The 133,468-nt window shown below is 29.0% G+C and overlaps 1 long non-coding RNA gene across 3 annotated transcripts; it reads left to right on the forward strand.

Moving 5' to 3' along the window:
* Positions 1–1,762: 1,762 nt before the first annotated feature.
* LOC139426321 (uncharacterized) lies at positions 1,763–71,704 on the forward strand. 3 transcript variants are annotated; one of them, XR_011637562.2, is made up of 3 exons: positions 1,763–1,829; positions 50,568–50,686; positions 71,497–71,704. It is a non-coding gene; the product is annotated as an uncharacterized LOC139426321 (long non-coding RNA). The 3 variants fall into 3 exon arrangements; XR_015429979.1 differs by lacking the exon at positions 50,568–50,686 and adding an exon at positions 9,051–9,125 and having other exon boundaries at positions 1,767–1,829; XR_015429978.1 differs by lacking the exon at positions 50,568–50,686 and having other exon boundaries at positions 1,769–1,829.
* The last annotated feature ends 61,764 nt before the right edge of the window (positions 71,705–133,468 follow it).

Raw genomic sequence — 133,468 nt, forward strand, 5'->3', positions numbered from 1 at the left:
GCCATCTGTAAGTCAATACTATAAATATTATTTTGAATTTAAATGCAAATCGAGTTTCCTTCCCTCTTTTCATAAGAAATGTGCTTTAAAATCTTTAAATTTTAATCTCCTAAAATATATGAATATGAAGCAATAATATAACCAAGTAAGATTGGTATCATACGCTCGTGTTTTTCTAAAATATCATCTTAACGTTCTGTAAACTTCATATAGTCTTGTAATCTTATATATATTTGTGACGCTTGGCAAACGTGACGACTTATTAATTCTAATAATTTTCTATTTTCCTTCTATTTTGTGACTGTCCTTGATTAATAATTATCAGTGAATTGGAAAATTGATCATAAAAAATGTTCAGTTGAATTTTATTTTTCTTCTTTTTTTCATGAATTATTATATGCTTTGAAAAAAAAGTCTGACAAAATTCTATTGCTTATTTATTTTTTTTCCAAAATTTAAGGATAGAAGTAAACAGAATTTTTTTTACAATGAGTGCACAGTAGAATTAACTTTCTAATTACAAATATCGAATAGATTACGATTTCAACTCCTACGTTATGCTTCTAAAAATGCTTACATTATTATGCTATTGTCTTTGTCATATGCTGTCCGCAGTTCATTAGAAAGTTATTTATGGATCTAGTGTTAATATTTAGTTAATTCGAAAATCGTAAAAATCAAAAGTATAAAATAAATGCATTCTGTGCAAAAAATTTAAACTCAATTCATTTCTTTCCTAACTATGTGCTAAAAAACATTTTTTAGTCAGATGAAAAACTATAATATTATTTCAGTGCTGCCATCTATCAATTTCTATAGTAGTTTTCAACTTAATAGAAATTTTAAAAATTCTAATTAAACTTTAAGATTATACAGAATATATTAGTTTTTCAACATAATGATTTTTAAATAAAAAAGTTTATTGGGAAAACATTGTACTTTTATTTATTCATTTGTAGATGTCATTCTTTTTCAAAAGAGAGCAGAACTTAAGACGAGCAATTTCGGCGAAAAAAATTTTAAGCCTTTACTTAAACAACAAAAACTTTTCAATAAGTATTTTATTGTCAAAATATCTACATTTATATATTCTAATTATTATTTTTTAAGTATAGTGGTTATCTCCAGATTTGCAACTGTTATTGCCAGGAAATTTGAGATATGTTTTCGTTCTTTCAAGCATAAATTGTAGCCAGAAAATTCACAAATACCCAAATTTAAATACTATGAATGAGATAATATAAAAAAATTTTATTTTATACTTAAATTTTCTTAATGATTTAAGAATCATATACTTCTTAACTCTAAGACAAGTGATTTTGAAAGAGAAAAAGTGCTGTTTTAAATTTTCTTTAATATTTTGCAAATTTATTTACACTCGAAATTTATAGTTACTAGGTACAAGCATTTTAGGTTTAAAAAAATGATTTCAACTTTGCACTGTAACAATTTATAGCACAAAAATAATTTAGTAATAAAACTTAAACTTAGTGAAAACAAATATGTATTAAATGTTAAAAAACGTTTAACGACAAAGTGAATAGACATTATTAACCGTCTTACCATTTTCTTACTTAAAAAATAATTTTAAAAGCGCAATTTTTAAAGATGTTTTTTAAAATACAAATTTAAATAAAAATGAAAATATTTTTTTAAAACTTAATGTTCGAATACAGAAATGTGCAGTTCGTGCTCTTGCATATAGATGGCTCTGCCATCACAAGTGCAAGAGCTATGAGGAGAAAACAAATTCATAGTAGGCCAAAGATTAGGTTAATGCGTTCTGGTCCAATAAGTCTTTTTCACTACGGACTTCAGACAATAGATTGGTAAGTATTTATTTACTTTTTAATATTTACAATAAGAAAATAGAAATTAAACTCATAATTTTTAATTTCCTTTTATGATTACGCTCTAAGTTAAAGAAATTTCATTAATAATACGTGCTATGATGCAATTTTAAAAGCTGGGTAAAATTAATAATTAAGAAAATAAATTTAATTATTTATTGCAGTTAAATTTTTATTTGGAAAATGAAGAATAGATAAATATGTATGACAAAGCACGTATTATAAAGAGAATGTGATGAAATCGAAATAAAATAATAATGACATTAATAAAAATATTAATTAATGCACTAAAAGTGTGTACAAAATTCTACAGTGTCCTAAGGAAACTTAAAGCTTTTATTTTGAAAATTATTTTGACCTTTGAGTCATTGAAAATAATCGAGAAAGCAACATTTTGTAATACTCATATCATTAAACCATGTTATAACATTATACGCATCTATTTCCTTTTTATATATATTTCTATTAAATCCACAGTATTAAACCAACACTAAAAAAAATTCATTTTTTTATCACAATATATCGTAAAATGATAAGTGTCATCGTACTGCTTCGTAATTTTTATTAGACAGAAAAATCACATAATATGGGCTAATAAACAAAGCTAATAAATCGTTAATAAACAAGGAAAATATAGATTATCTTTGACTGTAATAAATATAAAAATAACAAAAGTTAAAAAAGTATTTACCTCTAAATTACTTATTTGTACCTTACTTAGCTGTATTTACCCCTCAGTATGTATTTATCATCCCTTTATAATATTCTTTGTCATAATTAGGTTTTTATTTTTTTCATTTTGATTACTATTCAATATTAAGAAAAGATATTACTTTTTATTTGAAATAAGTCTATTATAGAACCTTATTATGCAACAATTAATAACAAACATTCTTAGTTAATATTTCGTTATATTTGATAAGTAATTTTTACTTTTATGAAGAATTATATGTAAGACTGCACCCAGTCAATATATGCAATGAAAATAATAAATAATTATAGTAAAGCAACATTAAAAAGTATATGACTTCCATCTAATTTCTTCGACAAAAAAGCATGCAACTAGCTTTTAGAATAACCAAAAATTAAATAGGTATTAAAAAAGAAAAAATTGTGATCGAAGTTGGAAATTATAACTGATTCAAATTAATAGATTTAATTTTTTTTACCACGAGAATAGGGATTTTGAAATGTGGAACAAAGTCTGTGTTAATACCAAACTGATCAAGTTAATAACCAGTGAAACTAAAAAACTAATAACGAAATTTCTAGAAAAACCTTCGAAAACTCACCTTTTTTCCACTTATTAGAAATAAAAATAAAAAATAATTAGAGAATTTCTACAGCGGATTTTTATTTTCAGATAATTAAATTGAAAAAAATTGAAGCTGTGAATTAGCTTTAAAACCAGTATTTCAGCTTTTTCTGTAAGCTGGTCGGCCTCGTTAATAAGAAAAATGTGATCGTTAGTTAAATACTTTTAATTTTATCGCCCATTTATCGTCAGTAATAATAATAATAATAAAGTATTTCCCTAGTGATAATGCGGTAAGGAATAAAAGCATGAAAGGGAAATTATTTAAATGAAGTATATATCTAAATATTATAAATCGATATTATTAACAATCTCAATCACACTCATAAATTTTGAGTATAATATAAAATTAAGTAAATATCATCAAAACTTTCTTTCTAATACTAAGGTTACAAACGAAACATTTCTAATTGAGCGACATTACTAAGGCATTACTAATTAGGTAACATAGCTATGACATTACTATTTTAGTGACATTTCTTAGCCATTATTAATTAAGTGGCATTATAAATTCAACGCCATAACTAAGCGATTTGTAATTAAGTGACATTACTCATTCAGTGATATTGCTAGTGAATTGTAAGCTTATCACAAGGAATAAATTATGTTTATTTAAATAGAAATTAACTATAATGAATTCAATGTCATCAATCAAACAAAAATTCAAAATGAAGATTGCCAAACATTTCTTTCAAAATAAATGCTAAAAAATACACTTAATATAAACTACAATAAACCCTAAAATTCGCTCCTACACTGAAAATAGTTGTTTGAAGTAGTGTTTATTAAACAGAACTTGATATATTTAATTGGATTTAATATTACCGAACTATTTTATGAACTTGTCCATATTTTCTTACATTTTAATGTACTAGTAAAATTGTAAAATTGCTAGGTGGGCGTTTTAAAAATAGATAAAAGTAGCAAGCTACTATAGTATCAGTTTTTTTAACATAAGTGTTGCAAGTTGTTATACATGAAAATAATAGTAACGAAGTATGGTTTTTATAACTCAACAATGAGCTTGTGAAATAATAGCAATGCACCATTCTACTCCCTCAAACCACTGAACATCTTTATTGTAGTCATAACAGGTATAACTTTATAGCTGATAATTATCAAATATTTCTTTCAAATTTATCAAATATTACTCCCCCCCCCCCTACATTTCTGAATAATTTGCTCTTATTTTTGTTGTTTATAGCAATCGACATGTGCATTCCTTTACTTATATTATCGTTCGTAAATCATCTTATACTTTACATTTAACATCAAATATTTATAATGAAATTTATTTTTTTTTTAGTGTACAGTTTTTAAATTTTTTGTATGTTAATAAAAACGTAATTATAAATTTCCAGCAATATTTGTTCGAAAACTAATTTGTAACAAAATATTCGAGAAATTAAACGCATTTTTTTTTCAATAATTGTAGCGCAAAAGAAATTTATTGAAATGTAGATTCGAATCAACGTACTACTTCTATCGAAGAATCGATTCAAATCAGAATATTGCTTCACTATATCGCTTTATGGACAATTATACTATGTTTTTCATTATGTATAAAAAAAATTTAATAAAAACAAACGAAACAAAAAATTGTGTTAGAAAAATAATGCGGTGAATAAAAAGCTTTCAGTAGAATTTTTTTTGGCTAAAATACGACAGTATAAGGAAATGTATAATCAAACCATTGATTGAATTAAATGTGTATCACCTCGGTAAATCATTGATTCAAATCTTAATTTAATCATTGATTTGAATCATAATTTAATCATTGATTCGAATCGTAATTTAATCATAGATTTAACATTTTTTTTTCAACTTCTCATGATAAAAATATTTAATCAGAAAATATCTTGCATAATATCTTACTTAAGCATTTTACTTAATAATCCCTTCCCAGAATCGCAAATTAAACACGGCCTGGAAAGTTTCTTACTTTGGCATTTCTTTTGGTGTGGCAAAACCTAAAATACGACTGTATGCTGAACGTTTAATTTCGAAATAACCTTGACTTCGGCGCGTATGACTTCAGAACGTATAGCATGTGATAGTGAAACCATTGATTGGAATCTATCTATCACTATTGTAAACTATTTGTTTGGACCAGTATATTACTTCAGTGAATAGATTCATGGATTCAAATGATCAAACTGCGAGAGTCAATTTATCATAAAATTTTAAAAGAATTTTTTTACTGTGATAATAAAAATTATTTAGAATATCACTTGCGTAATACCTAACTTATTCCTTTTTTTATCAGTCCCTTTCTCGAACTGTGAATCAAAAGCTGTGTTTTGAGTGTCTTATTTTGTCTTTTCCTTTGGCGAGAACAAAACCTAAAACACACAATATGTGGAACGTATAACTTTGAAATAACGTATAACTTGGAGGGCATAACTTTAGAACGTATAGCTTGCAAAAATCAAACAATTAATTGGAATCAATCACATCTGTAAAATATTAATTCGGATCAGCATGAATGAATCAGTGAATTGATTCATGGTTTCAGATGAGCAAACTGCGCAAGTCATTTTATTATTAAATTTTAAAAGAAAATATTTTTTTTTTTACTATGACAAAAAAAAATTAGTCTGACTATCTCTTGTATAATATCTTTCTCTGGCCTTTTTCTTATCTATCCTTTCCTCGAACGGTGAATCAAAAGCTGTTTTCTGAGTGTCTTATTTTGACTTTTCTTTTGGCGAGAACAAAACCTGAAATACACAATATGTGAAGCGTATAACTTCGGAACAACGTATAACTTCGAAAGAACGTATAACTTGAAGCACACAATTTTACTACTTAGAGCTTGCAAAAATCAAACAATTAATTGGAATCAATCACATCTGTAAAATATTAATTCGGATCAGCATGAATGAATCAGTGAATTGATTCATGGTTTCAGATGAGCAAACTGCGCAAGTCATTTTATTATTAAATTTCAAAAGAAAATATATTTTTTTTTTACTATGACAAAAAAAAATTAGTCTGAATATCTCTTGTATAATATCTTTCTCTGGCCTTTTTCTTATCAATCCTTTCCTCGAACGGTGAATCAAAAGCTGTTTTCTGAGTGTCTTATTTTGACTTTTCTTTTGGCGAGAACAAAACCTGAAATATGACAATATGTGAAACGTATAACTTCGGAACAGCGTATAACGTGAAGCTTATAACTTTAGTACGTATAGCTTGCGAAAATCAAACAATTAAATGGAATCAATCACATCTGTAAATTATTGATTCAGATCAGCATCAATGAATCAGTGAATTGATTCATGGTTTCAGATGACCAAACTGCGCAATTCATTTTACTATAAAATTTCAAAAGAAAATGTGTGTTTTTTTTTACTATGATAAAAAAAAAGTTATTCTGAATATCTCTTGCATAATATCTTACTCAGGCCTTTTTCTTATCAATCCTTTCCTCGAACGGTAAATCAAAAGCTGTCTTCTGAGTGTCTTACTTTGGCTTTTCTTTTGGCGAGAGTAAAACCTAAAATACGACAGGACGCCGAAATTCAATTCAAATGCTCTTGAAAAATCTAATCAAGAAGCTTTCTCTTTCTCTCTGCCTAAACTCAAAATCACAAATCGGCGACAAAAAGCTGGGAAAGGCGAAGTGTTTTTAACAACTTTTGACAGGTTAGAACATCAGAAGAAAACCCCAACAACGAGATAAATCGTGGCAAAAAGGTGGGGAGGTGGAGATTGATAAAAGAATAAAAACTTTGCAAAAAGGTTTGAAAGAAAAAAAAGAAATTGAAATAAACGAGAGAAGAAAGGCGGAACAAACTTCAGAAAAAAGGAATGTAAGAATGTATCTTTTGAGAGGGAAGTTTGTAATGGGAAAAAAATAGTTTTAGTTTATAGAAATCCAAAAGCGAATATTGCGGCTAAAGTGTGATTGATGAACTAAATTGCTGTCATAAGATTGATGAAAAAGTGTTTTTGACACAAAACCAGTTTCAAACCAAAGCTTTGTGCTTCCTCATTATATTGTATTTTTGGTTGAAGCGGGTGGAGAGAGCAATTAAAGAGCCAAGCAAACTGGACCATGTGCGGCAAAAGAGATGAAAAAATAATTTGAAACACTTAGACTGGTAACAAAGTGGAATGAAAGTAATATTTTATATTAAGTAATTTTAGCGTCACTTAAGGAGCTGTAACTAATAAGTTTGAGAAGGATCGTAAACAACTAACGCGTGTTTTACAAAATTTACTGTAAAAACTGAAGCGAAATATTTTTCCGAAATTGGCATTGAAAAACTACAAAAAATGGTATCAACAAACACTATTTTTAAAGTTAATACCAAATTGAGTAAAAATCAAAAATAAAAAAAAAATCTTTTGAATGGTGTTGTACAACTAACTAATAACAGAGAAAGATTACAGCAAGCTCAATCGCATTAACACAGAGGTGGGTAAACTTTTTGGTCGACGGCAAAAAATCGAGAAAAAAAGTTTGGTGGGCTGAGTAAAAACTTCTAAAATTAAAAAAAAAACAATATATAAGTTTTAATTTAAATATTTAATAAGATCAATGAAATTGCGATTTCATTTTTCAAAGTTCTTTATATTGAGGTTCGAAATGAGATGTGCTTATTTTAAGGAACGAGGCTAAATGCTTGTCTGTTAGTCTACTTCTGAAATGATTTTTTCTAAGGTTCATAGTTGAAAACACAAGTTCACATATATAAGATGAAACAAACATAGCACTGATTTTCTGGGCATGAGATATTGAATTTTGGAAACTAGCTTTTGGTAATGATTTGCAAAACTCAAACTTTGGCATGATTAGAAACAACAACAGTGTGCGATCTTTCCATACTCAATAAATAATGTTAGAACTCGCACCGGCTGAAAAATCCTCTCTTTGGAGCGTAAAATGCGCCGTCTGCCACATGTGAAGCTCAATTCACCTATGTTAGATTCCATATGTCTGATCCTCGAGAAAGACGAACGCTTGTTGGAGCTAATCTGTTGCTTTTCTATAAAGAACTTCTGCTTTCAACATTTTACCAATTGAAGCTAGCTGTCTGTGCTAACCATTTCCATCAATTTCCACCAATAGAGAAACTAAAAACGTCCTCAGTACTTTCTTAAAAGAGAAAGAACAAAAACAGCTTTAAACAAAGTAGACAAAATAATGGATGTATAAGGTATCTTGTTTATATTCGCCACGGATCGGCAAGTTAAAATTCCATCCGCGGGGCGGAAAAAACCTTCAGACGGGCCACAGTTGGCCCGCGGGCCGTAGTTTGCCCATCCCTGCATTTACAACAGTCAGGAATTATTTCAGCTTCCAAAAATACCGATATTGGCGTATGTTTGTATATCAGCGGAGATTGTTTACAATCGAGAATGAAATAGTGGGAGTTTATAATACGTTATAGTTTTGTCGTTTTGCGCCATTTTCAAAATAAGCAAAGACTGTGCTGACTTCAGATTGGCTAACCTTAACCTAACAGTTACGAGTTGCAAACTCACAGCAGTTTTAAATATAGCATATTATTTTCAAAAAAGCATAATTTCATATTACGACGGAGTTTTCAAAAACCAGCCTTAAGTGTATGCATTCCATACAGACTTTCTTATTTTTTTTATCGTAAAGATAACTTTAATGACTGTTATTTACATTACATATCTTCTTGTTATAATAAACTTTAGTGTTACTAAACACCTAAAATGGTTGTTACTACCAAGCATGAAAAATGGCGTAAAGGAACCACTAATTGTACCTTAAATTTCATCATACCAAGAATTATTTCTGTTTCACACACCACTCTTCTATGTAAAGTTCTTGTCATAATTTCTGGTGCTAAGGTATTCTAAGTTTTTTTTTACTGTGTGCACTTCAAAATATGAAACATATATTGCAGGTTGCGCTGACCTTCCCTAACTTGATGTTCAAAATATAAATTAGAGAAATGAAGAAAAAAAAGAAGAAAAAGAAAGTATGCTTATTGAGAAATGTTTTTATTTCTTATTTTGTAGCTTAAATTATCGATAGCAAAAAATTAGTATTATGTTTTATGCGGGCCCTTCATTAAAAGTATTGTTAAAAATCTTATTTAAAATATTACCTTTAAAATTATTACTCTTTAGTACGTAAAAATCTGATCATTAAAGGAAAAATTGTTCAAGGTGTAACGATTTTTTCCGCACTAGTTGTATTTTTTTACTACTCCTTTATCAATTGGTTTTCGCCTAAAAATTATACCCAAAAATAATTTTTCTTCTCTTCGACGCAAAAATATATATACATAAAAGAATGTTTTACGCGGGTATATCTTATATATCATCAGGATATATTTTATATATCATAAATATTTTTCTTTTGAAGAACGAAATTAATAGACGTAGACCAAATAAAAATTACTATTGACCTATGTACCAACCTATTTTTTTTTCAAAACAGCTGACACAGTTTTCCTGTTTCACAAACATAAGGATTCTTTAGTGCTTTTAAATTTTTCATTAAAAAAATGAGCGTTTTTTTTATAGACAGAATGTAATCAAATTATTCACAATACAATTCGTTACGTACTCTTGTACGTACGTACGCCCGGTGGCTGAGCGGTAGCGCTTCGCGCTGTCGTGCCACAGGTCCTTGGTTCGATCCTCGGGCCGGGCAAGGTTGACTCAGCCTTTCATCCCTTCAGCGGGTCGATAAATGAGTACCAAGCATGCTTGGGAACTAAACACTGGGGGTTCCGCGTTCGGCTGACCACCTGACCGGAACATCTGCTCCTGCACCCCAGAGCCCAAGGTCAAGAAAACTGAGATGGGCACAGTAGGCCTTGGCCCTCTTTGGGCTGTCGAGCTACTGAGTTTAGTTTAGTTTTATATATATATAATAAATAAATAAATACAAGAAAACACGAAGAAAGTTAAGAAAAACAATAAGTTTCATTTATTGCGCTTAAGCTGCAAGTAAACAGAACCCATTAGATAAGTTCAAAATGTAGAATAAAACAAGGAGAAATAAAGAGGGAAATAATAAGTAAAAAAATAACAAACAACAGTTAAAAAAAAGGATAAAATTCTATTTAAAAAACTGGAAAAAAAAGATATAATCTTTTCATCAGCCAACACAATTATATCCATAAAACAGAGTGCTTTCTGATTTACGGATATAATCGTGTGGGCTGATGAAAAGATTATATCTTTTTTTTCCTGTTTTTTAATTGAAATTTTATCCCTTTTTTTATTTTTTTTTAAAAACTGTTGTTTGTTATTTTTTTACTTATTACTTATTATTTCCCCCTTTTTTTCAAATGTCTTTAATTTCTCTTTGTTTTATTCCTCATTTTGAACTATATATATATATATATATATATATATATATATATATATATATATATATATATATATATATATATATATATATATATATATATATATATATATATATATATATATATATATATATAAATGTATATATATTTTTTTTAAATTAATAACTAGCATAATTGAAACTAAATTCAAATAATAAAATGATAAACAAGAAAGATTCCATGGCTTAATTGAAAAACCCATTTTTAATTTATTCGTGTTTAAATTTTAAATTATTGATATACGGTTCCCTAAGGTTTGTAAGTTCACAGACAAGTCAAATCAGCCGCTTATTGTCATCAGATTTCCAAAAGCTAAGTCATTTATGTATGGCAAAGTTAAATTTCCTTTATTTATAAGTTATTTATATGCAGTTCTCTCCGATTTGTAAGCGCTTTGATTTGTCGAATCAGCCGCTTATTGTCATCAGATTTCCAAAAATTCAATCATTTATATACGACAATGTTAAATTTTCTTTCTTTAAATGTTATTAATGTGTAGATCCCTCCAGTTTGTAAGCTCAGTGATAAGTGTAATCAGCCGCTAATTTTCATTAAATTTCCAAAAACTAAATCATTTATATAAAACGTTAACTTTCTTTACGTTATCAGACTTACGAAACCCGAATATCGGAATCGAGAATAATTGATCACTCATCGAATTTCACTTAAAATGAGGATAGAGATTTTAAGTCTATGTGTCAGAAATGCTCATCGACAATATTACAGTCAGTATTCTAAGAAATCCTCCTATCTCAGGGATTATATAACAATACAAGGTAGTTTTTTGAGTCCCTTGTATAAGTAATTATTTTTTGTCGCTTTTTTTTTTTAACTAAATAGGGTTTAGTATTTGTTAGAAAATGGATGAGTCAGGTGTGCAGGCGGAGCAAAGGGTGTCAAAAATAATAAGTGATAGATAAATAATTCCAAGAAACTGAAGCTGTAATATACTAACTGATTAAAAACTTCATTCGCTTCAAAAATATATAAATGGGAAATAACAGTCGGCATGTTTCCAGACCTCAAAAATAGGCACCTATTTTCAAAACATGCCATACCTGAATGAGAAGAAACAAAAGTGATTTGAGGTATAAAACGCTTTATATTTCAATTCGCTTTTTCTTCTCATTCACGTCTGGCAAGTCTTGAAAATATGCGCCTATTTTTGAGAGCTTGATACATGCCGACTGTTATTTCCCATTTATATATTTTTGAAGCGAATGAAGTTTTTAATCAAGTAAAATAATAAGTTTAGTTTTGGTTTTCTGATATATAGTAAAAGCTTTTTTTCTCTTTTACTGGCATTTGAGAATCAACAAAGAGATGTCATTTTTATTTATTTAGATTCAACTTTATTGAAAGTTTATTTGATTTTAAATGCTCACAATAGTAATTTAGATTTCTTTTTATTAAAATTTCAATTTTATTGATTTGCGTGAAAGTGTTCTAATGCTTTTTATTATACTATTATAATAGTATTTCCTTGAAAAACTGAGAAAATACTATGTCATTTATATTATTATTACAATACTATTCGATCAGTAAATTTATTGTTATTGGTTTATTGTTCTCAAATCCTCCAGGTACCGATAAGATAGCATTAAATGATGCACACTGCTTATTTATAAGATTAAATTACTTGTTCGCGATTTTTTTTAAATAAATACAATTGCGATAAATTATTTTATATTTATAATAAAATATTATGTTTTTCAAAATTAAATAGGAAATAAGCATTTAAAATAACACATTTTCTGGTTATTGTCTGCAATAAATATTTTTTATTAAAAGTAATATGTTGAATAAAAGCAATATACTAAGTTATTTTTAATCAGTGAAAACTCAATTGCTATTACACAGTATCTTTCACCCTAATTAACAATTTTGCTGTTGAAATAAGTGTACTACCACTCATTGAAGAATTGTATAGTGAGTTGATATATAGATAAAATGCAAAATAATGGATAATAACAGAGTTTTTGATCTTTCTCAAGAAAATGCTTTTATAAATTTATAAGTGTTATGTTAAGCGATTACTCATACTTATCAATGAAGTTTAAAGCTTTTAGAGGTTCGAGGGACCAACAATAAATCGCAAAGGGAAACACCCTATGCTTAAACAAGCAGCAATAAATTTGTAACTTGTAATAATTATTTTGGTTATTATATGCAATAATGCGCAAATTTCCGTAAACTTAGCTTAAATATTTATAAAGATATGAACATTTTTATTTAAAAAAAAAATTTTTCTTCTTGTCTTACGTTTTTTTTTATGCCATAACTTTAAAATTATTCAGTAAAGCTAAACAAAATTTTTAAAGCAACTTAAAATTAATTACGAAACTATAGCTTTAAAATTTGAGAGAAATTTGCAAAAAACTGCACAAGAAATGAGTAATTAAAGTATTTATTTTATACTGTGCATCGAGGGAAAAATTTAATTTATTTTTATTTATTTTGTAGTGAATTGTTTTTGGCAACTAGTAAAAAAATTTGATTTGAATATATTGTAAATTTAAAAAGTTTCAGACAATTTTATCAATTGTTTTCGTACTTTTTAAAAAAAAATCAGAAAGTTTTTCACAAATTTCTTTTTGTACTACTAATCAAGAATTATAAAAAATGACACCGGCAGCATTGTTGGGGATCATCCCCCATAAAAGTATCTTTTTCGCATGTTTTCTTTACTTATACAATATTTCGGAGTATGAAGGTTTATTGCAAGGAATTCGTTATGTAGCTTGGTCTTATGATACAAAGTAATATTTGTAAAAAAAACTTTTCATTTGAGTTTCTTAAAAAAAGTAAAAGTTTTTTGCATGTTTTCTTTACTTATACAATCATATTTCGTTGTATGAACGTTTATTGCAAGGAATTATTATTCGTTATGCAACTTGGTCTTATGATACAAAGTAATATTTGTAAAAAAATCCTTTTCATTTTGACTTTCTTAAAAAAAGTACAAAAACAACTTACAAAAAAAAAGTACAAACTTGCTTGAAACTTCTAAATTTTAAAGACATTCGAATCTGACTCTTTTCATTAGTTGTCAAATAAGATTCACTACAAAATTATGAAAACAAATTTGCAATTTTTCCTATCATGAGTAGTATTAAAGAACTACTTTAATTACTCATACATTGCACAGCTTTCAAAAAAAAAATTTAAATTATAAAGCAAAACTTTTGAATTTTTATAATTAATTTTAAATAGCTCTAAAAATTTTGCTTAATTTTATTGAATATTTTTAAAATTACAGCAAAAAAAAGCATAACAAGAAAATGGTTTTTATAAAAATGTCCATATCCCCATAAATATTTAAGCTAGGCTTAACATGTGTGCACCTATTGAATATTGTAACCAAAATAATTCTTGTAACTTACAAATTTATTGCTGCATTTTTTGGAATAGGGTGTTTAAAAAACACTATTTTTCGTTTGTAATTTATTGTTGGTCTCTCAAATCTCTAAAAGTTTTAAACTTCATTGACATAAGTAGGAGAAATCAATTGATTCTAAACACTTTTAAAATTATAAAAAGATTCTTTGAGTATTTCATGAAAAATATTAAAATGTATTGCTATAAAAGTGCTTCCATTGTTTCGTCCACCCCTTGTATGTCAGTAACTGCAAACTGAAAAATTGGGGAGTTCATATATAGCCTGCAGAAACCATCAATATGAAAAAGAAAAAAAAATGAGTTGAAAACATAAGCTAGATTAGATGCATTGTTTCGTTAAATGACGTTATAAAACAAGATTATGACAACTTTATTAGGAATAAATGGAAACAAATTGCTTTCGTGTAATCATTTATATGCATGGTAAATGCTGTAAGTTTAAGATGATTGTTTTATTTGCTCTGAATTCCGTATAATTTGACAAGAATCGAAGAATGTTGAAAAACTCGTTTATCGCGACGAGTGTGCAGCATAATAACAATCTTGGTAAATAACTATTCAAAACCCAATGGCAGCAAAAAATTATATAAAATGTTAAAATTATATATATATATATATATATATATATATATATATATATATATATATATATATATATATATATATATATATATATATATATATATATATATATATCATATTTCATTTGATATATATATATATATATATATATATATATATATATATAATAAATAAATACAAGAAAACACTAAGAAAGTTAAGAAAAACAATAAGTATCATTTATTGCGCTTAAGCTGCAAGTAAACAGCACTCATTAGATAAGTTCAAAATGAAGAAAAAAACAAAGAAAAATTATAGACACATGAAAAAAAGGGGGTGGGAAATAATAAGTAAAAAAATAACAAACATATATATATATATATATATATATATATATATATATATATATATATATATATATATATATATATATATATATATATATATATATATATATATATATATATATATATATATATATATATATATATATATATATATATATATATATATATATATATATATATATATATATATATATATATATATATATATATATATATATATATATATATATATATATATATATATATATATATATATATATATATATATGTATCGTGAAACGAAATCACTTGCAATTAATTCTGATACTTTTTCAGTTAGCTTAATAAACCATTACGAAAAAATGTGTTTGTCGAAAATATTTTTTTTTAATTTGTTTATTTTTTTCATTTGAATTTCATTTCAGTAGCGTTACTTACAGCTTAGAAATGATCATAAAAATAAACTTTTATTGATATATATAGTTCTCTTTTTATTTTATTTTTTCAGTTCACGAAGAAATATATTCTGTGAAATTACCGTGCAACATATCATGAAATTTTCGTTTCTTTTTTTTTTTTAAATAAATAGATAAATAAAAATAATTTAATTTTGGTAATAAAAACCGAAATTTTGGTAATTTTTTGATAACTTTTCAGTTCTCATGGTAATGGTGTACCCGAAATTCTGGTTTTCAAAATTATAGTTCTTATTACCTTGCATTTTGTAAGAAATACGAAACTGAAAACTAAATTTAACCAAAAAAAAAATTGTTTTTATGCCAAGCTCTAAGGTATCATAAAATAATTACCGAAATTTACCCCATTAACCAAATTTAATTGCATATTATGAAACCAATTTTATTGTTAATTTCGCCAAAATCCTACCGAAACTCTTTGATAAGAATTACCAAGCTTTTTGAAGTTCTTATAGAGTCATGAACATGGTAAATTTTTCCATATTGCGATAGTTTTGACCTTATTTTTTTCTCAATGTAATAATTCTAATGCTTTTGCTTTCTAACTGAAACAAAGGCACAAATTTTTAGCTTTTGTGCCTTTTATATCACTAGAAGTATAAAGGTACCTACATTTTCTTAACAAACCACAAAAATTTTAAATTATTTATTTTTTTGAAATTTGAACACAAATTGCTATTTAAATAATAGTTAGTATTTTTTTGTAATAATTGAGATAATTTTGACCTTATTTTTTTCGCAATGTAATAATTCTAATGCTTTTGCTGTCTAACTGAAACAAAGGCACAAATTTTTAGATTTTGTGCCTTTTATATCTCTAAAAAGATAAAGGTACCTATTTTTTTAACAAACCACAAACATTTTAAACATTTATTTTTTTGAAATTTAAATACAAATTGCCATTTAAGAAAGATCAGAAAGTTACAATTTCTAATGTTTTAAAAACGCTGAACTTACAAAATGCTATTAACAGCATCATATTTATTCTCTGCTTACTGCAAACGATTTAAAACGTATATTCTTTTTCACTTGCTACATTTGAAAAATTTGCATTCAATGACTTGTTATGAATTTAGAAAAACGTTTTATATTCCAAAGTAATAGTAAGTTAAAAGTAAAAATAAACATATTCTTGTTTGATTTGGTAATGATTAAAAATGATCATATAATACATGTTCGCATTAAACAATGAAATCATGTTTAAATGAAGTTTTTCTTAAAAGTATGAATTTCAAGAGAAAAATCAAGTAAAATAGAAAGTGATATAAACAAATATTTTCCTATAGTAAAGTAATAGTTAAGTTAAAAGTAAATATAAGTATGTTCTTATTTTGTTTTGAAATGTTTAAAAATGATTATACAATATACATTAGTACTACAAGCAATGAAATCATGTTTGAATTAAATCAATTCAAAAGTATTAATGTCAGGAAAAAAAATCAAGTAAAAATCGAAAAGATATAGAACAAACATTTTGGCAAAAAAATATTACCTTGTAAAAGAAGCTGTTCAACGCTTTAATTATCATTTTTTAAACGTAGATTAGATATAAAATTGTAAACTTCTAAGCAAAATTTTATCTTAAAAAAGTGCGTAACATAATTTAATTAATAAACAGTCGTATTTTTAAAATGAAAAAAGAGGTAGAAGTTCGAATAGTTGGTGTTTCCAATGAGATAGTGAGGTTAAATAATTCCGAGGTAGAGCAAGATCAATTTAAAAATTTATACTCAGTTTTTCAGAAATATCTATAATTTACTATTATTATAATTTACTATCATTATAATTTACCATTACTTTACATTAACTTACAGATGCTGAAATTTCCACTGTACGTTGTTTAAGTCAATACCTTACCATAAAATCCATTTTTACTGATTAAAAAATCTGTTGTATCATAATTTTTACATAAATATTTATCGTGAAATCACTGGATCATAATAATTAATTAAATATCACTATAAAATTAAGGTAAAAAATTTTATGATAAAATATGTATTTTTCGGTGAAATAGATTTTACGGATGATGCACCCACGTTGCCAGCTTTTTTTTTACCGTAATTAGATCTGGAATTTTTTACAGCGTATTTTAAAGTTAAAATTGTGGATTCGATGTGTAAGTCGAATTTAATATAGGACTCTGTTAACCAATATAAAATTATATAAGATATAAAGTTAAGATATAAATAAGATCTGAGCAAGAATTAAAGAGATAGAGATATAAGATATAAATAAAGATATAAATTAAATTTTTAAAAAAATTGTTAATTATTCATACAAATTTCTGCGATATTAATAGATACTTTAGGCATTTTAGCTCACCCTTTTATTATAACATATAATTTAGTCATAAAATGCTACGAAACGCTCTGAATGTAATTAAGTTTTCGTTTTTTCATCCTCAAAAAATGAGGTTCAGGCTTGCAACTCTTAATGCTTCTCTTTTAATCTTATTCCAATTTTGATGAATTCTTAATAAAACAATTTAACTTCCGAACTAACATGAATGCGTAGTAAAATTTTCTTTTCTTCAGTTTATATATATCGCATAGATTATAGTCTTATCTCATATATTAAGTAAATTATTAATGCTGAGCGTCACATTTTAAGAAAGCTCTCCGTATCGAAGTGTGTTAATGTGGAAGTCGACTCCCAAATATCATAAGGGTTTCAAAAAGTCAATTTATTGATCCAAAAATACGGTATTTCTATTAAATAATTGTTTCTAAATTGCCTTTTTTTAGTATTTAACTTCTCAATAAAGTCAATTATTGATACTGAGCGTCAAATTAAAATTTGACCCTCAGTATCAATTTTTTTTTCAGTAATTTAAATTTTTTTTTTAAATCCAAGTGTGTTACTGGTGAATAAGTCGACTCCACAATTTCATTCATGGCTCCGAAAGTCAATTTAAATATCGAGAAATCCAATATTTCTAAAAATTAATTATTGCTAAATTACTATTGTTCGTATTTAAGTCAGAAATTAGTCAATTATTGATTCTGAGCATCAGATTTTAGAAAAGATTTCTGTATCCACGTGTATTATATTTAGCTCATAAATTAGGTCAATAATTGATTCTGAACTTCAGATTTTAGAAACAATTTCTGCATCCAAGTGTATTACTGGTGTATAAATCTACTTAACAATTTCCTAATGGCGTCCAAAGTCAATTTATAGATCAAAAAAATCCATATATCTAAAAAAACAATTATTGATAAGTTTAAAAATAACTAATACTGTTCCAGCTAAGAATTTTAAAATTGTTTATTAATTCTACTAAAGACAACTAAAATTTATAGTGTAAAGTTTTCCCCTCTTAATAAAACTGATAATTTCAATTTTTTTTTTGTTTTGTTTAAAAAAGGATCATAATACTAAACGATAAAAAAATTCTCCTATATTGTTAAATTAAAGTCCAAATGGAGTAAATAGAATAATTAAAATAACATACATCTTCAGTAATTAGTAATTAAGTTAATTATTTTGTACAATTTATACGAACATGAAATTTACTTAATCGTTTAAAACTCAAATCTAAAAGTAAAGTTTACATAGTGTTTAAATTTAGCACCATCATAAAAACTGTACCACAGTACATTCTCCTATAAAAATAAGACTAAAATCTGCATTGTTACGCATTTTAACTCCAAAATGATTTCGTAATAAAAACAAATCAAATCACAATAAAACTAATATCTTTGAACACTTTCTTTCGTAAAATAATGGCATTTATATATCATAATTTCATTTATACAAGCACAAGTTTAAGTATAAACACTAAAAGATGTTATACATTTAAACATCTTAAGTATGAAGTATAAACATATTATTACAATTTATGAAGTCAAACGCACTTATGACAAACCAAAGTAAATCTTTAAGTAAGTAAATCCCCTTAAAACAACCATCTTCGTTACTATAATTAAAGATGAACAACGATAACAAGGCTATCATCATCAATTTCAATATCACATTTAAGAACGTCTCAATTTAATTAATGGTAAAAAAATAGAGCTTCAAAATTCTTAAAGACAAGCTTGAGATCAGATCAAGACATCCTCCTCCTCTTGATGCTTCCCCAAACCATCATTCATTCTCCGCTTTTAGATTCTAAATCTGCAAGAGGAGGTTTAGGACCTGTTCATCCAATAATAAAATCAGTGCAATCGCCCGCTTCATGGATCCATTAAAAGGGACCGTCTTATTTACTATTCTCTTCTCTCTCTACAAGATGCTTGCTTCTGAACACTGGGTAATTAAATTTTGGCTTTAAATCCCACCCACCCGCTTTTACTATGTACCATCGAGCAATCCAAGGTAGGGGGATTATTCTAAGTACAAATATTGATTCTTATGTCGCTTGTAATTAGACGAGAGTTCTATTTTGAGGGGGCTTACAGGGACGGGGGAGACCCCATCGTTTTCCAGAATGTTTGTTTGTGTGTATTAAAGAGTCCTTTTCGCCGATTGTTATTCGGTTGTCAAGGTTCGTTGTTTGAAAGAATTTTGCTTAAGGGATTTACTCATTGATAGGTTTTGAATAATAACAGATACAAATTGAATGTGTGGGATAATGGATTTGGAGAAAAGTTCCTTAATGGAAAGTACGGGGTTTCGTACTTTAAGGAATTTCATTTTCTCTTCTGCGTGATTATTATTTTGCATTTTATAACCAGTGTTGAACAGCTGAATTCTAAAATTGCGACTACCTATGTTCAAATCCGTAGCCTTGTCATTTTTAAACATACCCAGAAGACAAAGAAATTCCTGGCTCAAGCATTGAGACGTCAGGCATAGACTTCGTGGAGGACTTCTTGATCGTGGAATGCGCTACATGGAAAACTATGAAAACCTTCCATGGTTAGCCTGACAGCATAGGGACTCTAAGCCGTGATCTTTTACGCCAACACACTGTGGATACTTTTACGTTAACACTCTGGTCGGTCGGTACAAGGCGGGAGTGGAATTTGTATTGACCAGCCATTGCTAGGATTCGAACCCGGGTCACCTTATTGGAAGGCGAGTGTTCTATCCCCTGAGCCACCACGGCCAAAAAGTGATTGTTAGTAAAAATTTCACTGCAAGCATATGCTCTTAAGTGAACCTGGTTTATATCTAGGAATTTGCTAATAGATACTTATACTGGCCCTGGCCCACCCTGACTGCAAGACTGTAGTAAGACATTCCCAGTTGAAGACAGATTATCGGTTATATTCTATCGCTGCTTGGCCAACCGAAAGAAATTTCTTAATTTCATTTTTCATGCAATGCCATACAGAGAACAAAGGCTAGTTTTTCAATGCTTGACGCAATTCTTTTGCCTTCCATGTTTGTATTTTAAGTTGCTAAAATATGACGGTGAGAAAAATATATCCACACATCTACTTTATATATGGATCAACTTTCTAAATATGCTTTAATATTTTCACACACCATATGTTTTGTTTTAATAATCAACTATTGATTAGCTAAACTATTTAATGCATAATTTTCAAATCTTAAAATGCAAAAAAGCTTCGTCGGAAAAACAGTTACAAAAAAAAATTAATAAAATAAAAAATAAAACAGCATTAAAATTTCTAAGTTATATAAAGATACAGTTAATTTTCAGTTTTTATGCTTTTATGAAAATTTGAAATAAAATACGCCAATATCATCTAAATTAGTACTTTTGTTCTTTTTTACAGTTTTTCCTATTTTTCTAAACTTTGATGAGAGGAAATATAATGGAAATAAAAAAAGACTAAAATTAAATTGAAATTTACGTTGATGTAGCACACTATTTCGTTTCAAAGATGGAAGCAAAAATGGAAGAAAGGTGTCAAATAAAATCATAGTGTTTTCTTATTATACAGCCTTTCAACAGTTTTTTTTCTGCACTTTCCTAAAGAATGAGAAATGAAAGTACTGATGATGATTCATTTCCTAATGAAATGAGCTAAACTGATTCATTGGTATATTTTTACTCTCAATAGTTTTTAACTTTCAATTTTAGAATATACAGTGACATAACATAACATAACATAACATAACATAACATAACATAACATAACATAACAAGGTTCAGAGAAAACAACCCACTTATATTTAGCCACTGTGACCGATCAATGAGTTCCAGATTCGTTTCCCAAAATGGATAAAAAAAACAGAATGTTTGCAAGCATATACTTTGTTAAAGGCTTGTGATGTTCAAACTCCAACTTGTTGTTACCAGCATATAAACCTACTATTTAGTTGAATTCATGTTCAAATAATGAAATAATTGCTTAGTTATTCCAGGAATTCATTCAGGGTGTTTTATAATCAACGCTTTTATACTTGTCAAAATTTGCATTTTAAATACTTGTCGAAATGTGGTAAATATGTTTAAAATTTTAATCGAAAATAAAGTAAATTCCTTTAAAATACTTTTCAAAATTGAAAACAATATGCATATTTCGAGTGGTAAATCAATATTCAATCGAAGAAAAGACACAAATATTGTCAAAATTTGACGAATAACTACTTAAGCATAGGCACAGTTAAAAAAAAAAAAAAAAAAAAAGCAACAGCTCGGTTTCCCGGTAAAGCTTGAAAGACTTTCTAATACTTCCAATTTCTTCGGGCAAGCAAACAGATTTTAATATTTTTTCATCTGCCTCATCATCTTCATCTATTTTTCATCTATTTTTTCATCTTCAGTAATTTTTCATGTTTTGGCTAACATTTTTGCTTGGGTATTAATTTACAACCCCGAATGTGTTTAGTTATTTTGTCTTCATTTTCGATAAGGGTTGTAAAATAATGTATAAAAGACAGTGAATAGAGAACACCCAGGATAGTGTCAGGTAGTGATATGGTGTAAAAAAATAACAAAACCCTCATGATAAGGCGTGCGTTGGTCTCAGTTTATGACGTGATTATTAAGTTAGTGATACTGAATATATTAATTTACTCTGCAAAAATAAATAAATAAATAAAAATGTTTAAAAAAAATGGTGATATTTCTTTTTATAAGCCTTTTGGTTGAAAACTGGAAGAATTAATTTTTAAGATCTTTATCAATATCAAAATTGACGTACAAATTTGACTTCCTAACCAACAGAAACCAAATTATTTCAAATTTACTCGCGCATTCATGGCGCCTAATATCTTGCTTCACTGATTTGCAAGCTTGCCCGCCTGACAGACGACTTTCTAGATTACGCACAGGTGACGGTGCGCATCAAATCGCCCAACCAAACACTATTGCGCATACTTAACACCTGCTCGACTGCAAAAGGATTTGTTGCAATTTCTACTATTTCAATTCCAATCCTCAGATCGACAGCAAAGAAAGAGGGGGAGGGTGGAATAGAACAAAAAGACTTCTTCGTCCGTATCCTTCCAACTTATTTACTGAATCTAATTATTCGACGTTTTGGAACTCTCTCAGCTATTATACTGAAGGTGGAAAAATTTTATTTAATGTCTCGCAACGCTAATCTGGGAGCGTTTCGCATTGGTGCAGCGATTTCCTTGCAAACAGAAGACTTAAATTTTTTTCCTTTTCTGTTTTGTTTTCTTTTCCCCGCCAATTGGCGTAGTTGGAGTTGTAAATGCTGGAATTTTTCTTGCGGCCAGTAATTTGTCTGTGGCACATTGAGTTTGAGTCGTGTTATTTTTAAAACAAAGAGAGAACAAATACATAGTCATGTGTCTAGAAGCTAACAATGTAATTGGTGTTGTTCAATTGTTTTTCGAGATCCTTCATTTCCGTTTCGTTTTGAGCTGTTTCGACGGTCCAAATTCAATAATATCTTAATTGAGCTAGCAACAGTGATAAGAATGATGACTATTATTATTGGTTTATTTCAACTCTATCGTGAGAAAGTGTTTCTCATATTTAAATACATATGAGCATTGGATATGATTCAATAAAATTTTTGTTTATTAAATTTTTAAAAAAAGTAAACATTTTGTATACGTTACCGGCAAAGTTTGAAATCCGGCATTCTATAGAATGCCTAGGCATTGTATATAATGCCTAAAACTAGCCGGCAATGTATGAATAATTGATATTTCACACATTTCCTAGGCATTCTAGGGAATGCCAAAGAGAAACCGGCAAAGTATAAAATCTTTTGTGGCCATGCTAGTAAAGGTGATAAAATGGATATTTTGTGCAATAATTTTGTGCAATATTTGTTTCTAAACTGAAAATAATTGTGACTTAAATGTGAATATTTTATACGAAAACTGTGTTTCCCTTAATAAGAAAGGCATAAGTTATGTTTTGTACAACTTTCATTTATCTTTACACGTTTTGAATAAAAAAATTTTAATGGCACTCTCATTATTTTTTTCAGAATAACATCTTTATTTTTAAGAAATGCGCATCATTTACATAATAACCACATCAGGACGTTTTTTTCATACTTTGCCTAAATAGCATTTGTCATTCTATAGAATGCCTAGGTATTATATACAATACCTGGGGAAAGTATCTAATAGTTCTCATATTTCATACCTTGCCTTAAAACATCCTGCATTATATACAATGCCTAGGCATTTTATAGAATGCCGGAGTTTCATACTTTGCCGGTAACATATACATACATACTTGTACTTACATCAAAGAATTAGTTGAATCTAAGAAAGCACGATGAAAATGTCAAAACAAATTTGATTGCTGTTTGAAATTTGAAAGTATTTCTACTAATCGTCCCCTTTAAGTTGAAGAAAAATTATAGGTTCTTAGAAACAGTTTATAACAAAAAATAAAATCTTCAAAATTTTTGTTTTAATTATACTTAGAAATTGGCGCTAGTTCAATTATAATTTAGAGCTGGATTTTAGTTTCCATAATCAATGATTCATACATACCATTATTCCATTTGATCCGTCATAAGATCAAAAGTTATTCTGGGTAGTCCGTTTTTCATTTATTTATTTATATTGCACACTGTACACCTCTGTAGTACATACATGAGCAATTTTTCGTTAATGTAAATATAACATGTTAGTTCTTATTCTCGCTTCAGTATCTTTTCTCCACTTCAAAAAAAGTTCCAAACAATAATTATAAAGGTGAATAAATACTAGTTTGTTAAAATAGTTATTATATTTATTTAAAAATAATTTTCGTCATTATATCTAATCATAAATTATCCAACCTTTATAAATAATTATTATTTTTTCTAGAATGCAGTGAAACTCTTATTGTTGCGAAAAAAGGCATAGAATATGTTTTGGAATATAAAGTTTTTTTTTTATTTGCCTTAAAAATTGCTTAAATGGAAACAATAAATCTTTCTTTGGTCTATTAATTATCTAACTATGCATTTATAAATACATTTCTAAACAATTCCATTAGTATTTTCGACGCAAGGGTATTTTACAGATTCTTATACAATTCTGTGAAATTCATTTATAGAAATTCTTCTGATTAGTCGTCGAATATTATAAAATTGAGCTAAAAATTGTATATCGTAAGTAAATACCTGCGTATAAGTCACAACAAAAGTAATTAAATTTAAATTTTAAATGCCTTACGTTTCAAGCGTTAAAAATGTACGCGAAAATTTCAAGGGAAAAAAAACTAACATTCACTGCAATACTAAAACATAGTATTTTAGGAAAATAACTTCCAACTTACAAATGAAAAATTTCTTTTTCAAGAGTGATAAATATATATATAAAAGAAAAAGAACCAAAAAAATTATAACACGAAAACTGTTGAAAACTTTTCATTTCCCTCTTCTCATACGGCATCATACAACTTAAACTTCCAATCTAGCACTATTTGAACAAAGAGTGTACTATAGAAACCACAGCCTTCATTTACATAGGATATGCCCTGGTCTTTTACTCTGGTTCGTTAGTCAGCTGTTCCGAGGAGCCTTAATTTTGTCTTCAAATCCCCGGAACAAACTAGAAAGTGTCCTCGAAGCATATGATGCACCATTCTTCGGGGAAAACGTAAAGTTGGTTTAAGTTCATTAAAGTGAGAACAACGAAACGAAGCCATCCAAAAATGCATCAGAATCGTTAACTTTGAAGAATGGCTCAATCAACAAATGCAAGTTACAGTTGCGAAGAATGAAGAAGTTTCCTTTCATTTCTATGATGAAGTTTGGCAACAGAAGAATTTTTTTTCATACGAGTGTTCTAATTTTTCATTTGTTAGTTGGCGTTATAGTGGCCCGAACAAAAATTGAATTGTCGATGAGTTGTATAATGCTAAATTGAATTGTCTATGAGTTATATAATGCTAAATTGAAATGTCGATGAGTTGTATATTGATAAATTGAAATGTCGAAGAGTTTTATAATGCTAAATTGAAATGTCGATGAGTTGTATAATGCTAAATTGAAATGTCGATGAGTAGTTTATTACTTCGGTCAGAAAAGGATAACAGAATGCAGAATAAGAGCGTAGCCAAAACGAAGAACAAGAGGGCTATAACCACTCTGTAGAGTTAAGAAGAATTTGGAAATTTTAGCAAGTAATTTCTTATAAAATAAAATTTGTATAAGTGTTTTCTTTCATAAACTTTTACGTGCATGTCTAACAAGAAAATAAAAAATATTTTCTCACAGGTGAAGGTGTTATAAAATTGTCCCAAACTTGTCTGCTACATCAGATAAAAGGAAAATTTGCTAACTCTCGTCCTAACAATTGTGAATTCGAAAATATGCTTCTATTTTATATCGAATACATACAATTATTTCAATTCCAGTTCTATTCTATTCCATTCAACCGAAAGCTTATCAACTAAAATAATTGTTACATGTCTACAGTCTTCTGGACCAACTAACAGTTTCAGAGCCGTGATGGCTCAGGAGAAAGAGCGTTCGCCTTTTAATGAGGTGAAACGGGTTCGAATCCCAGCGATGGCTGTTCGATACTAATTCCGCACTCGGCTTGCGCACATGACAGTGCTCACGTAAAATATCCTGAGTGGTAGACGGGTCATAGGTTAGAGTCCTCTTGCCGTCAGGCTAACAGTTGGAGTTTTTCGTGGATTTCCTCTTCATGTAATGCAAATGCGGGTTAGTTCCACCAAAAATTACTCCACGAAAGCGAATTTCTCCCAATACTTGATCCAGCAGTTCCCTTTGTCTTCTGAATTGGGTTGAAAATCACAAGAAGTTGAATATTAGTAGCTGTAAGCCCAAAATTTGATCTGTTGAAGAAAAAAACAGTTTTTAGATCAAAATGAAAATTTAAATAATAATTAAAAGGAAAATTTAAGAAGAATATTTTTAAAAAAACAGTCATACATAAAAAATAAGATTGATTGAAAAGAAATGTTGATTATCATAGATACTGCAATAGTAGTATCAGCAAGAGGAACTATTGACAATATCAGTTATTGCCACGTAAATCGTGTGCAATATAGTCATTTAAGCCATCTCTCCTATGAAAAATATCTCGCTATGTCTCGGCTCCCGAGGAATATAAATATTAGATAAAGATCTTTTTTTTATCATCATACAGATACCTTGATCATTGATATGATACTGATAAACCATCCCTTCCCCACCTTTATTAAACATTTTGCTTACGATTGGTACAAGTGAACCTAACTGACAGGCTTTCATAGGCTAAGCGCCTTAAACAAAGGGTTAAATTTTATACTAAAAATACATTTACAAAGATTGGGCTATTTTTATTCGTTAAGACTCAACCTCCGATGATTACCCCTCCTAATTCTCATAGTGTTTAAAATATTCTCTGAAACAGTATTTAGATTGATAATTTATAGCAAAAATATGAAATGAAATAATGAATTATCAAACACATTGGAAAATGTAATGCTAATGTAGGCCTTAAACGTCTCAAAACGAGGCAAGATTTATTTATTTCTAAAGTTTTTTCTATGGAGCAGCTGTTTAGTATTAGTTTATTTTCTTTTTTAAAAAAATGAATTTTGTCTAGTATGTTGTAAAGGAAAAGTTCCTGAAATTTTAAAAATTGCAAAAAAATTAAATGTTTTAAAATATTACTTTTGCATAGCTTTAAAATATAACTTTTCATAAAATTTGATGAAACTTTTACAAAAAATTTACAAGATATTTTTGAGATATTTTTTCTTCTCTTTTTGTTTTAAACAAATGATTTCGTGTGAATTTAGTAGTTTTTCATTATAATACAAAATATTTTCCGACGCTACATTGACTGTAGATTTTATTGTAACTTAAAAAAATACAAATTCATATGAAATATACATTAAGACATTGAGAATATGACTGATGCAAAACGATCAAACCTGATTTAGTTAGAATATTCCCAAGCTTTTAAACATCGTGAATCATATTTTATCATTCTTTAAAATTTAAATTTTCTTTTTTTTTTATTGTAGTCGGTGTTTTTGATAAAATGATTTTAATTACAGTGAAACCCCCAGGAAAGAATCCCTTGGGGGAGACCCTGAATTTTTCCATAGTCTTTGTGAAGAAAACCTTTTAGAGAGAACATTAAAACCTCACCCAATAAATGGGAAAACCTCTGCACCAAATACGGAATATCTCAAGCAAGAAAATGCAAAAAATGTCAAAACAAAAATATTGACGAAACAAAAGGGGGATTTAAATGAATTCAAAATATTTGTGTGAAGCTTTTATTTAGAGAGCTTTTTTTGACAATATCTGAAAGAGATATACAACCTCTTATTGCAGTCAGAGTGGAGTAAAGACGATGCTATCGAGGATTTATTTTTTAGAATTGAAAGTTAAATTCGAAAAAAGAGTCATTTAAAAAAAAGAAAAAAAAACTAAGCACCTCAAACAAACAAGCTTTAAAGCTAACCAATTTTTGTGATATAAAATTAAACGCAAACTTAAACAAAAAAAACATATTTGTTTACTTATTTAATATAGTTCTATCTTTCATAATTGGTAAATTTGTTTTTACTCATAATTACAACAGTAGGAATTATTTAAATTAACGCTAAAATGTATTCATTGATCTGGTCATGACGCCAACACAAGTAGTATTTCTACGCCAAGAAAAAGATACTGACTAAAATTAAAATCGTTTATGAAAAATCATGCACCTTCGATAACATTTTGAAGTCAAGTCAATGGACCACCAACCTCCATTAGTGACACCCTTTTACTGTGGAATAGATAGTGGTCGCTCCCCAGAGGTTTCACTGAATTGATAAAAGAATTATTATTAAATAAAGAATAATGACGTCACGGAAAAACTAGGAACAGGATCGTTTGAACAGTTGCCTGTCAAATGATTGTTTACTTTTCAAAAGTTGGAAGAATTTGGAGAGGGCTTCTAAAACTCAGTGTTGCGGACTTCATCCAACAATATGAACCAATAGTGGTAATAGAAGAGCTGCGGCTCGTGAAAACTGTACAAAGAAATTTTCTGAGTAAAAGAACGGTGCGATTCCCTTCTGCCACTAAAAACCATGTTGTTTAATTTGGAAGGCTTGCAGCTTTGCACAGATTTGCATTCATTTTCAATTCACCCAGTATCCTAAATAACAAACAAGTCCAGAAGTTGTTTAATTTGGAAGGCTTGCAGCTTTGCACAGATTTGCATTCATTTTCAATTCACCCAGTATCCTAAATAACAAACAAGTCCAGAAGTTGTTTAATTTGGAAGGCTTGCAGCTTTGCACAGATTTGCATTCATTTTCAATTCACTCAGTATCCTAAATAACAAACAAGTTCAGAAGTTGTTTAATTTGGAAAGCTTGCAGCTTTGCACAGATTTGCATTCATTTTCAATTCACCCAGTATCCTAAATAACAAACAAATCCAGAAGGTGTTTAATTTTGAAAGCTTGCAACTTCGCACAGATTTGCATTCATTTTCAATTCACTCAGTATCCTAAATAACAAACAAATCCAGAAGGTGTTTAATTTTGAAAGCTTGCAACTTCGCACAGATTTGCATTCATTTTCAATTCACTCAGTATCCTAAATAACAAACAAATCCAGAAGGTGTTTAATTTTGAAAGCTTGCAACTTCGCACAGATTTGCATTCATTTTCAATTCACCCAGTATCCTAAATAACAAACAAATCCAGAAGGTGTTTAATTTTGAAAGCTTGCAACTTCGCACAGATTTGCATTCATTTTCAATTCACTCAGTATCCTAAATAACAAACAAATCCAGAAGGTGTTTAATTTTGAAAGCTTGCAACTTCGCACAGATTTGCATTCATTTTCAATTCACCCAGTATCCTAAATAACAAACAAATCCAGAAGGTGTTTAATTTTGAAAGCTTGCAACTTCGCACAGATTTGCATTCATTTTCAATTCACTCAGTATCCTAAATAACAAACAAATCCAGAAGTATTCATATGACGCTCAGGTTAAAAGCAATGCATTCGTATCGTCAAGAGGAAGTTATAAACACCTCTTATTATACTCCATCTACTAATAATAGAGAGAACCTCCATCAGGAATAAATTCTTATCTGATCTTGTTAATTTATTCCATGCAGGGTACGGTGCACTCGTCTTACCTTCTTTTAAATTTCTTAATATTGACGCTGTTATCTTGACTGTACTTCGGACGCTATCTTACTAGATCATTTTCTGTTTGGATGCTCCTTCCTTATATTTAACAGAAATGAGATCTTCATTAAATGTATTAAACGAATAAAATATTTTTTTTTTTAGATTTGCTAATATTTATTTTCATTGGCCACGTCATTTATGACATACTTATGCGAGATCTATTTTAATTTGATTCTACACAGTAAAAAAAATCAGGATCAATTAGTGGTGTAAAGTACCACCACTTTGGGTGCATTATCTGCAAAATCCATTTTTACCGTAAAATATTATACCTTAATTTTCACAGTAAAATTTATTTAATTAGAGTATGATTCAGGAATTTTAAGGCAGTTATTACTGTAAAAATTACTGTGTGTCAGATTTTTTGATCCATAACATGTTCAGGCAAAAATGGATTTCAATGTAAAAATCCTCTTTTTCCCTTAAAGAGTTTAAGTGAAACAATTTCCTTATTTGATATACTAATATTAATTTTCATTGATTGCAGCACTAATAATATTCTTATGTGTGATCTAATTTAGCTGGATTCTGCACTGTAAAAATTTACGGATCAAATTACTGTATAAAGTACTGGCACTTTGGATGCATCATCGCAAAATCCATTTCACAGTGAAATCAATTTTTACTGTAAAATATTTATTTTACAGTAATATTTATTTAATTAGACTGATTCAATGATTTTATGGTAATTATTACTGTAAAAATTATGGAATATCAGATTTTTTGTTTAATTTCGATCCTAAATTTCGTATCTATTTTTTTTAATGTGATAACCTATTTTTTATTTCAATTGGAATGTATATGATCCCTCCTTTTTCCTTCAAAAAAGGGATTTTAAGTAAAAGAACTTCATAAAACAAACGCTCTATTAAAAACTTTTGAGCTTGGCGAGATTCAACATTTTTTTAGAAGGTTCCAGAAAAAATATCACCCCATCTCGCTTAATTCTACTCAGTCTCGTCTAAGAAAATTAACAAAAGGAGCTTTTTGCCATATAGTAAGCAGCCTCATGATATAAAAAACTACATAAAAAACTAGAGACTTCTTTCCCTAGCCATGGCGAAAAAGGAAAAAGCAATTTTAAAAAACAAAAATTGCAGGGAGCGGAAATTTCGGTTGAGCCGGCATTAAATGTTGAATTAGGTGACATGAAAAATGCTTGAGCTACTGTTCTTACCTCTTACTGATGAAGTAAAAAATGATTTAGAAAAAAAAAGATTTCTAAATCTAGGCTTTTTTAGGGTGGTAAATATTTTTTATGGTGTAAAAAACTTCTGACATTAAAGTGGAAAAGGTTTAAATTAAAGAATAATTTTTTAAAGCATTTCAGTACTTCTGACTGAATTTAGAATAGCTGTCTTTATTTATATAAGTTGTAAAAGGAAAGTCTCAAATATGCTTCAACGTTTTCGACTTCAGTTTATTTCATCTGTTATGTCTCAAGGTTTTGCTTTTGAACAGGGCCTGATTTGCAAATCTTGGGCACAACACTGGGCCCCGAGTACTGGGAGCTCGGGACCCTAGGCACTTGGGACCCTAGGCACTTGGGACCCTAGGGACCTAGAAGGATCGACAAATTCTAGTTAACATGCATGGTTTTTAATCACGATATCGAAATATAATTTTTATGACAGCAAATTATAAACAACCTGACGCTGTGATTAAATAAATAATCCCCAAATAACTTTTGATCTAATGATAGGATCTTCGTGTACTAGGACTCAATCTCAATGGTTCGAAAATGTTATCACAAATATGGTAATTTTTAGTGCTTATAGTACGTTAAGTTACAAAATCAAACACAAAAACTTACTTTCTCTGAATAAACATACTTTTTCTTTTTTTACGGATTCGGATTTTTGATTATAGGATTCGGATTAAACGGGGTAGCCACAATCCTAATATGGTTCAAATAATTAAGTCAGTAGAGCGATCCAAAATTTGGACCCTTTAATGCTAATTTTACTTTTTGTGTACTTCAAAATATCTCGAGAAATTTTTAAGGGAATTGAAAAAAGTCACCCCTCGAAAGATTAAAATTGAAGCCTATAACGTGTAAATCCGATTATTAAATCAAAAATAATTCTGGTGGTGGGGTACGGTTTTTACGTTCCGCACTGTACTTATAAATTGAAGGTGAACTCTACTAACTTATCTGAAGCTCGTTTCTAGAATGAGATGCTAGAATTTTTTCTAAAATTCAGCTGGCCTTATAAATTAACCTCCAACTCCAATTTTACTTCGAATGTAGTGCAGTTGAAATATGTGCACCCTTATATATAGTCCCTTACAAAAGAAAGGGAAAGTAAAACAAACATCGTTGACTCTTCTTTCTGTATGTACTCAAATTGGATAAAAATTATGCAACCGTAAAAATTCATTCTTCACCATTTTGATCTGAAAAAAGTTTTTGTCGAAATAAATTAAAGATTTTCTTCCCTTAGGCATTGCTTTTTTATGCAAACTTCTTGCGGTTATTCTCCTAAAAACATGTTCCTTCATGTTTGAAAGCCAAAAGTACTGAAATTTGATTGTTGGAAGAGTCAAAATTAAATGAAGTTGAAGTGTTTAGATTCTGTATTTGTATTTTGAGGGGGAAAAAAATACAGGGAAAGCAATCAAATATGGTCGGCAAAAATAAATTAACCGTTACTTTTTCTGATTTTATTAGAAAACCTTAATTGAATGTCCCCAAAAACCTCAATAAATAATGTTATCTTACTTTAAATATTCTTCTTGAAGCATTTGTTTTAAAGCAATTTAAATGAAAAAAATATTTGTTCATTTTTCCTCTAAAAGAAATTAAAAGCTAGTTCCACATTTCTTTTTTCTTTAAAAATATCGTAAAATAAATAAATTTACTCACGAAAAAGTTATGAAACAGCATTTTTTTTTTTTCAAACTTTTGCTCAACAATTTGTGATTGCTTTGATAGTATTTTAAAGTTTGCATAAAACATTAATTAAATACAAGTGGTAAATGTTGATATACTGATAAAAAAGTATTTGATTTTAATTAGCTTTAATTACAAAAAATGTATAAAATATTTATTTTTGCTTAAAAAAATTCCATGTTTTTGGTGAAAATTGCATTAAAAAGGTAAATATAATTATGTGAATCAACACACAAATTAATGTATTTACTTAACTTATTCGCTCTGGCTATGAAATGAATTTAATTATTCTGACTGTCTCTTATTATTTAAAATAATTTTGTGTTCAAGAAATAGCTTGATTAAACCAAGCACATCTTAAACTTATAGTTATTTATCAAATTTCTTGTAATTTATTGTATTAAGTGGTGAAAAGAATAGTTAGAGAAAAGTGTAAAACAGAGAAAAAAAAATCATTTTTAACTATTACTCAAATATTTTTATGAATTACTGATTCAAATTGTACAAAAAAGAATAGTTTGAGAAAAATTAAGCAAGGAAAAAGTGTTATGACTTTTTATCAAGCATTTTAATGTATGGATTAAAATTGTTACAAAAAGAATAATTTGAGAATTTTTTTTTTAGAAAAATGCTGTAACTACTTATTAAATAGTTTTTAATTTACTGATTTAAATTGCAACAAATAGAATTGTCTGAGAAAAATTTTTAAAAAAATTTTATATCTATTTATCAAATATTTTAGAATTGAATGATTTAAATTGTAAGAGAAATAATGGTTTGAGAAAAATGTAAGAAAGAAAAAATGTTATAACAACTTATCAAATTTCTTAGAATTTATCTATATTCAAAAAAATAGAATGAAAAAGAATTAGATAGAAATCCAGTCCAATTAATTACAGATTTTAATAGGTCAAAAAAATAATACTTTCAGACAAATAAATGTGTAGCAAAAATTGATTTTCACTTAAGTTTTCATTTTAACATCAGTATATGTTAATCTAAGAAAGGTAACTTTATTTCCTAATCTTACGGGACATTGTAAATTTGTAAAGTATTTTCCGTTTAATAAGTTCAAAATAAAGTTTTAGTAAACAAATTGAAAAAAAAAATTATCTTGCAAAAATTTGCAAGTTGAAAAATAACTCGTTCTTATTTCATTACCAGCAAGAATAATTCACGTGTTTAAAACAAATAAATAATTTATTAATAAATTTACGTAATTGTACAAAATTTTGCGATAACATATTTTTTATTGTGCAACACATTTAATTTTTGATTCCTTAGGGTTGTACGGTATAAATCATGTACTAGACTAGTGAAGATTTCATTATAAATTTTAAAAAAAAAAAAAAGTTCATAAAATATATATCTACCTTATTTTTGATTTTGTAAATACAAAATCAACACTTTAATACGAATTTAGCGTAAATGATTTAATAAAAAAGTTACAAAATCACATAAAACAGTTGCATAAATGATTTTTTTAAAAGTAAAATTAAATGGCAATCGCTAATTAAGTGATAATTATGTAATAAATTCACAAAACAATAACATAATAAAATTTTACATATACAATTAAAATAAAATATTTTCTTTTTACAAATAGTAATTTAAGATTTATAGCATCAAGTATTTAATCGTTGGTTAACTTAATTGTGATCTTTAAATATTTGAATTGTTAATATAACGTTAAAATAGTAAGAAAACATTAAAAATTTACCTTAATTATTCTACCTAGTTAAGAAAGTTAAAACGGCAATTTTTATTTAAACGAAGCTAAATATTTGAATTGTTAATATAATGTTAAAATAGTATGAAAACATTAAAAATTTACCTGAATTATTCTGCCTAGTTAAGAAAGTTAAAATGGCAATTTTTATTAAAACGAAGCATAATTGAAAAGCACTATTTAACAGTATTTGAATATTAAATACAGAGAAATTTTTTGCTTTTAAACTTTCTTTTATTAAGTTTTGATATCCTCTTTCTCTATATGATATATCTTAATCTTAAGAGAAAAAAAATTTATTATGGTGAATTTCATAGAACTGGCATTCATAGAGGAAAACAAATTTAAGAGTTTTTACAAATGTCTACAATTGTTACTTTGATGCACAACGTAATTTTTAAAAATGAATCGTACCGTGATATAAAAGATACATAGTAAAATGTAATTATAAAATAATAAACAAAATTAAAAAACAAAACATAAAAATACGAATGCAAATAAAATAAAATAATTAATATAGTTAATAAGACTGGTGGTTTTTATTTGCAGTAACAAAAGTTATTACCTACATCAAATTAATTATCTTTTGAATTTAGAAGCTGAATTTCACAGAACAAGAAGTTGATTGACGTTCATGGAGGAAAACAAACTTGAAAGTTTTTAAAAATGTTTACTAGTTTTACTTTGATGCATCACATAATTTTTAAAAATGAATCGTAGCCTGATTTAAAAGATACATACTAAAATTCAATTATAAAATATTAAACAAAATTAAAAAATAAAAAATAAAAATGAGAATAAAAAAAATGAAAAAAGTTACGTAGTTAATAAGACTGGTGGTTTTTATATGCAATGAGCTATAAGCTACGTCAAATTAATTATCTTTAGAATTTAGATATTTGTTGTGACTAAATAAATTTTTGTACACACTACGAAAATTCTTCCTATTAAAATTTATAGATATTAAATTATGCCTTTTATCTATATTTTGGGACTGTCATAAATAGTTTTAGAAACGGCTATAACGAACTATAACAAACATAGATTTCCATTTATCTCATTCCATTAAAACAAATTGCAAAATTTGCATCTTTTTTTTGAGAAAGTAATTAAAAATACTTTTACATGGTCTAAAAATATTTTTATAGTTATTAAATATTAAATCAGTAATCTTAAAGTGCAGTTTTTTGATAATATTTTGCATATAGTAAATATTAAAATTTGTGAAACCATGCGTGATTGTCGGAAATTTACTAAAATACCTTTAACTGAAAAGTAATAATATTTTTTTTTAAAAATTCAAAAAAAATTGAAGCATTTAAGAACACAATTAAAAAATGAGGCCGAAAATTCTAAAAATTAAAAAGGTAATAATAATTTAAAATAAAGTATAAATTCTTGCACACAAAAAAAAATCTTTGAGCATTTTTCACAATCGTATACTTATTAAAATATTTGTTACATACAAATAAATAAATAAGTTATTAATTCGAAAAAAATGTTATAATTCTTTTTAATTCTTATATTTTTCGGAATCAAACGTAAGAATTAGAAAAAAGAACAGTATAAAACAAACGTTTGATACTTTAGCTTGAAGCTAAATTATGTTAAAAAAAAGCATTATTGCCTATTTTACTTTCCATATTTAGAAACTTCCATACACAATTATGCATGAGCATTAAGTGCTAAACGTAGGCATATTAGCATTAAATTTCCCTTAAAAAAAACTATGAGTCACGTAAAGTAAATAATAAACTCCTAAAATATCACATGTAATAGCAAAAATAATTGCACCGACTAATTTTATTTATCTAAAAGCTGAAAAATTTCTCATTTGTGTAACGTTAGTTATTATTTTAGAAAAAAAAGGGAAAATTCATGAGAGGAAAATTTAACTCACTTCTGGTGTTAAGTGTCTAAAGTTCGGTGTTAAGTGTTCGTCTAAATTATCACTCAGATTTGTTCTAAGAAGTACACTTTAAGTAAAAAAAAGAAAGCTTTTAGTATTTTTCTTCTGAGATTGACAGAAAAAGTACAAATAATTACAATAATAATAAAACAAAAAGCACACCCAATTTACAGCAGAAAGATGCTTTAAGTTATGTCTTTTGTTTTTGATTTTTTGACCATTTTACAGATAAATGGATAAGTCATTTCCAGTCTATCACTTTAACCGAAGTTGCTTTACTTCAGTTCTTTAAACTAAGTATAATTGATTAAATTCAGAAAAGCCACCATGACATTTGAACTGAATGTTTTTAATATTCAGATTCTTTTCTTTAAATCGTGAAAAGTTTTTTTCTTCTTCTTCTTTTTACTTCAGTTTATAATAGAATCTTCTCTTCCGTTATTTTAGACGAAAAAGTTAAGTGAGTTTTTGCTGTAAATTATTATCGCAAAAGATATTTTTTTCTAGACTTACTAATACCACCAGGAACAGATTTTACCGAGTCAATCTGTCGCAATGTCTTCGAAAATTTAAATATGTTTGCGACATCAACGCTGTCGTACAGCGATAAATGTTATAAAAATTAAGATTAATCTAACATATACTTTGCGCGATTTGAAAATATTAAAAATTAATAAAGTTATACACAAAAGCTTCAAATTTTTTTAAAATTTAATTTGAATTTCATACAATCATCATTTAATTTTGCCTAAGAAGAGAAAAAAACAAATGCCTATATACTAACCTAAACACTCTAATGCCTATTTACTGTATGCCTTTACACTATAAAAGTCCTCTAAAAAAATCAGAAGGAAAAGTTTAACGCACAGATGATAATATTAAAATCTTTCTTTTTTTTATTTCGAAGGAAGAAATTAACAGAATTTTAATTTATGGCTTTTTGATTTGTTTCTATTTAAAGTTTCTTCAAATGAAATTCATTAGCATAGGCAAATAAAACAATGGCCAGAAAAACGAACATTAAGCGTTTTTTTTTTTTTTTTTTGCCGTATCAAATTTAAATAAAAGAAAAATTTTCCTTATTCTTCACAATTGTAAAAAAATCTCTCTTTTTTTAAAATTTTACATTTAATATAAATTTATACTTCATTATTACTACTTAATAGAAGTTTTTAATTTAATGTAAGGCGCAAAATAAAAGCATTTATCGATATGAAATATATATTAATTTATATTTTAATGATAAAAATTAATGATAAAGATTAAAAAATGTGCATAAATATCAGATGTATATAATATAAACTGTCTGTATATTGTAAGATTTTCATCAAGAAAATTCCTAGCTGATAACGTTAATGTTATTCATATATTTCTATGTTGTAGTAATCAAAATAAAGATAAATGCAATTTAATATTTTTTTTAATTCGATTTTAAAATATCACTTATCATATACCCCATTATTCTTAAGAAATGAAGCTATTACCTTACCAGCATGAATTACAATTTGTAATAAAAATTTAATATTAAACTGATTGGTTTTAAAAAATTGCCTTTTTTGTTAGTGATTTATGCCAGGTATTTATTAAGCCAGGTATTCATTATGTCAGGTATTCATTTCTTTAAAATATTTCTTATGTAGAATATCAATACACAAGAACATATTTGCAATTAGAGTACTTGCAATTATATTTATTTCAATATTTTAAAATTTATATTATTTTATGTTTATACAAACGAATTATAACAAATGTCTTAATGGTTTTCGTCATATAGTCAACTCCCAGTGGTGCTTAGGTTACTTTTTAATTGAATTTTACTACATTCGCTAAAAACAATAACACTTTCCTAAAAACTATTCCACTTTCTTAATCCACTTTCCTAAAAATTATTTTTTGTGATAAATTTAGAAAATATTTAAAATAGCATACAATAAAACTCTTAGACAAATTAGACTTATTTTAGTGATCAACTTTACAAGTTATTTCCTTTATCAAATACACTCTACTTTTCTGAAATTCTAACTATATACCAAGCTTTTCTTTACTACCTTTATATTTAATATTAAAAACTACTATAATATAATGTAATAAATATAAGCGCATTCATCACATAAATTTTTCGCTTTTACATACTAAATAAAAGCAGCATACAATTATTCGTTTACATATTTTTAATTTGTAAAATAAGAATAAGTTTTTTTTTATTTGATTTGAAACGTCTACGAAGCAATACGATTCCAAAATTGATTTTATGTAAAAGAATGCATTGTGAAAAATTGTATAATTTTTAGAGCTTAAATCTGAAATAATTTTCATCATCATTTCTAAAATATTTATATTTGAATTTTCTTTTTAAGTAGTTGAATTTGTTTTACTCTAATGAAAATTTATATATATTAAAAAAAAGACAGAACTTGAAAAATATTGATTTTTATGTTGCAATATGATGTATTTTTAAAAATAAATAAAATAAAACAAAGAAAAATCGGAATCAATTATTTGCAACAAGTACTTGCGAAACAAAAACAAAGCTAAATATTTTAAATCACAATTAATTTTATACAGTTTAGTCTATCAAATCTTTACTCATGTATTACTTCTCCATTCCTAATCCACAAATCGAATTCTAAAATTTATTTTACTTATAAAATATTAGCCGAAACAATTTTCATCATACATCCTTAACGAACTAACAGTTTAAACACGTCCATGTCAATTTCTAGATTCAATGACTTAAATTCATTATCTCAAATACTCGCTCGTCATGGAAATCCACCTACTATTCCAAACAAGACTGAACATGTTACGAAATCTCTCACTGTTTACTCACAGTCGCTGCATACATTTCTCATAACATTACGATGACACCATTGCCAGCGGTAAACTTGGAATAATATGAGTAGTTTGATACATATTCAACCACCCCACACCCTGCAACACCGTCCATTGTAAATTTTCCGGACCCCCGATACGTGTACTTGAACGGGTAGATGTAAACTCAAAATCAACAGTACGGAAAAGCCTTGCACTGACAAATTTGGTCGTGGTGTCTGTGTGCTTTGTGTACGATGAAACACCTGAGCCTTTCCGGCGACAGGAGGAGTTTGACGGCCGAATTCTGCCCGCCCGATTGCGTGATTTTGATAAGTGGAATGTAAAAGATGATTGAATGTAAATATTGTTATGATATTTAAGAGGGTTTGGGAATATTTCGTTGGGTGCTTTTTAGTGCCTTAAAATATGGTAGATTTATTAAAATCGTAAATTTCTATATTAATCTAGTTATTTACATGCTATTTAAAAACATTTGTTATAATTATTTGAAATATATATTTAATAAAAAACTTGTTCATGAGTTTAATAGTATTATTAAATTTAACCTTTAGCGAACTAATACATTGCTAAATATTCTGAACTACGTTGCACCAAAAATTGGTATTCATTTTCTGACTGCATAAAGGGGAGCTCAATTTTATCATATTTTGGTATTTTCACTAGCTCCAAACATCAGTAAAAGGTTTTTTTTTTTTGAAGAAACAAAACACCCATTTTAATTTTTTCTTTCCTTTTTTTTTTTTTTTTTTTTTTTTAAAGCAGAGGAAGGTTGCTAGGTATTTTTAAAGAGCTCAAATGCAGTGCAAGGTTAATATTTAGATTATTTATGACATAGATTATTTTATGACATACTTCGAACTATTTTATACCACCAATCAATATTTAAAAGGTCAGCAGAAAAGAAATTAACTTTAATGAATGCAAATAAAACATTTACTTGAAACAACATACATTAGTCGTCCCAATTCACCGAGACCGAGTTGTAAAGAAAACATGGTGTCGTAAACAAACATCGTTAAGTTTACAGTCATCGTCAAAGTTGTGTGTCTTTTACCAAATTATGGTGCAGTTAGTTGCACCATGGAAGTATTTTTCTATCATACTTCACAATTTATGGTGTAACTAAAATAAAATGATCTTTCATTTAATTAAACTTTGGGATAGGGAGAAACTTTGCATCAAATACTGGTATAAGATTTCCCGAGTTTTTCTTAGAGTGTACCACCATGTAAGCGGCATGGTTTTTTTTACTTACCACACGTTCCTAACCAATACCACGTAAATGCTGACTAAAATAAATTTTTTTTTATTATACTTATTTTTGTTATATTTTAAATCCATATATTTGTAACTTATTATCTTAAATAATTATTATAATTATACCTGGTAGGAAATAAAACAGAAATACTTTCGGTCCATTAATGCCTACAATGATTTCATCAGCACTTTTAAGTTGGAGCTTGACATTCTATTCCATATTGTAAAGTAATGGGAAATAAAATATATCTGGTCTTAGGATAAGTATGAGCATCTTATAGAGTTATTATGTACGAAATGTTGATCAAAACTTATCAATTACACGGAGAAATAAAATTCTGTTTTCAAAATTATAGCTCTTATTACCACAGTATTTAGTTAAATCAAAACTAAACCGAAAATTTAAGCGAACGAAATGGTTTCTATACCATGCTTTAAGGTATCATGATAAAATTACAAGATTTTATCCCATTTTATAAAACCATATTTTATTTTCAACTTTTCCAAAATCATTAATAAAGCCCTTCAGAAAAACTTATCGGTGTTGGCATAGAGCCATAAACATGGTAAAGTTAACCATATTCTGCCAGTTTTATCCATACTTTTTTCCCTCAGTTTATGCAAGAAAGATTAAAATCTTACATTTTATTAAATTTTAATTAAAAAAAATTGCCAAATCTTTTAAGCAAATTACAAAAGAAATTACCACTTTATGATTACTGATTATAATTACATTATTTGAATAATTGCTTAATAAAGGTTTAACAATAGTTACATTTATTATTCCATTAACTACACTTTTAAGCAAGAAATACTTTTATAGGACTGCATTGAAATTGCTATGTTTAAAATTGTAAGTTAATTCCATTTCTTTTACTAGTAACCGCAAAAATTATGTTCTGATAAAATTTATTGATGATCAAAGAAAAAAAAAATTGGGAAAGTTATTATAATATTTACCATCATAATTTTAATATTTTTTTCTTAATATTATGTCTAATTTAAAATTAAAACAAGTTACAACTCTTATCCAATATATTATAGCTTACAATATAACTTAGTGACTATCGAAAACTTCATAAATTTTCCAATTACTATTTTCCTAAACGTAAAAAATACATAGAAAAAACAGCAACTTTCCATCCACAGCGTATCCAAAATAGAATGATATGCACAATTTTTTTTTTTGTTCATTGCCTTAAATTTTTTAATGTGCTTTAATACCAGACATATTGGCTGGAATGAATCTCATGCTAGAATTATAAATGTAAGATAATTTGAAAACAATACAAAAGAGTGAATATTTTAAACTCCTCTTTTCATAGTAACAAAGTTTTATTGAATCAAAAAGTTGGTCATATTTATTTTAAAAATAATGAATGTGTCAAATGTCTTTGGCTTTTCTGACACATTTGTGTTCAATAATCGTAATTGTCGCTAGATTTGAAAATAAAGCATCTAACATCCTTCTTTATGAATAACATACTCGTGTACTTATTTTGCATCAGACATAAAATTTTTTGTACACAAAAAAATAGAAAAAGAAACAATTGTTGTAACCTAAATTTTTAAGTGAAGGGGGGAAATTATAACAATAATTGTAAATAAATTAATCAAGTAAAACAAAATTGATTTTCATTGATTGTCCCAATCTGAAACAGTACCTAATGACAATGATAAATATATCTGAGGTAGTTTCATACATAATTGAGACTCGTACACTGTAACAAATTCCGGATCAAACTGTGGTAAAAAGTACCGGCATGGCCGGTATATTTTATCGCAGGGTGTCTGTATATTTTATTCATTTTTACAGTGAAATTTTACAAAACAAAAAATCTGATGTATCGTAATTTTTATATAGTAGTATTTACTGTAAAATTCCTGAATCACTATAATCCCAGAATCACGGTAAAATGGATGGATTTACATTGAAATGGATTTAACGAATGATGCAGTCAGGGTGCCAGTATTTTACTGTAACTTGATCCAGAATTTTTTTAAATGTACCTTCAGTTTAGTTAAATAAAAATTATAATTTTAATATAATAAAATCGTCATTTTATTGATATTGTATCAATAATCGGCATAAAATTTTTGAACTAACCCAAAAACAGTAAAACGAATCTAATAAATGTGCTGTTCCATGCATATTTAACAAGTCTACACTGTAAAATATTCCAAATTAAATTACAGTAAAAAATACAGGCACTGAGGGCGTCCAGTACTTTTTACCGTAACATCCATTTTTATCGGAACATGTTACAGAACAAAAAAAATCTGATATATTATAATTTTTATTGCAATAATTACCGTGAAATCACTTATTAAATAAATATTATTGTAATAATGACGGTATAATATTTTACGGTAAAAGTGGATTTTGCTGCAAAATCGATTTTAAGGATGATGCACTTAAAGTGCCGGTATTTTACGTGGAAATTCGATACTTAATTTTTTTACAGTGTATAAGTTTTTGTCTATATGTATATTTAAAAGCAAATATTATTCATTGCACTGTACCAAAACTGCAAAGTAAAATTTACACCTTATTCTTCATAGTCATAAGTTATACGGTTAATTTTAGTCAACTACTTCTACTCCTATCGTTCAGAAAATGTGCTAAAAATGGATTTTACACTAAAAATGGATTTTACAATAAAATAAATTTTAAGGATGATGCACTTAAAGTGCCAGTATTTTATATCGAAATTTGATACTTAATTTTTTACAGTGTGGAAATTTTTGTCTATATGTATATTTAAAAACAATTATTATACATTATACTATATCAAAACTACAAAATAAAATGTTCATCTTATTCTGCATAGTCATAAGTTATACGGCTAATTTTAGTCAACTACGTATACTCCTATCCTAAAGAAAAAGCGTTAAAAATGGATTTTACAATAAAATAGATTTTAAGGATGATGCACTTAAAGTGCCAGTATTCTACATCGAAATTTGATACTCAATTTTTTACAGTGTATAAATTTTTGTCTATATGTATATAATATTTATATACATATAGTAGTATACGAAGTATAATATTTAGAAACAAATATTATACTTCGCACTATACTAAAACTTCAAAATAAAATTTTCATCTTATTCTTCATAGTCATAAGTTATACGGTTAATTTCAGTCAACTGCTTATACTTCTATCCTAAAGAAAAAGCGCTGAAGTTTCCATTCTGGTCATCCAATAGCTTTTAATCCTTATAACCCATGTTTTACTTCGAAAATGGAAAGTGTACACATTGTCATTCACTGTGAAAACTTTGCCTGATGTTCGAAAACCGTGTATTCATTCAGCAGTATCTCCCTTTTATAAGGTTTGCCCCGACCTCTGTGGGCCGCTTTTGAGAGCCAGTATATGTACCTTCTCCCATATACTGACAGGACAGGGGGGAATAGAAGTTCTGAGTATATATCTTTGCAAAAGGGACGACGGCAATTTAATTACTTGCTTTTCAGCGTTTGCAAATTTGAGCTAAAGACAAATTCGATTTGTGTGTGCTCGTCCTCCTGATGTAGACGGTTTGTAGCGATATATATTATGAGGAGGAGGGAGAGAAAGGGAGTCCGATTTAAAAGAGGGTTAAGGAGGGTATAATGAGGTTGTGACGCAAAGAGTGACCCGGGTAGGAATGGTGACACGGGAGTTTACACTGTGTCATCTTGACAAGTACATTTTTTTTATTAAAGGGAGGGGTTCAATCAAGATTATTTTTTATTTCGTAACCAGTAGTGGTAATAATAATGGCTACAGGAGCAAGTTTAGAAATGCAAACTGCGAAAGGTATTTTACATACCACAATTGAAAATAGTTTACTTGAATCATAAGCTTTGTATCACTGATAATGATTTAGTTTAATTGATAATGATTTTGTATGATTAATAGTTTTTACACTATTATGAATATGTTTAATGGCATTCGACAAATTTAAATTTAATTCTCAAATCAGATTATATTTATAAGATAATCTACCCAAAATGAATTTAAAAATCTGTCATGGAATATTTAAGAAAGCTTTGACGAAATTCTATTCTAACTATTTAATTTAATTTTTGATTTCAGATATGGGTAGGTTTTTAAATACTTACGTTATTTTAATTCCTATCTTATGTCTGTGACTTTACCTTTAATTTTAGTTGTTTCTTGATGATGTTTTCTAATAAAAAAATTTAGTTTTTTAAATGTAAAATTTGATGTTTTTTTCAAACCGGTTTCGCTTAAGGAAGATTTAAAAAAAAAAAAAAAAAAAAAACAGGATTGAAAAAGAGATTTCAAGATGCAAGAGCCTACAGTACAACGAGGAGAAAAAGTATTGTTATCAGAATTATTAACAGAAAATTTACTGACTATGGTAAAATTTGCCTTGTTTTGGGCTCTATGAGAACACCAAGGATTTTGGTACAATTAACCATAAAATATAGTTTTATAATATGGGGTAGATTTTGGTAAATGTTATGTAAATTAAATAATTTTATCATAATATCTTAAAGCATGGAATGAAAACCATTTATTCGGTTAAATTTACTTTTTATTTTTGTATTTTTTTAAACAAATGTGTGGTAATTAGAATTATTTTGAAAACAAGAATTTCCTTTTAATCGTTACCCTATGAACATGAAAACTATGAAAACTGAATGCTTTAAATACCGCAAAATTTCATTTTATGAACTAAAATTACGTTTTTTTTTTCTTTCAGAAACGTCAGTATTATACAGTACGGTAATTTTACAAGAATTTTTTTCTACTTGTATAAAAAAATATTTGAACCTATAGTGCAATAAATATTTCAGTTTGTATTGCTAATTTGCACTTTTATAATATATAGTCTATATAAATAATCTATATGAAATATTTGTGGTTTTAGGGTATGATCGCAGATTACTATTTAAAATTTTACATTTGAACATTTTACATTTAAAATATTAAACATTTCAAATACTTAAATATTTATACATTTTAAATACTTAAATACTTATAAACTTTAAAATTTTACATTTAAAATAATAAAAAAAACGTCTTTGCACTGATCAATGAATATTTAAAATTGTCTGTTTTTCGATATAATTAACTCACTTTGTGCTACAATTGCGCAAGTAAAGTAGTTTAGATATGAATTTAAACGTTATTCCAAATTACAATTTTTAAAAGCAAACATAATTTTTGAAAATAGTATTAAAATTTATTGTTCTCATCTTTCTTCGGCTTTTTCATAATTTTAAAAACTGTTCGTTTAATTGATTTAGATTTTAATACCTTTATAATAATCTTATCTGTTACAATACCGTAATAATAATCTAATGAATACTTAGATACATTTTACGCATTTGTTCAATTTTTAAAATAAGAACATAAACATGAGCGTATTGTTTTGATATTGATACGTTTTTTTTCCAAGGATTCTCATCATTTCGTTGTTTAGTAAGCTCTAAATGATATTTTGGTAATTGGTTCAATGAATAAAAATTTACATTAAAAATAATAATTCTGCTTCATTAATTCAACAGATTATCTCCGTTTCTGTCCATAATATATTGAATTTAAGTAGTTCTGTAATCAAACATAAATTAAAAACCTATCAAAAGATGAGGTACATTTTTTGTCACTTTCTGAATTAAATTTCATACTTCGTTCACCTGATTTCATTATTTGTGATTCATTAAACTTAAATTTCAGTTAGCTGAATTAATATATTAATCAGCTTGTTAACTGATTAGAATAAATATTCGCCGAAGGTCAAGTACTGATATGACTTAAAAAAGGATTAACTCATTTATACCACACCCCAATTTAAAATAAAAATCTTGTCAGAACACTTCTTTTTTCTTTGCTTCAAAAAGTTGGATAATTCAAATTCAGGGAATAGTTCAAATTTAACATTAAAACCTAAAGAGATTGAGATGGGCTATGAGGTAAACTTACGTAAAAAATTAAAATATTCTTAGTTTCAAATTCAGGCAAAAAAAAAAAAAAAAAAAAGATGAGTGACAAGGAAAATTTCTTAAAAATTTTATATTTAAAAAAAAAAGTTAACTTTTCAAAGGTAAAAAATTGGATACAATTTTCTGTAACGAGCTTTAAAATTTTATACAATGAATTAAAACATTCATTTCATTTTATGCAAGGTGGCATCTTTCATTTGAGTTCAATCTTAAAATTCTTAATCTAAATACAAATCATAATGTACATGTAATGGAATTCACTTGTCAGCAAAATATTCGGTAACAGATTCAATCTTATAACAATTGTAAACATTTCTTAGACTCTTTAAGGGGAGCTCCAGGAAAAAAAGTCCCCAACAATTGCCCTTTACATGTCTATATCACAGAGACACCCCTTGGAGAAAAGTAAATAACATTGAGAGTATTAAAGCGATCAGCAAACATGATGGCAAATCAAGATTCAGCCTTGAAAATGTCAAATCTGGCGCCAACCGACCGAGTGAAACCTTCCACAAACAGATTTCTAAAATGAAATGTCTGAGGTATGGCATTTGCAATAGAAATAAGGAACAGCAGAAATACACAGAACAGTCGGATTGAAAAATAGAAAAGGAAGAAAAAAGTGTAATATTTGTCAGAGTACTGATAACAAGAAATAAGTTTGACTTTCTCAATTCTTTAATATTTTTAATTAAAATGTAAAAGATTCCAATATTTAACTACTTGATCTTCTCTGATATTTAACTTTTAATGAATACTTAATTATTTATTTTTAGTTTTTATTATCTGTTTTTAAGGATGATTTTAACTATGAATCAAAAACACACAGGAATAACATTATATTAACCCATTTTAGACCAGAATAAATTTTGAAAATTAATTTGGAAAATTTTGCAATTTTGGAAAATTAATTCTAAACAATTAAATAACATGTTCTTAGAAATAAGGAGGAAAATAGAAGAAAGAATTTTAGAAAGAATTCTTAGAAATTTTACGTATCTTGGAAGTATAATTAACAGGAAAGCAGGAACTGATGAGGATATACTAAATAGATTAAACAAAGCCCGAAGTCGTTGTGCTATTCTCAATAAATTCTGGAAAAACAAAAGCATAACAAATTCAACAAAAATTAGAATTTTCAATGCTAAAAATCTGTCCTACTATATGGATCTGAGACATGACACTAGAATAAAAATGGCATGAAATATTATCAAGTATTTATTAATAACTGTTTAAGAAGAATCTTACGTATAAAATTTGTAATACAGAAATCCTTAGAAAAGCAAAACAGAAATCGATTGATCTGGAAATTAAAAAACGTAAATGGAAATGAGTTGGTCATGTTCTACGTAAATCTGAAAAATTCAAAGTAAAACAAGTTTTTGATTGGAATCCTCAAGGTAATAGAAAAAGAGGGAAACCTAAAAAATACTTGGTGCAGGACGATTGTAAGCGAATTGAAAACAATAGGAAAGCCATGGTCAGAGGCAAAATATGTGCCACAAATAGAGTGAGATAGAAAGCCATGATAGAAGCCCTATGCTCCAATTCGGAGTGAAAAAGAACATGCATGTTTAATCCATTTTAGGTCAAGCACAGAAATTTGATGAAATGTGGTATTATTGGTATTATTTTATTTGAAATATGCTTAAATTATGTTCATTAAGGCCTAAAAATATTTCATGCTTGGTAAATAATATTTTATTTCAGAAATAAAAAGGTGCGTAAGGGCACCATCGGCTAAATTAATGGGCAAACCATTTAGTTGAACAGTAGTTTGTTTATGAAATTTGTTTTATTTTTATTTTACATGCAAAACTTGCAATTTTAATCCATCATGGAAACCTATGATTCATCTCAATTGGAAAATTTCAACATTTTCAAAGTCGAATTTGTCAATTACTGTTTCAAGTTAAGAAGCTAGAATAGTTTAAAAATTTCGTAACTTAAAGTGTTTACTCCAATCGAATGACTAATATTTCACAAATGTCTTCTAAACACTTAACAAGAACAGAAAAATAAAATTAGTGAAAAATATAAATCATTTTGTTAATGAAAACTGCTTATTAAAAGGTAGCCTTTACGCACCTTTGACCAATGATGAGCTAGTTATTTAAGTTGCATTCTGAAATTATTTTAGGAAATGTAGTTACTATGTAGTAAAACTTTTTGCGAGATTTCTAAAAATAAAGATAAGTGACAATGAGAATAATTTTTCAATTATTCCCATAACCACCAATTTTTAAGTTTTAATATGGTTTTTTTCACATTTTTTTCCCCAGCAGGTTTTTTTTTCTTTTTAATTTTACAGCAGTTTTTATGATATTTAATATAAATACAAATTATTCTTGAAATAAACTATTGTTTCAATGCACATACTAAACTGATAAAGAATATTAAAAATCGGTATTAAAATTGCATTATTTTTGATTATTTACCACGATAACAATTAATATGTATTTGTTTTATGTTTTCTAAAAACAGTAACAATTTTAAATGCAACTATGACTAAAGAGAACACATATTTTAATAAATGAATTAACTTTACAGTCTTAATATTGTTCTCTATCACTTAAAAAAAAATAAGTGACCTTTTATGATTTCCAATATGTTGAAAATTCACTAGAATTTTCAGAAATTTATAGCAATTATTAATGCATTAATAATTTATTTCTAATGAAAAGTAACGAATTTCATTTTAAAGTAATATTTAGTAATCATTTTATAAAATCAAGATTTTTACGTAAAAATAAATAGAACAGAAAGAGCCAGTTAAATATTATGCAAGCCTCTGTTTGGTGATTTTTTCAACTTACTCTTTAATTTTAAACTAATAAAGAAACAACGAACTCACTTAAATGCTTACGCAAAATTTCGAATTTTATCGCTACTAATTTAATTTTTTAAAATTGTTATAATTTGGATAAAGTACAAATGAAAATCAAGGTCCATAGTGATTTTTTTTAAGATTTATAAATTTCTGAATTATTATTGTAAGACAACCTAGCATTTAATACAGTATTTTAAATTTAATTTTCCAATTAAAACTATTAGATTTCAACAATATTGAAACAAAATATGAATAAGAGTTAGCTATCTTCAATCCTTCACCTCTGCGTTTTTCATAGGGAAATATAAAACTCTTATGGTATAATTTTATTATTAATTGTCTCCTCATTTTTTTAATGTTATTTTTAATATACATATATTTATATATAATAATATTTGAAGTCATTTTTGCAAATTATATGAAGTTTTCAATAATTTAGGTAACTAAGTCTCTTACAAAAGCTGCCCTAAAATCCACCTTCAAAATGTCAGCAAAAATAAGAAAATTTAAAAACGTCTCCCTTTTAAGCATTTAAGAATTTTAAGTTTGAAATCGACAGCAAATTCGTCAATACAACAAATGAAAGAAAGTTATATAAATCAGAAATTTCATTACAAATGTCCTAACATATTAGAGAAATCTTATAAATAAATTTAGCTGTTTAGATGGTCTAAGAAAATTCTTTTGTATCGATTTCGATCCACAGATTTATTTTAATTCATTTTTCTAGTCTTATACTCTGTATTCTTCGCATTGACTAGTAATGTATTTTACTGACGTGATTCACGGGTTCTTATATTTGTTTTTCATTTTATTTAACAAAATGGCATTATAAAAAATAAGAACATATTCAAAAATTGAGATCATTAAAAGAATAAATTAAGGTGATTGCATATTTAATAGGAAAAAAAGGAAGAACTACAGTTATAATTGATGCAGTTCAATTTTTGGAACTAAAATTGATGAAAATTAAATAACTGAAAGCCGTAACTATGACAAACTATTTAATTTTGTTTAGGTGTATCTAAGTTTTTGTTCCAAGCCTAAAATTTCCGTTTTCGCCCAAAAATATTTTGTATGTCTGTGACATGTTTGTGAAAGTGAATAATTATCAAAGGTGAATGCATAAAAATAATTTTATTCATATTTATAAAGAAACCCGAGTAAAATTATTTCTGATTGTTCCTTTGGCGGGAAATTATCCTCTTTCTCACTTATACGACATTATACAACGCAACTGAATAAATTTAAATTTAACTTTTTAAAAGTGTTTTTGTTACATTCTTATGCTGCCTAATTGTCCAAAAAAAAATTATTTTTCTTATTATCTAGGCTAGTGCAAGATAAAACTTATTTGTATGTTTTTATTTTCTTAGAAAGAAGGAAATATTATTAAAAAAAAAAAAAGACAATAAAAAAGACTATGTGTGACTCCAATGATTCCATAATATCAGAATGCATGTTTGCTAAATTTTAAAGTTGCAAGTTTATATCAGTGAGTTAATATTTTGTATCTATTCTTACTGTTCTTTTGTTTTTAACAAATTTCTCTGTCTTCTTTCTCTCTCTCGAAGCATTCCATAAAGAATTTTTTTTCTTCTTAAATTTAGAATACAATATGAAAATTTTTTTCTTCTCGAAATTGAGCAAAAATGCATCAAAATAGCTCCGAAACAATTAGTAGTCTAATTTAAAAACATCATGTACTCATTATTGAGTACAGTGATATGCTCAAAACAGTACTTACTCATTTTTGAAAAAAATGCATAGTCTCAAAAATGAAACATCATAAACTCATTTTGAATCATTCGTTGTTTAAACGAGAGTGAGTATAGTCCCAAAAATGAATGTATTCTGTTTTGAACACGTCACTATACTCAATAATAAGTACATGGGGTTCAAATTCGATTTTATTTTGAATTGGTTCTGAACTATCGGTCACATTTTTGCTCAATTTTGAGAAACCTTTTTTACAGTGCATTTATTCCATAAATTTGTGCAATTATATAAATAAGAATATATTTACCCTTCTGTATACACATTTATAAAAATTGAAAAATTGAGCTGCAAGAAATATACTACTACTAATAATAATAATAAAACAGAAATTATAAATTATTTACACGTTTTATACCGTATTCATAAGTTTTTTTCTTTCAGTTTTGCGTGGTGAAGAAATCTGTTATAATTATGCCTTAAGAAAGGCTTAGCAGTGACATATTCTTGAGCTGAAATTTTTAAACATAGGCGATTGAAACTTGAAACTCGACGGTAGTTAGTTGCTAAACATAATATTGTTCTCAGTGAACACTATTTACAATGAAGTAAAGCATTGCCTGTGGCAGCCTGTTTATGGTTTAGAGATCAGGGAGTTTGATTTAAACGGGAATGGATTTCTTCGCTTTTTCGCCATTAAAAGTAAAAAGCCACCATGAAATCCAATTTAAATCAAAAGTTTCCTTGTCTTCTGAGTCCCATTCGAAATTTTAAGGAAATAGAGGGGAATGTTAAATGCTCTTATAGTAAAGATTATCAGTTCAACGCTCGTGGCTTATGAGAACAAAACAACTTTAAACGATCCATAATTATAACATTTTTATTTACAACCCATTTGGGGTCGTTTAAATATTCCGTGAGTTCCTGACGGGTAGGTGGAAGGTTATCATTTGCTTATTTTTGCTGACAAGGGGAGCGCAGAGTCATAAAAAAAAACAAAAAATCTTACATAGGACATTATATTTGTTTCATTTTCAAAATTTTTTTAAAATGCTTAAAAAAATTTTTTTTTTAAGTTGGCAAGAAATAACAATAGTAATTACTTCAAATTTTGGATAAAAATCGAGGAAAGAAAGAGTTGGAAAATATTTCTTCGGAAAATTTCAGAGTAACTTTAACCACATAAGAAAAAAAAAATATGAAAAGTAAAGTTGGTTTTTTTCAAAAGTACATTATTTATTTGAATTTTAAAATTGGATGGCTGTAATAAAAAAAAGAAAGAAATTAAAGCTAAAAATGAGGAGGAGAGGATACTGCGAATTTCTTATGCAAGCATGAATGGGATTTGTGATTTGCTTTTGGTGACACATCCACAATTAACGAAAATATGTTTCCATCATATTTTAACGATCCCTTTGTATAGAAATGGCTCTTTTCTGTTTCTTTAATTTATATTTTATAATAAGGAATATATAATACTTCGATTACATCTATTCATTTCACTCTTTATATAATTTTTTCATCATAATCCACCAACTATAGCATTGCAGAGTACAATAAGTATGGAAATTCTAAAACTCGAAGCTGAAAAGAGCATAGAAATATAATATCCGTTTATACAGGAAAAAATAGCAAGTAAATTCAATGAATATCTTTCCCCCTTCTCCTCCTCTTGATTCCTAAAGTACTTTTGAATTGACACTTAGGGCATCTATTAGGCAGGCCCGTTCTTCTACGAACCATTAAGGTTGTCACAGTCAACAACACTGAAGGTGTGATGGTGCAGCAAACGTGAGGGAGGGGCCGACTGTTCGGAATTCACCCCTCGTTTTCCCTCCCCCTTCTCTGGCACATAACACTTGCCAAAGAAGGCACCCGCCGAGATTGACAAGCAGTGGTACGAAATTTGACAGGTTCGCACTAAGAGCTTCAAGCTGTAAAATGGCATTCCCGTACCAAATTATAGGTCTTAAAGCATCAGCATGTTCTGTCTTCTTGTCTTGCTTATTCACTGGTCAAGATACTGGCAATGGCTTCTGTGGTTCTTGGAACTTCTTCACACACTCCCAACTTTTATTTTATTTTATTTTATTTGCTTACTCTTTTCTCTAAGTATTGCTATATTTTACGCTTGGTTGCTATTTGTCAGGACATTTCTTTACAACAACCAATAGAATAGAGTTGAGCTTTGATCGACAAATTACTGGGGAGCATTATGATGAGTTTTTCCTTTTCTTTTCTGGCTTTTCTGATTTTTATTATATCGTGCTTAGCGCCTTGTAGTCTGGGTTTATTCCTGTCAGGCGTATACAAGTTGGTTTAAGTCAGTATTTTCCAGGCTGCTGACTTTGCTGAAAGAAAATGTAGGAATTGGCGAAAGTGAGGACAGATTTTAAACACATAAACAGTGTATGCTTTGGTTGTATTAAAAAATAATAACTTTCATATCTTGATAACATAACTTGTTACAAACTAATACTGGAATAAGATTAGTTTTAAACTTTTAGGAAGCAAATATTATACGAATCAGTTGTAATTTTCAAAATATTTTTGTAAGTAATATTGGAAGGCCAAAAAAAGTTTAAATTTTTGTTTTAAAAATGCGGAATGAGGAAACTCTCACTACTTCGTAACATACTACTAAAATACAAACTGGGTTAGCAAAATTTCAAATTATAATTACAGTTAAACTTTGAGTTAAACTTGAGTTTTTGAGAACAAAAAAGCAGGAGATAATTTTATTTTTGTTAAATATATAAAAAATTGTAGGGTACAGCACTTTCTGGAGACACTAGGTAATTTTTGATGGTGCTGGAAGAATGATAGAATGCATACAATTTATTTTAATAAAGGTTTGACAAAAATTAAAGCATTTCTTCTCTTTAGTTTAATTTAAACTATATATTTTTTATTTTCTATTTATTTATTCTTTCTTTCTTTTTATTTTGGTGATCGTAAGGTTATTTAGATCGTAAAGTTGTCAATAAACTCTGATGCACAATGATATGAAAATAAATTCTGCTTATTAAAACTTTAGTGCCTTTATTAGAAAACAATTAAAACTTTATTGCCTTCCTGCATGGAGCACAAATTAAAACTTAAGCAGTCGAGATAGTCAAACTGAAAAAAAAAATGGTTCCCGATAGAATAGCCTTTGTTTGTATTATGGAGATAAACTCTGCATGTAGTGGCCAGAAAAAATTGAAACTTGTAGCACAGAATTCGAGTTAAAAGTTGAGTACCGCTCAAGAAAAAAAAAAGTTGAAATTTTCATTAACGATAAATTCCCTTTAGCCCGGTAATATCGTGATAAATTCTGCTTGTAATGATCAGGACATTATTAAAACTTGTATTGTCACTTACCACAAAGTCCTAGTTAAACTTTAATCGGCAAGATTGGTCCAAATTTTTTTTGCAATATTCCTTTTTCACAAACGAAGAAGCAAGTTAATAAACACGTATAAAAGTACAAATAGTTTACATTTAATTTGCTTAAAAAACCCTTAAAAGCTAATGTGTTTAAAGGATACCTTTCGATACTAAACCAGCCAAACGTTAGAGGCATCGCAAAAGAAAATATTACCTTATACAGCAGTACTTTTATTATTAGAACTTTTGCATAATGATTAGTAGAGCTAAATGTTTAGGAAGATTAAGATAAATTGTCTAGATGCTAAACTTGTAAGACGTTCAAGGCAAGGCATCCTAATAGAAAAATGTTACTTTAGACAGCAGTACTTTTACTATTAGAACATTTACATAATGATTAGTATAGAGCAAATTTTTTTAGGAAGTAAGAGATGAACTGTTGAGATACTAAACTCATGAAATGTTCGAGACTTGCCAATGAAAATATTACCTTAGACAACAATGCTTTTACTATTAAAAATTTTATATAATGATTTGCAGAATTAAATGATAAGGAAGTGAGAGATAAATTGTTTAGATACTAAACAATTGAAAATATTACCTTAGACAACAGTACTTTTACTATTAAGCATTTTGCATATTGATTAGAAGAGCTAAATGTTTAGCAAATGAGAAATAAATTGTTTCGATACTAAGCTCATAAAACATTCGATCGAGACATATCAGTAAAGAAATTTTATCTTAGACAACAGATTAGAACATTTATTATTAGAACATTTTCATAATGAGTAGCAAACTTATAATTTAGGAAATGTGTGATAAAGTGTATAGAACCAAACTCGTAAAACGTTGGAGACTTCTCAATAGAAAATGTCATCCTAGACAACAGTACTTAATTATTAGAAACTTTCAATAATTAGTAGAGTCAAAACCTAATTAAGTGAGAGATAAAAGTGTCCAGAATGTCAGCACATTTTTCAGTTTCTGGCGAAGTATGTAAGTCTTGTTTGTTTCTAACAAAAATATATATATATTTTTTTTTAATAAAAAAAAAACTGTCCTTCAGCATTTAAATCTCATTATTGTCCTTATTTCATCTTTTATTTGCTGCATTACTTCCCTTTAGTCTTTAAAAATGGCAAATGTCAAACGATATTTTATGAAGTAAAAGCAAAAAAATCCGAACTCAACAGTACCACAAATACATACATGATTCATGTTAAGAAGCAGATTAATTCCTTTACATATGTTTTTAAATTTGAAAAATTTCTCTATTTTCCTTCTTTTACTCGAACAAATTCTTTTTTTAGTTACAACTAGATCATAAGCATCCCTAGCTTTTTAAAAGAGTTCTCCAACAATTTAAAACCCCTCTATAAAATCCTCCATATGTCTCATGGGGAAGATAAAGGCGAGTAACCATCTTTTAAGTAAATTAACCCATCTAAAAATCTAGGAACTAGCTCAGGAAGAAAAAAAAAATTTTGTCTGGAAAAATCGGTACAAAAGTACTTAATAAATTCAATCCTCTTAACTTGGGGGGAAAGTAAAAACGTAAACAGTAGCTGGAATTGAGCGTATTAAAAAATCATTTTGAACAATATAAGCTGCGCATGGCGACGTTCTTTTAACAACAACATAATAAATTGAATTGGCGAACAAGGAAGAAGTAATAATAAAACTAATGGGTATTAATATTTTAGGGATGGTTTGTTTTAAATGCTAATGCTCTTTGGCATTAGCGTAATACGCGCCAAATGGTGGAGCAGAGCATGAGCGCGCATCTAAAATCCATTTGGATTTTCAGCGGTTGCGACGTTGGGAAGAGGTGTAGGAGGATGTAGAGCGCGAAAGAGGATTTAGGGATCATTCGCTCTCTGTATTGGGGGATCAGGTAGAGAATGGGGAGAGGGGGGAGAAAGCTTCTCGTCTGACTTTCGCTGTGGATAGGTCAGAAGGTCATTAATGGAGTTGCGCGATTTCGTTGGGCTATTAGCAAGAGACGTTGGGCTCAGGTAAACGGCAGGTATTTTTGTTAGAGGATTGAGATCGCATGTGTTTCAGGGGTTGATTGAAAATCTATTGAATCTGGAAGTTTCATTTGATCAGAGATTTATATAAGAAATTAAGTTTCGTATTTAATTTTTAACTACAAATGTAATAAAAACAAAACTATATGTATGTGACATTTTATAATATTACTAAATAGAAATGAAATAAAATAAAATAAAATGGAATAAAATAAATTAAAATAAAATAAAATTTAAAAAAATTAAAAAAAAATAATAATAAAATAAAATAAAATAAAATGTTTATTAACCGAATTTTTCTAGTGGTCCTGAAAGAGTAAATAATTTTGTTTTTTTTCACGCAAAAAAATGGTAAACAAAGGCGTATCATTTTCAAAAGACATAATGGAAATTTTCATCCGAAGCTAAGCAGCAGCTGTAATTTAAGTACTATAGTTAATAGGAAAGTTGTCAAAAATTGGCTGGATTCGAAGATTCTAGTAGCGTAACTAACATTATCATCATCCACGGAGCCATTCATCATCCATTATTGTAACTAACATTATCATCATCCACGGAGCTTCAGTTGATATATGTCAGTAGGTAAGTGTCCGATTTACGAGCTCACGTGATCCACTCTCGCACATTCGAAAACGAATTAATGAAAACATGGTAGTTAAATAATCCAGCCATATCATGACAAAAATTTAAAGGCTAAATTCGTATTATTTATAAAATTTTACAAATTAGTTTTGGACAAAAAAAACAATTATTAAAATTAGTTTAACAATTATTTATAATATTGGTTAATTTACAATTTATAATAATTGTAAGTAAAGTACGATTTCTAGATATTTTTCATCCTGTTCTAATTTTATTATTTGACTCCACTTAAAATACTTTTAATTACTTTTGACGCCCTTTTTTATTATTTTTAATGCGTTTAGAAAAAATAAAATAAAAATTCCATTTTAAAACATCCATTTCAGGCGTCTTATTCGAGATAATTTTTAAACAAATTTATTGCAGCATTTCAAATATCATTATAATTTTTATTATTTTGTTTTTATAAAAAATAACAATCTGCCGGTTTTCAGACTTTTGTAAGCAAATTACAAAAAATTAAACATTTATAATTTTACATTTATAATTAAGAAAAAAATTTCTGCAAAGGTGACGCTGCGATAAGACATAATAATATCTTTTTTTTTGCATCGTGTTGGAAAATTATCCAGTCTTAGTAGAGTAAGAAATTTTCATTTATTCATAGGTTATTTTATAATTAAAAATAGTAAACATTATGGTTAAATAATCGTACTTGTTTCTCATTGAATCTCACTTGCTTACTCATTTTTTAAAATGCTCAAATAATCTTGAAACTGTGGAATATTTTATCTTTTAGGGAAAACCTTTGATTTTTTTAAAAAAATATGATAATAATTGCATTTTTTTACACAATTTGTTTTTTAAAAAGAATTCTAATTTAACATAGTTCTAAATTGTGAGCAGCTTTGAATTTTTAACCACAAATTATCAGCAATCATAAAAATATGTATTTTTTTTATATCAATTTTTTTATATTGCCCGAGAAAACAGTTTGAAGAAAAAAATATTATTCCTCTGGGTTGTTTAAATCATTAAGAATAATTGAAGTTCAAATTTGAGGAGTACACCATATATAACGGCAATTGTAATTAGTTAACAATTAATATGCCCATATGAGTGTTACTTAAAACACATCTTTATGCAACGCAAATAAGTTTTATGCCTTTATGCAAAGCAAATAAATTTTCTTTCTTTTCTTTTCCTTTTTTCTATTTATTTTTTAACTGAGAATTGGGTGGGGGATTTGAGTTTTAAAATTTTTAGCACTTGAGGTTCTTGTTTCAGATGATGTGACAGAAACATGTATTTGTATTATAGATTATAACAGACTTTTGTCAATAACTCGTAAAATACAATCTATCATGAACTTCAATTTGTATGTTAATCGATTTTCTGTTCTTTTAAGATGTAAACCAATCAAAAATAAATGTTTCTTAAATGTTAAATAGATTAATTTTAAAAGATAGTTTCTTGAATCAGCTTTAACCTACGTGATAGCAATAGAATAGTAAGAAAAGTTGGTGATTTCTCTCAAATGAAAAACTCTAACCAGCAATACGAATATTAAACAACGCAATTAAATGTTATTTTAATTCAAATACAAAACTGGCATTAAAATATTGAAACCGTTATTCAAGCGTTTTTTTATTTGTCTGCACAGATATATTTTTGATAAATGGGATAGATATTTTAATGTATATTTTGATAAATATGTTTTTATATTTATGATAGATTTTGTTGATACATTTTTGTTTTGTTGATTTGATCATAGAACATACTTAATTTTCCAATTCTTAATTATCGTTTGTCTGTTACTACTGGCGATCGTAATACGGTTTCCTGAATGCTTAATTTGCATTGTTTAAAAATTTCTCATAAAGAATAGAAGCTATGAAATTACAAATAATAATATGCATACATTCCCCATCAAATTTCAAACACAAACGAAGTGTTTCATGTTTTACTTGTTATTCTTGCTGTCGCGGGAATGCCACTTTTAAGCTCCAATAGCAGAACCGCTCTCTCTCTTCGCAGCGAGCATTAATGGATTTCACAAAATCTCCCGTCCATTACTATTATTATTATTTCCTTTTTTTTTCTTTATTTTTTCGTTTTTCTTTCTTCATTCTATCGTTCTTTTCACTTCGCTTTTCTTTTCGTCTGCTTAAGCTTTACTCCATAATATTATGTTTGCAGACGACATTAGTTATATCCCTGTTTGTTTTCGAAACTCACTTTCTAGAGAGAGCACTTCCTCTCTGTTGACTTCAATTCTGATTGGATACTCTCTTAATAATAGCTCGTCAATCCGCGGGGTTTGATACGACGTATGTAAGCGGATCTCTTCCAGTGAATAGATCCCGGATGTTACATTCGAACATTGGATGGCGTCATTTGTGAATGTTTGCTCTTTTTATTCTTTCCACTTTTTACTTTTGTCTTTATTTTTATTACTGAGCTTGAGCTTCGTCGTTCTATAGAGAGATATGCTCAGCGATCCGTTGCCATATCTTCCAAAAAGAAGTAGCTGTGGCGCCACTGTTAAATCGTTTGCTTTTTGAATTACTGGTTAGAAATAAAAGGCCTGTTACATGTGTTTTAGAACAGAATCTATACTTTTTTTTTTTTCTTTAGTTCTACATTGAGCTGTCAAGAAAATACAGTAGTTTAGTTTTTACTCAAAAGGATGCTGTATTCTATCGATTATATTTTATTGTTTTTTATTTTAAAGGAGAGGGAATAAAACGCTGGATTTATGAATGATTGTAAGTATTTTGGTTCAAAAATTAGAGATACCCTTAGATTGGTTGTGGTTTATGTAGGTCACTAAAACTAAAATGTTTTATCAACCATGATGGTAGAGAGATTAGTTTCGGCAAAAGCCCAAACGTGGGAGAAAGTATTTTAGTTCACTCCACACATCAGTTCATCTTGGTGATCATGAGTCTTGTTCATTCTTAGGAATGATGATTTCTTTTTAAAGACCTCTGTTCTACCTCACTCTTTCATTCTGCATCATAATCTACTTTTTGCATTCTTCGGCTACCGCCATCACCTTGGCTACCACGGTTTCTCTTCTTCTTTATTAATGAACTTCCTTTTTTTTCACTGAAAATTTTGCTTTACCTTGTTTATAGCACATGTTTTCGTCACTCGCAAGTTAAGGCCTTGAGAAAGAGGGCTGTGTTTGAGTGATTAAGTTTAAGTTTGATTATTTGAGTTTGGGCACCATGTTGTCACCCTTTTTCAAGTATGAAGTGAATGAATTTCTTATTGTCAAATAAATCTTTACCTTAGGTTTTTTGGGAGAAATCTATGTATTTCGAAGTTTTATGGTCGATTGATTTTAAGAGCTGATGGGATGGTCAGTTTTTGTAAAAGTAACTATCCAATTATCTACGAGTATAGATGATCTGGAAAGGAACAGGAAACCATTTATTAAATTTATGGTCTGTACCTGGATAATTTGTTCTTAAAATTTAAACTGTATAATTCAAAAATATGAGTTTCATAAAAGGAAATTAAGTTAAAAATGCGAGTTTTGTGAATATTTTGTTTTATAAACCAAAACAACTCTACTTCGCCTTAATTTCGTTCTCGGTGAGACCACTGTTGGTCCCATGACATCATGGACCACTGTTTAAGTAATTGAGGTACTTGTTTTTAATTTATGCTACACGTTTCAATGTATGGCAGATGCATCTATTTAACTTAGGACATCTATCTATTTAACTTCTACATCTATTTAGCATCTATTTAACTTAGGACATCTATCTATTTAACTTCTACATCTATTTAGCATCTATTTAACTTAGGACATCTATCTGTTTAACTTCTACATCTATTTAACATAGAACATCTATCTTTTTTAACTTTTACATCTATTTAACTTAGGACCGCTTCTCAGAGTAAGGTTTTGGTTAAAATTTGCAAAAGACATAACGTTTAAGCTTTTCGTATAATTATTAGTACTGTTTGATAAATATTCAAATGTGGATTTCGAGACGTTCTTTTATGGGCTTTCTCTGAGCTATAAAATAAATATGTACTTAAGGCAATCGAATCCTTGCAAAGAGTGCCAATATGTATGAGTTACCGTTTGTGTATCAATTGCTGGCATTCTATTGAATTCGAGCCATTGCACAAAAGGAATAGAAAGCCTAATCATTGAATAAAATGTTTGGCATGGCAGGAAAATATGATAAAGGAAAATTGTTATAAGCTTTGTCTTGTCATTGAATAGAATGCTTTAGCTTTTTATGAAAAGTTGAATAATAGGCAATGCAAGAAATATAAGAATTATTATATACTTTACCTAGTCATTGTATAGAAGGCCTGTAAGTTTTTTATTAGCCATTCTATGGAATACTTAGGCAATCTGTAAAACATAGCTTGTTTCTCCTTTGCCTGTCGATTTTAAGAATTCGAGAAAATTACCAGGCATTCAATACAATATCGGATTTTATTGACGGTAGCATATACATGAAAATGTTGGGACATTTTATTGACGGTAGCATATACATGAAATGTTCGTTTATACAGGAAAATGTTGGGACAAACTTTTAGGGTAAGTAGGGCACATCATAAGAATTGAGAATTACCTAAGAAACCATGACCGGAAATACACCCTTATGCAATTTAATTGAAACAAACTCAATAAATTCAGAAAACTAAGAGAAAATGCTATTTTATTTAAATTTATACAAACTCAAAAATTTTGAGTACATAATATGATCTCCACGACACTGTATTAACATTTGGACACGATTCGGCATGGATTCCATTAATTTTTTACAGTCATTTATAATATTTGTGTCCTTGTACCACACATAAATTAACGCCGTAATTAGCTTCTCCATAGTTGTACAGTCCATATTTAATAGGCGATTCTTGCATATGGCCCAGAGATTCTCAATTGTGTTGATATCCGGAGAGTTCCCTGGCCATTCCAATGTCTCAATTTGATTCTCAGACGTGAATTTCTTGACAATTTTTGGACTTATGGCAAGGAGCTAAATCCTGTTGAAAAATCCCTATTCCATCAGGGTATCGTTTCTTCAACTCTGGAACGACTTTTTTACCCAGAATAGTAACGTACTGCTCAGAACGCATCATACAGTCAATAGGCTGCAAAGGTCCAACCCCATTGTAACCGAAACAACACCAAAACATCTTCTTTAAAAAACACGAAAAAAAAGTTTGTTTCAATTAATTTGCACAAGGGTGTATCTTCTTACGCTGGTAGGGACACTATCCTATTATGAACATGTTATTCATGTGCCTTTGAACTTGCACTTTTATTTTTCTAAAATATTTTAATTTCATGTTAATTTTATGTTACTATTATTTTATTTTATGACCGTTGTTGAACAGCTAACAATTTTTTGAGTTCACGGCTGCTAAAGTTCTACTCCGTAGCCTTGTAATTTTGAACTCAATCCAGAAGGCAAGTATTGGGAGAAATTTGTCTTCGTGGAAGACTTTCTGACAGAACTCACCCACATTTGCGTTATATGGAGAAGAAAACCACGAAAACCTCCCACTGTTAGAAGATTGGCCAGGAGACTCTAACACAGGATCCCTCCACCACTGGGTTTTTTTACGTCAGCACTGTGTTCAATGCGAAATGTGGATGAAATTTGTTTCGACTAGCCATCGCTGGGATTTGAACCCGGTTCACCTCATTGAAAGGCATTAAAATAAGCTCAGAAATGCTGCTTTATCGTGATTTAATGATTCGGCGAGCTTGTCCAGTTAATTGAGATAAAACAGCTAATACTGTACTTATATGAAAGCAGTTCTTGACAATAATTGGTCTTTTAGACGTAGTTCTGAAAAAAAAAAAAACAGTTAATAACGAAAGTATTTACAATTGTTTTTTTTTTTACTTTTTTATTTAATATTTAAAATTGTTTTCTTAAGCAACAAACATAAAAAAAATAAATTGAAGAGTGAAACCATTTTTTCAGAGCGCTACTAATAATTTAGTTGCTTTAAGATGGACATTATTTTTCATTTAAAAAGAAATGGAATTTTTCGAGAATATATTTCTATAAAAATAATTTTTAATCCAGTAATGCTGTCTAAATTGTGGGGATTAATTTTATTACCAATGTTTTGATCAAACTAAAATAGTTTATTTATTATTATTATTTTTGTAGAATTCTTAACATAATCCCTAATAAATAGAAATATTTTAAAAGCAAACTTAATAAAACAAAAATCTCTATTTATTCTAAGTCCCATTAATAATTAAAATATTATAAGACAAGCTCCATTTTTCAATTCGTTAGAAATGTATCTTTTTCGGGAATTTATTTTCATTAATGCTCTCAAAATTCGAGAAAATGAAGAAAGAATGCATGCGAGGAAAATATTGGCAAAATAAAATAATTGACTTAAATTTCATTAATGACATTTTTATCATAATTCTCGATAAACAGATCCATTTTAGCAACAAACTTTAAAAAAAAAATGTCCCAAGTCCCATTATCAATTCAACTGTCTTAAGACAAACACCATTTTTCAATTAATTGTAAATACATAATTTGTTTCAGCTTTAAGCTCTAAAATAAAAATTTTCCAAAAGTAATTCTTTCGGAGAGAAATTTACAGTGATTAATTTTCAGAAATATTCAATTAAAAAATCTTAAACATGCTCCGATTTTTACAGGAAATACACTGTAATAGTTCCAGAAATCCATTAATTAAACATTCCTGAGGAGAAGGGATTACTAGTAACGCAATTATCAAGGCGAAAGTCGTTATAACGAGCGAGTGAGTAAAAGACGTAAATTAATGACGAAAGCTAATAGCATAATAAAGGTAGCTGATTATGTTGAAAGAATAGCAGATTTTACAAAATGGCCCTTGAACAAACTAAATGAATTATATCTCAAAATTAAAGAGATTTTAACTTTACGAACAGCTCGCTCAATCGCTTTTCATTTTGATCGAAAGATAAAGAGATCAGAAGATCGCTTCCTAGAAAAGGAACACTTTTGGATAGCACAATCTAATAATTTCTTTTTATTATTTTCCCTTTGCTGCCCCCCTCCTTTTTGCCTCCGCACCTCGGCTGAGATTGTCCGAAAAATCACTTTAATTCGCTTTTTCAGCGCAGAGAGCATTGAGCGGGAGAGAGTCTGAACTGAGTGACGTATGAGATGTTTAAGAGGGACCGAGTACATATAATAAGTTTGTATTTGTTGATTTAGAAAACTACACTAGCAATAAATTGAAAAGATGTAGCAATTATACGCACGCCAGAAGCAACTATTATATAGCAAAGTATGAAGAACAAATTTAAGACTACACATAATCAAAACAAAGTGAAGTGGTGTTAGAAACTATATTTGACGCAAAATTAAAAGGAAGAAAAACGAGAAGACAGATAAAAACAAACGCGGCAGAATAAGTGTTCCGTTATCTTCATTTTTCATTATTAAAACGGACTTTTTTTTTAGTTATTTCAGGTGAATTCATGAAACTTTTAAGAGTCCAAATTATTGACATTGTTCTAAGGAAATTATCGTAAATTACAGTTCCTTTAATTGAAATATTAGATTTTAACTGCGTCTTGTTTATTTATTATAAAACAATCATCATCAATAGTTCGACAGCCCAGGGTGGGCCTTGGCCTTCTCAAGAAGTTTTTTCCAGGCTAATTTACAATCTCGGAGTACAAAAATATATAAAACTGAAAATTACTTTTTTATGTTATTCTCCAACGTGCCTTTCCGTAGTACTGGCCAAATTTTTATAATTTCATTTTTCCTATAATTTCAGAATGCAAAAATGAGAATTATCATCCTTTAAATATGCTTGCTAAAAGCAACAGGAGGCTTCACCCCCTGTTCGCTTCTCCAAGGCCTGAAAATGTGGGGACCCTACGCGCAGAACTGTCAGGGCCCCTTGGTCGTAACTTTAAACCAAATTTACTTGTTGTTTGTTTATGAAATGCCTTTAAATTGTTTATAACATAAGTAAATTACGAGATATTAGTAAATTTAGGCTTTTATTTATTATATTTTTGTTAACTCATTTTGTTACTTTTGTTAACTATTTGACAGTTCTTAAGGAAAATCACCAAAAAAAAAAATATATATATATAATAATAATAACATTTAACTGTATTAAGACTTGTCTTATTTTTATTTATTTTTATTTGTTTTATTTTACAAAAATTAAGATTGAATTGTCATTTGTTGAATTTTGAGGACAACTAAATTTTTACAAATCCCTAACATGAAAAGTTTGTCCCCTCCCCGATAATTATTACACAGTGAAGATGGCCCGTGCAGTTTCTGTCTGTGCGCAAATACCTTTTTTCTCCGAATAAGCTTTCATAAAACGTAAACAATTCTTCCTCCTTAATCTTCTGAATGTTAAAAAATATTTTTCGAATGTTAAAATTTTTTATAGTAAAAGTCGATGTTTAAAAGATTATTTTTTTTATAAAATGTGTAATTATTATAATTGTAAGCACAATTTATTATTATGCTAATCATAAAAAAATGAAAGAACGACTGGATTTAAATAAACAATCAATTATACTTGAAAAAAAAATTAAACTCGGGAACATAGATTATGCGTCACAATAAGAAGCAACGAATGAGAAGTAATTTTACTTGTTAACAATATAGATATAACGATAATCTTATATCATATAACAGTTCACTTTAGAAACAGTTCTCTCCTCAACTTTTGTTTTTAAAAATTTCGATGAAAATTTACATCTGACAACATTTAATCTCATTTAATATCTCTCTTATTTTTTTTAATCCATTCTTTTTTTTTGATGCTTTTGACATTAAGTCAAGTCGAGTTTATAAAATTAAAATTGCGATTTTTCTACAAAAAAAAAAAAACATATAGTATTTAAAGATGAAAAAATTAAAAAAAATACTTAAATTGTAATAACTTTCAGACAAATAAGAATTTCGAAAATAATTTCGCTAAGTTTATTAATTTAAATGATCACATTAGCACTTGAAATTTTAATCCTTTTGTTATATTTCAGTGGACAATAAATCGACCAACATAGTTTTTTTTCTTATAGCAATTAAACAGTAGCTACTGGAACTAATAATAATAACAGCTAATAATCTCATAAAACAGTATAATCTTATAAACAGTAGATAATTCTGGTACTAATAATAAAATAGTTTTTAATTCCATCGAATTCCTTGTACAATTTTTTTACACACATTCATAATTTCTAGTTTATGCGTCGTATAGATTTTGAGCAGCATATCAAAATGTTACATAAAGCGAAAGAAAATTAGAAAGGATGGAGAAAAAGGGATTTACAATTGCTTTTAACTTTCAAACAAATTAGAATTTTGAAAATGAAAAGGAAGAAAAAAATTTATAAACTTATATTGCCCGTTCAGGATGTCCAATTTCAACTCAGTAGTTGCATTCCTGGGGCAGGTAGAATGGCCTAAAGGTATTTTTTCGAATAATTTTAACAAATTAATTCTTGAACTTACAATCGAATGTTATTATTTTTATTTTTTAGTCTTTTGTTATCCATATACACTTTTTTTCAAGTAATTTACACACCTCAGTAATTTGCTGGCAATAACTGTAAGGCTCAGCAATTTCAGTCTTAAAGCTTTTGTCAGAGAAGAAAAAAAAATGTAACGTTAAATTGAACACTCTCAACAACGGCGTTTGTCAACCTTACGATTTTTTTTATTTCAAGAGATTTCTTCGTCACATGACCACTCTTCAGTGTCTGATAGGTGGCCTTGTAGCCTGGATTGAGGTTTTAATTTGACATGGCATTGCTTAAATATCTAGATTTTTGTTTATTTATGCAGTCCTTATTTCTTATTTACGCAAAAAAGGAAGAAGAAAAATAATGCATGGGGAAACGCTTTATACTTTATTTTCATTTTCTGGGACAGATTTATGTTTAAAAAAAACTTATTTTTTACCAACTCATTTAGAATTGCTTACGAAATCTTGCATTGTGTAAATACTGTTATAATATTCCGTAAAAACATTCCGGTTTTATATATATTCTTTAATCAAGTACATAGTCCAATTAAGAAAAGTCATGCTTTTTTAAAACATTATTTCTGTTATAAGGTAATAACCATTTGCATAAACCAACAATTGTTCATGTCATGAACATGGTCAGTGAAATAATCAATTGTGTTATGCACTTTTCGTCACCTGTCACAGAATTTTAAAACAAGTCATTTTCTAAAATCAATAATATGATATGGGATATGATACGGGAATGATAAGTATTCAAATGATAAGGAAAAAAATCCAACTATTGATATAATTTCCCCAGTACTTTGTATATCTGAATCTGAAGCTCATATAACTCAGAATTTGATTCAAAAAATATTTAAAAGAAGTCCTAACATTTCTCGTAGAAATAGTTTACAATAAAGTTCACATAAACCAACCGTTCATCATGGAGTAAACAAATCAGTGAAATAATCAATTGCATTATGCACTTTTCGCTACTTGATTATAAAACAAGTCATTTTCTAAAAACAATAATTTGATAAGGGATAGAATAAGGGAATGATAAGTATTCAAATGATAAGGGGAAAAATCAAACTATTTAAATCATTTTATTTTATTTTATATCCGTCGTTGAACAGCCGACCCAATCTTATGGGTTTACGACTACTAATGTTCAACTCCGTAGCCTGGTAATTTTGAACCCAATTCAAAAGACAAGGGAACTCCTGGATCGAGTATTGGGAGAAATTTGCCTCCGTGGAGGACTTTTTGATGGAGCTAATCCGCATTTGCGTTACATGGAGAGGAAGACACGAGAACCTCTCACGGTTAGCCTGATGGCAAGGGGACTCTAACCCATGATCCGTCTACCACTGAGGATAATTCACGTCAGCACTGTGGTCGGTGCAAGCCGGATGCGTAATTCGTATCGACTGGGATTTGGACCCGGTTCACCTCATTGGAAGGCCAACGCTCTCTCCCCTGAGCCATCACGGCTCTATTTATTTATTTAAATCCACAGACCATACTTTGTGAACCTGAATGTGAAGCTCATGCAACTCCGAATTCGATTCTAAAAACATCAACAACAACAAAAAATTCCTCACATTGCTCACAGAAATAGTTTACAATTAAGTTTACGCAAACCAATAGTTGTTCATGGCATAAGCATAATCAGTGAAATAATCAATTGTATTATACACTTTTCGTTACTGGATTACAAAATAAGTCATTTTGTAAAAACAATAATTTGATAAGGTATGTGATACGAGAATGATAAGCATTCAAATGATAAGTATTCAAATGATAGGGCGAAAAATCAAACTATTTTTATTATCTGACCATACTTTGTATACCCGAATCTGAAGCTCATAGAACTTAGAATTTTATTTTAAAAACGTTAAAAAGTTTCCTCATATTTATTCGTTGAAATAGGAATAAGGTTTACATAAACCAATAGTTGTTCATGGCATAAGCATAATGAGTGAAATAATCAATTGTATTATACACTTTTCGTTACTTGATTGCAAAACAAGTCATTTTCTACAAAAAATAATTTGATAAGGTACATGATACGGGACTGATAACCATTCAAATGATAAGGGGAAAAAATCAAACTATTTTAATCATTTGACCATACTTTGTGCACCTGAATCTGAAGTTCATAGTACTCAGAATTTGATTCTGAAAACGCTACAAATAAATGAAATAATCTTTCATATTATGAAATTTTCGTTAGCAGTCGTAGGATAACAAAACAATTCATATTCTAAACACATTTGCTGCCATTCTTCATATAGCTTAAAACATATTTAAACTTTTTTTCCTCCCTCTTAAATAAGCATAAAGTCCCTGAAAACGAGGTACAAAAAAAAAATAAAGCATAAATGCAGGTAGATTTAATATCGTGATGTAGGAATAGTGGTCGAGAAACTATGGCAAACTCTATTAAATTACGTTCGCTCATCTCTTGGATCAAAGAGGGTGCTTTAAAGCATGGAAAGCGGTAAAAAATAAAAGTGGAAAAGCACATAGAGACGAGACATACTCGGGTATTCAAGAAAGATAGACAGGGCAGACGAAACCACTGATGTACCCGGGTATATCGAATTATCCTTAAGAGAAGATTGTACAATCACATCTCCCTTCATTTTGTGTTGAAAAAGGCGGTGTTTTTGATGTACTTCATAGCAAAATGGTAGCTCGAGTGAAGAATAAAAGGAAAAACAGGAAAAGCTTTTCCGTGAGCGCGTGTAAAAATTTTCACCTGCTATCCTGGAGAAAAGAAAAATAGCCGACGAAGGATTCGACAAATCGAATTATCGAATAAATAAAAATGTGCTATTCTTTTGGTGTCAGTTATAAAGCAAAAGAAATTGGAATGCTTCCATAACTATATAGTTTGAAGGGTCGTACAAAAACTATATTTAAAGCTGATGTTAGCGTTCAATTAATTTCTCTTGGGATAAAAAAAACTTTGAAGAAAATAAATAAAAGTAAATATTAAATTATTCTAAAAACTGCCAGAAATATAACCTAGAATATAATTCAATTCATTGACAGTCTCTGACCCTATTATTAGATGCACTATATGATTCTATGTAAAATCCTAATTATCAGGTGATATTATACATACTATATGTTTTTGCGGTTCTGAAACCGGTTTACATTTGCTTATATTCGTGTATCAATTGGTTAAAATTGTAATGCAATACATTAAAAATAAATACAAAAAGGAAATATATAAAAATTCTCCTGAATAAAAACCCAGTACATGTATATTTCAATATAAAAGTATCGCATATAAATTCGTGCAAGACATGTAATTATTAAAACACTGCAGTACGTTTAATAATTTGGTCTAATTACTATAATATATTAATATAATACTTGATATAATAAATATTCTATATTTATATAATATATCGTTTAATTTATTCGATCGTCAAATTTATATTATATATCGTCTAATTTAAAACATTGATACACGAAAGTAAGCAAGTGCAAACCGGTTTCAGTTGTGTAAAAACACTAAAGCTGTATAGTATCACCTGATAATTAAGATTTTGCATAGAATCTTATAGTGCGAAAAAATAATTTAGCCAGGGATTGTATTCGTTAATGCTTAAAATAATTCTCCCGACAAAATTAATTCTCAGTGGGCAAAAAATTTATTTTTTATATAAAACACTTTTTGCTAGTTTTTCCTCCGATTTCTGAAATTTTCTTACATTTTTCCACTTTAATGCAGGAAATATTTGATATTTGGGTAATAATTTGCAATCCCTTCTAATATTTGTCTATTTGAAAATTAAGGTATATGTATGAAAATAAATCTAGAACCAATCACATAACGGTAGACAAAAGTTGCGGTAACCCAAAGATTATATCATTGAACGCAAAGACAACAAACAATGTCATGGAAAACAGAAACGGGCTTTCCGCAAAATTGAACAATAGTTATCGCCAAATCAAGGGGTTCCTGATTCTACAACTCAACCGATATTTTTTAATGATTCACTGGTATTTAAATATATTTATTCAATTGATCAATTTATGGTCCATTTAATTCAATTCGGAAATCTTTACATTTAAGATAAATTATGAGAATAACTATTTTTAAAGCAAATCATTGCTATTAATAATTATTTGTAATTATTTAAAAAGTTTTAAATAATTGCAATTTAAATTCGGAAATATTTACATTTAAAATAAATTTTGAGAATAACGATTTTTGAAGCAAATTATTGCGATTAATAATTATTTGTAATTATTTAAAAAGTTTTCAATAATTACAATTTAAATTCGGAAATATTTACATTTGAAATAAATTATGAGAATAACTATTCTTGAAACTAATTATTGCTATTAATAATTATTTGTAATTATTTAAAAAGTTTTAAAATTAATCTACCTATCATAGTTGCTACAAACAATGAGCTATTAAAAGTGGCATCCTTTTTGAAAGATTTGGTTGTCATGATTTTTTAAAGTATTGTAATTTAGTACATGCGGCGAACAATTTAGAAGTTTTTCAGAAAGTAAGAAACGAAGTAAACAATGAAATTTTTTAATTGATGAAAACCCATGAAAGGAACAAAAAATACAGATAAAAAAAAATTGAAAAAAAATTTTTGAAATGTTTTCCAAAATGTATATTCACAACAAACAATTCGGCGCGATTTCTTGTTCAATTAGATTACCAGTTCTTCTACATTTCCCCCCGTTTTTTTATCAATAATGAAACATTAAATAAGAAATATTCAAAGTTTAAAATTAGTTGAAATTATACAAAATGCTTTTTCTAAAACAACCTGAGAGCCAATCATGTTGCGGCCATTGTTTGCGTCGAGAACTGTAGGTTAACTGTCCTGGTTTAATACGCTTTTAATAAACGCCTTTCCAATTATCTAGTGGACATTTACGTGTTTATTTCTAAGGCTTCTATTTTAGGGCATAACAATGCATTCATATAAACTGTAAATACAATTTCTATTCTAACAAACCTTTATTTAAACTCATCAAAAAAGAGCTGTACAACAATAGCACTTGATTAATCTCTTTGTATCTGAGAAGATTCTCATAATTAACTTGATTTTTTTCTTTTCTTTTCCAGGAGTGGCAACAGCAAGTTTGATTCATTTCTTATCCGTCATTTGATCGGACTCCTAGTGATACGATTCGTTTCATTTAGTATCACTGGAGTTGTTTCTCAGCGTGTGAAGAACCAGGGCGTTACCACATCGGCAGGTGCGAATATCAGCTTTAAGTTGCCGCGACCGTTTTTTTAATTTGTGCATCAATAAATGAATTTACTCCTTTAGTCGCTTGTTTTTCATTTCTTCTCAATTCTTCTTCTTTCAACACTTTTTGAGGATTGGCTTCGGGAGTTGTTAAATTGAAATAAATGGGTGTGATTTTTTGGCTCATAATTTACTACGTCTTTAGAAATATTATTCGCGATATGTTTAAAAATAAGAAAGAAAGAAATATGAAAGGAATAGTAAAAAAAAATAATTATTTGTTTTGTGTATCAGTATTGTGAATCATGAAGTATGGATTACATTCGTATCAAATTATCAATTAAAGTCCTCTTAACCAATCAAAAGCAAAATTTTAACAATGTATAATCCTCAATTTTCTTTTTGCAGTAATGTATAATTATACATTAACCAACTATGGCCAAGCACCTAAGCATTCCTTATTAGCCCGTTTTCCAGGCCTCTATCTCTTAACCGCTATGGCAGGTCAGGCGACGTGGTCAGAGCCTGAGCTGGCCCTCCTCTCTTCAAACTTTCATACCACAAACAACAGTATGTCAATCATTAAACAAAATGATGCCTACGTGACCGAAAGGCATTATTCTTCCACCAAACACTCTGAATCATAGAGGTAATGGGTTCGAATCTCTCCGTAACCCTGGATTTATTTTAACGCTGTCCTTTTCTAATTGGAGCTATCTGTTCCTACTTTACAAAGTCTTATAAACTTCCTTATATCAAGCACACAAGCGTATTTGAATAAATACGTATTTTAATAAATAGATAATTAATTAAATAAGCTGAGGTGACCGACAGCTGTCATTGTTGTTGTTGTTGTAGTTCATTTACGTCACACTAGAGCTGAACAATAGGCTATTGGCGACGGTCTGGGAAACATCCCTGACGATGATACGAAGACATGCCATCACAATTTTGATCCCCTGCAGAGGGGATGGCACACCCGCTTCGGAAACACGACAACCTGCACGTGAAGTCGAGCACTTCACGGTAGAGCAGTTTGACGAGGAGCAATAACGCACACCCTGGATCCCTACGCAGACTGATCCAAGTGGTCACCCACCCGCACACTGACCGCAGCCAGTGATGCTTGACTTCGGTGATCTGGTGGGAACCGTGTCTTAACGATCAGTCCACTGCTGGACCACAGTTGTTATTGGAGTTTGTTCTATGTGAAGTTGGTGCTTCTGCGTCATCAGCTAGAAAGCCCTGAAGTAATTCAACAGTCAAAATTCGTTTCTTCAAGTTACAAAAAATCCCGCCAATTCAAATTTTAAACTTTAGCTGGATGCCAGATTGGTCAAGAGTCTATTGCACCGGGCAAAGGTGATGTTTACCGGTTCCTTTCCCAAAATTTCTGGAAAATCTATCTATCTTCTAACAAACAGTAACAACAGTGAAGTACGGTACCATAAGGTAATTTCATTTATGTCGCACTAGGGCTGAACAATAGGCTATTGGCGACGGTCTGAGAAACATCCCAGAGGATAATCCGAAGAAAACATTCATACGTCATATCCCGTTTTACAGAGAGGACACATTCATACACTATCCAGAACCAGTGCATGATCGATCTCCGATCCAGTACTCCCCAAAGGCATTGATTTCTTATAGGAATTTGGAGGATTTTGTGACCCTAACAGGTTTAGCGTACATCAGTCACCATTTTTTACACGGTGTCACTTCGGTTGGTGGGGATCGAACTCACGATCTCTCGGGCGTTCCCAACGCTTTATCAGCCAGGTTATCCTAGCCACAAATTGAGATAAGAGAAGATCTACAATAGGGAATGTATTCTTGGCTTCACTCTGTAGCCGCGCATAGGCGAATCTAAATTTAAACGGAATAAAGTCAGCAATTCAGATACTTTGAAACAAAGATATTTTCTTTTAATCTATACAGAATATAAAGTTGATATTAATTGTTCGAAAATAGTCTATCTATCTATCTCTCTTTTGAGCTGGGATATAAGTACTTATTCACTATTATTCAAGCTCTTATTATGAACATTTTGTAAGTAAACACTTTTCTTAAAATATCTTATAAATAACTGGCAATATACATGAGATCTAAATTTATTTTTTCAGGCACAAAATAACGCAAACAAAAGAACTCAACCCCCTTGACATTTTGCATTCGCAACCAGAGAATTTCAGTCTTGAATCCGATAAAAATTCAGTACCTCCTTACACCTGAATGTTAAAAGTAGATTGAGTTTCGAATTCAGTAAAATCTAATAGTCCAAGACACTAAGGTCCCAAACTTTTACAAAAGACATCGTATTTTCGCCTCCCTTAAATCCTGAAAAACCTCAGCCCTTAAAAGTGAATAGATTGCAATATTGACCGAATATTTGACCCATGTTTTTAATTTTGAGAGATTTTATTGCCTTCGATTTGAATTAATTCACGTCTAGAGAAATAAATTTGAAGCAATTGCGGATAAAGATAGTTATTGTCCATTTATTAATTTCCTCACGTATGTATGCGGGGATTTGAGCTCAATACCTTCTTGCTGTGCTTATAAACCCTAACAAGTAGAAGATCAGATGTAAAGAAGGACAGCAGGAAGATGCGTCCAGATTACGGTGGGATTCGAACCCGCTATCTCCACAGGTCCCAGGTACAGTTGAGAATTCGAAAAGGTGAACGGTAGTAAGGATGGTAAAAGTTGGCTGGTTTTTGGTGGGAATGAATTTGGTTGAAATGTGTTTGCTTTCATTTCTAATGTATATATTCCTAATACGTGAGAGTTTACTTTATTTGTTTCTACTTTTTTTATGTGTTCTGTCCAAAAAAAAAAATTAATTAATTTAAAAAAAACATTAAATTTAGATATTTTCTAATACAGTAATTCTTCGTGCAGCAAGAATTGTGTTTAATTAATAACATAAATGCGTGCTTTTCTTTTTTTTCCCCTCATGAAGAATTCAAATACGTCTATCGTTTCAATTACTTTCCTTTCTTTTCCAAATAACGGCCCAGTTTACGTGGATTTAATAATTACTCTTTCAATATATCTACTTTGATCGTTTTTAAAGTTGAATTCTGTTCTAGATTTCGCTTATTTTAGGCAAAGTCTGCTTATTGACATAAAATTCTAAAGGTTGCGAGGAAATTTTATCTTTTGTAGAAATGTGTGGCTTTGTAACGCAATTGTTTTAAATACACTGCAGTTTTTATAAACAGTACTATTGCAGTATATTGCATCTTAACTTATTATATGTCTTTCATATTGACAATAAACAATTCAGAGAAATTAAATAATATCGACACAAATGATTTATCTGTTCTGTTTGAAAGAACTACAATGGTAAATGGTAAACACCCACGAAACAGGCACCAAAAAATGGAAGGAATGAGAGATGACTGGAGTAGCACTTCAGTATAGTTTGTCTAAAGTCAGAACTTCCCTAGCTATTCGTCTGGACCCGTGGCGGTGACCATGGTAACGAGGTCTAACTATTTCAAGTAGGGGTGTGGGATCATTATTTAGGACAGGTTTTGACTTGGGTCGGCGAGAGAAAGGGGATAATTTTCTTCGACCTACTGTGTTAGCCCTAGAGTGAAGAAAAGCTACCCTCCGTGAAATGCACTATTCTTGTTTCCATATCAGAAGAAAGCCTCAGACTTAATGGCTGTGGGAGTTCTTAGCCTGACGGCAAGGGGACTCTACCACTGAGGATGATCCATCTACCACTGAGGATATTTCACGTCAGCACTGTGGTCGGTGCAAGCCAGATGTGGAATTCGTATCGATTGCGACTCGAACCCGGTACGCCTCATCCCTGAGCCATCACGGCTCTACGACTATCATTGTACAATTCCATAGCTGTGTTATTTTGAACCCGAACCAGAAGGCAAAGGGACTCCTGAATCAAGCATTAGGACAAATTAACTTTCGCGGAGGACTTTTTAATGAAATTTACCCTCATTTGGGTTAAATGGAGAGGAAAACCACGAAAACCTTCCATGGTTACCAAGTCGTCTAGAAGATTCTAACCCATGAGTCGTTTACCACTTAAGATATTTTACGTCAGCACTGTGGTGGCAGAATTCGTATAAACCAGCCACCACCTAGGATTCGAACCTGGTTATGGGGCGAACACTCTCTCGCCTAAGTCACCGTGGCTCAAGCAAACACTTAACACATTACTTAAGCTGGCAAGTACTTTTACTCAGCTTGTATTGGTTATTTATATGTAAGTGCAAATTGGTCATAATCAAACCTAGCCCATTTTCTTGACGTCTTCAGGAGCTGTGGTCATTTTGTAGTTATAATTTTTGTTCTTATGTAGTTAAATAATACATAACAGCTACTACCAGAGAGGAGAAAGCGCTTTCTTTTTTTTTAATAAATTCTAATAACGTTTCCCTGTGTTTAAACAATTCAACAAACTGTAGAGTTTTCATTTAATATTACTTCCTCCAGTTCATAAAAGTAATCTAAATTAGCCACCCAAGTCAAAATTCTTGATCGTCCCATCAAAATATTTTGATGGTTTATCTTAGTTTCAAGATGTTCATTAGTTAGTTCTTAGTTATTCATGATGGTCCAACATCATTTGACGGTCACCATCATCCAACATTTTCCATTATATGTTTTGATATGTCAACATACTTCTATCGTTCCATGATAGAAAATGCTACTTTAATACTATGATGGTTAACCATCAAGAAAAGTTTGGCTCTCATGGACCAACAATCCATGATGATCCACGATAGTTTCCAACTATACATTTCCATGATGATTTCATGTGAATTCTTGTTGGTTTTCAGGAATGCACCATTAAACACAATTTTGATTTTTTGCTGTTGGACCATCATAATTCAGTCCAAATTCCTACATTAGAATGGTGGTTGTTCATGATCGTTGCAACATTTGATTTCTAAGATACTATGATGGAAATTCGTGATGGTTCAGTATGAACAAAACATCAAAACAAGTAGGTATTTTTATGTTGAACCATTATAAATCAATCCAAATTCCTACATTGAGGTGATCATTACTTATGTTGGTTACCATCAAAAAATATAATGATTCATGATGAAATTATTGATAGTTACCATCAAGAGTATGTTGGTCCATCAATGGAAAACCATCAAAAATTTTGACTTCGACATAGTAACGCATGAACCACAGTAATGCACGTTCAACAGTAAAAACTGTAACCCATTGAGAGAAAAATATAAATCAATGCATGATTCTCACGATTGTTATTATGCTATGATTTTGTTATTATGCACGATTGCATAATAACAAAAATAAATACTTTTATTTGCAAATATTGCTTTTTTGTACGGTAATTTAATCACTTCTCCCTCACTATTACTTATCTAATACTTCAATAAATACTTTTAGTTGCAAATATTAGTTTTTAACATGGTAATTTAATCACTTCTCGCTCACTTTTACTTATCTAATTCTTCAATTCAAACCACGAACAAGTATAATTTATCGAGCATTACAAAAAAATAATGCATGCATCAACGTGTCAAAATAATCAACGTGCTTTACAACAAGAATTTTATCGATATCCTTATCGTATTTTTAAAATTAGATATGCTCAATCATCTTGCCATACAGGTGATATTAATCGGATTGCGCTAGCACATTGTAGAAAACAGATACCTATTTCGCGCCGCAAATGAAATGAAAAAAAGGTGTGACAGAAATACCACCGTTTGGCAAAGTTGGAAATGAAATTTGTCTTTTTGATAAGTTCAAAACCTCAGTTCATTTTTTCCCTTTTCAAATTCATCTTCTCATCTCTGCCCACGATCATGATACTTGCAGCCCCTTTTAACCACCTACTGTTTTCGCATCAGGACATGTTGCGCGATCTATGTTATTAATGACCACTCTCTGAGAGATAAAGCGTTGTAAGTGATTTAAAGTATGCTTTTGGCATTACATAATAACACGATCACTGTTGGAGTTATTGTTTAATTTTTGATTGTTTCAATGTTTCTGAACTATCAATTTGATATTGCGCCAAGTAAGTTTGCATTTCTTCCTTTTTCTCATCCTTCTACCTATTTTTTCTTATCCTAATCTGAATCAGATTAGATTCATGAGCTTGTTCGCCAGCAGTATGGCCGGTTGCTTTTAAAAGGTTATCCCGCACCAAGGTAACACAACTTAGCAGCTGCTGCAGAGTAGCTTCAGTCGGATAGCACTTTGTACTAATTTCTTGCTACCACATAAGAGTCTGATGGTCCTAAGTGACCGGGTCCCGCAGTGAACTGATCGTAAAGACACTGTTCCTAGCAGAACGCCGAATTCAAGCATCACTGGCTGCTGTCAGTAAGCAGGTGTGTGACCACTTTGATCAGACTGCATAGGGACCGAGGATGAGCGGTATCGATCCTATTTAAACTGTTCTACCGTAAAGCGTTCAGGTCGTCGGGCTACCAAAGCAAAGGATCAAAATTGCGATAGCATATCTTCGGATCATCCTCAGGGATATTTCCCAGACCATCGCTAATATCCCATTGTGCATCTCTAGTGCGACGTAAATAAAGTACCTACCTAAGTGACCGGAAAATTTAAATTTAATCTTCCAATCCAATCACTATCTCTATACAAATGAACTGTAAGTGGTATTTGTTCATATGACTTATTAAAAATTTGATTCCATGGCTAGGAAATTGTAAAAGAGCTTTATAAGACAGTTAGACCACATGAAACACGACTGATTCATGTAATTTTGAATGCTGTTTTGCAATTACCAACTTATTACGGTCAATGAGTTAATTTCATATTGGCCATATTTGCATCTGATACTATGAGACTAACGCCTTTTGAAAATACCATCCGACCACTCTAGATAGACTGAGTTAAACAATTTGTGAACTCTTTTCACAACTTATTAATGCGTTTGATATTTAATTTTTTACATTAAAAATAGAGTATTCTAAATGAGAATTTGAAAGTTTTCTTCGCCTCATAATCGAGCAAATATACAAGTGAAGCATATAACCTTACAGAGGCATTTACAGTAGCTTGGTCATTGATTTTTTTTTTTTTTTTTTGAAGTTTAGCTTTTGAGGAGCGTTTTTATTTTAGATATAGCTCAAAATGGGAATTTAAGAACATAGACATAGTATTTTATTCCATTTTTCAAGCTACTCTTATGCGATTTGTTTGTTACAGTAAAACTAAAAAAGTTTTTAATGCTATACAGTCCTTTTTACGGGTTTACAGTTCAACGATATCTGTAGGGTGTTATTTTACTCTAAGAAATTAAAACTATACAGGAAAATGACAGATAATAACTTGAGTACTACTTCCTTTGATAAGACTTCCTTTCTTGCCTAGTGAAATAAAAAGTTTGTTTAAAAAAATAATAACGTCGCTTCTATTCAATTTTATGAAGGAAATCTTACAAAATTACAAAAGCTCTACGAATACTGTTTTGAAAAATTGAACAAATTTAGTTACTTTAATCATGTTAGGTTCTTTACTTTAATCATATAATTGTGCAGCTCTAGTGCGACGTAAATTAACTACAACAATCAACTTCATAATCATATGCCCAGTCCCACAAAAAATTGCAATTAAAAATTCACCCCTTTTTTAAATACTTTACCATAATCCGAAATCTCAACGCGTCTACCTGGATACATCTTTGTGCTGTCATTTTCTGTATTGTGCTATCTGTCCTTCTACTTGACAAAGGTTTATAATCCTTTATTAAGCACACAAGCCTGCAATTGTATGTTGTACCAATGAACCAACAAACCAATAACCGACTTAACGGTTAACTTATACTACCAACATACCAGAAATTTGTTATCTTGTAATCAAAAATAAGGGATCTGCTAAAACACCGAGATATACGGTATAGCAAATCTCTGACTATATCTCTATCAATATCTCTCTATAATTTGTTTATTCAAAACACATATTTGCTTTCATTTTGCAATTAATACGTCATTAAAAATTAATCAAGGTCAATAGTGCTAAAACTTTTATTATTTATTTAGCATTGAGTGCTACTTAAAATTAAAATTGTTCTTTGAGGCCATATTGCGTAATTTAAATTAACCCTAATTCTCCTTTCATACGATAAATACACTTTCGAAATACTCAAGTCTATCAAATATGTCCGAATCTTTTCTCTTTATCAAGGTTTCCTTTTCAAAAGCACCCTTTTTATTCAAATAAATGTAAAATATAATACAAGGCTTTCATAATCGTTTATGACACTGACAGGCACTTTAAGTGTTCTGAAATGTACCACCTACTGATCATGATAAATTGAATGAAACGTAGTCGTTCGAAAAAGCTTGGTAAATAATTTTGCTACTTTATTCCAATGCCAACTGCTTTACAAAATTCAACAGAAAGAATTGGTAATGGATGATGGAGAAGATACAAATAATTTACGTAAATGGGGAAAAAAACAGAAGATTTACACAATAAACATTTATTGTGATTTAATTTGTTAATTTTGTGATTTGATGCCGTGATTTTCTTTTATTTACTTTCAGTTCTTTTCACGTGTTTACTTCCAGTTCTTTTCCTTCAGTTACTTTCAGTCCTATTTATTTAAATATTCCCCATAAATGAACTATTATTCCGCCGGCACAACTTCAGTATTAAAGTTTGTGAAATATTTTATGATTCAAACATGTTAGAAATATGTCTATCATACTATTTATATACTCTCGGTAACAATTGTAAAGACTTATTAGATGCTCTATAAAAAAAATTAAACTCTTTTAATACAAAATTTAGTATTATAAAACTTTCACATATTTTTCTTTCACACACTTAATTTTTAAAAATGTATGCAAGCGCTTTATGTATTAATAATCTTATGACAATTTAAAACAATTAATTTAAATTTACTAATAAAAGAGTTCAAAATAAGTGTACAAAATAAAGTTTAAAAACAAAAAACACATTTTTAAATTTGTATTTCTTTATCATTAATTTTTTGATAAAATATTAATTCCGCGTTTCAAAATTGTTTTCAATACCTTTCATACTAATCTCTCAATATTGAAAAGTCATAAAGTCCGCCACCGTTGTTCTGGGTGTTTACATAAGATTTTGTTTTACTGCACAAAATCTATTCAATTCTTAGAAATTTGTAATTATGAAGTTTTGCAGAAAAACGTCCAGGTAGCATAATGCAGTAGAAAAAAATTAACATTCAATAATTATATTTTGAGAATTATTAATTGTGGTAATTAATAACTTGTGTGAAAAAATACCACGCGGCTTGCTCTACAGGCCGCAAGAAAGCAAATACATCTACTTTACGTTATATTTTGTTTTGCTGCTCAAAATATATAAGACTAAGAAACTTGAAATTCTGAAGATGCTTAGAAAAATGCACAGGGAGTTTGATGAAATAAAAAAAATTACAATTCAATAATAAGTTCGAGAACTATTAATGTTTAAACTTGTAGCAAAAAAAAATACTGTGGGCAATCTACTTCTCTCTGAAATACAACTGCAGAGTTGAAAGAGCCATTTTCAATAAAATATTGAATCTTTAACTGTTGTTATCCATTTCTTATTTTTTTCATCTCGAGATCTTTCTATTATTAGCTAGTACTCGAATAGATGTCTTTCAACAGTAGCAGAGAGAAATTACATGTTGCCAGATATATTTTGACCTTTATTTTTGAAAATAAAGGTCAAAAAGCGATTAAAATCGTTCCTTAATTGAATTATCGCGTCAACGAGTGAAACTACTACTCATTTATTTGTTCTTACTGAATCACACAATCTGTACTCCTAAGGCTTATTTTTTTTTCAAGTACTGATTATTAGTTTTCAAATCTAAATAATTGTCTATTTCATTACACTAATAATTGTCTATTTATTTATTACATATTAACAAAATATTCTTACATAAAGCTACAGTAATTGTATAGATTTTTTTTAAAAATTATTATGGAAAATATTAACGTTTAAGAAGAAAAAAAATAATGACAAATAAATGAAAAGTAGTTACGATGGTTGGCAACCGGAGCCATTTAGTGTTTAAAAAAAATCCTTAAATCTTGGTCCTTAAATCTAAATATATATATATATATATATATATATATATATATATATATATATATATATATATATATATATATATATATATATATATATATATATATACTAGAGGGCTCCACCCCCTGCTCGCTACCGCTCACCAACCCCCGATAATTGCTACGCCATTACATTTTCGTTCACTTCGCGAACAAACTTAAAGTCGTTTTCCTGGAAATTAGCTGGCAATTTTTCTGCACCAACATCAAATAGAGAAAATATGATAGGATTGTAAAATGTCAGAGGAACTTATTATCAACATTATAAACTTATATAAAGCAATTTCAATACAAACAATATTATGAACTTATATAAAGCGAGGAAGATTGAGATTAATCTCCGTATCCGAAGCACGCGTGATAGAGCCTAACTCAAATCATTGTTGATCTTATATAGATGCGGGACGCTCCCTATATGGGGCTTTATCTCCCCCCTCCCCAGTAATTTAAATTTTAAATTAAAAACAATTAAAACCTCAAGAAAAAAAAACTTTGCAAAAATTGTAACAAATTAAAACATGTAATTTTAATAAGTTGATTCTAAGTAATATTTCAAAAGCAAATACCATTGCAAGTAATTGCTCAATTAACTTCAATACTGTCAACTGACAAAATATTTTAGTTTCAATCAGAAGTATTCGTAAGTACACCAAGGTATTCGTTTTCATTTAAACGTCTTGACTTTTCAACGTTTCTTCACCGCGCATTCCGCCGTCGCGTATTGATAGTACTACGATTATTTCCAAGTTAATTTTGTGCAGCTAAATGCACAGCAACATGATTATGTTCAGCAACATGATCATGATTACGTTTCTGCAGCAACATGATTATGTTCCGCTCTATGCCGCTGTTGATATCGCCTAAGATATTCACGGCAATCCATTTTTTTAATAAAAGATATAAGTATTTTAAAGTAAACTCTGTTCAATATATTTTGATAATTTGGAATGTAAATAGTTTTTTTGAGAGAGTGTTGATTCATGCTTCCAATAACTCTTCCCGATTTATCGATTTCTGAAAGCTATTAAAATATATTAGAATTCTAAAATAAATAACTATGTTCTATCAAAACAAACATTTTATTATAAAACTTTAGAACAACTATCTTTTTACATTGCCACTCAAAATTATTAATAAACACTGGATAATATTGCGTTAATGACACCTTTATCTAATGACGTCATAAACAATTGTTCGCATAAAGTTTAGTTCATAATAATCATATATAATCGTTTGCATAAATAATCGTTCGGTCTTTTTATAGCTTAAGTAAGTGTGAGATATTTTTTTTTATTTAATTTTTTTTTTTTTTTGGAATAGCGATGTTATAATTTTGTTGTTGAGTTAATAAATCTTCCTTTTTATAAACGTAATAGTAGAGTTTTCTCAATTATTTGATTTGAAGTCCTCTGAGTTTTATTTGAGGTCAGTTTGTATTTTGTATGCTTTGAGTGCATTATTAGAAATTACTACCTTTTCACATACATGCGTTCTCAATTTTGATTGGCTTTTTTGTACGTTACTAACCAGAAGACTTCTGTGATTGGCTATGTGTTATCATTCCACTCTCTTCTCATATATAAAGATATATATATATATATATATATATATCGATGTTTTGGGTGTTGAACTTCATGTTACATTTTGTTAAACTGCGTAAAAGTATAAAATTTAAAACTTGAAAATATGAAAGTAAATAGATAAATGTACAGACAATGTGAAATAAAAAAGTTGAACTTGCGATTATTGTTCTAGAATTATTATCTATTAATCTTGTAAGATATATTGCTTAGATTTCTTGATACTTTTATTTAGAAGCTCTCTTTTTGTGGAAGTTGAATGTAAAAAGGAGAATGGGTTGCTATAAAATTCTCAACATTTCCTAGATTGTCATTTTTTATCTCATTTAACGGAAAAGAAATGGTTTGGAAGGTAAATATTTCACAAATTTCATTTCAACCCTAAGCACATCGTAGTATGAACATTAATAGAATTAAAGTGGATAAAAATTTAAATATTATGAAGGTATAATATCACAAAATGATAAAAAAAAGTTGGCAATCAGTAACAAAAAAACGAATCAGTAACATAATTCTGTGAAGCCGTTTAAAATACATTAAAGAAATTGTAATCTGATGCAATGAGCTTCAACAATAAAATTTTCTATTTTCAATATTCCATCCGAACCGGGGTTATTGGCTACAAACCATTCTATAAAAATTTACTAATTGAAAAAAAAATCTAAATTGGTACCTTTTTTCTTGATTTATTAACGAAGAAACCTACTGACAGACTTTGGCTTTTATATACATAAAGATTAAAACTCTTTAGGTTAATGACGACAGTACTAGAAATACACACAGTCATTCTTTGTTTCTATGCTGAAACATTTTTATAATTATATTGAAATTAAAAACCAGCGTATTTCTCTGACATGACAGCTTCCAAATAGTATTTAAAAGAAGGTGACGAGTTGTTATAAAAGTAATCAGTTTCACTTAGAATTTTATTTTCAATAATTCATTTTAATAAAGAGGATACAAAGCATATTGTAAATTTGTCCATCAAAGCTGAAACAATAAAACACTAACAAGCTATGCAGTTATACAAAAAGTTCTGATGACATTTAACATTCAGTTCATTAATCAACAATAAGAATAAAGTTATTTTTACATATTTAAATAATCAAATAGGATTTAGCATAAAACAAGTACTGACAAATGATTCTCAGTTTAGAAAAAAGAAGAGAGGGGGGAGGGAAAGACTGTTGTGCTAATCTAGACCGTAAAAATTAGTTTTAAAGTAAAAAAAAAATTTAAAAAAAAAACAATTCGTCATCCTTTGAAAGTTAATTCTTCCGTTTATTACAAGAGTCTAGCTGGTTTCTAAAGTTAAACAACACTGGATGAATATTTTTAAGCTTATCACATGCACTGACACGCAGAATTGATTAATATACCCGAGGCTCTAACCTCTATGACACAATCTCCGAAAAAAAGGGCAAGATATAATACAATTCACTTTGAGGTGACGATTTTAGTACATTTGGCGGTCAAAAAAACTTATCGCCAGATATGAAATAAAAAGAATTCTGATTGCGGCCGTGTATCAAAGCGATCTGTCACTATATACAGATGGATTATTTCATGTGTCAAACTTACACGATCTATCATATAGCCATGAGATCCTTTTAAGTACCAATGATGGCCCGGTTGTCCATTAGGTACAATAATAAAGTAAAAAAAACTATGAGACTTTGCTTAGAACAGGTCCACGGGCTTTGTGTTTGTCCTCAATTTACAGGCACCCTGTGGTCTGTAATGGACGGGTTCGTCCGCAAATTTAGAGGCTTTGTTCTTTGTGGTTAAAGCCTTGAATTGAATATATAATACTCGTATTAATAGAGACAGACAGAAAGTAAGAAAAATATTAATGCATTGGCGAATAATGGTTAATAGAAAAATAACTATGAAAAAAGCATATCTTCTATGAATGTAATCGTTTTTGTATTAGTTTCTTTTCACAAAAAGGAGATCATTTGATGCCAGGTGATAGTAGAAAAAATAGTTAAAAAAAGAATTTTAATGAAAAGAATATTTTGAAACATTAGAAGAACTTAGCATGGTAAAAATAAGCTTATTTTTAGATTTGGAATTGGCCAACTTTAATTAGTTCGGAGCTAAAACTGTAATTTTATATTTTATGAATTCTAACAATTTAATAACACATAGAATAATTTAGAATTTTAAAGCCAGAAAGTGAATAGAGTTAGGACTTTAGATTGAAAATATAATGCCCTTGGTAATAGGCAGAGAGAAGGTAAGAAAAATATTGGAATTCGTATGAAGAAAAAAAAATCACTTAGTTGAATATCTTTAAAAAGTATAAACAAATTCGCATTGGTTTCTTCTCTAAATAATCAAGCTTTTGCGAAACAGTATTAAAGTGGAAATTATAAATCAAAATTGATTTATCATAAAAAAATTTTTTTAAATATCTGAAATAATTGTAAGTTTAACTTCGATTTGCAATCAAAACTAATTTATTTGGAGAGTTAAGAATGACCAACTTAAACTAGATTTTTGATGAAACTGTGCTGTTTATGCTTTATAAATTCAAAAAGAAACAAAATTACAACAAATTCAAAATCTTTTAAATAAATTAATACTTTCTAACCAAAAGGCGAATGAATTTCGTGTTATTTACGTTCTCGTTTTAAAGTTTATTGGGCTTAATTCTAGTCCTTCTGTATTAATATTAATGGTAAAAGTAATTGGATTTGTAGTCCAGGAAACATTTTTGTTTAAAAACTTAAAGACTTGGAAAGTTTGATTTAAAATTAATGAAAAAAATTGTGTTAACTTGTATTCACCCTTATTCAAACTTGTCAAAACGTTGCATAAACGAATAATACTTAAGGACGTTCTGTAGTGAATAATCACAACGCATATTTTAAAGTTTATTTTCGCTGTGCTAACAGAGGAGGTGTCCAAGTATTTAGCCATGTTGATAGAAATTATAACAAATTTTATATAAACCTCAGTGTTTTAGACACTAAATGTTTTTCATCAGTCAACTTAGTAATAAATTTGCATAAAATTAAATGCTTTTAAATATTAAAATTTATTCAAAACTGAACATTACGGAACTGATACTCAAAAAAAAAAAAAAGAAAAAAAAAGAAAGAAAAAAAAAAAGGATTTATCGAAAAAATTTGAAAGACGTAGAAAAAGTAATTTTTTTCCCATCTCATCACATAATAAAAAAGATAGTACATAATAATAATTTTAAAATAAATGTAATGCACATTGAGTAGAAGTAAAAAATAATTTTTGAAATAAATGCATTTTAGTTCAAAATAACATTCTCCACTTAGTTATTTATATATTTTTAATTTTAGGACGTTTATATTTAGTGAATTATAAAAGATTTTATGCATGGTAAATCTTGACTGTTCTTTTTTAACATTTTTTAAGATACAAAAAATTAAAAATAAAGTTCGAAAACAGAGTTAAAAAAAACCCACGTTCAAATATATATATATATATATATATATATATATATATATATATATATATATATATATATATATATATATATATATATATATATATATATATATATGAATGATAAATTTAAAAGAAAGTTAGAAAATTAACTTGGTTCACGATAAAAGCTGCACAAATACGGCAAGTCAAAGATTATTATTATCGCTGTTTATCGAAGTTCCGTAACCAAGAAGAAAAAAAGCCATAGTTTTTTAAGTGCCTTGCACTTGAAGCAAGATGATTTTAAACTCTCGATGATTTTATTTAAACATATAACTAAATTATAAGCTTGCCATGAAGGATTATCTCGGCTTTAGAACAGACAAATAACTTAAATATTTTAAAGTCTATTAATTTTTTTTTTAAAAATTGCCAATTTGGCACCATTTTTCACCAAGATGAAAATTTATCCAAATTGCTGCCGTGTTCTCAGTTTTTGCAAAATTTTCATGAACTCAGGTAATGCTGCATTGGAGAAAGTTTTTAAATATTAAAAAATTAGACCACAAGCACTTTTCATTTTTATAAAACTGAGGCTTTTCTCCATATTGACGTTTTGCACCATTTTTAAAATAAGCGTTGACAGAGTTGGTTTTAGATAAGTTAAACTTCACCTAACAGTCATGAGTAACAGTTGCAAACTTAAGTAGTTATAAAAATAGTATATTATTCGCAAAAAACCATTTCATATTACGAGGGAGTCTTCGAAAAACAGCCTTTTAGGAATTTTCAGGACGGCGTGGAATGGTGTCGCAATAACTGCCAAATGAACGATTAAAAAAATATCCAATGAAATCATTACAAATAAAACGTACATTTAAATGCACGGTGGAAATGCGTGACAATAACTGCTGAAAAAGCACTAGAAAAATAGTTTGGATTTAGAATGAAGTTGGCACAAATAAAGCATGTCAAAAGTGATTATAAAAATACGTGATTCGCAACTCGCGAGTCTTAATAATATCATATAAAAAAATATCCAGTTTTTAAAAAAGGACGTAAAAATCCGAGAATAACTGCCTAAAACACGATTGAAAAGTCACTTAGATTAACGATGAAATAAGCAAAAATAAAGTCCATCAAAATAACAGTATTTCGAAATGTTTGTATTCGAATAATATCGAATTAAAAATATGAAGATTCTTGAAACTATATGGAAATCCGTAGCAACAATCACCGAAAAAGCGATCGATAAACCATTTTGATTTACGATGGAATCTACATATTTTGAGCACGCTTAAAAGTGTAATAAAACAAGTGCGCGATCCAAAATTTTGGAGCTTTGTTTTTAATTTTTCAAAAAGAGAAGAAAAAAACTTCCCCCAGAATGTTGAGATGCTGCCACGGGTCGCAGTTTGAGCTGTCTTAACTCACAGTGACGTCAACTTTCAAATCTATAGGTTTGAAGAGTAGTAATTTATAACTTAGAACCTCTCTCATATTCTTAGATCACTTCTGATTTTCTTTATATTTCCCTTTAATTTTAGTCTATGACAAGTTTTTCTAAAAACTGGAAAAAAATTACTCGTTTATAATTTATTCGAAAACGAAATGTGGTATGCCATTCTGGAAAATAACACTTACCTATATTTTTTCTTGTATTAGTTTAAAGGGGTAAATGGTGGATATCAAAAACATATAAATCTTAATTATACTCAGCACAAAAACTAATTTACAAACAAGGAAAATATAAGTAAAAATATTTATATCAGACCCTAACTTACTTCAGGTGCTTACAGAAATAAATAAACATAATTTGTCTTCATTAACACTCTACCTTCTTAAAAGAAAAAAATATGCAACGATTAAGGGAAATATAACAAAGCTAATAAGAAAACAATTAAAGGAATTTTCTAGCCAATTAAAAATAATTTTAAGAAATTATAAACTCAGGACCCAATGAGAAGTTAACCTTATTTCCACAGTGAGGCTCTGCATACAATTGGAGGGAAAGTGCCATGTGCTGCACTCTGAAAAAAAAATCCATAATTTTTTTTACATATTCTAACTTTATGGTAGAAACTCTTTGCACACTTCTCTGTACTTGTATGCAAAGTTATGTATAAGATAATGTATTTAATTCTACTAAACTCTATCGCTTGTACGAAAAAAATATATTTACTTCTTAAACTAAAAATAAAATATTTAAATACCATTTAGTTATTTAGATTTTGATCTGCTTTAAGCATTTGAAGTTGCATTTACTTTGAACGTGTAGTTACTTTTTTGGATGTGTAATATATTACATGTATGGTATAAATTTCTCTCTCTCTCTTTCTCTTTATACTACATAATAGAGGAGCAATGGCTCAGACGATGGAGCGTTCGCCTTCCAATACCTCCCAGGTTCGAATCCTAGCTGTGCATTGCACGAATTTTTTCTAAATCTGCTCCCACCTCGCACTGACCACAATGCTGACATAAAAATAGCCTCAGTGGTAGATGGATCGTGGGTTACAATCCCCTTGCAGTTGGGCTTCACGTGAGAGGTTTTCGGGGTTTTCCGTTCCATCAAACGCAAATGAGGCTTCGTTCCATCAAAAAATCTCCCACGAAGTCTAGCTTGTCCCAATATTTGATCCATGAGTTTACCTTATCATCGGGGTTGGGTTCGAAATTAAAAGACTAGAGAATTGAACATTGATAGCGTAAAATCAGAATAGGGTCGGCGGTTCAAGGCCTGTTAGAAAATAAGGTATATTTCATAATAATATATAATACATAGTAACAAATAATACCAAAACAGTAAAGCAATTTTGTCAAAAATTTTGCTAAGAATAATGATATTTGTGTGTCAAAGTTTTGCTAATCTTTTTTTTTTTCCTGTCGTATGCCTGTTTTGGCAGTGGGGGTGCGATTGTTTCGGTTTTTCAGTGGCGCCATCTATGGCCAGGAATTCGAATTCTGCCTCGCCATTCACACAACCACAACCCGTTTATAGGGCGGGTGACATTCACACACATTCACACACAAAGGAGAAAGGACATAGAACACAGAGAGAGAGAAAGAAACATCCAAGCCTTGCCCGGGATTCGAACCCAGGTCCTTTTTGATACAAGGACAGTTCCCTGCCCCCTACACAGGCCGGTTGGCGCTAATCTTTTTACCAAGCCTATAAGCAGAAGGTATCTCTGAAATTTACGCATTACGTATTTGAAAAATATCTAAAATGCTTTAAGAATGAGATTGCAAGAAAAGGAAAATAAACAATTAGTTTTAACCATATCAGTTCCTTTTTTTTTTTTTTTTTTTTTTTTGATTTTAAGTAAAGTAAATTTTGACATGCGTGTTCTTCGAATGAGCCTAAAATAGCATTTTCAAATTCATTTGAGTTAACATCATTTCTAATTTTAAATTTTAAAAAATGAGTTTTATCAAAGGAAACATCATTTAAAGGAAATTTAAATAGAAAGATTCAATTATTAAAAAATAAAAAAAACTATCTAAATGAAAAGGCATCATTATGCGTAACCACCAGTATCCATTTCCAAAAATATCTTTAGAAATCTTTCAAAAACAATTAAAGGAAGAATAACATTCAAATAAAATATTACTTAGTTGGTCAATTTTGTTTTTCATTAAGAACAAGAGAATAGTTTTATCCTGTACGTTTTCCGCTCATTTCAACAAAGGAGAAGTTCTTTTTCTAATTCCACTACTTTTGATTGCTCTTTTTTCGAAATGATTTATTTAGACAGCTTCATTTTGGCGTTGACGTTTTACATACGGCATGTCCTACGAAGAGTTCTATTCGTCTTGAAATTGAATTGTCACTTTGTCTTTTCAAAAGAAGAAAAATATAAGTATCTCTTTTATTTGAGGTATTTCTACCACTCGCTCCAGGGCATTGGTTCGTCTTTCCTCAGTGTTTCTCGGTTATACTTTCATATTCTTTTTAAATTGGTTTTTTGATTGCTTGATTCCTTAAAATAGCTATCTAGCAATTAAGAATAGAGTTGGATACAGTATTTTAAGTGTGCCACTTCATTCGAGTATTTAGATTGTTATTGTTATTTATATTTCTTTTGACTTTTGAAACCCTAAATACGTAACGTTAAGTTAAATTAGAAAACCTTAATAATGTCAACGCCAATCAACCATTATTGGTTACAGATTACACTGATTAAATTTTTTGCCTGTTTGAATGGCTGTTTCTAAAGGAACATTTTGCTCTGATTTAAAAATACAAAAGAATTTTTTACCTTTTTTTTTTAAACTTGTAAGGAGTTTTCTTTTAACCACTTCTCTGTCAGCGTCGAATGCCATGCGACGAAGAAAAAATTGCATCATTGGAATTTAATTCATTGCTACTTACGCGTCTCAATAAATCCCGCGATTATTTTTGTATTTCGGAATATTGTTCCCACTTTCTTCACAATTTTCGCAGTGAGATTTTCCGCCTTGAATTGAAATCAAAATCATTTCGAATTTTTAGGGCAAAGTAAGCAAAAGAAATAATCTGTTATAAATTATTTTAGTTTCGTGACTTAGTTTGTGATTACGCTCTGATGCCCAAGACTGATTTTAAAGTTGTTTTAACGGTAGGGTTGGAAAATTATTTTCCAAAATATTTTTTAACGTAATTTAAATAATTATTTTACTCGGATATTTATTTTAGACACCTTAAAAAATAAAATTAATAAATATGTAATTACAGTATATTTTTATAAAGATAAAAGGCTGGTGCGTTGCAGGGAAAACTGGAGATCTGCGGATGGGTCATCGCACATTTCACCACCGATAGGTCAAGCAAAAAACTGCTTTCTAGCAAAAATAATTTGCATTACAAATTTTCAGCATTCGGACATATATTAACTTCCAGCAATAAAAAAAATGCTTTTTTTTAAGCCTGAAGTTCGAAAAAAAAAATCCGACAGTTGTAGTTGTAGTTCATTTACGTCGCACTAGAGCTGCACAATGGGCTATTGGCGACGGTCTGGGAAACATCCCTGAGGATGATCCGAAGACATACCATCACAATTTTGATTCTCTGCAGAGGGGATGACATTACCGCTTCGGTAGCCCGACGACCTGCAAGCCAAGTCGAACACTTTACGTTAGAACAGTTTAACGAGGACCAATACCGCACAACCTCGGTCCCAACTCAGACTGATCCAAGTGGTCACCGCGCGCACTGTCCGCAACCAGTGATGCTTGACTTCTGGGATCTGCTGGGAACCGCGTCTTAACGAGCTGTCCACTGCGGGACAAATCCGACAGAGAAGGAGTTAATGCAAAATTGATTCTAATGTATTCAAAGACAAAACCTTAACAGCAATAAATTTCGTATTATTATAAAAAAAAAATAATATTAAGTTACTTGCATTAAAGCAAATTGACATATTCATTAGTAAAGTTATTTTCACAGTGCTTTTCTTAAAAAACAATCCGTTTAGCAATTGTCTTCAGGCTTATTAGGATTTCATTTTCTTTGAAAACGATGTAAAAAAATATCTATCCCTGTGTTCACTTCTCAAAGCTCCAAGATTTTTAGTGAAAAATTCCAAATACGGATCTCTAAGAACCTTATAATTCTGAAGTTCGAAAAACCATTTCTCTACTATTCTCACATTTTCTATTATCAAAAAATTAGGATGGTTTTCAAAATTAAAAATACTAATTAGATTGAATTATATTTCTTTATAAACGTATAAAAATCTTATCCTGGTCAGAATATTTTCTTTTCGATTAAGCTTGAGTATCGGTTTGAAAAGTAACCGTTTAAGACTGTATTTTACAAGCTTCTGATGAAGTATGAAACTGTCTGCTATTTTTATAACTGCTTTTAGTTTGCAACAGTTACTCATCACTGTTAAATCAAGTTTAGTTTATCTTTGGCCATCACTCTCTATTTTGAAACTGGCACAACAGGTCACTATAGAGAAAAGCCACAGTTTTGAGAAAAATGGAAAACATTTGTGGTCTAATCTTATCGTCGTCAGAAACTTTTTGTTTCTGACGACGAAAGAAACAAAGGGTTGAGGGTTGAAAAGTAACCATTTAGGCTGTTTTTCGAAAGTTCTGTTGCAGCATAAAATAATGCTGTTTTGCTATTTTTATTACTGCTGTGAGTTTACAGCAGTTACTTATGACTGTGAGATCAAATTTAGTTCTCAGCACTCTCAATGTTTATATTTCGAAATTGACGCAAAACGTCAATATAGAGAAAAGCCACAGTTTTGAGAAAAATAAAAAGTGTTTGTGGTCTAATTTTTTAATAATTAAAAACTTACTACATTATCTGGGCTCGTTAAAAATTGTGCTGAAATTAGAATAATGCATTATAATTTTCATATAAGGGGAAAAATGTAGCCAAATTGGTGATTTTTGAAAAAAAATTTAATATCTTTTAAAATATTTAATTTATTTGTACGTTCTAAAGCAAAAATAATTTTTTACATAATGGCATATAAATGGCATTAGCATAATGGTAAAAAATGGCATGTATAATTTAAATTTATAGCTTTGTTTCTGCTGTAAGGCGTGTAAACTGTGTTTCTTTATTATCTTCCATGGCGAAAGAGCTTGAAAATAAATAAGTCCTTTGATATTACTTTATTACGCAACATTTTATGATAAACACATTTAAAAAGTTAAATTTACTTACATTGAACTGATTCAGTTTTTCTCAAAGCTTATGGCCTCCAGAAAAACTTTGTAAAATTTAGCATTGGCAATTAAAAAGATAAATTCAAAATAGTAATTTTTAGTAATTAACTTTTCGTACTATTATTATAAAATCTCTTTGGTTAAAAATATTTAATGATGTTTTAAAGTGACAAAAATTAAATTAAATTTTTAAAAAATATGCATGTAAAAAAAAGATAAAACTCTAGCCAAGCAAAAGCTTTTATTTAAATTTTTCCCCCTATAGAATCGAAAACTATATCTATACAACCAAAATCTATGCAAATATAATAAAAAAAAGGTATCTTTGACCAGAAAGTTTTTAATTTTGCCGTTACAATCGTAAAGTTTTATAGTTGCCTGGAAATCGTAAGCGTTCGTGGGCGAAGTTTTTTTCTTAATATTCATTATTTCAAACGAAAATTATTTTTTAAAGCGAAAAAGAACGAAATTATTTCCGAAAAATATTTTATATACGGTGGTTTTTGGAATCTTATTCTAATTTCCAACTTAGAATATTATTAAATAGTATTTAACTTTCAACAAACGTACTAATTTTAAACTATTTGTTAATTATTACACAGCAACGATAATCCATATTTATATCAGCCTAGTTTTTAAAAAAAAGTCAAAAAATTTTCATCAAAATTTAATACAAATAAAACAGGATCTCAGATATAAATAATAGATGACGATTAAGAATAAAAGAGAAAAAATGTTTATGCCATTATGGCTATTACTGGTTACGCATTGGTCAAATGTTTTTCCTGAATAGACTTTCATAAATGCTACAACACTATAAGTAATTGGTTGCAAAAAATTTGTCCTCTTATCGTCCAATGGGCATGATTGATTTTAATTTCCCGCCAATATACATGACAAAATTAGTTTCCTACTTCAGTGTTCATATTTATATTAAAATCGCCATGACAATAATTATGAAAAGTTATTATTCAACTTTCATAGGAAACTGCTTAAGATTCATAGTAGGTGGGTGGTGGAAAAGCCTGGCAGAAGCCAGACACTTTTTCTTCGGTGGGGAAAGCTAAAGAGCGCGAAAATGAACACTTTGTTTTTGGCGAAAATTTCAAAATGGCCATTTCAAATTTCTTTTATCACTGCGATAGAAAACTCATTAAATAAGTTAGATTTTCATTCATTTCTTTTCAATAATACACCAAATAGGATGTCTACATTCACTTTTCCCCTACTTCTATTTCTCTTTATATATATACCTGTATATATATATACACTGGTGTGCAAAACTTAAGCAACAAGTGCGTTTTTTGTCATAACTCTACAAGAAATCATCCGATTGACATGAATATTGAATATGATGTACATTATTTTGTATTTAAACGATGGTAAAAGAATAATGGCGTAGAAATGAATATAAATCATTAAGTAGGGTATGGAACAAAAAAAGGCTTTATTTGACATATAGTGGCGTTACGCATGATTGTCTGAAGAAGCGTAATTACAACTGGCAGATGTTCCCTAGTATGGGATATGCCCTCCCCTTACTGTAATTGTTGCTTGGCATCGTCTCTCCATACTAAGCACCAGATTATCCAGGAGTTCTTGGGGTAAACGTCTCCATTCCTCATTTAACGCATCTTTCAGCTGATGGGTGTTACCAGGAGGATACTGCCGTGTCGCAAGACGTCTCCCTAATGCGTCCCACACATGCTCTGTGGGATTTAGATCTGGAGAGTAAGCTATTCGTGTGATATCTTCACTTTCCAGTAGCTCTTGAACATTAGCAGTACGGTGTGGCCGGGCATTGTCATCCATAAAAATGAAGTCTGGTTCAATGACCCCTCGAAACAGACGCACATGGGGTAGGATTACCTCATTGCAGTAGTGGTCTCGAGTTACAGAACCTCGGTCGAAGATCTGAAGCTCAGTCCGCCCGTTCAACATAATGCCACCCCATACGACAACTCCAGGACCACCGTAGCGATCTCTTTCCGCGATGTTATTGGGATGAAATCGAGCTCCAATCTCTCTCCAGATCAATTGACGTTGAGAATCGCTTGTAGCACTAAAACGACTCTCATCTGTGAAGAGGACGCGATTCCATTGATGAGGTGTCCAGGTTTCGTGTTCTCTGCACCACTCTAAACGGTGCCGCCGATGGCTAACTTTTAAAGGTATGCAGCGTTCAGGACGTCTAGCAAATAAGCCACTTTTGTGGAGGCGTCTGGTCACTGTAAATCTTGATACTTGTCGTCTTGTGGCTGTGCACAGTTGCTGAGATATGGCGCTCGCTGACTGAAAACGGTTTCTTTTCGCCTGGAGGACAATGTAAAGGTCATCTCTTGGTGTTGTTTTCCTTGGACGGCCACCACTAACCTTCCGAACAGCTGTACCAGTAGTTTTAAAGGCATTCCAAGCACGAGAAACCACACTTTTGTTGATCCCGAACTCTTCGGCAACACTGGTCACACTACGCCCCTCCTCAAGCTTCCCAATCATTCTTCCTCGAGTAAAGTCGTCTAAATGATTTCTTGAAGACAAGTTTCACAAAACAAATAACTTGCACTTGCAGCGAATGTCTTTAACTACGGTGCTCTTCATCCTTTTATCACAGCTTTGACCTGCGCGCCGACCCACAAGGTTTACGTACACTTACATCACCTACGACGTTTTATTTCTAAAATTTGCATACAAATAATCTTTCTACTGAATTGCGTGCATATTATACTGCAATTTCATGGCTATCTTATACTTTGTTGGGGAGCTGTGGCCGAAAAACCACTTGTTGCTTAAGTTTTGCACACAGTTTTGCACACCAGTGTGTGTATATATATATATATATATATATATATATATATATATATATATATATATATATATATATATATATATATATATATATATATATATATATATATAGAAATTCTATAGAAAATTCTAAACCTGTACATTTCAATATTAATTTGAAATTGCAAACAGTTAGAATTCGGTGAGAATCGAAGACAAATGCTATTGTGTTTATGTAATGAATTCACAACTTCTTAATTATCTGGATAAATACGAAAAAAAGTTTAGAGATTTGTACAAAACGCCTACAATTAAAAATAAAAACTGTTGCCAACGCGAGAAATGAAATATCATCGGTTTTATATAATAAGACTCATAACTAATAATATAACAAAATGTGGAATAGTAAATCTCTCAACTCAAAATAAAATAGCAATAGCATAACTCTTCTCATTTCGGTCAATGAAAAGGAACTATTTCAGAACTCAAAACCAACCAACAGTTTTTTTCTCGGCGACAATCGGAGATAAGGCACACCCATATTCAATTAGAATTCGGTGAGAATCGAAAACAAATGCTATTGTGTTTATGTAATGAGTTCACAACTTCTTAATTATCTGCATAAATACGAAAATTTGTACTAAACGCCTACAATTAAAAACAAAACGCCTACAACTGGGTATACTATAGTCTACGTCACAGGCCGTGTTATTCCTACGAAATTTAACTAGTAAACAGTATTTTCTACGAACCTGATTTCTAGCAACAAATAAACATTAAACGAAGTGTGTTGTTACAAGTCGCTGCTCGCCAGGTTGGAATTGTATTAATCTAGTTCCTTTTGAAATAATTTATTTTGTTGTTTTATCTAAGTTTATGAATTTAGTAAACATATTTAAAACTCAGTTTATTAATTAAACTAAAAGGTAAATGTTATTCCTAGTAAAATTTCCGAAGTGGAAGTAGTTGTGTTTTTTTCATATTATACCCAATTAAAAATGAAAACTGTTGCCAACGCGAGAAAAGAAATATCATCGGTTTTATTGATACATAGGGCAGAGGGGGGCACATGTGAGCATAGTATGTTTTACCAATATGATTTGAAATAAAAAATCTTGAAAAATTTTCAATTGATGGCAGTACTAGTCCTACCTCTCTGCAAAACTTTCAGAACAATGAGACATTTTGTTGTTCTATTCTGACAATTTCTTTGTATTAGCTGGTGTTGTATATATTATAATCACTCGCTTCTTCAAGTGAAAGCATAGTATAAATCAACTAATAAGCTAAAATGAACTATTGCAGACCATTATATGAACATTCAAGTAAGTTTATGACAATTATTTTTTTTTTACTCATTTAAAAATTCTTTATTTTTGAAGTTAGGTTTAAGAAGGATGACGGGGCACTTGTGAACAAAACATCTGGGGCAGATGTGAACAGTTCACATGTGCCCCTACATAGTATTAAGATTATTATCCTCATGATATTATAAGTTTAAAAAATATGTATGCTTTTAAAATTAATATTATTTAATTTTCCATAATTAATTTATTAATTTTTCCTTTATTTTTTTAATTTTTTTTTTTTTGAATTAAATGGTTGATTGCTCATCACGCATATTAACTGATACACCTGAGGAAGATAGAATTGCTAAAGCTACAAATGAAAAGATAGAAAAAATTAAAAAAAAAAAAAAAAAAAAAGCTTGAAAGAGTATTAGAGAAGAAAGAAAAAGGCCCATTACAACTCCTGAGGAACATGAAGTTGCGAAAAACCCAACAGCGGAAAAATTATTGTACAGCTGAAAAATTATTTTCTTATTGACAGTATTGCTGTACAATTTAAATTCACATAGTATGCTACAACCCCTTCAGTATAATGCGTATCTATATCTGTTATATTAAAGATTTTTTTCCTTGAAATATGATTATTGCTTTGTGTTTTTAATCTTGTTCATATGTGCCCCAGGCATGCTCATATGTGCCCCCAATAGGGGCACATGTAAACAATTGAAGTCATTTTTCTGAAATATCATAAAGTAAAGAAATATTTTATTGAAAAATCTCAAAAATTCCATAAGACAAAGAAAACACTATTTAAACATATGGACTTCCTTACTGCAAGAAATTGATATTTTTTGAAAAATGAGGAAATAAATAAATTTGTTCACATGTGCCCCCCTCTCCCCTACGTACGTATTAGCGTTTTATATAATACTAGTGGGCTGTGCCCCCTGCTCGCTAACGCTCGCCAACCCCCAAAAATTGCTACGCAATCTTATAAGGTTTGCTTCGCAAACCAAGCTCGCTTCACTCGCTACTAACTTAGGTACATTGCAAATGCACAAAATTCTAAGAATTCAAAACAATCATTCAAATCCATATAACAACTTTTTTTTAAAGAAAAATTACATCTTTTTAGTAAATACTAAGTCATTAAAATAAATTTGAATTCAAATAAATGACATGTAATTCGTTAAACCTATTAGAAATGTGCTATAGTATAAAATCTTAAGATAAAATTTCGAAAACTGATATCTCTTTAAAAAAGTTAAAATTTTGGCTATAATTAAGTCTATTAAAAATTGAAATAAGTGAATTACAATGGAAAAACCTGCATAAACAAAACATTGAATTTCGGAAGAAATCTCATTTGGTGAGAATGTCAAAAAATTGTCAAAAAATACAAATTACTCTTGTCAAAAAATACAAAATAAACTGACCTCAAATAAAACTCCAAGGACTTCGAATCAAATAATTAAGGAAACTACTATCACGTTTAATATAAAAGGAAGATTTATTAACTAAACAATAAAATTACAGCATCGCAGTTCCAAAAAACAAATCTCACACTCACTCAAAAAAAAAACAATTTACATTCTAATTAGTCACCATAGCAACCAAAAAACTCTTCTCGCTACCATCTATAAACTGATATATAATAAATAAATTATTTAACAAAGAATACGATGCGCATAAGCACATACTATTTTACACTCTGGTTATTTCAGTTTCCGTTTTTAGAAGCGCTATAAGTTGAGCCACCTAAACTAAATTTGGCATGTGACATTTTTAGCTGCAATCATTGGTTGATTTTCTAGCGTTGCCATTCGGGGAGTTGTAATGAGGCTTTTTTTTTATCGCCGTGTAAGAGAAATATATATATAGATAGATAATTCATTAAGTCGAAAAGTGTTCAGACATATATAACCCAAAAGAATATTCATTTTCCCAATGGGTAATATTTGAGCTTTTGTTTAGTGAATTTGCAGAATTGAATTATTCACTTAGTACTTATAACTAAGCTCGCGTTTCGCTTTCAATATTTCTTTGAGTTATTTAAATATTGCGACTCAAAATGAAACTTTAGTGACTCATGTGTTTTACTCTAACCCTCCTCAAACAAATGCTTCATACGTAGCAGCAAATTTATGAATGAAAACATCTTTTTTATGTATGTAATTCCCCATTGCTAAATTTCTTAAGAAATTATCTCCTTTTCAAACAATAAAAATAAAGCTATTTTGACATATGCCAATTGGGTATAATATGAAAAAAGCACAACTACTTCCACTTACTAGGAATAACATTTACCTTTTAGTTTAATTAATAAACTGAGTTTTAAATATGCTTACTAAATTCTTAAACTTCGGTAAAACAACAATATAAATTATTTCCAAAGGAACTAGACTAATGCAATTCCAACCTGGCGAGTAGCGACTTATAACAAGACACTTCGTTTGATGCTTTTACTTGTTGCTAGAAATCAGGTTCGCAGAAAATGCTGTTTACTAGTTAAATTTAGTAGGAATAACACGATCTGTGACGTAGGCTATAGTATACCCAATTATGATTAAATGAAGCACATTGGTTATATTTATCAAAAAACACACACAGTGTGTAATATGACAAGTTAACCAAAATTGTTTTCTAATAAAGCTAAGTTTCACAAAATTATGCAACAGTAACACGGAACTATACTTCATCTGTAATGCAAACCGTACCTTAAATCTTGGAGACATTAAAGAGAATGAAAGAGAAAAAAAGAGTTCCCCTATTGCAAAATCAAAATTGATTTTGAATGACAAGGAATTCGCACCTTTTTACAGTTCTCATTCCTTATCTTTATAAGAATAGAAATCCTATTTGACGACAGCTTGCTGTTGCTCATCCATCATATGGAGAAATCTTCCACGCGCAATAAAATAGTGCGAAGGTTAAAAGAATTATTTCTTTTTCAACAAGACGCCTAAAGTTCTGATCTAAGCTATGACGTTAGTCGCATTTACGAACTTTAAAATAGAAATTGGTTTTATTAATTATACTGTTTGTATGTTGAAAAAAAAAATGGAGGCTTAATGTAATATAATGAATAATAAGCCATATTTTCAGATCAGTCAGAAATTTTCAGACTTTTTTTTCTCAATTAAATTTTTCGTGAAAAACACTTTGATTTCCTTGTCGACAATATTATGTCTCACTGTACTATTTTACCTTACCTTGTTGTAATTAAAAAAAATATATTTTTGAAAGAATTTTAAGAAACAGTTTCATTCAAAAAAATATCAGCTACAAAAAAAGTGTAGCTTATCATTTTATTGCTCTAATTTTGATGTTTTTCTATGTTTTTTTTTTAAAGTTTCAGAAAATTTAATTAAGTATGTCTATCCGCTAGTCTTATAATTATAACGAAAATTATCCGCTCTGAATTAAAGTAATTTGATCATCAGTTAAGTTTCTCTCTATTAAAAATTTATTTGCTTTTTTCAGTATGACGATAAAATGTTACAAAAGCAAATTAAATCGATGCATCATGTATCTTCAGTACCACCCCTTCCATTTTAGTTTCCCAACTAATTAACTTCATTAACTGTTTGACCTATCAAGTCATAAACGAAGACATGTAAGAGAAAAACTAAAGCCCTAGATAGGTTAATCCAGGGTTTTAAGGAAAAACGGGTACCGTCATCCAGGTTTATGCTACGGGGATAATTTAAACCACTTTTGCTGGCTAGATTCGTAATTTTATGTTGTACTTCTAAGCATTATGCTATAAACATTTTGAAACATAATCTCAACCGGCCCTTTTATTGTTGGTTTACTTAATTGATTATAATTCCGTTTAGATTCTTTCAATATTTTAAATTTTATTGCAGTTTCCTATACGGGATAGCAAAGGACAGCAGATTTTCCCCGCAGATTGAATTTAGTAACCCCCATATTAGATTATTATTATCGATCAGAATATTATTATAGTAATCCCTATATTAGTCCCTGGAAACCCCACAGTCAAGTTCGGACGGAAGAGTTTAGAGGGTTATTTATGTAAAGGAGTAGTAAAAAAATGGATTATATTTGATTTTACGGAAATGTCTAAAAAAAGAACAAGATAAAAATATGATATTGATTATGTTATTCTGCAACTTGATTTACATATTAATTTTAAATATTCTTTAACAAGCTAAACATATTTTGTTAATTTTTGAACAATTGTGTTTTTGATTGATCTAGTAAATGTTCTGTTCTATATAACTCTGAATTTATTGTAACAAATTTAGCATGATTTTTCGTAAGACCATACCATTGTTGGATATAGAATGCATAACAGGAAACAAATTTACTCTTTTTCTGAAGAAACATTTTATCTTATTAACTTTTATGGTCAAAACAGAGCTAGTCGTCGCTTAAACCCTTGTAATTACATAGATTAGAAAGATAAATATCGTGATCTGTTTTGTTTTTACATTTACTTCATTTCTAAACTTCTTGACATAGAAATAAAATAAAAAATACTTTTTGCACTCTTTTCTCTCAAAAATGCATTGAACTACATATGAACAAAATAAAAAAAAAACGGACCACCTTGAATAACTTTTGATCTAATGATCGGATTTTCACGTTCTAGAACTCAATCTTCATGGTTCGAGGGGATGATATCAAATATGCTAATTAATTAGTGCACATTTTAAGCTACGAAAACGTACTTCACCTGAATTAACATACCTCTTTTCGACGGATTCGGATTTCTAACCCACCAAATTATAGAGGGTAGTCGGAATTCGCAAAATATGGTCACCATAGTTTTGTTATGAGAGCGGTCCAAAGTTTGAACCCTTTGATGTTAATTTATATGACCATATCTCGAGAACTTTGCAAGCAAATTGAAAAATTTTTGCTCGCAATTATAAAATTCGTTAATACAAAATAAATTCATGCAAAAAATAAATAAATAAATAAAATAACGTTTGGAAAATATTTATTATTTTAATTGTTTTATTTAATAACAGATGCAAATTTTTTGAATTGCAACGTCAAAATACGGTAAAAAGTACTGGCACTCAGGGTACCGATACTTTTTAACATAAAATTCATTTTTACCGGAACATGTTACGAAATAAAAAGTAATAACGTAGTACCAGGAATAGTTATAACATAGTACCATTTAAAAAGAAAAAGAATCTGAAAATTAATTTTATTTGCAGCAACTAATATGTGTAAAACTTTATAAAATTTTGTACGCATACACTTTATGATTCTGCAATATTTTTACAGAATTTTACTTATTTTCTTAATCAAATGCTTGGAAACGTTATCCTTTTTTTTTTTTTTTTGTACATGAGAAACTTTCCCGTATGTCGATGAAATAAAAGCAAACACATACATTAGTCATATCTAATGTAAACCATTATTCAGAAGACATAGATCGCATATATTTGGTAAGCAAGAAAATCGATTGACATTAGCGCTAACAGGCCTATCAATTTTCAGCAATTGGTTGCTTGGTTGCAGCGTCTTAAGCGTTAAGTAGAACAAATGAGAACAGTTGGTTTGCAAGTTAATAAAATAACCTAAAAAAGAATTTTAAATAGATTATCGCGTACACGAATAGTACTGTATGTATTAAAAATATAGAGAGAAGTGTTTTATTTACAAATGTATTTATAACTAATCAATTCGGCTATGTTTGTAATTATTTAATTAATTAAAATAAAATGAAAAAATTGTTAACTATTCCATGTGAGTTATTAACCCTATATTGAAATTGGTCAATACTTTATAATTTAATTGAATTTTTATAAATCATTCAGACAACGTACATTTTTTTCAATATTGCTTTCAGAATGTCGCAGACCTAGATAGTTTATTAAAAATATTTTTGATATGAAAATAAGCAAAATTATTTTCAAATTATAATTACTTCATTCATGAAATTAAAATATAATATATTAAAAAATATTTCTAAAAGTGTAATTTTTTTTTAATTTGTGAGTTCTCATAATATGAAAGTTAAAGTCGCTCGGACAAAAAAGGTCTTAAGTAGGTATACATTAACAAAATGGTATATTATGTACTTAAAATGGAAGGTTAATTTTCAGTTGACCTTAATCTTAAAACTTTTTGTATTTTACTTATTTATTAATTTGATTATTTCTAAGAAGGTCATATCTTTTGTTATAGTGATAGTCTAATAAATCCCCTAGATCTTACCTATTATTTTGCAAAGAGAGATAAAGTAATGAATCAAAAGATAAGAAAGATAAGATATAAAGATTAGACAGAATAAATAAAGATTAGACAGAAAAAAAAGAGGAAGAATAAATCTTGTTCTTAATCAATACTTTTTGTCTTGGTTTTCAGGAGCAAAATGTCATTAGTATTACTAATAATTATATATTTTTTGCCGAATAAATGATTATTTAACATTATTTTTATTTATTTATTTTTAAAAAAACTCAATCTGCATCGCAAAAAAAAAAATTAAAAGATGCAATCTGGAATCGAAGTAAAGAGTGGATATTTAATTAACTAGATAGGAAGTTATATAGATATAAAGTAATTCTAATTAATAAAATTTTAATAATTATGACAAATATGATTAATATAATTTTTACTTAATTATACTGATCACAGTTATAATTATAGATATTTAATATTAATAATTACTATGGGAACAATTATTAATATTAAAGTATTTTAATATTGATAATTGTTATCACAATTTTAATTAATTATAAATGTGTAAAATTATATTAAAGTTGTATGAAAGAAATTAAACTTTCATAATAATGACCAAAAAACACTCTATTATAAGTTAAATTAAAAGTTTTTGATTATCAATGTTAACATTTGTATTGAATTGAAAGTAAGGTCAGTAAAATGTTTAAAAAGCCCTGAAAAACTGAAAAAACAAAAACTAATTTCGAGAATTACAAAATCAAAATGTCTGTTCGACAAATCTTTTGAGCTGGGACTACATTCAAAGAAGTTTTACAACTACTTTCGGCACTATCGAAAGCTTACATATTTTTTATCTATTCGAAATGCAAAACAATCTTTTTAGGCTCTCATTTAAGTGCTCTCAAAATAAATAGCCTGTTTGGAATTAGTAAGTATATAATCTTTGCTTAATATTTAGGTTATGTGTTATGCCAGGTATTCATATTTTCTACTTAGTCGAAATGCAAAACAACCTTTTTGGGAGCATATTTGGATATAGTAAGCGTATAATATTCGTTTAATATTTAGGTTATATGGTGTACCTGATATCCATATTGTTTACTCATTCGAAATGCAAAACAACCTTTTTAGGTTCTCATTTAAGTGCTCTCAAAATAAATAGCATATTTGGATTTACTAAGTATGTAATCTTTGTTTAATATTTAGGTTATGTGTTATGCCTGGTATTCATATTTCTCATCAAAAGAACTTTTTTGGTAACATTTTTGAATATAGTAAGCGTATAATGTTTGTTTAATATTTAGGTTATATGGTGTGCCTGATATCCATATTGTTTACTCATTCGAAATGCAAAACAACCTTTTTAGGTTCTCATTTAAGTGCTCTCAAAATAAATAGCATATTTGGATTTAGTAAGTATATAATCTTTGTTTAATATTCAGGTTATGTGTTATGCCTGGTATTCATATTTTCTACTTATTCGAAATGCAAAACAACCTTTTTGGGAGCATATTTGGATATAGTAAGCATATAATATTTGTCTAATATTTAGGTTATATGGTGTACCTGGCATCCATATTGTTTATACATTCGAAATGCAAAACAACCTTTTTGGATTCTCATTTAAGTGCACTCAAAACAAATAGCATATTTGGATTCAGAAAGTATATTATCTTTGTTAAATATTTAGGTTAAGTGTTACGCCTAGTATCCAGGGTTTTAATGAATGCTACTGATATTTCTTTGTCAGTGGTTATACTTTTTAGCAAAAAATAATATAGCGAAAAATTACTTCATTTTCTTTTTGTTTCTTAAAATTTTTCGTCATGTTAGAAGAGAACCTTTGTTATATTTATCATATTTAACGATATACTTTAAAAGAAATGCTTTACGTTAGAAATATTAAAAATTTTGTAAAATAATTTCAAATATTTAGTTTTTGGAAAAATGGTCACTCGTTTAAAAATTAACCCCTGTTAAAAATGTTACAACTGGCCAGTAACTATATTATCTAATTTTGCTTTATACTACGTTTGTGAGTAGGAATTTTATTCAAGGCAATTATTTCCTTAAATAGCCAAAATACACGTTTTGCTTTGCACAAAAAAGAAAATGAGCCCCAAAATGTACGGCTCTTTTGGCCTCAGTCAGGTTCCTTAAGAGTTGAAAAAAAATAGAAAGAAAAACGCTTATTTTTAAAAGGAAATGTTTTTTATGTTTCAGATATCTGCTGTATGCTTACTGCTTATCCGGTTCCTTTTATTATTATTATTTGAAAAAGAAGAAAAAAAGCGTCATTTTTCAACTCATTTTATTCCTCATTTGCAATTCAGACCATTTATTATTTGATCTAAAAACGTCTTAAAGAATTCGATTTGATTTTTTTATTTATTTATGTGTCTACCCTAGCAGTGGTATAAATAATTTAGCTCTTTTGCATTACTGAATAATCTAAGAAAAAAACCTTGATTTTTACAATTGCCATACATATTAAATTAAAATAAATTTGCTATCAGTGCATATAGACTTTTTTTTATAACGAATCGATTTTATCCTAAATGCTATCAACTCCAAAATAATTTCAAACGTAACATAGAAACAAATCCGTGTTGTTTTAATAAGCGTGTGGTTTGCAGAGGTTAAATGGATGTAGGACCCTAAATAAGGGGTGTGTGCTGACAAGGGTGCTGCGCGTCCGTGTGTGAACCATAGCACGTGCTGAAGGTTCACCCCGCGCACGCGACACCACTTTGTGTACATTTCACGGTAATCTGATTTGGATATAGAGTAGATCAAGTTCATCTTGATCATACTCTACTGGCTTTGTGTTGGCGACAAAATTTGGCACGAAAACCCAAAGTTGTTTCTAAAAGTTTAAATGTTTAAGTTAGAATATATACATCACAATTATATACATTTTAAGCACTAAAACATTTATGCATTATTCTTTTTTTTTTAATAAAAAAAAGAAGGAAAAGGGGAGAAATAAAAACTGGATGATTATAACTAAAGTATATTTTTGTAATTTTTAACTATACTTGCTTGGTGACCTTTATGAATCTTAAAATAGTTTCATTATTGAAAAAAAAAAAACTGCCAAATGTAAACGCCGAACAACTTATCAAATTAATATCTTGTCCTCTTTTTTTAATCTGAAACTGAACTAAAATATATTTATAATATGAAATCCATATTAGATTGCTAAATTTACAGCAAAACAGGCAAATGTGGAACTCATTCTTTAAATCGTTGATAAATTTATAGTTCAAATAAATATATGGTGCTTAAAATGTAGTAACCGATTGAAAAATCCTTTATCTGCATTAAATTTTCATATCAGTGAAACTTGACATTTATAATGTAAGATAAATTATTAATTTATAATGTACATTTAGAACACTGAAAAAAAGTATGGTCAAAATTACCAGAATACGGTAATATATACAGTGTTTCTAGACCACGGGAACACCAAAAAGTTAGGTAATTTTTATTGAAGTGCTTAAAATTAACAATAAAATATAATTTAATTAGATGTGATAAACTTTGGCAATTTATAACTTAATAAGCTTTTGGCAGGGCTCCCCAACCTTTTTATTGCCATGAACTTTTCTACGTTTGATAATTTTAGCGTGGCCGACGAATGGGGGGAGGATTGTTAATTGTTTATGTTTTAATTTAGAAGATTTAATTTAATTGTAATTAAACACGTCTTCTAAATAAAATACAATTACATTCGCAGTATTGGTAAGCCTTTAGGCGAGCCTTAGGTCTATCAACTCCCGGTTAACATCTCGTTTATGGAAAGTCGCACAAACCTGAGAAAAATAAAACCACAGAAAATAAAATGGAAATAATTTAATGTTTCCTGGGCTGCCCGGTACCATTTGATCCATAGACCGGATCAAATGGTACCGGTCAGTGTGCTGGCGCTTAGAGACCACTTCCTCAGAGGATGTCAAAAAAAAAAAATGCATTTATTCGGTTAAATGTTCTCTTCACTTTTGTATTTATCGCTAAATGTGTGGTAATGGGAACTATAATTTTGAAAATCAGAATTTCCGGTAAGCCATTACCAAATGGAAGCAAAAATAACATTTGAATGGTTTAAATACCGTATATTTTTTGTTTTTTAATACTAGAAACTTGATTATACCAAAATTTCCTTACCATACACTAACTTACATTTAACCGGAATTTTTTTCTTAATACATATTTAATACAATGTTACATTTAAAAAGGAAAAAAATTCGGGTGTTTTCTTCTGCTGAAATCCTGCTTAGAGCTTAATCTTTCCCCAACGTACACGTGAAACAATATACCAATGGATAACAGAAAAATCTTGAATTATTGATGCATCCCCCAATAACTTCTATTTAATGATTAGTAGAGTATTTATATCTATATAAATCTATAATTCTTTTAATACCCGTAGAAATTTTTACTGAACTCTGAGAGTTAAGAAAGATTTTATGCCCCATCACTCCAATAAATTTGTACAGGATGTGCCTTAATCACCGATAGTAATGCATATTTTTAATCCTTTTTAAAAGGAAATCCACACAAAAAAATCGTTACTATAATTTAACATATATATTATATTAATGAAAAGGCGAGATTAAAAGTGTCAAAATAAGTTTGGTTGCCGCAAGAAATTGGAATGAGGTGGAATATGATTATTAGAAACATTGCATTAACAACCAAATGGGCTATGGCATTTTTATTATTGCCCTTTTCAATAGTTATTCGTCATAATTCGAAAGCGCTTATGTTTTTAAATGGCTTAAATATATATCTGCGACTCTTGAAGTACTTGTTTATTCCTATATTTTCATATCCTTTTTAACTGGGCTAGAATTCACTCGTACACAAAAAAAAAAAGCATGGATGAAACTCCCAGAGTATGATAACATTTACCGTGTTTCTGACTCTATGGGAATGCTAAAAAGCTCTGAAATTTTTTCCGAAGCACTTTGGTAATCACTTTCGAAATATTAAGATCAAAATATGGTTTTATAATATGTGATAAAAAATTTTTTATTTTGTCATACCTTAGAGAAGGGCGTGAAAACCATTTATTCGGTTAAATTTGCTATTCATATTTTCATTTTTTATTAAATGTGTTTTATTAGAATCTATAATTTTGTAAACCAAAAAATTTTAAAATATGAACTGAAACCGTTACCATACGAATGGTTTAAATACCATATATATGTATATATATATATGTATATATATATATATATATATATATATATATATATATATATATATATATATATATATATATATATATATATATATATATATATATATATATATATATATATATATATCTATATATATAAAAATCTCTTGTCACAGTTTTAGTGGTTAAACTCCTCCTAAACGGCTCGACCGATTTTGATGAAATTTTATATGTATATTCAGTAGATCTGAGAATAGGTTTATAACTAATTTTTTTTCATTTTTTGGACAGATTTAACGTATATTTTAAATATATCTTTATTTAATCATATTCCAACCCAAACTAGACATAGAAACATGATAAATCAAAAACAATATTCATGCACGTTTCAACAAGTCATATTAAACTCTAATACTTATGCTCTCCCTTAAAAGAAGAACACCAAATGTACTTGCAAGTATGTGAATAAAGGCAATGATATGGCAGTATTTCGAGTTGAAAATACCAATGTGACTGCTCTTCCAGTGAATGACAACGATGAAGTAACGCTGTACCAAATTGGCCGGTACATCACCTCCAATGAAGCTACTATGGCTCTATGGCCACAGTGTTGAAGCACTGTAAAATTATTATCTGGGATGAACGCACTATGGCACACAAACATTCGCTTGAGGTGTTGAACAGGACATTAAAAGATATAATAAACAATGACAAATTATTTGGCGGCAGTTCAGGTGATTTCAGACAAACACTTCCCGTCATTCCACGTTCAACGTACGCTGATGAGATCAATGCTTGCTTGAAATCATCTCCACTGTGGAGTAATGTTCAAATTTTCAACTGAAAGTAAATATGCGCGTCCAAATGCTTCAAGATCCATCTGCTGAAACATTCTCAAAATAATTGTTAGATATCGGTGATGAAAAAGTTACTAAGGATGAGACTGGATGCGTAAAATTACCGGACGATTTCTGCACAATCATTGATTTACAAGATGCTCTCATTAACCTAATATTTCCTGATGCACACACACACCGATGTTCACTGCAGAAAGGGCGATTTTAGCAGCAAAAAATGTGGACGTCGACGAATTGAATCTGAAGATACAACAGTTATTGCCAGGTAACTTGGTGACATATAAATCCGTTGATACAGTTTGCGATCTTATTGAAGCTGCAAATTTTCCTACAGAGTTTTCAAACTCATTGCATTTACCAGGCATACCACCGCATAATTTAGTACTCAAATTTGGATCTCCGGTAATTTTGCTTCTTAATTTGAACCCACCACGGCTGTGCAACGGCACGCCATTGGTCGTTAAAGAATTAATGAACAACGTTATCGAAGTCATTATTTTAAATGACAAATTCCGGGGTGAAAGTATATTACTTCCACAAATCCCTATTATACCCACAGATGTGCCAATTCAATTAAAACGCATTCAGTTCCCCATTAGATTGGCATTTGCATTGACAAGACCAAACAATGTCTGTGTCTTAGATTTGAGCACACCATGTTTTTCACACAGACAGTTATAGGTGGCATGCTCTCGAGTGGGCACACCATCCAGTTTATTTGTGTTAGCTAAAGATGGAATGACAAAAAAAATATTGTTCACTCCATTGCACTAAGAGATTAATATTTTTGACTAATATTTTCAGAATTCGTTGTATATATAATTTATAAGAAAAGTTACAATAAATTAAAAAGAAAACTATTATTTGGTGTGTTGTTTCACATTCCGTTATCGTTCACAGCTCCCCATGCCTCTCACTCATATACCACACTTACAATAAATAAGATATATTTTCATACTCTAGAAATAATTCATATGGCGAAACAACGTTAGCCGGGTCAGCTAGTATATATATATATATATATATATATATTACCAGAGTTATGAGGTTTTTCTTTAACCAGAATAAATTTTCTCTTAGTATATATGTGTCCTGTGTTCACTCCTATGCGTCTTTTGCTAAACTACTTTTATATTATCTTAATCTCTCCTTTTCTCTCCTTCTTTAATTTTTTTTATCTCAAAGTTCTTGTTTTGTTTTTCTTTTCAAAATGATTCTAAAAATATATGTTAAGTGTGGTGAATATGGAACACCCTATATATGCGTAAATACAGCGTCACGTCTTATATATTACATCAAAATTTTTGAAATAAACTGTTACATTTCGAACAAAACAGAATACCTCTCTTTCATTCATCAGTTCCATAACCCATTTACCTGCTGAAACATTTAAATTCAAACTTGGCGATTCCATTGGCGATCATCACAAAACTGCTCTCGCTTATCCCATATTGTAACCCAATGGAACGGGGCAAGTCTTGTCATGAGCCATTGATTAGACACATGAGACCAGTCGCTTAATAAGCGGGTGGGCACCCCCGCCTCTGGACCTCTAAGTATAGTCTCTAAACTCCCCCTTCAGAGCAATCTCTCCCGCATGTTGACAGAATTCAATTGCAAAAGGGCCCCTGTTAATAGATTCACTGCCCACCTCCCCCAACTCATTCTCTGATATGTAAAGATGGTGATCGTGAACAGTGGTGTGAATTTGAGGGACTTCTGCCACTCGCTTTTCACTCACAATGAGTCTATGCTTAAGTGGACCAACTTGAATTTAAATGCAACAGAAAAGCTTGCGTTGAATACTTTTCTAAATTTAAATTGTTTGCGCTTATTACTGCCCGCTTTCAACATTTCCGAAATCTTTGAAAACGGGTATTATTTATTTGGAAAAAGATAATTTTTATAAACTTTTTTATGAGTTTGAATAGTGTATCATAAGATGATTTAAATATGCTATAACTTTAATTTGCTGCTGATTTTAACCATATCATAATGCTTTTTTTAAAAAATGATTATTTGATATTATGATTCAATTTGAGCAAGAACGTAGTTAATTATTTTTCTTTTTTCCAGCAGTAATATGGTTTATTTTTATTTATTTATTTGCTACAACTTAAATATACTGCTGAGTTAAACCATATTATCATGCTTTTTAAAAATAATTACATTATATTGTGATTCAACTTGAGGTTCATTTCTCCTTTGCTACAATTTTAATATGCTTCTGAGTTAAAGCAAGTTATCACGATTCTTAAAAATAATTACGCTATACTTAAGCAGAAACATAGATCATTTTTTTCCTTAAAAAAATTTCACTAGCAAAAACAAGTTACATTTTTTGCTAAAACTTTAATAGACGACTAAGTTAAACCAGATTATCATGCATTTTAAAAATAATTACACACTTTTGTGATTTAACTTGAGCAGAAACATAGATCATTTTTTTAAAGCAGTAATTCTGCATACTGCTATTTTTGAAGACAAACATGTTATGGTTTCACAATGAACCAATTTTAGAGTACCACCCGTTTCACTGAAGCATAAAATTTTGAAAACGTTATTAACTTCCATTATTAGCTTTTAGTTTAATAATGTTTGGAACAATAAATGTTTGGATATTTTAAAAAAATTGCACAATGAGATAAAAACTACTAACTACCAAACTACTATAACGTGTTTTTGGCTCCATGGGAACACCGAAAAGCACGATAATTTTCCTAGAATAGCTTTAATATTTTTGGTGAAATTACCAATAAAATAAGGTTTCATTATATGTGATAAAATTAAATAATTTTTCCATGATACTTTCAAGCATGGCATAAAAAGCATTTATTTGATTAAATTTACTTTTCAGTTTTGTATTTTTTACGTAATCTGTGATAATAAGAGCTATAATTTTGAAAGATAGAATTTTCGCTAAGCCGTTACCCTAAAATAATTTGCACAATTAATTTTAAAAATATAAGATCTTGATAAAAAAAGAAACAAAATTGACAGTGGGACACAATGGAATATTTGTAATATTTACTAAAGAAATTGCATTAAGTTAAAAAATTTACAAGATTCTAACCTCAGTAATTTCTAGTCAAATGATTCTTAGCACACTGTTTTGATCCAAAACTCATTCGATAAATAGGTAAATAATAAAAATTATATATTTTTCATTTCAAACATCAAGAACAACTACAGCAACAAAAAAGAACCATATAAAGAAGAAAAAATGAAGAGAGAGATAAAAAAAACACACACAGGGAGCATGGGAAGGAGTTACAGCGATCGTCTAAGAAACCAAAAGTTCCCTTGCCTCCCAATAGCGGTTCACAAGAGTACGTTTCGTTAAAGCTCAGGCGAAGATGAGGTTGTCACCACCCGATGTCTGTAGAGTCGTAAACATTGATATCAATATCAACAACAACGCATTCCTTGATTTAGTTTAAGCTCCAATTTTACGTTTCTTATTTTAAAGTGGAAGATTATTAATTAGTGGTAGATTATAATGACTGATTATTTTAAAATGGTAGTTTACGCAACTAAAGAGAATTGCTAAAAATTATTTCAAAACTTAATTTGAGCATGTTTTGAAAAAGTGAACTAAAGCTCTTCGTTCGCCAAAAGGTTATGTAGGTTAAGACTCCACAATTTCTAAACCAGCATGGTGATGGTAGTGTGGTCAGCATTGAGCGCCAATCGTCTTCACTTCTCTTGCATGTTGGTACCTATCGATCTGAGGCTAGATAAGCTTAAAACCACAATCGAGGATAAACAAACCAAGTTTAATAAACCAAAAGTAATAGACCAAAATTGGGTCGACTGTTCAATGACGGTTAAAAAATTTTTTTGAAGAGAGAAGGCCTCTGCACGGATCAATTTAGTAGTTCAATGTAAGGAATGTAAACTGTTTAGTGGGGGTTAATTCGAAAGATGTTACAACTTAAATTAGCACAGCTAAGGAATTAAATCGTACGGAGTCCTTCTTTCTTCTGGGATGTGTTGGGGAAAACCAAATCCTTCAAGAGGAGAGAAGGCCTCCTCACGGGTTCCCAAAAGCGAGTAAGTAGTAGTTCGAACGATGTGACAGCTTTCTTATTTTCCCCACTGCGCAGTTATGTAATCTGAACATAATGACGTTTATTTTAATTTAACCCCACTGCGCAGTTTATATTCGTTATGTCGAACTACTAAATTGATCCGAGCGAACGCTTTCTCTCCTCTAGGAGGTGTTGGATAAACCACCGGTTCAATACAATGATAGTGTCTTAACCGTTCGTGATATCGGGAAAATTTGAAAAATAAATACTCTAAATAATATGCAGTGAGAATATAACATTTTTTATTACTTCATTATTCGATTAATTATTTGATCATCACTTTTAAAACACATCTCTTTCTTGGCACAAAATCTTAAGAAAAAAAAATTTAAAAAACTGAATAAATTAAATAAAATTATTTTACTTTTAAAAGTTTTTAAGCTGAAATAATTACAGAACTATTATGGACTGAAAATGCATAATGGATTTCTAATGACAGTGCTTAATTCGCATTATCCGTTTCTCGAACAATTATTTCGTAAACGGCACACAGTTTCGTGAATTGTTCTTCTGAGCAAGTCTACTGAAACGTGCGTGAGTCATTCTGGGTTAAATGATAATGCGTGCTATCCACGTCCGAGCAGAAAAGCCTGCCGTATGGGGGATATATGCAGTGAAAGTAACATTCAAACCAGTAATCAGAAGCAAAGATGAGCCTCATTTGAGGATAATCGGGAGACGTAAGTTTTTTCCTTTCTTTACAGATTTTTAGGGTTGCTTTCTGTTGAAAATGGCGTTTTTTCCCCCTCTTCGCCAAAGGAGAGTAAAGGAGAGTCGTTATAGGAAACAAATGCTATTTAAAACCAGGTATAATTATTTCTTTGCGTTAATTTAGGTTAAAATAAGTATACAATAATATATTTAGCATTTTGATAATTTATAGTTATGAAATACAGTATGACACATGCGTTTTTTTTCTGAGTAAAAGGTAAAATCTTTCAAACAGAGTTCACTGACAGACAATACTTTCTCAAATTTGTAGTCATTTAGATCTAAGGGAGATAATGAGTCATAATTAAAATTTCTATAACGAAATCAATTATTGATAAACTTTTGAATGTGTTTTTTATAATTAAAAAATACCAAAATATATTTTTGCTTGTAATTAGAGCGCCAGAAAAATATACAAAAGAAGCACCGGTATCTGCTTCTAAGGGATAAAAATAACTTTCTAAATATGATAAAATGTGAAATGTATTTAGTTTCAAATATTATTGTTAATGAAAATTAAATGAAAAATAAGAGTAATTACATTCAATTTTATCCAAAACATAGCTCCAGCATCGGTTTTGAAGTTATAAAGTAGTTTTAAACAACACTTGTTAAAGTTACAGAAATTAGAAAAGCAGTTGGCTTGAAATATTATTTTTACAAGTAAAATTAGAATATTAATATGAATTAAGGAATATTATGACAACAATCGAATAAAACTTTTACTCTAGCATTTTGTAAACAGATAAGCTTATATTTTCTTCATAAAACTTTGTTACACAACCACGTAACCTTTTTAGAAAACATTGAATAATATTGTTGCATCAACAAGATATAAAAGTCAAAGATATTTTTATCACTACATGTTGTGGGTGGACATTTTTTTTTATAACCGTCATTGAACAACCGACCAAAATTTGACCACGAAATTCTCCCACTGTTAGCCTGACAACAAGGGAACTCGAATCCATGATCCGTCTACCACTGAGGATATTTTACGTCAGTAGTGGATGTCGGTGTTAGTCGGGTGCGGAATTCGTATCGACCAGCCATCGCTGGAATTCGAAGCCGGGTCACTTCATTGAAGGGCGAACGCTTTTTCTCCTGAGCCACCACGGCTCATAAGTGAACATTGAAAAGAAAATAATAATGAATTAAAATTCCAGAATACTTGAGCTTATTACATTTTAATAACTTTGTTGCTCATTTATCACAACTACTTACTTTCAGGAAAGAAATAAGACTATTGACAACATCTTGGCATTTCTAACTAAAGACATGAAAATAAAATCGCAACATTTTTGTTTAATTGCAATACTTAAAAAATTGCAATAATTGCAATTATAAAGTTGCAATACTTAGCTTTTTAATGGGTGAAAAATAAAAGACAAAGAAAAAATTTTTTGGTTTTCAAAATTTTTTCGTTCCATTCATATTCTTTCGTTTTCTACACATTCATGATTTTTTTTTTTTTTTTTTTTTTTTAGTTTGACAGGTGATACAAAGAAATAAAACAGCATATGCAAAAAAGTAAATAAGCGTCTGTTACAATTTTCAGTTCAATTTACTTCTACTCCAAAAATGTTTCATAAGAAATTTAAATTTTTCTATTGTACAATTTTTACCAAAAAAATCTCCATAAATTTAGTTGAACCATGACATCAGTATCTTAAACTGTAATATGGTGCAAATTTTCTGATAATCTCAAAATTGTTTTAATTTACGCTAAATTCTTAAAATTGTATTAAATACCTAAAATAGTTTATCATACAATTAAATTAAAAAAATGGTTTAATTACATGATCCAGTTTGATATTGTATTGAGGTTGTGTAATATTTTGTGGTTCAAGGATCTTCGAAATTTCTAACAGTGTGGGGCCGTTCAATACATTACATTAGCATGCTTTAAACGTTTTTGGACAACCCCTCTCTTGTTAGCACAGATTAGAGAATCACAAATCCCTCCAATGATTACGTAAAAATAATTTACTGCAGCAATTCAATTTTAGGATTAAATTTAGATAGACGATATATCTTTGAGTTAAGCACAATTTACGTTTTTACGTTCGATTTCACTTTATGAAATTTTTTGCAGAATATTCTTTACGAATCTGTAGTGTTTTCCTCCAATAGTGAAAACTCCTGATCTCTGTGAATAATTGTTGAAATGTGTTTCCAAGTTTTCTTTTCCTGAGTTTAACTTTTATTCGATTTTTTTTTTTTTAAGCATTTTAAGAAAAGTTTGAAAGAAATGGGATTTTAATGTCTTACGTAAGCATTGCTTATACCCCTCCTACCCTTGGCAGGAAAAATCATCAAATTTCAAACCCCAGCCAGCAGTTATTTAAATTTAAACTGTACCAATGTTCAGAGACTTTCCCTATTTAAGTAGTTACAGAAAAATTCAGCCTAAATCTTTATTTACCAGTTCTATCAACTGAAATAATAAACTCAACTTCCTTTCAATAAGTTGTTTACTTTTTAAAAAAAACTGTAAGGTAAAGCACAATCCGTCGTAGTCGTGAAAAAACACTCCGTAATTAAGACCTTAAGACTCCGTAATTTCGAGACCATCAGCATTATTTCGACAATAATTTAGTAAGCAGTGAACAAATTTTCAGATAATTTAGTAAGGGAAAGGGGACTTATGTAGACATTTTTCACAATTTTTTTTAAAAAAAAAACATAATTAATGTAACTTTTAACTTTACTTTGTGTTACAAAGTTACTCATTTTTTCCATAATAATTTATCTTTAAAAAAAGCTTGTTTTTGTCCACATTAGCCCCATCTCATGTATGCCTCATATTGTATTCATATGTATTATATTTCATTGTATTCATATGTATGATCTCATATTGTATTCATAAGTATATCTCGTATTATATTCATAAGTATATCTCGTTTTGTAATTATATCTATAATATCTCTTATTGTATTCATATATATGATTCTATATACTGTATTCACTTGTATGATATCTCATATTGTATTCATGTATATGATATGTGATACTGTATTCATATTTAGTGTATCAAATTACATATTTTTGATTTTACAGTTACTTTTACCGCTCTCTTCTTCCTTATTTGAAATTTTTCAGTTTCCTTTACTCGTTTTAAATATTAAAAATAAATCTAAGATTAAATATTAAAACAAATAACTAAAAACGGTAATTAAAATAACGGTAAACAAATAACTGCTTTAACTTCTAATATAAAAATAAGTTACGAAAAACGCTGTTTAAACTCAAGTGAAAAATATACGCGTATTATAAGGAAAATATATAATAATATAAAAATATATATTTTTATATTATTATATATAAAACATGTATAAAAATATATTATATGAAAAAGGAATTAAAAGATAAATTTCGTCTGTAAAAATTTCTTAGAAAGCTTACATAATTCTAGCCAGAAGAGCAAGTAAAGTAAAAATATGGCAAACTTCCCTTGCAACTAAAATGTTTCTGCAGACACGTAATTTAAAAGTAGCCAACATTTTTCGGAGAGATCGCATATCTTGTCGAGTTTAAACGCCCCTGTAATTTACCTCAATTTGAAAGAACTTAAAAGAGTGATATATATTTTAAGAAAAGTTGGCAGGGTTTCAGTTCACGAAAGCAAAGAAAACTTCGCCATATATACGAAGACATGGAAAAATTGCAAGCATAGTATACCAGATATATTTTTAAAAAGTAACTAGATGAAAAAGCCTTAAATTTTTATGTCTTTTGTTCCTAAAATTTAAGTTTGTGAATGATACTTTGCTTCTTATTGTCTTGATAATATATAATTTGATACATTTTCAAGTATTTGTATAATTTGAATGGTGGCTAAATACGGAAATAAGCAAAGAAAAATTTGAAATTGTTTAAGTGCATTGTAAAAAATTCCCGTTCTCTTTGCGGAATTCCTCTGCATATTTGACGGTTTAAAGCAGTTTTGTTGATAAAACAGTTTTCCTCCGTTTTTCCTCCTAATCATAAACTTGTTAAAATCGTCATTGAACTGATGGATAATTTAGATTTAGATGAAATTAGATTTTGAACAATCTTATTTTTGGGCTTACCGCACGATAACTTTGCTATTTTGCAAATAATTTTTCAATTATTTTCTTTACTTGCTCTAAATTTTTAACAATTATTTTGTGGTTTTGAATATCGTATAAGTAAAACTGCGATTCGTCTTTATTGTCAAAATGATATTCTAATTCTTTATTATATTTCTTTAGATGTAAATATTTGGTAAGTTAAGTTGATAAACAATTTTATACGAGAGGGCTACTATAATTTTCACCAATTTTACACTTAAATAAGTAGGACTTTTAAGCTCAGCTTAGGGGACAAAGCACTCATCTAACAAAGATGAGACCCAGGTTCAAATACCAACGTCAGTTGGGCGTACAAATGCTGCTGCCAGCTCACACCGACCACAATGCTGAAATCGTTTTTTTTTCTTGTTAAAATAAGATTTAATTAAAATAACAGTACTACTTTGCTAAAAGACGGCGTTATTTTTCTGTGAAATAAACGGTTGTATACTGGCACACAAGCTGACTGTTTTTTTTTGTTTTTTTCTGGAAATTTTAATATTTTTTTTTTTAAATACTGTAATTGGTTTAGACCCGATTTAGACACCTGAAGTTTTTCCCTCTCCAATGTCGGCTTTAATCGTCTTTTTTTAATTTGTTAAAGGAATAAATTCACTATGTAAATATTACTATCTAGAGAAATGAGAATTTTTTTTTAACGTTGATGCGATTGACATCAAAATAAAGTTTTTGATAAGACTTAATAGTTCTGAAGTTAAAACATGCTCAAAAAGTTCAATTTTGTACATTAGCAATGTGCTTGATATTTCCACATGGGACGAATGAAGTATTGAATGCACTGTATCGTGGAATCAAATGAAATCAAAATCAAATAGACAGCTAGTTTTAATAGTGATTGGAAAAAATGCGTTGTATTTTGTGACAGATGCCAATCTTTTAATGCACAATAAAATATGCTATAAAGAAAACATTCTTCTAACTTAATACAGTATTTTTTTTATTTCATTTTTTTTCATTACATTTTACATTTTTATTACATTTTATTTATTACATTACAAAAAATCTAAAAAACTACAAAAAAGAATTTGAAAACATCGCGAATTTAGTCTCTTTGTTTTGTGTTCTTCAAACAAGTTTTAAAAAATGAATTTGATACGAACTAAAAGATATTGAAGAAAGATACTGATGTGATTATAAAGGATATTGATATGGAATATTATAGCTTTTTAAGGCCCGTATATTAATGCAAATTAGAAAATTAATAAACAAAGGCTAGAATTATTATAAAGACAAACTAAATTTAAAATCACTAATTTCCTATTAAAATGTTAATAAATACGAATAAAAATTAGAATTTTAATAATTAAAAATAAGAATTTTAAAACTACGAAAAATGCATGAGCTTTCTTCTTGTAATACAAATATACTGAATATCCTTTTTCACAAATGCAACTACAATGAATTGTCCCTGCCCTTCTTTAGAATTCCATTTAATTTTTTTTTATTACTAAATGTAGGGTAGATATTTTTTGTTCGAAATTTTTTTAGGAAGATGCTTTGAACATTATTGAACAGGTGATTAAAAAATTATAATAGTTTTTATGCATTGATTGTGATAAGGAATATTATAATTTTTCAAATCACCTATTCATCTCTGAAGCAAATATAATAATATAAACAACATAAGATTTATTTTATCGAAAGTCAAAATTACTCGATGGTAACTCATTTTTAAAACTGCAGCACCTGTCAGAATTTAAATTGTTATAATTTCGAGAACAATCTGAAAAGTAAAATAGGGTATTGGTAATTCAATTCATATTCATTATTATACTCACGTTACAAAAAGGTATTCAGAAATTTTTCATGAGCTATTATATTTGAATATTTAGAGTTTCCAATAATTTTAAAAAAAATTCAGAGGTGCAATGAAAAACAATTTTGAAACTTTACGGGTAGCGTAATTTGAGATATCATTTAAAAATTTTAACACAAGATAAACCCTTTTATTTATTTGAAGATCCGTTAAAATTTTGTTCAAACGTTATTAAACGTTTAACTAACATTAAACGTTAAAACGTCATTTAAAGTTAACACAAAATGTACTCTTGTAATCTTCTGCTGAAAATCCATCCAAATCTTGCTCAAACGTTATTAAATGTCCAATTGTTATAAAACATTATTAAACGTTATCAAACTTTCTTGAACGTTGGACGTTATTCTATTATTATGCCAGTTATTAAACTGGCATAGTAATCAGAAAATCTAAATGAAGAAAGGATAATTCAAATATATTCGGAAGAAAATTTTTTTAACAATTATATTTGTAAAAATAAACTAATACGCTTTAATATATCACAAATATTTACAAATAATTTAATTCACGAGCTAATTTATCAACAAATTTTAATGTGGGGGAAAAAACATGCAGCAACTTCTATTTCCTAGAAGAATCAGTTGTTTTAATGGGTGAAATTTTCTGCTTGAGTGAACCATTAAAAAACAAAAACTTCTCCATTGTTAAGCTTCAAAACATTTTTCAAACTTTACAAGACCACCAAGCTTTACACCGAAAAGTTGCTTTCTTCTGTCTAATATGCTTTAACACAACTCTGAGCAATAGAAAGTGTGATAATATTAATAAAAAAAGTGATACCATATCCGGGGTCGATTGCCGAACACCCCCGTGAGCTTCATTTATTTCGTTTTTAGAGCATTTCTTTCGCAGCGTGAGTCCATATTCGCCATCCATTATACGAACGGAATCGGAAAGTTGTGCATGACAAACTAGTTTTTCGCTGCATTTGTTCAACGATTTCGGTTCTTTGAGTAAGTGTGTTGAGATTCCATTCGTGCGGCGTATGTCATAAAAGAGTGCCAAAATCAAAGATAGTCAAGATTGTTTGATTGAAAGGGGTTAAGAATGGCCATTTGTTATTCTAGGAATTTACAGAGGTTTTCCTCCGTTTCGATTTCAACCGCAATGGGAACTCTGTGCGAAGTTTTTCTAATGAATTCAGCGTGGAAGATTGAATGCTAGTTTCTAAACAGTTTTATTCATTCTTTAATTTAAAATTTAAATAAAACCTTTTAAAGTTCTGACGATAAAAAGAAAATTATTTACTGAGCCGCGATGGCTCAGGGGATAGAGCGTTCGCCTTTCAATGAGGTGAATCGGGGTTCGATCCCTGCGATGACTGGACGATACGAATTCCGCATCTGGCTTGCACCAACCACAGTGCTGACATGAAATATCCTCAGTGGTAGACGGATCATGGGTTAGAGTCCCCTTACCGTCAGGTTAACCGTGGGAGGTTCTCGTAGTCTTCCTCTCCATGTAACGCAAATGCGGGTCTCCATGTAACGCATCAAAAAAGTCTCCCAATTCTTGATCCAGGAGTTCCCTTGCCTTCTGGATTGGATTCAAAATTACAAGGCTACGGAGTTGAACATTAGTAGTCGTATACCCAAAAATTGGGTCGGCTGTTTGACGACGGTTAAAACGGCTGTTTACCGATGGTTATTATTTTAAAAAAAATTACTGAGCCGTGGGGGCTCAGGGGATAGAGCGCTCGCCTCCCTATGAGATAACCCAGGTTCGAATAACAACAATGGCTGGTCAATAGGAATTCCGAACTTGGCTCGCATCGACTACAATGCTGACGTAAAGTATTCCCAGTGGCACACGGATCATGGGTTAGAATTCCCTTACTGTCGGATTATAAGTGGGAGATTTTCGTGCTTTTCCTCTCCATGTAACGCAAATACAAGTTAATTCTATCAAAAAGTCCTCCATGAAAGCTAAATTGTCTCAATGCTTCATCCTGGAATTAGGATGACTGTTCAGAGCTGGTTATAAAAAAATAAAATTAACAAATTCGTTTTTTACATTAGATTACCTTTTCTCAAAAATAAGCGCCTTCTAAAAAAAAAACTCGTTTTGAAAATTAAAATTATTATGTCATTTTGTAAGAAATATCCACACAAATCTCGTTTCATCGCAAAAAACTCATATATGTGGGTTTGGCTTTCTTAACATTGCAAACAAAAATTACAAAAATATTAAAAATTCATGACTTTTAAGTGTGCTTATAAAATGTAAAAGGAAAATGAATCTAGGTTGGTTTTGCAGGGAATTTACGTGCTCTTTTTAACATTCGAGAAATAATATTTTGAAACATAATTGCCTCATTTTTAGATATTTTTTATCGAAAATGTACACTTTTTCTGGAGAATGATTTTTTTATTTAGTATGTAAACTATTTTACGCAAAAAATCTTCGCGAAATCCTTAAAATATTTATGTGATGCCAGGCAAATCTTTTGAGAATGCAGTAATTTCTTTATAAATTTTTTTATAATTTTTTCTTCACTTTTCCTACATTTTAAAGAAAAACTAAAACTTGCATAGGTAAAAATATGTACTTATTTTAATATGCTTAGCACTAAGGCTCGAAGAGCGTTAAATTTACAGCATATGAAATGAATTTTTTGCAATTTTCACTAAGAATGTACATGCGTGCACTAGTTTAAAAAAATGGACTATTCTTAAAATATTTTATATTTAAAGTTTACATTTGCTTTTAATATGTCACAATTGAAAAAATTTTGATCGATTTTGAAAAAAAGAGAAAAAAACTTCATGATAATTTTGGAAACACCCGCCAAAAAAAGGTCACTATAATACGATGGTTTATGTATTTTTCATGGCCTTTTATACTTAAACATAAAATATTTTATTAAATACTTATTATGTTTTTAATATTTATAACTATTTTTAAACAATAACTTAAAAATATGGATAATTATATAATTAAGAATAAATATATATTTTTATAAAATCCTCATTAAAATAATATTTTGCTAGTTGTTTCTTAGACATACAAATATTTCTAATTAAAAGTTTTCTCTTTTTAAATGTAACACCAGAATAAAAATATAAAATATTATTTACTAATGGAGCAATAAAATACAATATTCAATATTTATAAGGCCCCTTTTTGATAATGAAAGAAAATGCCCGACTATTGATGGAAAATAGCGAAGAGAAAGATAGAGAAAAGTGATTATAAGAGCAATGTAAGATTAAAAAGAAAAATACGAAGCGAAGAAAAAAATAAGAAAGGGATGACAAAAGGAAAGAAAATTAGAGGTGCTTCAGTGAAACTTCAAATCGCTAATGTCATTTTTAATCTTAAAACCCTTAAGAGCTAATGGGTATTCTACTGAAAATAAAAAAGGAAATAAGCCCCGGAAAATACAGAAAGCTGTTGATGAAAAAAAAGTCTTCACGATTCCTTTTTTTCTGATTTGAAAATAATTTTTTTTTTCCCTTTCAAAATTAAGGATTTTCCAAATGCGTTTCATGCCTTTGTTTCTTTAATAACAAAACATATTCATCTCTTAATGCTGTTTTGAAAATTCAATTATGACGGATCTTTCGGTTTTAAATATAAAACAGTAATTTGAACTGTTTTTTATTCCATAAAATAAAAATTTTTTTTTGCTTTTATTTTTAAGATAAAGAATAGAAATTCAATGTAGCAAAAAACTGTTTAAGTATGTCTGTAAATATTCTTGATTCCAAATTGTTTTTAATCTTTTTCTGAGAAAAGTTATTGCTTTTCGTAAAAATGGTAATTTTATTACTTTGAAGTTTATAAGTCATTTCATTGCACTTTAAATCGAACTCATTATAAATTATTATACTAACTATTACTTAGAAATCACTCGCCTTATATTTTTAGAACAATTTATCCATTAAAGTGAGAAAATTAGAATAGGCATTAACAAGAATTTAACAGCAAAGTTTGAAATTATAAAACATGACAAATTTTCAAATTGAGAATAGCAACTGAAATTCGCTTCAAATTTAAAATCCCTGAGCGAAAATGGAAAACTTGAACTTATTATTTATAATAACAAATTGAAATTAATGGAAGCATGCTGTAAAAAATTCCGCACGAAATTACGGTAAAAAGTACTGCCACTCCGGATGCCGGTACTTTGTAACGTACAATCCATTTTTTACCGAAACATATTATGGAACAAAAAAATCTAATATACCGTAATTTTTGCAATAATAATTTCCGTAAAATCGCTGAATCACTTTAACTAAATAATTATTACTTTAAAATTACGGTAAATGTTTTATGGAGAAAAGGATTTTGCGGATGATGCACTAGAAGTGCCGGTACTTTGTATCGTAATTTAATCCGACCATTTGTCATCCGACCATTGTCCAGTGCACCATTTGACAAAAAAAGAATTGAGTGTGAAAAAGTAGTTTCTTATTATAAGTGAAAATGATTAGTTGCAATGATCTTGGATTTGCAATAATTAGTGGAACATTGGTAACATGATGTAAAGAAAAATATTCTAGATTTAAATTTTAGGTATAAAAGTTTTGAAAGTTAAAGAAGGTTTATTTTTAGTTATGACTCAAATATCAAATATATTAGATATTCCGTAATATAGTTTTTGAAGCTGTGGAAAAATTGAAGTAAAAGATTTATGAACGCCAGTGGTTGCAGATTAATAGGAGAGTGAAAGACAAGGAAATTAAAACGCTATCGAAATCAATTGAATCACTTCTGAGGAATTATAGCCCTTCAGCTGTTCTGTTTTATCCTACAATCAAACAGGTTTTAAACTTGATCATTAATTCCTTCACCACTCCATGATTGTCAAGGATTGTAAAAAAACAGAACACATGATTTTATACATATTTACACAATACATAAGTTTTATACATAACACATAAAATTGAATGCTTAATAAAGCATCTCTTTCTATATATAAGACTGCATTTAAGGCTGTATATCTTATATCCTAAAATATAATCTTATCATATGTCTATATCTTAAAATACCGTGTAGTCAAAAGTGCCTTAAAGTCTCGCATCTTAAAATATCCTATATTGATTTTGTGAGTATCCATTCTCAAAAATATTCACTAGCGCTTGTTAAATTCTAGGGCCTTTTTAAAAATTCATGAATAAAATATTTTTTCAAACGAAAATATATAGTACTTTTTTTACTTGATAATTGACAAGGAATTTAAAAATACTAAACACGTGATTTTTCTTTATACATCTTTGCACAATACATAAGGTTTAAGGTTTATGCATAAAATATAAAGTTGTATGCATATTAAAGTCTTTTTACTTTTTAAGGTTGCATTTAAGGCTTAATATCTTATATTCCAAAATGCAATTTTATCAGGTATGCTAAATGTATATATCTGAAGACGCCCCAAAAAACATTTTAAATGTTAACATGTCCTAAATTGATTCATGTGAATTGAATACCCAAAAATATTCACCAAAGCTTCTTAAATTTTGGAGCTTCTTTTTCAAGATTTTTTTCATAAAATACTTTTTATAAAATACTTTTATAAAATACTTTTATAAAATACTTTATGTATAAAATACTTTTTATAAGAAAATATATAGTACATTCTTTACTCCATAATTGACCAGGATTCTTGAAATATAGAATAATTGATTTTCTTTTGTACAAATTTCACAATACTTAAGTTTTATGCATGATGAAATATATTTTTTCTTATAAGTTGGTATTTAAGTCTTTATATCTTACATTCTAAAATATAATCATATAATATATGGTGAAAGTCTGTGTCTTAAAACATCCAGCAGTCGAAAACATCTTAAATGTTGACTTATCCTAAATTGAATTTTGTGAAGATCTATATCCTAAAACGTTCGCCAAAGCTTGTTAAACTTTGAAGCTTTTTTAAAGAAGTTTCGGATAAAATATTTTTTACAAAATCTTAATCTGTATCTACAAGGCCTGTTTTTTAGTAAGGGCTATTTGAAAATAAAAACCAAACGGAAGAAAATTTTCACGAAACAAATTCTTTTTCTGATTCTACATTCATTTCTCGTTTTGTCAAGTTTGCTTAAGAATAATTGTTAAGTTTGCTTAAACACTTCTCATACCATACAACTAGATTTAGTATGCCTTCTTCATTGCAACTTGCCGCCTGCTCCGATAACCGTTTTCCCACCTTCATCATCGTTGTACAGGTTGCCGCCAAAATGGCGTTTGAAACATTGGAAAAGAGGAAAATCACTTAGCGCAAGATCAGGGCTGTATGGAGGGGTGGTCAGAAACTTCCCATCCGAAAGAGTCCAATAAATCGCGAGACTGAACTGCGGAGAAAGTCATTGTCATGGAGTAGCAAAATTTTCTGTCAGCATGCCAGTAGGAAGCTTCGTAAACTTCACAAATCTGCCGGTAAATGTAAGCATCAGACAGCAGAATGTAAACAGGAAATCTGCCGGTAAATGTAAGCATGAGTTTTTTGCCGACTAAAAACACATCACTGACAGCACCGCATACGCGGTGGGTGATTTGTTAAACTTTAACATTTTAAAGACACAGAACTGACCGTACAGGTTGCTTACACAGCTGAGCACAGTTGTTCCCAAGAAATGTCAGGACGCGACACAAGCACTCGTTGCGAAGCGCGCGTCACCTATCAGTGTACACAACAAAATGACCATTATTTATAAAATTGCCCTCGTATACCTTAAAATACCCTCGATTCAAAACACCTTAAATGTTTACTTATCCTAAATTGATTAAAGTGAATATCCACAACCAAAAATATTCACCAAATCTAGTTTAATTTTGATAGGTAGGTATTTTATTACGTCGCAAATTTTGAAACATTTTTTTTATAGATTTTTTGTATAAGATACATTTTACAAGAGAAAATACATACCAAAAAAAAAAAAAAAAAAAAAAAAAAAATAGAAAATCAGTTTAATCTAAATTTGTTGGTTCTTCAAAACAATCATGCAAATGTTATACCTACATAACATATTCATAGAAATACATAACATTTTCAGCATCTCTAGATAATTTAACAAATTGCTTTAAATTAGAAATTCAAGATTTTAATAATTTTTTTTTAAATTATTGTAAAAAAAATTTGTGAGAAAACAAATAAAGACCGCTTTGGAAATCGATATTAAGATCTAAGTGACGTCACAAAAGAACCATTTTGTAGCCGTTTTTCTTATTTTAGAAAGATTTGATATGCTTCAGAAGAGCTGCTCATCGCTGGCTACCCGTAGATACTAATGCTCTGTTTATGTACGCTTAGTTTACCAAACTCTTTACTTGAAAGCAAAAAGGTCAAGACCTTTTCTTTAGGGTTGAAGAGTGATGGACAGAGACCACCAAGTATTAAGTACTAGAGGAAGATAGCCATTTTCATATCACGACCGATGTCCACTCTTTTCATATTTGCATTTAAACAATATTGCAAAACTGTCAAAAAATGTGTGTGTTTTTAAAAAATAGACTAATTATTATTTTTACTCAACTCTAGTAATTAAAAAATATAACAGTATTATAAAAAAAGAAGTTTTTAAAAGCAAGAGGGTAGTGAAACAGCAAGATTTTTTTTTTTTTGAGCTGATTTTTTTCTATAGGGTTTATAAGAGGTTTAGTTCTAAAATTAACTGAATAGAAATTTTGCAATACAGAAAAAATGTATGTTTCTCTATTACATTTTTAAATATGGTTAAGTTTTCATCGAATTTTAATTTAATTTTAAGGCTTAATCTTTTATTAACTTATTAAGAAAAAATTCCAGCTTTATCTAAATGTTTCATAAAGTTTCTCATAGGCATCCAAAGATATCATTTTAAAATTATTTAATTGTTTTAGAGCATAATTAAATCTTTATTTTTTCTAGATAATGATACCCGTTTATCTTTATCTGAACAGTTTCCTGAATAATATTACCTGTGAAACATATTTTATTTTAACGCATTTTAAAATTTAAAGCTAGCAATAAAATTGCAAAATGTAATCAATAAAAGCTTTTCAATGAATTAAATTATCAAAACTAAATTAATAATTTTAATTTATAATCGTAACTAATTAACAAAAGCAATATTAATAAGTTTATATATTAATAAATAAGGAAATTAAATTTATAACATAAAATGATGGTTTAAGATTAAACAAAATTATGAATTAGCAAACCTAAGACCATTTCCTTTTATATATTAAAAAAAGGGAATAGATCTACTAATGGTATCTAAATGAACACTTTTGTTTTTACTTCTAATAAAATTTTATTATTTATTTTCATGTTTTTCTTGGAAAAAAAAATTTAGTTTCTATAGTATTTCTGCAGCGAATTTCAGATGACTTCTGTAATTAAAGAACAAAATATTTTCAAATGTTCACTTATTCAATACCCAATATGAAAGATTAAGTTTATTTTGTTTAAAATTTGAAAGTCAGATATTTAAAAATAAGAACTACGCCTCTTGTTGCGATAAGTTAGATTTAATACGGTATGTTGAAACAGATAATTATAGGTAACGCGAGATGATAATTATCTAACTTTAAATAGTTAGTAAAGTTTCTGTTACTCAGAGGTTTATTTAGTAAGCGTTATCTTTATTAAGAAAATTTTACACTAATGCAATTCGATTTTTATTTTTTTAAATTTTTTCTAAGAATGTAAAGCAAATTATGAAGCATAAAATTAGAAGCAATGAAATTTAGTAGTGAAATATTTTATTTCAGTATTTCAATCTCAATAAACAAAATCGATTGTCTTAAGCAGAAAAAAGATTGCCTTTTTCATGTATTTGTGGGGAAAATGCTAGTAGAATCAATCCCTGATTCAGAAATGGAAGTTCGTTTTTTTTTTTTTTTTTTTTTTTTTTTTTTTTTTTTTTTTTCAAATTTAATTTGTTTATATCAGTATCAGTTTGAATCAAGTGTACGAAAATAAGACAGATATTATCAAAACCTGGTAAGAATATACGACTGGCAACAAAACAGCATCACCTTTGCAGTTAAAAAATACTACACTTTATAATTTTCGATTGAAAAAAAGGTACAGTTAAAGAAAAAAAAATATTTTCAAAAGCTTGGAACAATTAGACTTGATTAGCTATTATCTGCATTTTATTCATTTGTAACGAGTTTTAAAATTCAATAAATATTCTTATATATTCTATTAATTGGAAGAAATTACTTGATGTAAGATTAAATAGCGCTTAGCTGTATTTCTTTTAGACAAATTTTAAATATATTCTTGGAAAATAACTATAATGGACTAATATTAATTGCCATTAGAAATCTAGTCTCCAAACAATGTGCTTAATCAAAATATGTTATTAATTAGCAAAAATTGCATTTAAATACTAGGCATTTGTAACTATATAAATCATTTGCAGAAATCATTTGTAAGTTTATGTTCAATTGAATGCTTATCTCTAAGTGCTTCTTAATAAAATAATTAGCAAAAGCTAGATAAATCACCCTCTTGATTGCTAGTTTACCGAACGTGGCTTTACATTTCTGTGTTTATAAATAGCAGTCTTCCTGTCTGAATGGTAAATGAACACTATGATCATACATGTCAAACAGATGAAAATCATATCCTTCAACCGGACATTGCGCATAGAATGAACATGTATATCTTATTGTTGATTTGTGCATTGTGTACTCTCATGTCTACGAGAAAAGAAATCCTCCTAATGCAATGCTGTAGGTAGATTTACAAGTCAGACAACGTCGGTGGATCCCATACAAGTTAAATGAGGCATTCTATCTCTGGCAGCATTCTCAATTGCACAGCGAACAAGCGGAAAACTTGGAACAAAGCAAAAGGGTAGTCTGAAGTTACAGAGACCTCCCTAAGAAGTCCTGCTGAAATCTTCAAAAGAAAAACCCGATTATTCTACATCATTGACTTTAGTTGATACTTGCCCGCTTTGTGCATTGTTGGGCAAGATGCTACAAGTGTTCTCTTTGCCATTTTTTTCCCTTGCGTACCTCCAAGGAGATATTTTTTTTGAACACATTTCATGAAAAACATCAATTCTTGGATCAAGAGTAAAGAGGGGATCCTTACCACGCGCTGCAGAATGGGAATATCCCTTTTATGTGATAATAATAAGGGGGGCTTTGAATGGAGGCAGCCGGGAGATGTATACGGGTCAAAATTGTCTCATGTTTCAACTTCAAAAAAAGAAATTACTTTTTTTCCTGCATGAATGAGACGGGGAAGATATTTCATTGGGTTATATGAGTAGAAGAGATGTGATTTGAGATAATTTTAATACGATATTAAAAACATGGTCGAAAACATCAGGACTAAGAATTACAGTAGAGCTCCAATTATCCTGATTGGCCAAGACGAAAACCAATCCGGTTAACGAAAAATCCGAATAATGGGTCAACTTAAAATTAAGGCTATGACAATAACAATAATAGGGAGATTTTTTACGTTTCTCTTAAACGAATCTTTTCTTCTTTAATTTTGTTTTTCAGTACAGAACATATTTTTTTAATTTCAATTGCCGTTAATTTTTAATTATTTCGTTTTATAGAAACAAATTATTGCTTTTACTTTTATAAAGTCAGAACCCTTTTAATTACAAAATAATCAATATAAGTCTCATCTAGCAGCCTAATCGTAATTTTAATACTAAATTAGTAATTATCTTCAATAAATAAGAACATATTTTATTGCGTGTTCCTAAGAATAGCATGAGTTAATTTAAGAAATCAAATTTTGATGTTGAACAAATTAAGTCCTGCAGAACAAAAACATTCCCTGAGGTAATTGCGCCATATCTCAATTACAGATCATAGTCCTCTCTCTTTGAAGATATCATTAAAAAAAATATAATGGAAAAAAAAGGACTCAGAAAGTTACACGGATTGTTTCACACGGTCTCAGATTGTCCTTTATGAAAAGAAAAAAATATATATTTCATAATCGGAACTGACACATACACGGCTTTTATAACGCAATCAGTCACCATGATGCTTGATGTTGATGAAGAGGCGAAGATTAATTGAGTTGGCGCTTTTTATTAGTTTGCCTTTTCATTTCTTTTAGCGTCTATGTATGGATAGGTGAGAGACACATCTCTTGGCGTGGACTTTTCGTTCACAACCTTTCAATCATTCATGTGTTGGCGTCTTAACAATAAGAAAATTATCCCAAATACCAATTTTGATGTGTGAAATGCCAATGCTTGGCGATTGAATGTGATTTGAACATAATGTCAGTTCTGTTTTTGATGAAAGAAAAAAAGTGCCGACAATCGTGATTTAATTTTTTAAATGCTAGTTATATAGACTGAATAATTTATTAGTTATTATCTGAATTGTATTATTTATTTGTATGACTTAAAACCAGAAAATAACATAGTTTTTAGGCATTTAAATTTTTTTTCAAGTACTCAATAGTGAAATGTACATACATATTATGAATTCTAAATTTGGACTAAATAGAACGACACTGGATTTGCCCTAAATAGAACAAACTAACATGTATGTTAATAATTCTTCGAAATTAACACAAAGTCACTGTTAAGTAAATGTTTTGTGCAAATAATTTTTAGTTTTTTACTGTATATTATTATTTGTTTACATTCCATATAGAATATCGAATTATTTTTATTATCATTTGTATAGATTTATTTACTTTGATTACTAAATTATCATAAAACTCTACTTAAAAATCCATCCAACTTAATAACTAATTGAAGGTTAATATTGTGGGGCAACTTATTTTTAGAATCTGATTTTGGCATCAAATTAAGTAATTTCATAGTTTTGAGTATTTCTAAGTAATTATTATTTTCCATACTATGCATACCCACACGAAGAAAAAAATTCTGGTGAAATTACTTTAATGTATGGTAATGACATTTCTTGTCAAAGTAAATCATAATTCTGTTTAATAAACTATAATATATGGTATTTAAACGAGTCATATGGTAATCTATCCGTAACGGTTTACTGGAAATTTTGGTTTTCAAAATTATTGTTCTTTTTACCACACACATTTAGTAAAAATTACAAAAATAAAAAATAAATTTAACTAAATATATGGTTTTTTATGCCATGATAAAAATTACCCAATTTTACACTTATTTACAAGTTTTATCACATATCATAAAATCATATTTTATTGTTAACTTTCGCATTTTATTCACTTATTATATAAAACTGATACATATTATGTTACGCTGATACCCTACATTTTATTGACTTATTTAAGCGTATTAATCTAATACTTTATTTAAAAGAAAATAACTACCTCTTTATTTAAACTTCAGAGGTCAAGAAAACTTGATTGAACACAATAGGCCTTGGCCCTCCGTGGGCTGTCTCGCCACTGAGTTTCGTTTCTTTTCAAAGGAATTAACTATAGATCAATGAAGATGACCATTTTCTTATTATTGCATTTATGCCTACACTCGGAAAAAAAGTATAATCAGAACTATCAGAATATGGTAAAATTAACCGTGTTTCTGTCTCTAAGGGAACATCAAAAAGTTCGGTACCGAAGTGTCTTTGGTAATGACTTTGGTTTAAAAACATAATAAATCTGTGTGACTTGAGATCACAAGCATAATTACACCATTTCCTTCTAGAGATTTCTAATAGTTCAAAATTTTGATGTCTGTTTCTTTTTTTCTTCTTTTTTTTTTAAATAAAATAGTTCATTATCTAATTTAGATTTAGTTATTCCTAAATGAGACTGACTTCTTGCAGGCAACTAGCAAATTGGTTTGCAATATGTTCGTTCATTCTATTATAACACAGTAAACAACATTATTAATAAAGATAAATAACACTTATTAGGAAGAACTTTAAATTTTATCAGTAACTATTAAAACACTATCAGCGTAGCTTTGACATCCATAATTAGTTTGATTTAGAAAATTGGAATCAAGAGAAAAGAACTTTCTATTTTGCTTACTTTGGTACTTTTCGAATAGCTGGGGATTGGTAGATTCAACTATTTTTTATTTACTTATTTTTTTTTTTTTTTTTTTTATGTTATTTCTTTTTTCTTTTTTTTTTATGTTCCTTAATTTTCTTTGTGAAGGTCTGTTTTTTTCAGCGTTCAAAGAATATAAATAAAGTAAAG

Source organism: Parasteatoda tepidariorum, chromosome 10 (genome assembly GCF_982258835.1).
Source record: "Parasteatoda tepidariorum strain Cologne lab strain chromosome 10, Ptep-v5.0, whole genome shotgun sequence".
Taxonomy (NCBI): Eukaryota; Metazoa; Arthropoda; class Arachnida; order Araneae; family Theridiidae; genus Parasteatoda; species Parasteatoda tepidariorum.